This window comes from Bactrocera dorsalis, chromosome 4, assembly GCF_023373825.1.
Source record: "Bactrocera dorsalis isolate Fly_Bdor chromosome 4, ASM2337382v1, whole genome shotgun sequence".
NCBI classification, from domain to species: Eukaryota; Metazoa; Arthropoda; class Insecta; order Diptera; family Tephritidae; genus Bactrocera; species Bactrocera dorsalis.
The window spans coordinates 13825341-13927201 of record NC_064306.1 but is presented as its reverse complement, the minus strand read 5'-3'; the positions used below and the strand labels follow the sequence as shown (position 1 = coordinate 13927201).

Sequence of the window (101861 nt, the reverse complement as noted above, 5' to 3'; positions counted from 1 at the left end):
GAACCACGAATATCGAAAAGAACAATGAGCATAACCTTCATTTTTGAGCAGCTATTAACGATCCCTTTTTTGAAAAAATTCAGTTTTTCGTGACAAATCATGCAAAACAGCGTTTCGTACCCAAAATATCCACCAAAATCATTTAAATGGACTCATGAGAGATGTCGAGCTCTCTTACCATCTCTCTAATACTTACCCCATTGTCCCCATGCCCCATGTCCTTCTCTTTTTAAATATTTTTAACAGTTGAAGACGTCGAAAGTCGTCCAGAACGAGGCATGTCTTTGAGGGCTTTGTACCACTCGTAGGCTTGTGTTTTTGATGAAACTGAATCACCGTAAGCCTTTTCCAACATTTTCAACGATTCCGCACAAGAAATTTGCTTTAAAATACTAAATTTGAGACAATATTTTTATTTAATATTTTTATCCATTGGTTGATATTTCAAGTTCAATTCTTATCTAACTCATAGAAGACAATTAAGCTTCTTCTTGAACTTCTCTTGTTTAGAATCCTTCCTTTTACTGCCTGGAATTATATGCATTTGAAGATTTTCTGCATTTATTATTATTTTAATGAAAAGAAATATAGTACGAGGGCAAGACAAAATATCTCTTGTCATCAAACAAGCAGTCGTCGGACTCGCGACTTGGCTCCCACGTCACTGTTGACAGTCATAACTTTGAAGTCGCAGATAATTTCGTCTATTTGAGAACCAGTATTAACACCACCAGCAATGTCAGCCTGGAAATCCAACGCAGAATAACTCTTGCCAACAGGTTCTACTTTGGACTGAGTAGGCAATTGAGAAGTAAAGTCCACTTTCGATGAATAAAAACAAAACTCTATGCTATATGATGCAGAGGCATGGACGATGTAAACATCTGATGAGTCGACGTGTGCGAGGTTTCGAAAGAAAGGTTCTGCGAAACATTCATGGTCCTTTGCACGTTGGTCCTGCGAATATCGCATTCGATAGAACGATGAGCGGCTCCGATGGCTGAGTCGTGTTGTCCGAATGGACGAAAACAGTCCAACTCTAAAAGTATTCGACACAGTACCCGCCGGGGGAAGAAGGGGAAGAGGAAGACCTCCACTCCGTTGAAACACCAGGTGGAGAAGGACCTGACTTCGCTTGAAATCTTCTACGCCAGTAAAGAAGAGAAGTTCCAATAATGCATTCATTCCTTGATATTCCCAGGAAGAGTGAAATTCGTTAACTTTGTGGTTTCGGGCTGATGTGACTGAAACGACAGAAAGTAATATTAACAAGAATATGAGGATATCTTGAAGTGAGGATCTCTTTGAAAAAATGTTGTTTTTCCGACTACGAGTGTTGACCATATTTTACAGGCTCTGTCTGATGTCTGCAGAAATCGTTGAAAATTCATGACACTGAAATGGTTGCTAAATGAATCAACAAAACTGGAATTCGAAAAATCGACCCTCTTGCAATTAAAAATAGTTCCAAGCCTAAGGTCTTTCCCGCAACAGGAACCACTTCTCATACTTCAATTATCAAAATACAGCGACTTATCAGAAAGCTCATACCGATTTTCGTATCCGTTGCACTCAGCCGGAAAGACATACGTTTCCCAAATATAAAGCACGTAATGAACCGCTCTTTTAAAAAGTTCCTGTCGATAAATTGCAGGCTGCCTGATAGATAACACTAAAGTAAACTGAAATTTAATTAAAAAAAGATGTAAACTGTATTACAAGATGTGGGCAAAGGTTCTTGCAAGTAAGCGTACTCTGCCAGACATATTCGCTTGAGTGCCCGTGTTTATTTATAAGCTTGCTCACTTTCGATAAGACTTCCTCCAGTTGCAAGTGCGAAGCGGCAACACTGATAGTGCAGTCCCTTATGTTAATCGTTGCAATGCCTTGAAACTTTCCATTTTTCCACATGCAATTGCTTTCGCAGATTTCTTATTATCTTTGTATGCGCTTATGTTATTTGCATTTTACTTATGTCTATATACAATGTATAGTAAGTATTATCATCGTAAGCCTTTTTATGGATTCGTAAAGCATTTGTACTTTGCACCACGCCAAGATAACATTACCGGCATTTATTATTTATTAATTTGTACAGCTACGTTTGTAGACACTCAAGTACTTATGTGGTTATTGAAATACTCGTAATGTGAATACAAGTAAACATTACAAAGATTACTATTCCAGACCCTTATACAGCGTTATGACTTGATAACATTGCGAAGGTTATCCGATTATCTCAAAGTCTAATCGGCAAAAATAATTTGCTAACACTTCATTCATCGTGCAAAGCGCTATAATTCCCAAACGGTCAACGAAAATTTTACTTATGAATAACTTTCAAATATAACTATATAGTTAGACAAAACTGATAATAATTTTTTGTGCTAGAAGTATGGAGTAAAATCAGGCGATATGTATCAAGAAATGCCGGTGACTATTACTTACTCAGCTGATCGGGACTTAGGACCGAGTTCAGTGACTTCGACTAGACATTAATCAGAACCCGCTGGCCTGGTTCAGTCATATGCTAAGCAATAGACAAGCCATATACGAAGTTGGGAAAGTATAAAAATAGCTCACAAGATCACTTGAGGCATCCTGCAAGGAGGCATCTTATCCCCTTTGCTCACCTTGTTACCTTGGTCAATTAATGTATACTTCTACTCCACAGAGAGAGCTTTAAGGTCATCGGCTACATGGGCTATCTCGCTGTCCTTTGTTCAAGGATGAATCATAATCCCTATCTCCGCTCATAATAAGGGGTTTGATATCTCCGACAACTATACGAAGGTAAAAGGGGAAAAATTTCACAATTCAATCCCCGCTCTTTAAGGGGTGGAAATATTGCATTTCGAAAGTCCTTCGAATCTGGTACTCCTGCAGAAGAGCCAAAGCCCCAAAGTGAGGTTTCAAACCCCACATCATCTTTTGGCTTTACGCAAATGTAATCCGCTTCATATTAACACACGATATGGTATGGTGGATGGAAAAAGTGCTGCATTAAACACCTCGAAAAAATGCAACACACCTGCTTTCTTTGATTCACAGGCTCAATAAAAACTGCATCAACGAAGGCTTTGGAGGTTATTCTCGATTTCGGCTACATATTCGATTGAAATACGATGCAATGTGTATGGCCATCCGGCTCAAGCTTTTAGGCCATTGGAACTGAACTCGTCATTACTAGGGAAATGTTATTATACTCGACCTGAACTTAATGAACTCAGGATAATTTGGCTTGCGGCAGACAAAAAAAGATCGATGAGGAATTAAACACAAAGTTTTTATTCTGTAGTACAGAAGAATGGACCAGAGTTTTGGAATCGACAAATCCAACAGCGAAATCAAAGAGATCAAAGCGTGAAATAGACACAAGAGCGGGCTTCTTGTTTAGTAATTCATAGGTGGACTACAATTTAGTATTTCAGGCCGAAATTGTTGGCATATCAAAAGGTGCAAAGTGGCGTTCTATACTAACCAATAAGTACATAAATCTTTTAGTGGTCTGAAAAGTATGTAATATCAAAAAGGAGGTTCGTTAAACCATCGAGAAATCTCACCCGCCGGTCGTTTGAAAGTTAAATGTGTACTGAGTACTCCTGGAGTTTGTTCCTCTTTTCCTTAAAGTTTGGTACTTTTTTTATTTTGAAAAAGCTCTTAATCAGAAAACCTTCCAAAGAAGATTATATTCTGGAACTCAGCAATTCTGAGTCGGTTTCTGAGCACTACTACCGTTGGTTCCTCTGGAATTTTCAAAAAATAAATAAATCTTCTACTATAAATAGGATGTAATTTTTACGATTCCAATTTCCTCCACAAAATCAACTTAAATTCTCAACATACATATATTGGAATCAGCTTGCTTTCGATTTTTTTTGTGTTAGTTCGAGTTGTTGGAGTCGATAATATTTAATAGTTTTACTCACAAAATAATGAAAGTGAGCTACGCCCCTATAAAAAATACGTAATTAGCGGAATGGGCCCCATACATTTTAATGTTAAATTACAACAACAGTGTTTTATCTGAATAAATAATATATATGGGAGCTGATAGTAAATGTACAAGTCCATATATGGTACATACAAACATACATATGTACATTGTGGCAAAAAATCACCCGGAATTACTCCCCCGGGTAAATAATATTTCAAAAAAATGTGTTTTTGGTAATTTTTGGTAGGACTGACCAAAGATGAGTGGGATCTAGTGATGAGCGATATTTCACTACCGGTGATTTTTTTACTGTGATTGAAAAATCGCAAATCGCAAACCAAATTTGAAAGCTTTTTGTGATGAAAACAAGAATTGTAACTAATTAATTATCAGAAAAAATGTTGGAATAAAAAAATTACGGGTTTTTAATATTTTCCCAAAGATTAGGAAACTCGCGTTAATTATTTGGTCTTGAAAATATTAAAAGCTGGTATTCTAAACAAACAAATTATCAACCACACTAATGGTAATTCCTTCTAAGAAATGTGTGAAACCATCATACCAACATACAAAATACGCTCTAAGTGTCAAGTAGCCGAACCGTTCCAACATTTGCGAAAATGTAGTGAAAAGAAAGGCGGGAAAACTTGACTCGAGTTACAGGAGCCAAAAGAGAATTTGCCGCCAATAACGACAAAATGTTTCCGTCGTTCCCACGACAGTCGGGTCTACGTAAGTGGAACAGACCCAGACTTTTATTCGGCCAAACAGTGTCAAATTGGCAGAATCTGCCGCTACAACAACAACAACGACTTTTGAACGTCGACTTAGTTGCGATCGCAATAGCAATATAAAATCACAGTGATTTAAAAATAGCAATCACTGAAATCACAGATATCGAAAAATCACAATATCGCTCATCTCTAGTGGAATCTGTCGTCCAGTTTGTTTACAGCAGCTGCTTAAGTCGATACTCCTCAAGAGCGCGTTGCGATTTTTACAATGGATAAAAATATTGAACAAGGTATTTGTCTCAAATTTTGTTTTTCTAACCAAATTTCGTACGAATGTTGGAAAATGCTTACGGTGATTCAGTTTTATCAAAAACACAAGTATACGGGTAGTACAAAGCTTTCCAAGGCGGTAAAGCCCGTTGAAGACATGTGTCGTTCTGAACGAACTTCTACCACTTCAACTGGTGCAAATATTAACCCTTTCGATCCGTACGGGACCTATGTGTCCCTGTGTATTTTCAAAGATACATAGCGTAAAAAGTAAGTGGTTAAAATGGTTTAAATTAGACCCATTTCGTAGCTTATACTATTCTTAACGCTATTTGTTTGCATTTGTGGTATTTGTAGTAGTAAACACGTGTTAATTTGCCAAAATAGAGCGAATGGTTGGACGCGTATTTCATAATTCGCAGTGAATTTTGTGATCATTGTATGCTTACTGTTTCTAAATCGGCTGAAACCTTAATAAATAGATGTGTTAGTGTTCTTAACATATTGTGAAGTTGGTGAATACCAATATTTTATAAGTATACTTGTTGGGCTAAAAACGTCCCAGTCAGGATTCGACGCACACATTTATTGGCAACCTTTTATTTCAATTAATAATTTTATAACTTTTGTACGGACTAACTATATCAATACCAATAGATCGCAAAACCATTGCTAATATCTTGGAGTCTTTTTTTCGGGCGTTAGTAGTGATGAATATAAGCCTACGTGAGGAGTCTACTACTAAAAGCAGTGATGGTGAGCATATTGCTCATCAAGACGAGGATGTAGGAGATAACTTACAAGAGGTAAACTCTGTATGTAGTTTTCAGAGTACCTGAACTATTTGGTCTGCACCCAATGGGAATTTTGTTCCCAGAAAAACTATGAGCAGCCTTCGAATTCCAGATATAGGACAACGTTTTAAAAGGACTGATAATCTTTACGATATATTTTATAGGAAGTAATCGTTGTAAGTAATTGTATTCATCTGAAATGTCGAGTTTTGAAAAAGCTAAAAAAACGGTCAAAAAGCTAATATAGACTGCCCCGAAATGACAGATAATGGGAGTTGATCGAGCTGACCAAATCGCAGGCCAATACGAATTGGACCGGAAGTCTACCAAATGGTGGAAAAAAGTTTTTTAAAGACCACTTAGGGTGTCTGTTGGAAATTCCTGAGTAATCAGTACTCAACTGGGACGAAAACCAAACCCACTCATTGATTTTATGATAGTTTTGGCTGAAAACATAATTGAAGAGGGAAAGAAGAAGGATATATAATGGTCGCAGTGGTGCATCTGGTAGAAAAAGAAAAGTGTATATTAAATTTTATGGGGATTACTTTGAAAGCGACAAAAAAAATAAATATGGATGAATAATTAAATATATTGCGTTTTATTTAGAATTTTCGGGAATTTTTTTGTCACAATGTATAAGATACATACATACATATTAATATATTTATTGTAATGCAATTTCTCTAATTCAGGTGCACACATATCAAAGAATTTTCTTGGTAAGCATATATATACATATGTATGTACATTTCAAGCCGAGTTGCATTTCAAGTGTACTTATCGATGACAGGCACTTCACTCATACAACGTATACATATGTAAGAGTATGTGTGTGTGCGATCGTGTGTTTTGTGCTTGAGCTAAGAATCGTACGAAAGTGTTTCAAAGTTCATTGAAGTTTGTATTTATAAACACGATTAAATGACTGACAGCGATCAATTACTGCGCCCAGCGATAAGTGCCGATTGTGTGAACACTTTAAACGCTTAGCATTTGAAATAAAAATAGTTATTACTTAAGCTTGTACAGTTTTAAGTTGCCATTACACTATACATACTTACAATTTGTTGTAATGTTTATTGTAATTAGTAATATTTAGCAATTTGTACTAGTTAGGCATTGCATTCAAAGTTTGCAGCGGCTACTAAAACAGGGTGTGATAATTTGTTCTTTTATAAGTTGGTACCAGAAAGCATTTGAAATACAACATTTATCGGACTATCCGTCAACAAGGGCGACGAGTACTTACTTTTAAAGCACCTTTCGTTCCTGGGACATTTGGGTGTATATAACTAAAGCGGACTGGTATTTACATCCGTATAACTATCACTATTAACTGAAGTTTTTAAGTTGATACCGCATTTTCGATTGGTCTAATTTATTCGAAGACTTATCGGCTTTTGTAACGTTCCTGGTCTTTCCAAAGGAGTGAGGTCTTCTTCTTCGTCGGCTTCTCTAGGCGGGTACTGCGTCGAACACTCTCAGAGCCGTAGTCTTTTCATTCATTCAGACGCCATGACCTAGCCAGGTCAACAGCTGTCTCTTAATTTGCTGAACTATGTCAATTTCGTAGTATATCTCGTACAGTTCATCGTTCCAAAGAACCATAAATCTTCCGCAGAACCTTTCTCTTGAAAACTCGCAACGCCATGTAGCCGGATGTGGATGTTGAGAATCTTGTAGAATTTGGTCTGTGTTCATTGAGAGCGGACTTTACTCTCAATTGCCTACTCAGTCCGAAGTAGCACCTGTTGGCAAGAGTTATTCTGCATTGAGTCTCGAGGCTGACGCTGTTGTTAATGTTAATACTGGTTCCAAGATAGACGAAATTATCTACGACTTCGAAGTTATGAGTGTCAATAGTGACGTGCGAGCCAAGTCGCGTTTGCAACGACCGTTTGTTTGATGACAAGAGATATTTCGTCTTGTCTTTGTTCACAACCAGACCTATGCTTCGCTTCCTTATCCAGTCAATGATATTAATTTAATCGTCAGTTTTCGTTCAGTTTGTGAGATTGGTAGCTTCATAGATTTATTAGGGTGTATATTGTAGCCAAAATTATGATTTATTACAATGCAATGGTTCAAAACTCTGCTAGCGATTATCCATGAGAGAAAAAACGTTAATTTTGATAGAACCGAAGCTAAATGCCCTTCACAAATACAAAAAGACTCTTACAATAACATCATTCCGATCGTTAAGTTTGTATGACAGATATAGCCTATATTGATCTGATCCAAATAATTTCTTCGGAAATTGAATTATTGCTTTGAGTAATGATCCGTGCCAAATTTCATGAAGATGTCTCGTCAAATTAAAAAGTTTTCAATACAAGTACACAATTCCGATAGTTCAGTTTGTATGGCAACTACATGCTAAAGTGGTCCGAATCGCCGTTGCTTCCGAATGAGCTTATTGGGGAGAAAAGGTCGTGTGCAAAACTCCAGAGCGATACCTCAAAACCTGAGGAGCTAGTTCGCGTATATACAGACAGGCGGACATGGCTAAATCGACTCAGCTCATCATGCTCCCCTTATATGTATATGTATATGTACTACGTATATATTTTATAGGGTCTCCGACGTTTTGTACTAGGTGTTACAAACTGTGTGGCAAACTTAATATACCCTATGCAGGCTACAAACAGTCCTGCCATTTCTGGATCTCATTGTTCTTAAAAAATATTTGAAATTGTAAAGAACCTAGCTGGAGTGAAAGCAAACAAGTACCTAGGCAATTACAGCTGAATAGATAAGCCCTAAATGAAATATTGATTAAATCGCGCTGCCTACACTCCGCTACGTGACTATCTACATCGCGCTCTAGCTAGCTCTACAAACGCGCGCATTAGCCGGCATTTCTTCCGGTGCGATGCTCTTCGATGCTCAAATACCCATATATATACCAATAATATGGTATACACTGAAGAAGAGAATCCACTATTTGCCTTTTATCGGCGCTTATGAAGGTCAAAGTATCGGTGTTTTGTGAAAGAAGAGCGAATATTCTAAACAGCGTTTGTTGTTGTATTTAGTTTTGAAATTATTCTCGGTGATTGGTCGCCAGGAATTAAAATTATCTGAAATGTGCATATTTGCGGAATGTCAGCGAATCTAAATTTCACAAAAATTATATGTACATATATATATTTATATTATATATATTATAATTATGCACACGTAATGCAAAATTGAACTTTATAAACTTGGCGTACAATTAAACTGATAGCCAAATTGATTTATTGAGCGCTGGGAATTTGAAAGACCGAGAAAAATATGAGTACATATGTATGTACATATATGAGTTTGTATTTATGTATATGTATATATTGCAAACGTAAGTACTCATATATACATAAAAATATAAAATATGCACACCTCATTGATAACTTTGTTAAGTACTTGGCTATCGTTAGGAGCTTTCTACGTAGAAAACCCAGATCCACTCAACACATATCGATTTATTTTTGTCATGACCGGGAGCGAATTATAAATATAAAATAATAATTATATATATAAATTATACATATAAATATGTACATACATATGTATGTTAGTAGTATATATAGTATAGATACCAAATTGTGTTTACGCGTCCCTAATATTATGTACTATAGTTATTATTTATAGTTTCATCACGCGATAAAGTTGTGCTTGAAGCTGATATTTTAATAGTAAACATTTGAGCTGCATACCTACATATATATAAATGTATATATATACGGTGCTTTTTTGAAATACAGAACACGTATGTGCATATAAGAGTGACAGCTGTGAAACAGTTGAAATAATCTTGAAAATACTCTGCAAACGCCCTTGAATCCAGAAAAAATGTGTGTCAGGTGTGGTTAAAAGTTGTATAGAACCCCACTTTTTTAAGATTGAAGTTGGTGCCAAAGTTTGTTAGGACTGACTCTTGGTAACTAAATAAGATCACATGATGATATCATGAGATAGGTTTGTAATAAGTACATTTTGACCTAGCGCATGTCATTAAACTACTTTTTGTCAAGTTAATGGTTCTTGTTGTTCAACTAAGCCTCCATTTCAACAGCAAGTTTTTCTTCAAGGTTTATTCTTTATTTATTTGTATGTTTGGTTCGAACTTCACCTATCCGTAATGTTTCAATGGAATGTTTGCGAAGATAGTAACATTCCACAGAAATGTGTGGAAACAAATAAAATTTATAGGGGGAATCACCGAATAAGTAAGAAAAATATGCAAAACTCTTTATCTGTCTTTCACACTAAAAAAGATAATATCAATTCAAAGATAATTAAAATCGTTTGAAGTTTGTGAAAAATGTTGGAAAATCGCAACTTAGAGATCTCCAATATTAAAACTGTTAAAAAATCCTTAAACCTTTATAAAGAGGTGGTCAAATATGTAAGAGCTAAAAATAGTAAGACTTTGACCAAATTTTAAAATTCTTGATTTATTCTTCAAAATCTATGTTGGCCCCAATAAACTTGTGAAAACGTTTTTTTCCAACCCTCGAAACAGTTGTTAAAGTCAATTTCAATACGCGTAGCGATTCACTTTTAATGAGCTAAACCAGGCAAATACGTTGGTTGCGACACGATATTGGTAGAAAATTTGGCGAAAAACTCACGAAGAATTGATGCAGTATGGCGACGGTGCAATATCGTGATGCAAAAACTAAGAGTTGTCGGCCCATAATTCCAGACTCTTTTTATACACTTGCGACCAGTTGCTACAGATTTGTTCACCTAACCGTTGTACGTATCACCTAAAACTAAACGAGATACATACATACACGTATATGTATGTGGGTTTATATATATTTATAAATGATCAGGGTGACAAGAAAAGTTGAAATCCGGGTGACTGTTTGTCTGTCCGTGCAAGCTGTAACTTGAGTAAAAATTGTGATATCTCGATGAAACTTAGTATGCGGGTTCCTTGGTAATCTCGATTTCATAAATGGGCCTAATCGGGCCACTGCCACGCCCACAAATCGCCATTAACCGAAAACCTATAAAGTGCAATAATTAAACAAGGGACGTAGACATCGCTTACGTGATTATAGCTGAGTTAACAACAGCCAGTCGTTTCTTCTTTTCGCTACGTGGCGTCAATTGAAGATTCCAAGCGAAGCCAGGTCCTTCCCCACCTGGCCTTTCCAACGGAATGGAGGTCTTTCTCTTCCTCTGCTTCCCCGGCGGGGGACGAGAATAATGAGTGACTTACAGAGTTTGGTTTTGTTCGTCGAGAGAGGACTTTACTTCTCAATTGCCTACTCTATCTAAAGTAGCACCTGTCCAAATCATTTAGAAAACATAAAAATTTCTTTTACACCCATTCACGCGTCTTCAATACCGCCGTGTCTCAAATCAATGAAATCATTGTCCGAATATCAATCGGGTCACATTATTCTCTGTAGCTGGAAATCAGTGAGTTTTTTATGCTCGTGGAACGGAAAGGAGTGTTTGTTCGAAAGAAATGTATAAACAAGGAACACAAAGGCTTTCTTCGATTCACTAGCGTTACTCTCCAGCGAATCGAACAAGCTGTACCAGCTGCTCAAAACAAACTGACAGTACTTGCGGTGCAACCCAGCGAATGGTTGAAAACACTCCAGCTCTGAGAGTATTCGACGCAGTAAGCGCCGGGGGAGCCGTCAGGAAGAGGAGTCCACCAGTCCATTGGAAAGGTCGGGTGTAGAAGAACCTGGCTACACATGAAATCAATTGGCGCCAAACAGCGAAAAGGAAGAATGACTGGCGCGCTGTTGTAAACTCGGCCAGAACCGCGTAATTATCTCAAAGTTGTTATAACTTCTATAAATAACTTAAAGGAGTGTGAAACAAATAAGAGAGAAGTTCGAAGAAATTGTTGTCAATTTAATATCATTTATAGTTGATCAGATTGCCTAGAGGGCCAATCACTTGACTATCGAACAATCTCATGAAATAGTCGTTAAAAACGATACACAATGAAATTTCCAACAGGATTAACGTCTTGCATGGCGTAAACTTCAGCTCGTATAAATAACAAAGCTCCGGCTGACGTTAAAAAGGATCTCTAGGTCTATATACGGCGTGAAAGCTAGCTAGTGTAGGGTAACTAACGTAACCTAACCGAACATAATATCATTTCAATATGGTTTGTGCACATTTATGTTTTATTTATTACAAAACTATGTCTATAATTTAGAAACGGCCTAAAAACTAACACTTACTTAAAATTTACTTATATTCAAAATGTGTTTTTTTTATCAATTATTATCAGGTGGGTTTTGAACTTTGATGACTAGTCAAAAATAGCGAAATCTAATTCGGTTAAGCATATTTTGCGAGTACTGGGCCATACTATAAATTAAATGAAGCTAAATCATGATTACTTTGCTTATTTTAAACGATGAATAAGAGCTGATGACCTTCCCTATAGATGATGCATTCTTATTAGACTTAATTGGCACGATTATGTAAGTTTCTGAAACGTGATCGCAAAAATTCCCTAGGTACTATAATATTAAGTCAAATGCTGATAAGGAATACTCAATTAAATTAAGAATTTATAATAAACATAATAATATTAACAAATACATAGAACCGTTATTTAGTTTTGGAATTGTGTGAAAACAAGCTAACATATGTATGTACATAGGTGGCGTTATTTTTTAATGAATAGTTCAAATGCTAACTGGCACACGCCATCAAAAAACATCAAGATAGAGGATGTTTTAAATGTTCCATTGTCTAGGAGCAAAGTACTAGTTGTTAAAATTTACCGCCATGAGGGCAACTCATGTCTGAAAACATATGTATTTCGAATACTGAAATTGTACTAAATGTACCATAAAACTGTTTTTTGTCATAAATCAAATATAAACACTACTTTATTAGTTTGCTCGCAATTTTAGTCGAATAATTTTCGTTGCTAAGCTGATAAAGTCTGTTGCACAGTGTAACGAAACGTAAGTTGTACGAGGGCTGCTATATAAATATATATTTTTTTTTTTCGTTGGATTTGGCTCGTCTTGGAAGACCCACACGGTCGATTGCTGTTTTGTTTCAGATCCATGATTCGTCACCTGTGACGATCTTATAAACGTCTTTTGAAGCACCGCGATCGTATTTTTTCAGCATTTCTTTACACCAATCCACACGAGCCTTTTTTTGTGCGGGATCCAACGAGAACAAACCTTTTTTACGGCCAGGTGTTCATGCAATATCGAATGTATGCTGGTGGGAGAAATGCATAGGCATGCCTCTATCTGAAGGTATGTTACATGACGGTCTTGCATTATCAGTTCACGTACGGCATCGATGTTTTCTGGCACAACGGCTGTTTTTGGACGACCTTCACGGAATTCGTCTTTGAGCGAGCGTCGGCCACGATTGAATTCGTTGTACCAGTTTTTCACAGTGCTATAGGATGGTGCTTCATAGCCATACAAATATTTTAGTTCATCGATGCACTCTTGTCGTGATAATCCACGTCGAAAGTTGTGAAAAATGATCGCACGAAAATGTTCACGAGTGAATTCCATTTTTTGGCCGAGATGAATTTTTTTATTCCCTGTGAATAAAACAACTCACGATTAAATGACAAAACGTTCTGGGTGATACTATGCTAAAAAATGTCAAACTTTTCAATGGAAATGTCAGATTGCACCTGGCAGCAGCCTATGTACATATGTACATACGAGTATATTCCATTATGTTTTTTGTGAAAGCTTATTTAATGCACACTAGAGTTTTCAATATGAAAGAAGTGAAAACTCTGACACCAGCCAAAAATGAACTCATTGAGGCATGAAAACCGTTAATCAGATTGTATTTAAACCAATGTAATAATAAATTTTTTCTGTTCCATATGTTCTTCAGCATAGAGTTTAACTTCTATTATTCGACTGCGTACTTTTTTGTCACAATGTTTAACGAAAGAATTAAAGCTTGTTTAAAATGTATTTTATATTTCATGAGATATTTTTATCTTAGATGATCTAATGACTTTCTGACATGCCTAAGACAGCAAAAGACTCTATGATCGTATGGTCTACATAATTTGCCCTGAGACAGATGCCGTGCTTGAAATAGATATAAAAAAAATTCTAGAATATGCTAACTTAGCGGTAAATTTACTGGCCCGGAGTGCAGCATCCTTCAGACTCCAGACGAGTTGAGTTCTAGCAGCGAGTTACTTTATGATAAGACTAAATTTAACTTGGCACTGCTGAACCGTAGGTAACTGCATAGATGAGCTGGATATTTATGCACTGCTCTCTTAGTGCGCTGTTCTACTTTATAACTACGCTTCACGGAGCATTACCAGCGCCGATGTGATGTCGGATTTTTTCAGATTTTTGAACATCCAACCCCAACATTTTCCCCTGAATGCGCGAATTTTTGGAACGGCATATGTGCTACCAACGGCTCTTACGCTGTGGCAAAATCCTTTAGATCCATGGCCACCTTTGGTGAGATCTAGTAAGCTCTTTGCTCTCAGTAAGACTGTGGTCGTTCTAGTAGATAAGTGCCTTACCACTGTAAGATTGAGAAGCTTACAAGATGTCAGCTGCAGAAGCTGTACAAGTGTGGAAGATGGTCCCGCATTAGTGAGATAGTGGGAATAGAAATTAATTTGTATTGATCTGAAGCTACTTTGCCGACTAATAAGATCAGAAACAATATATTTTGTTATTGTTATATTCTAAAGTACAATAATCTAAGTGAGATCCCCATTTTGAGAATTTGCTATTGAACTTAACCGAAGCTATAATGCCCCTCCAAGGTGCAGTTCTTATAACAACTACATATATTTATAGCTAATTCTGAAGACTTAAAGAGTCAACTGTTCACATCAAACGGACACCCGTACCCCGCTGACATCGAAGTAGTAACGAGGTCGTTCTCCATTGTGATCTTGTGTTCTAGCACTGGAGCTATTAACTTTGCAGGCGCTTAGCAGGCGTTGATCGATGACTAGCTCCGGTGCGATTGCGTGATCCTTCTGACCTAAAGTAGAACGTAGGAAATCTACCGAACGGTTCGCCCTTAGTAAAGATCATCTTACCGCAATCGCAGGAGTTCTTACTGGACATTGTCCAATAGGCTACCATATTATAAGGCTAAAAATCCAGTTGAACTGAATTTGTCAAAGTTGTTTTGAAGAAGGTGAGTTGCAAACATTCAGGGTCATCTCCACCACTGTCCAGCCTTTGCAAGACTGAGGTTGAAACATCTCGGCAGTCTTACCTTGACGAAAAACGCTGCGTGGTCTCTTTTAAATTTGTCGTTCGCCTAAGTGAGTACATGACACTGTGCGTCACTGGCTTGTTCTAATCGTTTCAAATTGTGAATTTCGTCACTGCTCTTGCTCCAAAGTTCAAATATTTTTCGACAAAAAGCAAAAACAAAAATATAGTGGAATTTGCTACACATTTGTAAACAAATATAAGGTGATGCCAATTAGCTGATAATTGCAAATGCGCTTATAAAATTAATCACCAAAGTTTATTTTTAGCAACAATTTCAAAGCCATATTTTTTAGATATGGTGTTTAGTATTACATTTTATAAATTGTGTATAATATATACATACGTATGTACATATGTGAATGTAAGCATATACATATGTACATATGTATATATGTACGCAGCGAATTTGTGCCAAAGTTGATTTGTGCAACTTTCTCATCTTTGTTTTATACTCGCTTCTATAAAATATGTGCCGACCTCTGCATTTAGTTTGCATCTCACCGCATGCCGGAATTAAAATGAAAATTCCAGTTTTTAACCGATGAGCGCATTCTTTAAGAGCAAACAAATAAATAAGCACATACAAATTAACTCAGTTAAGCTCTTGCTCTTCATAAAATATCCCTCAACTACGCGCCACACGCTTTGTACTACGAACTCAGAGTCCAATACTCCAAATTTGTCATATGAGGTGACATAGAACTGTAGTTTCCTACCCATGCACACTTACAGACACGTCGGAAAACTAAGCGAGGGAGTAGCCGTTGACTCAACCAACTTATTCGCCCCAAAAGCCCGCAATACGAGAAACTAACTCAGCAAATGGGGAGAGCGCCAAAATGTGAGCGATAAGCCAACAGCGAATTTGGGTACGATCGTGTTAGCAACAAGCGCAAATGCAGCTCTCCATAGCAAAAAGCTATGGAGCGCTCACTCAATTCGGCCTGCATATGCGCGTGTGCTCGCCTGGGCTGCGGCTTTTGCTCATATAATACCCAAGTGCGGAGCTACGAACCAGTCAGAAGCGTGTCACATTCGTACGTGAGAGTTTAGTAGCGAATCTAACGAGCTGATTTTATAAAAATTCAAGTACATTTTTTCCAAGTAAAAGACTGTGAAATTGTGCAATTTCAAAAGCAAGTGCATAAAACCTAAAAAATAAAAAAAATTGAAGAACTTCCTGGTGCAAGTGCATAATATTTTAAAGTGTTCGAAGCACAAAATTTATATAAGTAATAAAATAACAAAAAATTAAAATGGCTGCAAGTGCGAACGAAAGCAAATCTACAGTGGCTCCGGCCAATGGCACAGTTGCCATCGAACAGGCCAAAGATGTGCAGAATCTTTTGCCACATTTAGAATCGCTGGAGCGTATTATCAAGTTACCAGTTGTGGGCGCGGCCTGGGACAAGAGTCAGGATGTCTACCAAAATGTCAAAGGTATGTAGCGCTGTTTAGTATACCAAACGGTATATTGGCTGGAAGTACGTGCAGTTATTTTTTCTTTCGAAATTTGGTTTTGCGTAACGGTAATGCAAGCACAGCGCCTACCAGTTATGAGAAAATGTGGGAGGATTTTGAACTTTTCTCGACAATTTCGCTACAACAATTTTTTTTTTCGAACTTAATTCTGGATATGGTAGTGTTGCATATAGGTTAAATCACTTTTACCTTCTGACTCCATCAAATTTTTACTGCGGTTTTCGCACAATTTCACTCACATCCATATATAATATGATAAATACATATGTACATACATACATAAGTATGCAAGCAGCTAACCCATGTGAGCGCTGCCGACAGCCGGCACCCGCTTGCTTGCTTGCTTTCGTGACCACAACGTCGTCGCGTTACCTTCATAGGCCATTCGCTTTGACGAGAACTACAAATAACAAGAAAATGCGAGAGTAGTGCGCTCAAGCCGTCTACGTGCAAGTCTCAAAAATATAGAATAATACTATATGTACATGTATTCTATATGTATACTTATGTATAAGTATGTACCAAAAACTTAAGTGATTACAAATACAGAGGCATTTATGTGCTCACATACATACATATAAGTGTATTTACCATGCCGTAAATTGAATTGAGTAAATAGCAGGGCGCTGAGGTTCAGATATTTAGTGCAAAATTACAAATGCGTTATGGTGTGTTTATGCGCGCGATCATATGACGCTTGTACTAACAAACATTTTATTTTATTACATTTAGAAGTTATTATTTTTATCGTAAATATTTTTATAGAGATATGTTTTCTTTTGATGTTGTTTATAGAAAGCGGCAAGATTTGGTGTCATTTTTCGTTTTATTAGAAATATTGTATTTAGCATGAATTATGCGCTGGAAAAATTCAAATAAAAAAAGAAATGAATTTTTATTAACTAATACTAAGCCCATACATACATTTCTATGTATGTATGTATGTAAGTATATAAACTATTTCAATATATGGAGTTACTTGAATTTCATAACTGAGTTTCAGTTAGGCATTACATTGACTTATTTTTTAACTTCTTATTCAAATTCATTTGTATAAATCTTCATAATAATAGTACTTTATTTAGAAATGCTTCAAGCTTATAACCGATTTTTAGTTGTTTTTTATTTAACTATTTTTGTTATTTCATTTTTTTTGTTTCAATCTTCCCATTCAAATTATAAAGTGCTTTTTGTAAATATTCATTTACAAGTATGACTCTAAAGATTACTTTTTGCCATGCTTTTTAAAGAAACATAATTTATAGAAAAAATTTAGTTCAAAAAAGTCGTTAAATAATTTTTAAAATATTTCATTCATTTTTAAAATAATAATATATCTTCAAATTTTTTATTAAAAATAAATTTTGAATTTTTAAGTACAAAAAATTACATAAATTCCATAAAGTTCTTAAAAATCCTAACTATTAAAGGAAGGTGAACTTTGGTATACTAAAATATTTTCGTCTATAATATTTTTACGAAAGTACATTTCATTTAGTTAATTTTTAAATAAATTCGTTACATTAAAACTAATTATGTATACGCTGAACAGGACCAGTCTGTCTGCCTGTATACGAGTATACGCATTTTTGAGAATTTTTTCAAAATTTATTGGCCAACTTCAAAAAAGTTATGAATTTTGCTATTTTTTGCTAAAAAATGGCTTTTTTATATTCAAATAGCCATAACTTTTGTAGAAATTGACTTTTGGGGACCATTTTTTTTTATTTTTGTTTTTGAATGAACTTTTCGAAAAAATACTCGAAAAAAATTTAACACGATCAATTATATAAAATAATCGGTTTTTTAAGTAAAATCATAATTTTTTTTTTTTGATGTTCGCCAGTTTTTTTTTTATTTTTTGTTTCCTCAAAAAAACTTCAATTAAAATGACAACTATCCCTGCTAATCCCGGAGTGGGCCGATTTTTTTAAATATTTTTTTTTTATTTATTTAAAATTTTTTTGTATATAAATTTTTTAAATTATATTATTTCTATAAATTTCAATTAATTCATATAGTTACTGTTTTTTCTTTGAATAAAAATATTTTAACTTTCGATTTATTTATTTTAATTTTAACTAAATATATTTTTATTGTTTTGGAGTAAATTATTTTCTTATTGCCCTTTAATTAATTATTTTTAATTTTTGTGTATTTTTTATACTCCACATTTGGTTTTTTTTTTATATAAATTATCTTGTATTCATTTTATTATTGTTCCGGCCACTTATTCCGTTTTATGATTTGTTCTCTACCTTAATGCTGGGTATTATTTCAATTCTTCGAATATTTTAATATATGTATGTTTGTACATACATATACATACTTACATATGTACAATCTACGCATGATTTTCCTCTCTTCTGCCCCAACTTATTTCTTCTGGAGCCTTCCAACACGTCTTGACCGCTTTAATTGCTTGATAAAAGCCACTAACAAAACAACAACAAACAGTAATCGCTGCTAAATTGAACTCAATTGAAGTCAATTGCACTTTAAGCGATCAAATTCACCCGGCTCCAAGTAAACAACAACTGTGTACACATAGTACACCATATATGTATACAATTTTATATGTATGTGTGTAAGAAAAAAAAAGGTAGACAATCGGTATGCTGATGAAAATTATTGAAATTTAATTAAAATTCGCGCAGAAGTTTATATACAAACATGTGTATATGTATTTAGCTTTACATATATTTATGAGAGAAGATGTTCACTTTGGTACGTGCATACATTTGAACATAATAAAATATTTTATTTCAACTGTGATTTTTTTTTAAATAAATGTACATTTTGTTTTAAATTTTTATTAATATTTTTATAAAATTTTTTTTCCATTTAATTTTTTTTAAATAAATATATTTTTCGTTTTAAATTTTGTATTAATATTTTTATACAAATGTCTTCCATTTAATTTTTTTTAATAAATATATATTTTGTTTTAAATTTTTTATTAATATTTTTTATAAAAATTTTTTAATTTAATTTTTTTTTAAATGAATTATTTGTTGCTAGTTTTACCATATGTATAAGTATATAAGGGAAAAGATTTTTATTTTAGCACATGTACTATGTATAGCTAAAAAAAAATTTTATATATATATGTATGTATTAAAAAAATGTATTATTTAATATTTATTAAAAAAAAATATCTTTTTTTAATATTTAATTGGTTCATCTAAATAAAAATAATTTGATTTGAATATGCCATTGCATACAAAAAAATGTCTAATAAAAAAATATAAAATTATTAAAAACAATATAAAAAGTTAAAAAAAAAATCTAAAAAATGTGTAGATATTTAAGCATGTATTGTATTATTCACTTTTTATATAAAAAATTTGAATAAATTTCAAAAAATTAGTCACGTTTTCCATACGCTCATTAAGTAAGGCAAGTGCTCACTTCCTTTGTGGGCTTACCATATTGTTCATTACGCTGCTTAATAATATGTATATACATATAAATTTATTATAAACATTTAGGCGTGTATCTAATGGCATCAAAGTTGTACCGAGCAAAGTCCGAAGGTCAAAATGCACTTACAAATAAATACAAGCGAACAATTTGTAAATTTTTTTCTACAAATTTATTTTTGTATTCTCTGTGCACTCAAGTATGTACGTACTTACACATGTATGCACATAAGTTTTTATTTAAAATGCGAATATTTACCTTTTGCTTGCGCCAATAAACGCATGTTTTCAAATACCGCCATGTATATACACACATACATATATGTATGTATATATTTGAATATACAATGTGTATGTGCATACAGTCAAATGTGCATGTTTTCAAATTCATTTCTCTTTTGGCTGTAGCTATACACGTAAGTCATACATATAAACATATTTCATTATGCTAATTTTGCCACATGCGAACTGAACTTTGGACTGTTTTTGCGCGACTGGTTTGCCATTAAATATATTCCGAACAAAAACATAACTCTGCCGGAATATTTGTATAGACACGTTAAGGTGGGTCGTAAATTGTTTTATTCAAAGCAATTTAAATATTTCAAAAATATATGTATATGCATACATTTGTACATTCATATATTTGCGACGGATAACCTTGACAGTTGTTGTAGTAAACCTTTCACTTAATTACTTTGATTCAAAACTCTTTTAAGAGCTGATTTTTAAGTATTTATAGCTTTTTATGAGCTGTTTATATATATATATATATGTATATTTCAGTAAATTTTGCTTAGCATCAACTTGACGGAAGTTAAAAAATAATTGAAATCTGAAACCAGACATTTATCAATTGCAAAATTTTTCTTATTTGTGTACAAATCACTCTGACAGCCAGTATTTTTTTGGTTAGCTTATGTTAGGCAAGTTCAATGGCCATCGAAAACATTTTTCTTATTTGAGTTTATTCATTCTCAGCGCCCATATTTATTTAATTAGCTTAGTTTAGGTTAGGTTAGTGGTCCGTTGTTGAACGTGAGATTATATTTGGATAATTGAGATGAGTATTGTTAAAACTCTCATACAGCCCATCGTCTTCAGTCCAGTAAAAAATTTGCTAAGGTTGGTTCAACTAAATGACTAAAAGAGAGAGAGCTCACAAATGCTACTGCAAAAAGAAACTTAAAATCACATTGTGAAAATAAAATATTATGTTTAATTTTTATAATTAACAATGTCAATAACAATAAAAAGTACCGTTAAATAAGATTTTATTTAAAAACGAATGACACAGGCGTATAAATATTATAAAAGTCTTCACAATTGCTTGCCAGTACGGATGGGTTTATTTAATCGCCGTGAAATTATTGAAATAAAATCACTCGTAGTTGATTTTCGTCTTGAAAGTTTTCGTAAGAATACAATTTTAATTTTAACAAGAAAAAATATTTTTTTAAATAAAAAATAATATATTTTATATAGAGTTGAACTTCCACAGATCGAACTGCTTTAACTTGAAGTTCTCCATAACTCGAACTCTTGAATGTGCGATAGATGACAAATTTCATACAAACTTTCTTCCAAAACTCGAGATCTCTCTGAATCTGTAGCTATATTTATAAAAAGTACGTGTAACAAAACGAGTGTAAGATTCAATAAAATTATGATTATTCAATCCTAAAAAATGTATATAATATCTTTCATACAAATAATAGAATGTGAAAAATTATACTTACTTATTTTAAAAAAATTTAGAAAAATTTCCTAATTTTCAAATTTCCCTGAGTTTTACTTAAAAAATTAATTTTTACACCATTACAGTTTTGAAAAAAAAATATTTTTTGCTATATTTTTCTAAATTTTCTACAAATCATTATTATAATAACCTCCAAATAGTTAGTCAATCGTAACAATTTTATCTACTGTTTTTTCTTGTCAAAAACCGACCCATCCTAACGCATTTATATTTCACGTAGACATAATCGCCAAAAACTTACTAATATGCACACAATATTCTATATATAAACACATTATTATGGCAGTCCATACCACTTTTTCTTTAGTTTTTTTTTCATATGCCAAATTGCTATATTTTTTAACGCCATTTTTCTCAGTGTTGGTGTGTATTATATTCGCAAACATTGCTTTTTGTGTAGTGTTGTTTTCATTATTTTTTTCTGTTATTTAATTTTTTGCGGCTTTTACGCAGTAAGAAAAAGCACACTTTGTTATTTTTAACTATTAACTGACGTCAACTGATTGGATTATGGAATGAAACTAAAAACTGTCTATCATTTTTCATGTGATTCATGCGATCTGGAAAAAATACATTTTTTGCTTAAAAGACGCAATAGAAATGAGCTTAGTTTAGTTGATTGATAGCGGTATGTTGAAGTGCGGTTTAGGCCCCGCTTCGTGAGTAGTTGATTTGAATGAATAATTGTTTTTATTTGCATGGTATTTATTGACTTGTTAATGTCAATAAATGTCACAAATGTATGTGCGTGATACATTTCAAAATAAAGGCCAGTTCGTTTGAGGTGTTTTGAGGTTATGCATAAGTATACTCGAATTAGTTATTATAGAAGTTACTAAAGTAAAAGTATTCTGAAATCGAAGTGATAAACTTTTGTGCGAAATATATGTAGTCTCTCCATAATAATATTATATTACTAGAGGACCCGCTTACGTTTTACTGTGGCTGATACATAGATAGTACTACTAATGCCATCTATATGATTTCTATTAGTTAGATTATAAGTATTAGTTAAGGAATAATCGCATTTTTGATGAAGCAACAAAAATGAATCAAAAAGCATTTCGTGCGTTAAGAAAGAATTGGTTTTTGGGGTAAAAATACTATTGAATTTGGGCTATGCATCAGTGAAATCAATCGAGTCCAATCGATTGTCAGCCTGGTGGACTGCATATTAAGAAACGGTTCTCAAGCGTGGAAAGACAAAAAAAGGTTATGGCATCAGTCTTTTGGGATGCCCGTAGTATGTTATTCATCGAATGATAAATGAGCCAGTTTTAATTCATTGCATTGTGTATTTGATTGCAGTTTTATTCTACCATTCCCAATATTTAGCAATTTTATTATTTTTCAGGAAGGATCAGTTTGAAATTATACGCATATACATATGTATTCACCGTTCCCGTTTAAACATTGCATTGCTCTGTGCAATGCTTCGAAGATTTCTGTATATCTTAAATTTATCAACACTTCAATGCCAGACCTTTTGCAATTTTAAATTGACTGTCAAGATACCCTCTCCAATAGTTAGCAGGTATGAAAACAATGTTATAGCTACCCATAGATGTATTGAATGACCCAATTTATTAATTAAGAACGAACAACTCTATCCACAATATAAAAACTTGATCCACAGATGTCGCCTTTTACTTTGGCATCGTTTTCTTTAATGCACGTTTACGCCAATTTAAGGTTTGAATATTGGATACTGCGATGGTAGCGCCATCTATCGGTCAAACATTTCAAAATTAATAATTGATTAAAAATGAACAAATAATAACTTAAAAAACATTTTCCAGTGGACCAAATTGTAAGTCTAAACCATTCTCGAATCTCCTTGAACATACACACAAAATTTCATCAAAATCGGTCCACCCATTTAGGAGCAGTTCAAATGCAAACACACGGTCAGAAGATTTATATATATAAAGATTAATATTGCTCTACAACAAAGTTATTAAAATCTAAATTTAATAAAATAGCATAAATTCATGTTATGTGAATAAGTATAATCTACAACTTTGTAAAGTTTATCGAAATCGAACAAAATCAAGTTCTTGTACGGAAAAATTTGAGCAAACGAATTTATATATTTTATTTTTATGTAATAATAATTAATTTTTTTTAAACTACGAAAAAATATTTTAATATTCTAAATAGATAACTTTTTGAATAATTTCTTGTTTTAAAATTATTTGGTTGTAATTTTAATTATTTATACTAACTTTATTTTTTTAAGTTATAAACAAAAAATAATTATTCTTAATAAAAATTATACATATTGTTTATATTAATTATTATTTACTTTAACCTATATTTTTGAAAATTAATTTTTATAACTTTTCGCAATTAAAATTACAAATTAAAATCTTGTCGAAAAGAACACTCATTCCAAAGTAGTTCATATGTATGGCTTCCATCTAAAAACGCAATAGTTATATTATTTGATTAGAACTTTCTAGACTCATTACGCTTATAAATTGCTCATTTCATAGGAATAGTGTCGTAAAAATTATTGTACAATACAAAATGCACTTTACACTCCATAAATTTAATCTAGAAAGTTTGCTTTGCGGTAGCGATGAGTTAACAAGAGCATATTTGTACATACTTATGTACAACTTTATATGTATATTATGTATGTATATTTTTTTGTGTGACTGTATAAAAAACTCCATTCAACCGGCCGCTATTGATTTAGCTGAGTAGAACTGATAAAAAAATTGCAACAAATAGTAACTGAAATAAAACAAAAACAATTCAATTATACGTTAACAGTTCTGGGTAGTGTGGGCTGTTTCTGCTCTGAATTATAGACATACATACATACATATGTATACGTACGGTATATGTACGGTTATAAATATTTTTCTGCTGGTTATATAGATAAGCAGTGAAATAATAATTGCAAAATGAGAAAATATAGAGCAACAGTGATACATATGAATTTACATACATATGTACATATATATACTATGCATATGTAGGTACATATAATATTCGTACATATACATATGTATGCTAGTAATAATACTATGAGCAAAAAACAGTAAGACTTTGTACATAATTTTAAAATTCTTTATTCTAAAAAATCTAGGTAAACCCCCTTGGCCCCAATACACTTGGGCAAACGTTTCTTCGAATCGTCGAAACAGTTGTTATAGCCAACTTTCGGAATAGCCTTCAAAGCGCATAGCGAATCACGTTTTATGGCTTAAATTGCCTCAAAACCCTTTCCCTGGAGCGGTTGTTTGAGTTTGCTAAATAGCCAGAAATCACGCGGAGCTAAATCAGGCGAATACGGTGATTGCGGCACGATATTGGTTGAAAATTTGGCGAAAAACTCACGAAGAATCAATGCAATTTGCGACAGTGCATTATCGTGGTGCAAAAACCAAGAGTTGTCGGCTCATAATTCCGACCACTTTTTACGAATAGCTTCACGCAAACGACGCATAACAAGCAAATAGTATTCTTTGTTGACAGTTTGGCCGGTCGAAAGGAATTCGAAGAACACTACATATCAATAATCGAAGAAAACTGTCAACATAGCCTTGATTTTCGACCTGGTTGATCTTTCATAATAATTTTCACTGATTCTTTTGATATTCTAACGTTGCCAGTAAGATCTCCGACCGTTAACCGTCGATTCTCAAACACCACTTCCTTTTTTAGATGTCACGAGACCTCACTTATCTTGAATACAACTATACTATATATGTACCTCAACTGAACATAACTTCTTTATACAGCTACATACATAAAATTAACCTTATTGCATAATTTTTGACTAAAAAAGTCATTCTGAGGGAGGGGTCGGGTATATATAATGTAGAAATAGACAATTTTTGTTTCTTTGAGGACTACATAAATATGTTTCAATTTTTTTAAATTTTATTTTTTTATTCACAAAAAATTTGTTATATTTTAATTTTTCGCTTACAAAATGACAGTTATTTCATAACAGTTGTCTATGGTGAGTTTTGCTTAACTCTCACGCAAGAAAATTTGAAGAGTAAGCCTTTTGTTTTGCTTTTGCGATCTGAAAGTAACGTGAGAATATCCTTTGTCAAGACACTCTAATTGAGCGATAAAAATAAAAATAAGATGTAAGGGTTGGTTTGTAAGAAAAAATATACATTGAAAAATTTGTATTAAACTGGATTCTTTCCCATTTCCCACTAATTGTTACGGTCTCTGCTTCCATATAGTAAATAAATTTTTTAAAGAAAATCACTTCTTCCGATAATTTTGTTCAAAAATGTCTATAAAAGAAATGACGTCCAAATATGACTGATAAAATCTTCATGGCAGCGATCAGTCTTCATAGACGCGCACTTGAACTTTGGTTCGGGAAATCCAAAGTTTTCAGTTTGAGTGTTATTTGTATGAAATTGTGGCGCCATAAATGATTTGAGCGATTTATTAAGTATTTATTAGCAATAAAGGTGATAATTTATTAAACGCTGCAGAGAAAAATATAACACGTGATAAGTTATATGTATGTACTATATATGTATATGCCCAACAAATCCGCTCGTAATCACCACCAGCTTAAATAACCATAAAATCGTGTATATTAATTTTAAACCGCCAGCACAAACAAACATACAATAGAAAAGTTGGAAATTTTATATATTATATATAAATTATAAATACATACATTCACATTAAACTAACACTTTCTCATTCTCCTTTGTAGGCCGCAATCGCGTCTTCAACTGGGCGCTCAACGCCGCTGAGGATTGCGTCTCGCGCGCTGTCGTCACCGCCGCACCGATTGTCTCGAAACTGGATCGTCCCATACAGTATGTCGATCAGACGCTCGTCAAGGGTATTGACAAGCTGGAAGTGTCCGCACCCATTATTAAGGACACACCACAGGAAATTTACAATCAAGCTAAAAACAAAGTGGTCGAAGTCGTGCAGCCACATATTGAACGCGTAACGAAATTCAAAACAGCTGGCCAACAGAAAGCGGCTTCTTTGAAGGATTTGGCGTGGGCCAAGGCTAATGAGGTGTTGGCTACGCAGTATGGCAGTCTGGCGGTTTCGGGCGTTGATACCACAACCGCTTTGGCGGAGCGTCTGCTTGAATACTATTTCCCCAAAAGCGAAGGCGATGTCGAGGAGGAGAATGGTGAGTGTAGACAATTTGCATTGTTGTTGTAAATAAGGAAAGCGCTTGTCTTTAATACTAGTAATCATTTTTGACATCACATGCTAACGCAAAGCTTATGCTTACATTTTTTTGAACATTATACATAGCAGTATTATGAAAAGATTTGAAGAAAAAGTATGAAATAATGTATTGTTGATTGAGTAGTTGCCATCGAACAGCTTAGTACATCTTTGGTTAAGGCTACATTAGGTAATTTAGCTATTTAATATCAGTTTGTATTTTTTTCAGTTCCCTTAATGTCTTTGTTTACATTAATTTGACATTTCTTCGCTTGAAGTGAAGTGTGAATTGGTGGTTACCGTATGCCATTTTATATTTATAACCCGAACGGATATACCCTTAGTTTTCGAGTTATAGATCTGAAATTTTGCTCAAGTCCTTTTCATATCATAAAAACTGAGCGACCAAAATCATGATAAAGATCTTTATACCCTGAACAGGGTATATTAGGTATGTCACGAAGTTTGTAACACCCAGAAGGAAGCGTCGGAGACCCTATAAAGTATATGTACATATACATACATATACTCGTATAAATCATCAGTATGTTGAGCTGAGTCGATTTAGCCATGAACGTCTGTCTGTCTGTATATATACGAACTAGTCCCTCAGTTTTTAAGATATCATTTTGAAATTTTGCAAACATCATTTTCTCTTCAAGAAGCTGCTCATTTGTCGGAACTGCCGATATCGGACCACTATAACATATAGCTGCCATACAAACTGAACGATCGGAATCAAGTTCTTGTATGAAAAACTTTCACATTTGACAAGATATATTCACGAAATTTGGTATAGATTATTTTCTAAGGCAACAATGTAATCTCCGAAGAAATTGTTCAGATCGGTTAACTATAGCATATAGCTGCCATACAAACCGAACGATCGGAATCAAGTTCTTGTATGGAAAACTTTCACATTTGACAAGATATATTCACGAAATTTGGTATAGATTATTTTCTAAGGCAACAATGTAATCTCCGAAGAAATTGTTCAGATCGGTTAACTATAGCATATAGCTGCCATACAAACCGAACGATCGGAATCAAGTTCTTGTATGAAAAACTTTCACATTTGACAAGATATATTCACGAAATTTGGTATAGATTATTTTCTAAGGCAACAATGCAATCTCCGAAGAAATTGTTCAGATCGGATTACTATAGCATATAGCTTCCATACAAACTGAACACATAGTTACTAACAGAAATGCACCTGTGAAGGGTATTTAGCTTCGGTGCAACCGAAGTTAACGTTTTTGCTTGTTTTTTTTTTATTTTTACTGTCAAAAATATGTTTCACAAAATAGTTTGCTTCATACATTTTAAATATTCCTATATTATATATTTTAAATTACAATTAATATAGATTTATATATCTGAAATTAAAAAAAATAAATTTTCTATAAAGTTAAACATGTTAGAAAGCTTTGACTAACTTAATTTTTTTTGTTAATTTTACATTTTTAAATTATACATATAGTACGTATATATATATATGTATATATATATTTTTTTTAAACAAAATTCTAAAGTGTTTAAATTTATGTTTTTTCAATAATTTTTCTTTTTTAACAATTTTTCTATTTAAACAAAATAGTATTAACTTTTTTATTATTATATTATAATTTCATATTTTTTCACTAATATTTTCTCCTTCAACATTATGCTCATCAACCTCGTTTATTGCACATCCTTTCGATTTCCAATTGATATTATTATTTGTACGCCTTTTTTCTTGCACCTTTAACGCTCCGCACTTAATTAAATGCCTTCTCTCTTTCCTTTTTAGTTTATAAAAATCAATTAACTATCAAAAGCCGTTAAACCATCCTATAACTAATAAAAAAAATTCAATATTACAATCATCAACGCATCGCTAAAATCAATCAATGCTAATAATTAAGCGCATTTAATAGAATTGTATGTGGTGACAGCGGGTACTGACTGCCTTTACTGTACGACAATAAATTTATATTGTTAAATAATTTCTTTTCTCAGATAATAAACAAATTGCTGTCGCGCAAAATGGCAAACACATTGAAAATGACAGTAAGTTGAATTATTTCTCCCATATTTTTGGCATGCAAATTTTAATAACAATTTCGAGAACTAAAAACAGTACATACATATCCATACAAATAACAATATATGCGTACATATGCAAGTACATATGTATATGGTCGTCTGTGTAACGTCACATGCATGCCATTTACTAACTGTGTTTCATTTAAAAATAAAAACAAATTATGTTTGCATAATATAAACACCGTTACAAAATCACAACACATGTCAGCTGACTTCAAATCGAAACAGCTGATTGCTCTTTATAACTGCAAGGTTTCCCGTCTAGAGGCAAGTATCAAAAACGGCTTATTTTGCTCGTGAATTCATAACAGCTGATTGCTCTCTATAACTAGCAGACCTCTACTGAATGAGAGAGGGTCAGTAAGGGATAGATTTTCTACTTAATTCAGAACAGCTAATTACTCTATTCAAAACAGCTAATTTGTCCCAATACCTTGAATGCCTCCAGCGATGAGTAGAGCGCTTCGTAACGATTTACTTTCCCTGTAATTTCATACACCTAATCTCACTATAAATACACCCTGCAAGTTTCATGAGGTGGTTCTAACAAAAGTGAATTTTTACAAAATTTCTTCGATATTAAGTATATAAAATTTAGGAACTAGAAGTCACGCAAATTCTGAAGTTTCAAAATTCTCACAATACGGTTTTTGAGGAAATTGATAGTAAATTTACAAGACATCTTATTAAAAACCATAGAAAAAACCTATTTTCGTCCTATATCTTGTACACTTTTTACACAATTTGCAAAATAAATTTTGTAAAAAAATTTATTGAAGTATTTTTCTGAATATTAAAAAACAACGAAGTTTGTTTTTTCGCCCCCAAGACGTTGCGCCCGAGACGACTTTTAAAAATAACATAATTTACTTAAAATGTGTGTTTTCATCTGGTTTTTATTCCTTTCTTTTTCCATTATTATTCTTTCTCAAAAGTGGGAACCCTCTTTCCTTACCACTCATTCATACATAATTTTAATTTTATTTGGTTTATTTTCTGTATGAAAAACTCTCACACCCTTACTCTCTCTCTCTTTTACTTATAGTCGATCAACAAGATGTTGAACTCGATCTAAGATTCTTAGTAGCTGCCTCCACTGTTTTCCTATCAATGTCGTTCCGCATAATTAGCGAACTTTTAGACTATGTTAGTCGAAATCCTGAAGTAATAAATTTAATCAATAGGGAAATTAACAATTTTATGGTAAGATAACTTATAATCGACTTATCTAAGTAATTGCTTAATACTGCTATAACAAATATTATTAACATTATTGAAAATATTATTTATTAAAATATCAAAGAATTTTATAAACTTCAAAAGTCGTCGCATTAATTCATTTATTAAGCTAAATATTGCAGTTTATGATTACATATTCATTTAAGTTATGTGTAAAGCCCGACGTAGTGCTAGGACAGTTCAGTTGCCGTTAGGAGTGGACCCTTGATATTAATAGGCCTGCCCACTATACTTATACTACCGAGGGCACGGTAAAATTTTAAAATCAATAAGTTATCATTATCATCGATTTCTTCCATAATTCGTCACATTGAAAAAAAAAGCAAATTTTTGGTAGCTCAAGTCAAGTGCTCGACGGATCGCGTGGTTTATCGGTAATAACAACTAATTCAACAGCGAAAGTTTTATTTAATATTGCTCTCAACACGCTACTCAAAAACTAAAGCGCTGTTTCATCAATCATTTTGGTCAGTTGTTGATGTCATAGTTCCTTTCATTTATATATCCTGAATATTTTTCAACTTATTCTAATTATTATTCTTTTTTTCTTCTCATTACAGTACCAGTTTCCGCCACCGAGGACCCCGTACTCCACACAGTACAGACTGTTGGCCGACTCTCCCACAAGATCTCGCGTCGTGTCTATCAGAACGTGTCCAGACAAATCAAGCGAATGCAAAAAGGAAATATAAATGACTATCTGAGCTCACTCATCGCCGCATTGAAATTGCATCAATACATCAATTTCATCAACTCATCCATGGGCACGAATGTCGAGCAGTCCATTGCCGACGTTAGTGCCAACAGCAATAACACAAACGTTGCCACGGCGAACAACAGCAACAAGACTACACCAACAACATCAACGGCTGTAGCGGCGGCACCGGCGGCGCCAACCACGCCCACAACTGCGTCGTCCGCTTCGCCAAACGCCTCATCGGCGACAAAGCGTAGCAACCAAAACAAGTCGCCGAATTCAACGCCGCCAAGGGCGAACTGAGCCATAAAAGCAACAAAAACAAAAATAATACATATAAATATTATTAAATAATTTACAAAATAATAATACTTGAATTGAGTAGAATTTAAAGCAAATGAATGCGCGTAAATATTTTATGAAAATTTATATTTTAAAAATATTTTTTATGCAAAAGTCAGCAGCAAGCGTTGAAGAAGTTTTCCTTTAAAAATTATATAAATATTTTTTAATGTGTAAAAGTGTTAATTTAAAACGGAATTAGGCGCCGTATATGGGCGGGCCTCTATGGCTCGGCGTATACTTTTCAAGCGAAAAAAAATAGAAAAAACACATACATATGTAATTGCAAAAGCACTACAGCGCCTAATCTTCTACACACATACATACATATATATATATTTGTATATTTGTCTATTTTAGACATTAAGCTCTTAATTTAAACAATTAGTTATTGTATATGATAATTATATACAAATATTTGTAGTTTAGCTGCGCTAAAGATACATAAATATAATACATATTTACTTTGCTTAAGTACATACATACTTACACGCATAAACTTTCACACATTTTCTTTTGAAATATGTTTCTTCCAACTACATATTTTTATGAGAGAATATTCATCAACGTATTTTAACTATAATACATATGTATAACTTCATATATATATACGAGTATAATTACATAATGATTATATGAATATGCATTACAATAATTATGCTGAAATAATAAAGAAGTGAAGTACATAAGAAAACAAATGATTGAATGCATGTTTTTATTTGTGTTGTTGGGAAATTAGAAAAGTCCATAATAACGAAAAAAAAATATTTATAAAGTAAATTACTAACAAAAAAGAACGTTAACTATGGTTGCATCGCAGCTAGAATACCCTTCACGAACGAAATAGTTTCCATGCAAGAACTTGATTTTGACAGTTCAGTTATATGCTATAGTGATATGATCTGAAGAATACGTTCAGTTATTATAGCGTGGGCTCTGATAATATTATTATAACCCAACAATTACCCACCTTCCGCGCACGTGCGGAATCAGGCGAGTCATGAAAGAAAAGGAAGTTTTTGAACGTCAAGATCTAAAACTGCTCATCTACAGAAATAAAATTTCCAACAGCTAAGATTTAAAGTACGTTATAAACAATTTTTACGATTTTATTTATTGAGAGAAAGCAATGTGGTCTTTTTTATTTCGAAAAGGAATCAAATAAAACAAATATGCAGAAATGAGAATTAGAATCATGATATACACGTACTCGTATGCGACAGATGATAAGATTTGTTAAGTTCAAAATTGGTCTACCAGATTTTAACAGTAGGGGTCTAAACTGTCTCAAAAAGCGAACTTTCACTTTTCTTAGGCCCAAATGACCTTTCAAAGTGGGTCTAATAGATCCTTCGAATATTCCAACGATGCCAGTAAGATCTGTGACTGTTAATCGTCGATTCTCAAGTACCGATTTCTTTATTTTATTGACGTGTTGATCATCAGTTGATGTTAAGGGGGTATTCTACTCTAAAAATCAAATCTTGGGCAGTTTTTTTAATTTTATTAAAAAAAAAAAACAAAAATATTTTTACTATCCATTTTTCATGTGTTTTAATTGATATCTTAAGAATAACGAAAAAAATTTACAAAAAAAATATTATAAATTAAAATAATTAGAGGGGGGAGAGACAGTGTAAAAAAAAATCGCATCCTGGTGACATTGATCCTGACTCTCCTGGTGGTCTGAAAAAAAAATCAAAAGAAATTCTTAATCAGTAAAGATGCTGTTATAGTCCCTACCTAGGGAACACGAAAAAAAAAATTTTTGAAAAATGGCGACTGCCTGAAAATAAATATCATTTTTTACGTTTTTTTTTGAAATTCCTGAATTTTTATAGGATTATATAAAGAAGGTTCACACAAAATTTCAAGTAATCGGTTGATGTCGATTCTTAAGTACCAATTTCTTTATTTTATTTTATTGACGTGTTGATCATCAGTTGATGTTAATGGCCGTCCTGGAGGTGGTTCAACATCAACGCGTTGGCGACCCTTTTTCAACAATTTGTACCAATCAAAAAGACTTGCTCGCGACAAATAGAAATAATTATCACCGAAGACCTTTTCTAACATTTTGAACGTTTCGGAACCAGAAATTTGATTCCGCACACAAAATTTAAAGAAACTTTTTTGTTGAATAATTTCACTCAACGCAAAAATTCGACTAAACACTAATGATTATTTTGATGTGACAATTAGCACAGATGTCACTGACTGTCATACTCGTACCAACCTACAAAATTATTAGTATAAGGATGGGTTTTCGCGCGAAATTTAAATGAAAAAGTCTTACTGTGAAAATGTCTTGGCTCTGCTAAAAGATAGCAGTTCAGTGGACATATGTATCTTCGAAACCTCACTGGTACTGGTTGTTGACCCACGCTTGCTGAGCTCGCGGGTTCGAATGCACGAAGACGGGGAAACCATACGCTTTCCCAACCTGATGGAATTTGGGTGTAGGTGCCATTTCCAATGATTTCGCAAAGGCCAGACATCCAGAAAAGTTTAATATGGAAGTAGCTTGATGCTACTGCTGGTGAGGTCGTGCACTCCTTGACTAGCTACGAGCTCATTGTCGGCAAGTTCAAGGCGTATACAGCAGCTCTACCACCGGTGTAATCGCACACCTCAGTCTGAAATAAGAGTTGATTAAGAGCTGCCGACAGAAGACACCTCATCCAATCATCTCCTTCTGCTGCCTACTTACAAGAATTTGAGCCATTTTATTGGTCGATATAAAAGGTGTAATAATTTCAAAAAATTAAATACTTTCGAGAAACCTTAATACTATTTAACACTGCATTACTATGATAAGAATGTGTGACATAAGTACTATATGCGAAGACATCTCACCATATACTACATACTTATACCATATTTTATGAATGAAATTGCGAGACGTTGTAGAATCGTTATACACAGTAGATATATTTAAAGCAAAATGTAATCATAGAAACAGCTAAATTACTAAACTCTAACACAGCTGGTATTGATGAGATACCTTATGTAACCATCAACGGTACCATCTTTAGAACACCATTTGTTTTCGCTCGAGCAGCGATAATGTCTTTTGACAGATGTTCACATACTAATTGATTGTGTTTGTGAATCATTGAGTGTGATACAACTTCCGTTATTATCTAGAGATATTACTAATGCACATGGCCGGCCCGAGACAATTTACCGCCTTAGGCAAATGCCAATTTTTTGCCATATTTTGCCTTAAAAACAAAAATTCATAATTTTTTAAAGTTTTAAAGTCGTTATATTAAAAAATAAAAACACTGCAGGTTTAGCAAATACCATCATTACCGTTTTCAACTCCGCTCTTTTGAAATGAAGTTGAGGCAATTCAACTCCAAATCAATCCAATCTTTTTTGGTATTAAGATCTTCAAATCTTTATGAAGAAGATCTTCAATTATTTTCAACAACTTTTAAACGACAAATAAATAGAATTCTATTAAGTTATTGCACACGAAAAGATGGAAAATTATTAAAATGGACATGTTATTCGTCATGCGCAAAATTTTGGAAAATACCTATGAAAAGATGATCGACACACATCAGCTCTACTTCGATTTTCGAAGCCTTTGACTGCACGAAAAGTAGTTAAATTTAGCCGCAATGTGCCAACTGACTTTGAGCAACACCAAAGCTCCGTCAGGATTGGGAAGAACCTCTACGAGCCGTTCGAAACCAAACGACATTTCAGACAAGGTGGCTCCCTATCGTGCGTCTTCTTCAATCTACTGCTGAAGAAAATAATTCGAGCTGCAGATTTGAATAGGGAAGTTACAAAATTCTTAAAATGAGCCTATATGGACGAGCCGGCCCTGCTATTGCATATAGGTATGTATGTATGCATGGTTCTGTGATTATATGCATAGTATTGTAGATGGCAAAGAAACAGCGCGTAGTCGATAGTTAGGGAAATGAATGACAGTTTTCATTCAAAAATCAGTTTTCGCACTGTTGATCGAAGACAGACTATGACTTATGACTAGACAAGACTTTATATTAATAGTAGAGTAATAGTGATTAAGAAATGTCTGGATTTTATACTCAGTAGTATTATTACTACATACTATTTATATAATTGTATATATGCATGTATGTACATATTTATATATAGTAAATAAAAGCTGCGTAGAAATATAGGATATGTTATAGTAATATGAAGGCGTTCATTATCAAAGGTGATGTTAGTTCTGAAAATTCTGTAAGACATTATACCATATGTACATATGTATGTATATCTTTTTATTATTTTGCCCATGTGTGTATATTTATATGTATATACTTTACTACAAATGTGCATAAGTGCCTATTATTGAAGCTCATATTTTATTATACTTACATACATATATATTTTATTGCTCATAGTCGCACATCAAAGGAAATTTCTATTCACAGCAATTACAATAATTTAATTAGTCATTTCCAATTATTGCGACCCTTGATCCCTCCGAGTGTGAAGTTATGAAATACAAGTATATTGGTATATTTTAGACAAATCGCGGTTAAAAAATATTTCAATTCATAATGCATATGTTTGTAAGTATAGAGTTCTCAAATAATATTTATTGCGAAATTCGCACATGAAATTCAATACTGAAGACCACAATTAGATTTCGTCATTATTGTGGTTTTGAAATTCGAATAAACTAACAACTACTAAACAGCAAGTTATTGAACTATCATACGGTTACAGCCAACAACACAATTAGAAGCGAGTTTGAGACTGCAACGTATAGTACAGTGTTACATATTTTTTAAGTGTGACAATTAAGAGTACTAGCTGAAATCACGCATTAAAATATAATTGAATTAACTCTTGAAATATTTTTTTTAGTTTGTAATCGCGAAAATCTGAGTTAAAAATAACTTTTAAAATTTTCGCCGCAAATACCGGAATAAAAATAAAGAAAATTTTTATTTTTATTTATTAACGGATTGAAGGAAATAAAATGCAATTCCAATCTTATGGTTAACAGTTATAAAAAAAAGGAAATTATTTTAGAATTTTAATTTCTTCGTGTTTGCGTATTTTCTTCTATAATTTTGGTTACCTTTTGAGAATGAAGGCTTATTTTTTATCGCTTCTTTTGTCTTATTTGTAAATATTTACTATTTTACCCATTTTTGTTTAAGTTTTCATTAAAAAAATATTTTTTTATTTGTTACTAAAATCTTTAAATTTAGTTTAAGTCATCCGGAAGTTCGAAAATCTTTATTTGAAGTATATGGGGGCTAATGGAAGTATTGGTCCGATTCAACTCGTTTTTGACATACAGACGTACCAATATAACAGAAGGATTATCCCTTAACTTCTGTTATATGTATCACACACTGACTGACATTTTCGATCAAAAGTCCACTATAGGTACCGGGGTCTAAATATTCGGTATTTAGTATTCAAGTCCCTAAATTTTATTGGATTTGAAGAAATTGAGAAATTTTGTCGAAATCGGTTGGTCAAGTCTCGAGATATGGGTTTTTAGCAAAAAGTGGGCGGTGCCACGCCCATCGTTCAATCCGGCTCCCTTAAACTCTCTCATACCATCTCGGAGGTAAAATTTAATGTCTCTGTCATTTTTAGTTATTGATTTATCGCGCTTTTAGTACTTTATAACTGTACCGTTATAAGGGATGTGAGTGGAGTTATCCTCCGATTTCATAAATTTTTGCACTGTTGATAGAAGTTCTTATAAGATATGTACTTAACAAATTTGGTGGTTGTTGCTTAAACGGGGCCAAATCAACTTTTTCAAAAAAATTTTGCCCACAGGTGTCTTTAGTCAAATAAAATCGAAGTAGGTACTAAACGCAACAACATCATCTATCTTAAGACCCAGAATTCATTATTGGATAATATTCGACCGAATAGACCACGTCCAGCATGCAGTGAAGAAAAAATTATGCTGTAGCTGAGAGTGTACACGAAGATCGTGGGGCGTCGATTCGGCGCAGTTCGCAGTAACTCGGTTTGACGTATGGAACGGATTTTGAAAAGTTCGAAGAGCATCCAACGTTTTCCAGCCAAATTTTATTTAGCGATGAGGCTCATTTCTGGGGTATATAAACAAGCCAACTTTCCGAATTTGGGTCAAAGAGCAACCTGAAGATATTCAAGAACTGCGATTTCACAAAAAACAACGGTATGATGTGGTTTGTAGGTCGGTCGAATCATCGGTCCATATAAGAAATATGGAAAAAGTTATGGCGGTGAACACGTAACCGCTATCGTGTCATGATAACCGACTATTTGAAGCCTGAAATTGAAGCTCGCGATCTCGGCGGTATTTGGTTTCAAAAGCCGACGTTACTTCCCACACATCGCATTAATCAAAGGATTTATTGAGAGAACACTTCGGTGTGTAGATAATTTCGTGTTTTGGGCCCCCGATTGTTATTTTTGCGTTAGAATTTTTCCCGTAGTAATGTGTAAAGACTAATATCTATGCGTACATTCCTGCTTCGATTCAAGCCATGGAGCAACACATCACGCATGTCATTCGCCAGTTACCAGTAGAAATTTTCGAACGAGTCATTGAAAATAAGAGGCAACAGATGGATGATCTGAGACGTAGCCGCGGCCAACATTTGAAAGAGATAATCTTTAAAAACTAAATGCCAAAGAATGTTCTTTCGAACATGATAATGAAATTACCCATTGAATTTGAAGTTTATATGGTTTTCTTAAAAGTAGGGAATTTCGAAATGGAGCACCCTATATAAAAGTTCAGACAGATTAACAATCCTCTCAGAAACAAAACAAGAAAACGAGCCACTGCAGACTGGGTTGCCATGTATACAATTTGATACTTGGTCGACATAAAATTGTCGGTTTTGCAGAACTAGATTTTGATTGTTCTTTTTTTATGGGAGCTATATGATATTAGTGTCCGATCTGGAATATTACCCCAGATATTATAGAGTTGCCTTTGATAATAAATGATGAAAAAACTTGCGAAGATCTCTTGTCAAATAACAAAGTTTTCAAACATCAGTTTGATAGATCAGTCTGTATCGAATACAGTACTCGTATTGTATTCGTGTTCCGACAACTGAACAGTTTCTTGTGTAGGATAGGGCGTGTTGTTCAGAGTGTAACAAATGCTATCATATCAGTGCCACTGATATGTGTTATAATGGCAACTCTGCCCTTCACATGATGCACATACTTTTCGGTTTTTCTAAATTCCTTTCTCAGCACACAAACAGGCCGGTTATCGCATCTAAACTGCTCGCATGGAAACACCAAAACGAAAATAACCAATATGCTGGAGCCACATGCTTGGCATACTAATTAGGGCATGCCGAACGGCACGACTGATACATAGGCATGTGTGCGTCTGTACGTATACATGATATTACATATTATGCGCATATAAGCAGCATAATTGCGGCGAATAAGGACACCGACGTTGAAAATCGCTCAAAGTGCCCGGGGGCGCTGCAGCATGCAAGCATTCAAGGTCAACACGCATAAATATTTATCACTAAAGGAAAGAAATGAAAAATAATAAATAAAAAATATTTATTTTTAAATAGCAAATAAATGAAATTAATGCAAAAATCACCTTGATATACATATGTATGTATGTATATGAGTACTTATACATATATACCTCCATATTCAGTATTCAAATCTATATGCAAACTGCGATTAAATAATATTTTTAAGAAAAAATTTAATTATTATATGAGTGAATATAAATTAAGCGTCAAATAAATTATGAAATATGCGATAACCTTGGCCACCCCGTAAACTTATCAAGCTGCAGCTAACCAATTTTTGGTGAATTTAAAGTGCAGGCGCACGGATAACTGGTGGCTTTTAATAAAATGGCGTGTTTTTTGGAGAGACTGTATATAGTGACATTATCAAAAGTCTGGTTGAAGTAGATTAAATCCGTTGCAATAGAAATCTATTTTTACAATCCATGAAAAACGAAAACGATTCGCAGGCTCATACTAATAAGCAAAGAAATTCAGGTTGCGTCAAACTTTTTATGTTACTTTTTGGAGCGCGCTTGACAGAAATATATGTACATATATCAATTGCTGACGTCATAAACGAAAGAGAAAACCATTGTATGCAATTACTACGAGTATTTGACAGTTGGCTTCGTTGCTGAAGGTGAGTGTCGCTTTCTTGTTCCATAATGCTTGGGCTTCTTCAAGACAGAAGAATGAATATATCATTGAACAATCGCTCAAAGTAATGGAAATATTCTTGCCGTTGAGGCAAGTGTTGCTTCCAAGGCGTGATCAAGAAAAACCTCAACTCTCTCAAACCTCAACCTGGCGGATTTTGAGAAAGGATTTGGGCTTGCATCCGTATAAATTTTTTATCACTCAAGAACTAAAGCCATTAGATCATCCAAAATGTCGTTAATTTGCTGATTTTGTCTTGGAACAACTTGTAAACGTTAACGATTTTTTAAAGAAAATCATCTTTTCCCTTGAGGCTCACTTTCATCTGAGTGGAGTGGTAAATAAACAAAACTGTCGATTTCGGTGCGAAGAAAATCCACAAATTATTCGTGAACAACCATTATATTCACTTATATTGACAGTTTGTTGTGATTTTTGGTCTAGTGGAATCATAGGTCTGTACTTCTTTCGAAATGAAGCTGGTGACACTGTTACTATCAGTGGAGAGCGATGATAACCAACTTTTCATGGCCGCGATTGGAACACATTGATCTTGATAACATCTGCTTCTAACAAGACGAGGCTGCGAGCCACACAACACATGCAACAACGGATTTATTTCTCGAAAATTTGGAGATTCGAGTATTTAAAGAAATTGTGACTTTGAATGGCCTACAAGAAGTTGTGATTTATCACCATTAGAGTACTACATATGGGGTTATTTGAAGTCATTTTCTTAACAATTAAATTTTTGAAAAATCGGCAAGGAAATCGGTTGACTGCAACGAAAGGTGTAACTAAATTTCATCACGGGCTCTGAATATAAAATAATTTATTTTCTGTATCAGACTCGAACTATACAAAAATTTCTTTTTACTTGGAGAATTTTTACTTTAGAATTTTGTTATCATGTTGCCAGTTGTTTTTTTTTTTCTTGTCGGTCAAGGGGGTAGATTAATCTTTGTCGCTCAAAGAGTTGAAAAGTTAATGATTCTTAAATCCTTTATTCTTAATTCATTAAAATGCAACATCAGACTGAAGAGATTTAAGAAAATTAACAACAAAAAATTTTATTTTTGGGAGTTGCCACCTCCTTCATAATAAAGAAAAAATTTACAGTCTGATGCACTTGCCCCATATTAATTTATATTTGATTGAAGAGATTTAAGAGAGTTTACAAGTAAAAACTTATGGGGAGTTGCCACCTGATTCAAAGTCTGGATTCATTAAAATTTAGTTATATATATATATGGATTTGGATTTTAAAATTTTGAAAAAATTAAAAAAATAGTTTTTAGAGGGTTGCCAGCTGTTTGAGTTTTTGAATTACAAAATAATATAATAAATTACACTACAGTATGGATTTGGAACAGCAAATATTTGGGAAATATTAGAAATTTTTTTGTGAAGCAATGCCACTTGATACAAATTTACAATTAATAAATTTCAATTTAATTTTAAGTCACAACATTATTATTCCAGGGTAGATTGAAAGATTTGAAAACAAAAACAAACACAACTTTGGAAAAGAAAGATAAAATAATAAAAATTACAGTAAAACTAATTTACTCGCGATCTTAGGTGAAGAAGAGGATGGGAAGAGGGATGGTTGAATTTTAAAGTGGTACAAACAAAATCTCAATTGATTTTTGACCCGCTTTGTCGTGGTTTTTTCGGTTTTGGCTCACATTTGTCACGATATTCGTTCGATTGATCGCCTGTTTCCTTACGACCCGACGAAATAGTTTTCCCCCGAAGCTTAAATTAAAAAGTTTCTTACTCACAGTAGTATTCATATATATTTTTATATATTTTTTCATTTAACTGTGCTTATTATAGGTAAATTTAAAACTATAGTATATCACGATATAGTATATTTGGTAGTCGAAAAAGTCTTTTCGTATTTCTACTCAAACTTTAACTTTTATTGTATATTTATAAAAATAATATTATGTTCCAATATCTACCGTTTTCGTTTGTAAACTTTCGCTATACATAAAATCAATTTTTAAAAAATCTAATTTTGTTTTGAGTAAATTATTTGGCCTAAAATAATCATCCTTAATTTAAACAAGTTATGTATTTCTTTGCCAAAAAATATATTTCTCTTTCACCCATATAATATAATATACTAAAGCCACAACAATACTTCGGTACTTTATATCAGTGTCGTCTTTGATACTACTACTTTGATATACGACAATATTTTTGCCAACAACAAATAGTTAAACCTCAGAAGAGCGCAAGATGTGCGCTACTTCGCTGGATGTGCATACCTAAATCTTATTTATGCTTATCGCTAGCCCCGACCTCGTTACAGTTCATACACCCAATTTCTCTTTCGCACTGATTTTGCACTTATCTATGGCATATGTATGTACGTATGTACTTATGTATATTAAGATGTATGCAAAAAAACTTTATCTGAGTCAATGTCAAATTTAATTTAATTTTCATAGATTTCTGGTTTTGAAAAAAAATACAGTATATGTTTTCTTTTCACACAAAAATATACTCATTAAAAGCTTATAAGCTTTGTTTTGATCTTTTGTTTTACCATTTTATTTTTTTATTTACTTTTTCAGAATTTTTGAATACAAATCAACATTCTTTGTACTATTAAAAATCGAAATAAATAGCTGATAAAAAAATTACAGTATTTTGGTACTTAGTTGAATAAAAATAACTGTTAGTAAGGTACCAATAAGGTAAATAAATGAATTTCGCATACAAATGAAAAGGCCATTCAAACCAAGCAGAAAAAGTCTGCATTCACTTCAAGAATAAGAGAAGAAAAGGCTTAAGGTTAAGTATAGGGTGGGCCAACTAACGTTTTAAATTTGAGTTATCTATATTTAGACATTGGAAACGTCAAATACCATTCGGAAAGTGACAGATATTCATATAAAGACTAAAATTTACGAAATGGGTCGCCATTCACTATTCTACAGTTCGCAGATTGGGCAGAAGATCGTTTGACCGAGGATGGTCAATTTAGCCGAAAAATCATCTTTTCGGACGAGGCTCATTTCCACCGCGATGGTTACGCAGAATTGGGGCACAGAAAACCCGCATGTAATCGTGGAGAAGCCAATGCACCCAGCACGAATCACTGAATGCTGCGGATTTTGGCCTGGTGGAATTATTGGCCCGTTTTTCTTCGAAAATGAAGAAGGGAGCGTAACCATCAATGGTGAGCGATATCGCGAACCGAACCGAATTTTTCTTCAATCAAATTGAAGAGGAAGACTTGGACAACATTTGGTTCCAGCAGGACGGCGCTACGTGCCATATAGCAAACGCTACACTCAATCCATTACGCCCTATCTTCGGAAATCGCTTAATCAGCAAAAGAGGTGATGTGAATTGGCCTCTTAGAAGCTGCGATTTAACTCCGTTGGACTATTTTCTGCGGGGAGCTATTAAAAGTAAATGTTACGCCAACCATCCAGAAACAATTCAAGCTCTAAAGTACGAGATTCAAGCTGCTGTAGCTGCTATAAGGCCTGAAACCATCGAGAAAGTACATTCAAATTCTAAGTCTTTTGGAATTCCGATTGCTGTGATTCGTTTATTACACTTCTCAAGAGTGATTATGTTGCGCTCCTTTCCTTCAGTTAGTTTCTTTGGCTGTCCAGAACGTGACTTGGACTCATAACATTTGGTTTGCTCATACTAACTTTCTGGATTGAGGAGTCCTGCTTCCCAACAGTTTTTTAATGTCTCGATAACTTTTGCAATAAATGAACAACAATTTTTCTTCCTAATATCTAATTCTTTTCGCTTCTGATCCATATAAAAAAAATTAATAAAACGTTTAAATTGCATTTTTTTGGTAAATGCTAAATACAGTGGGTGAAAGTAAACTTGCAACATGCACATCAATTTCTATACTCTGAACAAGGTATATTAAGTTTGTCACGAAGTTTGTAAGACCCAGAAGGAAGCGTCGGAGACCCTTTAAAGTACATACAATATATAAATGTTCAGTATGTTGAGCTGAGTCGATTGTCCGTCTGTCCGTCTCTCCGTCTGTCTGTCTGTATATATACGAACTAGTCCCTCAGTTTTTAAGATATCGTTTTGAAATTTTGCAAACGCCATTTTCTCTTCAAGCAGCGGCTCATTTGTCGGAACTGCTGATATCAGACCACTCTAGCATATAGTTGCCATACAAACCAAACGATCGGAATCACGGGCTTGTATGGAAAACTTTCGCATTTGACGTGGTATCTTCACGAAATTTGACATGGGTTACTGCTTAAGATCATAACATAATCTCCGAAAAATTTGTTCAGATCGGATTACTATAGCATATAGCTTCCATACAAACTGCACACATAGTTACTAAAAGAAATGCACCTGTGAAGGGTATTTAGCTTCGGTGCAGCCGAAGTTAATGTTTTTTCTTGTCTTATTTTCAAATGCAATTATATGCGCATATATTATATTTATGTTTTAAAGATGTATACATATCTATAGTAAAATCTCGTGCCTTTGACTTCTGTCAGAAGTAAACACTGCCATAAATTATGAGTGTTTTGTTTTTGAGGTTGAAAATACATCTAGGTGCACAGTTTATGTAGTTAAAAATAAATTTATGCATGGCAGCATCCAGAGAAATTTATAATAATTTTTTTTACTTTCGCAGAGAGCAGTCTTCTATAATAGTATTGTTAACCTAACGGTTGTTTTTGACACCAAAAACTTTGAAATAGATATAGAGTTATAGATACATACATACATATGTGTATGCATTGTGAGTACCCGGAAATGGTAAATTCAACTCAAAATATTTATTAATTATTATTCATCAATATTTATTTTGTCGCCTTCAAAGTAACCCCCACCAGATGTAATACACTTATGCCAACGATTTTTCCAGACCTCGAAACACTTTTCATAAGCATTTTTTGCGATGACCTTCAGCTCCTTCAGCGAATATTGTTACATTTCTTCGCTCGACTGAAAACGGGTGCCATTCCGATGATTGTTGACTTGTGTGCATGTCAAATTCATAAGCACATGAACCATAGGCAGCTGTATTCCTCTCCATGAATGTGGGAGATAGGAGTTCGCACGATTAAGCATGTCCAAAAAGATCTGTTTGCGGTACTCTTTTTGAAAAATTCGAGTTTAGCGGGACGAGTCCATCAAGAACGCGTTTCATACTCAAAATATCCACCCAAAATCATTCGAACGGACTCTTGCCATCTCTCTAACACTCGTCTGACGATTGTCAAGCATCACATCTTTCACTTTTTTAATATTTTTATTACTTGATGTTGAAGGTCCTCCAGAACGAGGCATGTTTTCAACGATCTCTCGACCGCTTTCGAAGATTTTGTGCCACATGTAGGCTTGCGTTTTTGATAAAATCGAATCACCGTAAGCTTTTTTTTTTGAAATATCATTTACCCGGAGAATTTAATTACAATTTCCAAGGTCTTCTTTGCTAGAACGAAAGAAGAGGTGAGTTCAAACAAGGGTGACTGTTTGCCCTTACGAGCGAGCAGACACCTATCGGCGGCAGCTTAAAAAAGTAATAAATCACTAAAAAACTACGTCAGAAGCATCAAAATATGGCATATAAAACGAGTATCAGTGACGTAAATAGTGACTCCAAGATATTCGATCTCACGTCACAACAATATCCAAAATTTTTGAGGCCTCAGTTGCCGAATAAGTGGACCTATGACTGATATTTTACCGAAAATATCGGTCAAACTTTAAGATCTTGTATTAAAATTGGGAAATTATCTATTTTTTTGATGATAATGTGCCCTTGTCCGAAAAATTAAAAATCGGGTAAATTTTTCCCGTAGTCCCCATATACCTAATATAGGTATTTTCGGTATTTTCGGACTTCAGGTAACTTCCTACCATACTCATCGGTCAATATGTAAGATATCTTAGCAGAATTAAGTAGACGTATAATACTTGATTAGCTATAGCTTAATGAAGAAAATATGTGAAATCGATTAGCGAATTACCACAGCTTCCATATATTACTTATCCTATCAGATCTTCCTCTGGTCGAGGATTTTCTGAAAGACGCATTATGTGAAATTTTATATACAATCATTGCACAAACAAGTTAAATTAACAATTAAATTGAAATTATAAAAATTAACTAACAAATTTTGTGCCACCCTAATGTGCATATGTTCTTGCCAGCCATGCCTACCCCCACTTCCAACACTCGCTCGCAGCTAATTTTTGTTATCGACAATACAAGCTGTCCGTCGAGGCAACGAACCGTTGTTTGGCGTCGTCTTCGTAAGCAAATGTTCGGCGAGTATCAAAGTGCGAAAAAGTGGTGTGATTATTGCTATTTATGTTGTTGCTATTGTAATCAATACTTTTGTTGTGGCAATTTGAGTTGTTGTAGTCATATTCTGCATATATGTAGGTGGCTATATACATTTACTCCACGCACACAAACATTTGCATACCTGCATATGCGTGTATGTACGCCATATTTTCTTTCTCCACCTTTTGTTGATTGTTTAGGTGTGTGTGTGTATGTAATTGCTCTCTTTTTATACAAAACATTAACGAAACCTTAGCTTAATTTTGTATAAATACATATTATTATAACTTTTTTAGCGTTTAATAAATAATTTTTTGCTAACATGAGCCGATTTGATGCACAGCAATGCATGGCTTGAGCGATTTCCGGTTTTTGTACATGCTGCATTGATTTTAGTTAAGACACAAACCAATTGAAAGCTGCCACCCGCTTCACACCAACTCTCTTACTGTTTTCGAATTTTTGTAGTAGATGCTGAGAAAATTATTTACAATTTGATTGGGGATATATGAGGTATTTTAGCTTGTAGCTGCCATACGTACTGAACCATCAAAATCTATTTTTCGTTTTGACGATATATCCTCACAAAATCTGTCACGAATTATTGGCCATGCCAACGATACAAACTCCAAATTCAGCCAAAAATAGTACAGATCGGAAACCTTCTATAGTAGACAAAATTTATTCAGGAAATTTGGCATGAAATATTGTGCAAGATAACGTTACAATCTTCGAAGAAATTATTCAGATCGCACATCAATAGCATATATGTAACTGTCATACAAACTAACGAACCAAAATCAAGTTCCTGTACGGAAACTTTTTTTGTGAAGACTATTTCTTGCTTCGCTGCAATTGAATATAATGTCTTTTCTTGTTTATTGTAAATTTGCTGTATTGGGCGCGAACCTGGCATCCAAATATTTCATGTATCGAGGTCATCCAGCTTTATACGACGATTTTTAACTTTTTATTCACTACTTTTCGATTAAAAACCAACTTCAATATACTCATGTTTAGTCGTGAAACATGTGATGGCGCATTGTCTTATTGGAAATAAAGATTGCCGGGTCGATTTCATCAAATTAAAGGAAAAAAAGGCTGTCAACATCGTATTATAACGCTTGCTATAGATGAAAGCGGCATGTCCTGCCTGAAGTCGAAAGAGGTAAAGCCCGATGATGCTGTCATGCCACAATCCCCACCAAACGGTCAATATTAGGGGATGAAGTTGCGTTAACTGAACCACACAAGGATTTGAGAGCGACAATTTTGTTTGTTGACGAAGCCATTAAGCCAGAAATGAGCCATATCTAAAAAGAACGCGCGAAGAGCTCTCACAGTAGCCAACAGAGAACGTAAATTTGCCTAATAATCTTGGACGATTTTCAAGCGTTAATCCAAAGTGAAATGTGACATGATGAAAAATCAAATCCGTAAACAACCATAACTGACCCGAGCTGTGAAAATTCCGACATACCAACTGGTAGGCGCTGTACCGAATGTTATTTTTCTATTATTATCACGTACTTACCTTTTTCCATGTTGGATCAATGCTACAAAGATTATCTGCAATATTACTGCATATTCCGGCTCATTTAGATGGATAAATAGTAATGAGGTGGTCAATGACCAATCCAATGTCAAAGCTATACGCTTTGATTTGAATGGTTCGAAAAGATCTTGTGAACTTGTATACACGTTAAAGTGAAAGACCCACAGACATATATGTACTTTACTTCCCTGATTCTTACTATATTATATCGGTGATACCACACCATACCATTTTGGTCGGCTTTCACTGTTACCACTTGATATAAAACCTGTCTTGTCTGATATTAAAATCCAATTTATTAGCACTATTCCGCTAATGAAGGTTAATTAGAAAGTGTAGTCCACAGCACAGGTTATGATCACATTACAAACTGTAGGAGAAGGAACTTTCAATGTCCGTTAACTGTTTTAGCCGCAGAAAACATCCCTCCTTAAGTATTTTTGAGGAGAACTGCCAAGTTGACAGTGCTTGTCCAGATAAAAGTTCGAGTCCGGTCCGGTTAAGTAGACCCAACTGTCGTGGAAGGCCAACCCGTAAATCTGTTCGATTGTCCGGGTATGCTATTGGTCTGTTGTTTTCCAAACTATGTGGTGACAGGAACGGTAACGTTGGTTAGTCCGGAGGTTAATGTTCCACGCACAGACAAGTTTTGTTGCTTTGCTACTACATGGACTACCGTTACATAGTTCTGGACGAGTAGTCATCTTTCAGAGTTTCTGCACTTGACGCGAATTTCAACTGGCTCTGAAGCCTCACCAACGATATCTCTTTCAGCGTCTCATACAATACGTTCCCCAAACGCTTCAAGTGTTGCTTTGTCAATGCAGGGAAAGTGAATAAGAAATGCGCCTGCAGTCTTCTCGATCTGTTAGACCCATTCTGCAAGCGCGACCACTGAGTATTCCAAACATGTTCCTACTGTCCCTTGTATTGAGTGTCAGTCACAACTTTGTATATTTTTGATCTATCGCCTTGTACCTAACACTGAACAACTTCATCTTCCTTGAGTTCTTTGGGTAGTTTTATATATGTAGTACATAGATACTACACTCAGATGTTGGCTATGAAGAGAGTCAGTTACTTATGGAGGCATATCGCTATTTCTTTTATTTTAAATTTTGTGTCGCACGGTATTTGAAGCCAAGTCCAATGCAAGCTTTAAAGTGTGAATTTCAGTGCAGCATAGCTGTCGGATCACACTATAGCTCAAGAATCTATGCACAAAGTACACATACAATATAAACAGTCGATGATAAAAACAAAGTCGATGTAAAAAATGTATACATATGTTTAAAGTACACAATTTGTTTGTGAATTACTTAAGAAAAAAGCTATACGTATTGACCTAGGCTATTCGCTTCATCAGCAGTGTTGACTTTAACGCCTCTTCTTCGAATTTACAACAGTAATTAGTCGCTTTTTTCCACCTTCGATATTGAATGAGCATCGTTTTGCGACGTTTTGTTTGCACTTCCAGAGTCGCATAGGCACACAGGTACCTTCCCGTACACCTGTTGGTCTCTTTGGCTGTGGACGGGTGCGCGCGCTTGCACACAATTTAGTGCTCAGATCGCCATCATCGTCAGCAGCACATTGCCAACACCAGCGCTGACGAATTGGACAATCCCACAGCACCTCCAGCGTTGAGCTGTAGTATTCCACTGTGAACGTGCGAGTGAACTTGAGCGCATGCGCAATTACATTGAAACCTTATGTGTGTGTGTGTGCCTGCATGTGCGTCCTCATGCATTGCCTTTTCGACTTAAGCACTAAACGTAGTTTTTTGCTCTTGCTTTTACTTTAGCTGCGGTTGGGGTTGCGGCTTTATCGCTTTGATCTTAACGCTTTCAGAGTTAATTGCACGACTGCCGCATTTAATGTTTCGCGCGTTCACCACGAGTATAATACGAGTGTTGCCATTGGCATTGTGCTTGTCAATGTCGTTTTTGATTCGCACATTTTCCGCTCAATGCACAAACTCATGTATAGTATATAAGAGGGTATCATAGATATCTGTTTTTCGCACTGTTTAGTTTTATGCCAACAATGAGTTTTGAGTTCGAAACACAAAGCAAATACTTCTTCACAAGTTCAAGATCCCTAATAGAAGAATTTTCACCAAAAATCAATAAGTTGCGCTAAAGTGATTCGATTTGTGGATCTAAGTTTCCTGGTGACAATAGTAACTGATCGCGTGTGAAAGACTTCGGGCATAAAATATTCGGTTCTTTCAGATGTTCGAGCTATAAACTTCTTGTTAGATTATCCTTTTCTCGATTGCAGTTTGAGTTTTACTTGCTACGCTCTATGAACCGAGACGAATGGTAACCGACTTCTGTTGCCACCAGCTAATAATATTATGAACAGCTTCAAACTTGGCTAGACAAGTTCTAACCAGCTTAGTTTAACCAATCTTTATCTCATAACCTACATCGTTCAATGTATCGAGTTGATTTTTCGGCATTATACCAAATGTTATCTAAAGTAGTCCAAATTTTCAATGATTTGACCTGACCAAAGGACACTTGAGAACACTTTGGAACACTTTTTGGGTATGAAGCGGCGACTCAACAATGTTTTGCAGTTTATAATCACTTCAGATACAAGTTTGTTAATTAATATACCCATTCAAGCAAAATTGAGCTTTATCTCTGAACAAAATTTCCTTCTAAAACCGGAAACGGTGATCCATTCATCGCACATTTGACGCCCGTGATGATCGTTCGGCTTCAATTCTTATGCACGTTGGCTTTTGTAAGCCCGAAACCTAGATCCTTATGCAAAATCTACTACGAAGTTGATGAGCACTTTGGGGCGTCTCTGAGCATACTCACTTCTACTGGAGTAAACATGTTACGAAACTGATATTCGACGCAGTGAGCGGTTCATTGCGCGAACTGAATTTTTAATTATTAGGCGTGGTCTCCCCTCTAATAAGTTTAATGTTTCTATCTCCAAAACCACTAAAGGTACAACAACCAAATTTGCTTGACAAATATTATAAGAATTTCACTGTCGGTGAGTGTGAAAATGGATGAAAGCAGAATTTAACCCCGCTTACTCACCATATAACGGTACTGTTAAAAACTTCTTAAAGCGTAATAAATCAATTACTTACCTGTAATACACTAGAGAGAGAGAGAGAGTGAATATTACCCGCGTTATAGTATAACAGAGCTTTAATAGAGCCAGGGTTAAAATTATAAGAGGGGGTGGCACCACCCACTTTTAGTTGGAACCATATATCTGGTGACCCGCCCTACTGATTTCATATTCCTCTGACATTTTTAAGTTACAGTGTGAAAACGGGCGAAATCGGACTTCAGCCACGCCTACTTCTCATATAACACAATTTTAAATTCCATCTGATTCTTTCCTTTCGAGTGTACAAATCAGGAAACAATGTAACGAGATAAAACTTTGCACGATTAAAGCTTTTAGAGTATGCCACATTATGACCAAAAATTGTCCAAATCCTACAAAATCTGTTCAAGTCCTTTGGTACCGAATATTTGGAACGCAGTACCTATAGTTGCCGTTTACAAGAAATATCGGTCAATGTGTGAGATATGTAATTAAAATTCAGAGATAATCTGTGTATGTCTCTGTACCAGAAATGAGTTGCAACGGGTCAATACATCCCATAGCCCTCAAATACCTAATATAAAGATTGTACTTCCGGGTTACTTTATACCCCATATATCGGCAAACATGTGAGTTTTCTTTATAAAATAGAGAGACGGTGTTTTTAAGGAGAATTAAAACGTATATAATTTAATGTTAAGATCAAGAGCTTATCCTTATTAGAAAGATAAGGATTTGCCATTATATTTTAAAAATGATTTCCGGCAAAAGATTGCCGCGACTGGCTCGAATAGACTTCAGCCGAGTGGGCTAAGTTTTGACCATTTTTTGCAGTAATTGGAGCCGTATGTCAACAATAAAGATCCGAATATTCACCACCTACGCCAGCTCCGTCGACAAGGGACTTCACATAATTCCACAAAAAATAATCCAGCGGTACTAAATCGCAGGATCTTGAAAGTCACGACACAGAACCACTGTGTGAGATAAATTTCCTTCAATAAATTGATTATGTCTTGTAGCGCCGTCTTGTTGGAACCAAAGGTCATCCACATCAACATTATCTATATAGTTCAGGCATGATAAAGTCAATAATCTTGGCTCTATAGTGTTTCCCATTGATTGTAACATTATGGCCGCTTTAATTTTTGAAGACATATAGACCAATGATTCCCTCTTTATTGCTTTAATTATTGCTTTAATGAAATCCCACATGTTTAAAGGATCGTATCAGACCGACCCTCCGAAAAATCATTGATTTTCGCGACTTTTTCTTTTTTAATATTACAATTTACTAATCGGTTAAGTTTTTTACGATTGTGGCCGCAATTTTGATCTAAACCAAAAATTTGAAAAAGATTATTTGTAGGAAAGTCTCGACCGCTCTATGATTTTTTTTTTTAAATTTGACTAAATGGCGGCGATTTGAACAAAAAGCCCTTTTTTCGACAGTTCCTTAGCGCGATATAAATGACTTTAAAAATTTGTCTTCCAAATTGGTACTATATATCTTCAAAATCCTTCCTGAGACGATCCCTTAAAAAACATACGTTATATGTAAAAACATACTTTACATGTAAAAAGGCCCACTAGCATTACAACAACTTGTTTTGTAAATAGATTTTATCCAATTAAAAAAAATATGTATTACCATTGAGGTTGAACACGAGTGTAATCCTTAGAGTTTCCAATCCTAAAGTTAATTGATAGACTTGAAAAATATTTCTCGAAAGGTTTTGACCAAATACATATTCTCTTCTTCATTGGAATCCATTCAATTAATTTTTTGATTCCCAAAAACAGCAGTCGTCGTTAAACATGCCCTCTAAGGACTTATGAAGATTGTAATTTTTTATAGAACCCATTCCCTCAGTTAAATATCAGAACACAAACTACTGACAGTCTGAAAAGAACATTTTTCTTAAGGTCTTGATCAGCTCTATACTTTTTTATACAATCGATGCCTTAGTGAGGCCTATAACACTAAATTAAAGAGTTAATGTCTATAGCTAGTCCCCTTCACATCACACTTGGACTACTGAACATAGTTGTTTATGAAATTAGAAACACTTTGCAGTGAGATAGTTTGTACCGATAAAGTGTTTTAAGCTATATAATATGCTATGGATTTTTATTACCTAACCGTTATTTCACCTACAACGCTGATATGAATGAAATGTGTTTTAACCTTGTTCTCTCCTTAACAATCACTTTTTAGCATATTAATAGCCCTTGACAAACATTTTATTTATTTCAAAAACGGGGTTTTTCGTTTTAAAAAATATATTTTATTCAATAATTTAAATATATAATATATAAATAAGTATATATTTTTGATATACTAATAACAATTTTAGGCAAGTATTTAGTACAATATATATAGAGCTTCTTAGCTTAAACGAAATTTCTATTAAATATATAACTACATTACATATATTTACAGTTTAAAGCTACTAACACATTTTCTTTTAAAAATTTTAAGTTTTAAGCTCTCACTTAATGCTTTGAGTAATGACCATGCAGTAAAAAAAAGAGTCCGAATCAATGAATCCATTATATTTTGGATTAGTCCAAAATTGATGTAATTGATAGTGCGGAATGATCTAATCTTTCAGGAAAATTGTCATACAAAGTGGAAATCTATATTTTAACGATACAAACTGTACCCAAAGGACTTACTACTGCACTATTTCTCATCTAGTAAGCTTTACTGAGAGGCTTATATATTTATTTTCGTCCATACAAATAGTGAAAGTATGTTTGCATACTTTTTTTATTTACAATTACAACTATAGCATTTACAAAAATTTAAGGCTAATACCATGTTCAGACCGTATATTTAAAGGGATTAGATTACATCTAATTACATTCACTAATCAGCCCGCTCTCACTGCCGTTAGAAAGATCAAAAAAACAGCTGTTATTGTCATTCAAGAATTCACATCGCTTAATATTTATCAAAAGAAGCTATTGTCATATTGTATTTTGTAATAAAAGCCGGCTTCTTTTAAATATTTTCCACATAATGGAAATAATGGACGTATTTTTTCATTTTGAAAGTCGATTTTCAGGTGAAATTAGATTCATTGCTTTAAAAAAAATTTGTTTGTTTACATTTTTTTCTCTTTGTAGTGTCTAAATCAGCTGTGATAATGTAACAAATTTCCAATGCTGACAAGTAGATGGCGCAAAATCAGAGTCACACAGAGAGATTTAGCGTGGATCAGTTTCAAATCATTTCAATGAAGTGATTTCGAACTGTCATTTTTGTATGGCAAAATCTTGATAAATTTATGAGATTAGTGGGATAATCCAATCAACAGCCGAAATGGTGTGATTAAGTGTCGGTCTGAACATGATATAAGTATTCACATTACAGTTAAACAAAATAAAAACAAATAATATTCGAGCCTTTGAAGTTAAAAAGATAACTTGTATAAACTATATTAACGGTAATTTCCTTAAAGATATAATCCCAAAGTATATACACCCTCCCTCGGACTGTGTTGTTGCTCAGCAGCAACACTGTTTCCAGGTATACCCAGCATTAAGCGCTACACGTGCGCTTGATTCGGATTATAGACCGGTACATTGTGGAAGTTGATACCGCTATACAAAGCGTTGCTGACCGACTTGCCATTCGTGTGTATGTGCTTCTTCGGCAGCGATGAGATCGACTTAGTTGTTGTCGAAGAAGTAGGCGTGGCCACCAGCCGACTGCGGTACGACTCGCAGGTCTTCCGCGACCATACCCACATGCCGGTTAATGTGCCACCCGCTAGCTGAAAGAATATGCGTATAAGCGTCGGCCAAGCGGTACGTTGCTCCGGCGGTGCGCAGTCTTCGTGCGTGGAGCAAGCGGGCACCGTGTCGATGTAGCGCTCGAAAAATGAAGTCAATACGCCCGCTATTGTCGGCATGAAGAAGAGCAACGAAAATATAAGAAAGCGTTTGCGAATTTGCGAAAAGCGTTGGTGTCCGAAAATAGGTTTAATTTGTTGTTGCAGCATATGTAGCGACCTGGAGGCACGTACAGTGAAAAATAAACCGAGCAAAAGCAGCACCAAAGCGGGTATCTCCACAAAACCGAAAGCCGTACACATGCCTGTCAGCTCGTTGGGGCGCACCTGTTCCATTAGGAGCGCGGCAATTGGTGGCGCCAGTGGTGGCACCCAAGCCAGCACATGAAATAGACCGGATTTTTTCTCGAGCGCCTCACTCGACCACTTCTGATGCGAAGAGAGGAAGAAGCATAACGCAAAAATTAACCACCAAGTGGCGGCGCACAAACTCAGATAGCTTGTGGTGATGTATGAGGCCAAGCAGGGCGGCGTTACGGAGCAGGCGGCGCTAATTTTACCCAACGGATCTTCGATCATAGCCAGCGTACGCGTGGAGTTGTGAAACACGATGCGTTCCAGGTAACAAACACTGAAGAGGTTGTAGCAGAGGCAGAGAAAGAGCACTGGACGCTCGGGATACCCAAATCGCGTAGGCTCAGCCCAGAAAGTGACCAGCGAGAAGAGTGTTAAAACAAAGCACACCGCCGAGAGACCGAGTATTAGACCCTCGGCGATTTTCTTCTGTTGCGTTGAGTGAAATGCATCGCGGTTGCATTGCGGCACGCACAGTTCTGCGTTTAGGGGATCAGCGGTGAAGTTGTGTGGGCAGATGGCGCTGGGCGCGATGGTCTTACTCAGATGTGGCGGCATTTTCCAAGCGGACCACGGCCAATAGAACTGCGTTGGTTGTTGAAATTGTGGCTGTGGTGAGGGTGGATGTGCCTGTATGTTCGTCTGCTGCTTTTCGGACTCTTGTGGAATCTGCATGCAAAGCTCATGTTTCTCCGGCTGCGGCAGTGTGTCACAATTGAGAAAGTCGGGCCACAATTGCATGAGCTCAGCGTGCGTTTCGCACTCACTTTTTACCGTCTCACAGAGCTGCTTGCAAGCGGTGACCGGCCGCGGTACATCGGGTGTACAAAGTGGAAAAAGCGAGGAACAAAGCAGAAAGCGTGCGCGATTCGAGCAGGACGATTCGATTAGCGGCAGCAGTTTCGTCATCTGGATTAAAGAGAAAAAACACAAAATATATTATTAGTCGGTTGAAAGAATGTATTATTGTTTTTCTTTTTGTTTTTGTTGAAAAGTGGCTAAGCTTAAAATGACGTTTGCAAAAAAGTATGGAACTAAGACCGTTCAAATTTTTTCGATTTTGGCTTCAGCTTTTAGTGGAAACTGAATACAAATAAAACTGAAAACTTGCTGTGAGCGGAGAAACGGTTCGTCGCTCAGACAAGCACTCGCATCAAATTAGCGCAGCAGACAACAATGCAATGTCAAGAAATTCTAGCGAAAGCAAAGATCAAAAAATATTTTTAGTTTGACTTTAAATGTTTTGCCGTCTGTGTGATTGACGTGGTCATGTGAAGGATGTTGACATTTGACGAAATGTGCGAAAAATACACCGGGAATGAGACTCACCAAGTGAACATTTTGGTAGAAATTAAAGCAAATATTTAAGAGCCTACTGAAACTTTTTTATTTATTTTATATGTTAATAAAAAAAAATATGTTATAATTTTCACACAACCGGCCACATGCTGAGCTGAAGCAAAATTGCCCAAATAACTCAATTATCTTGGTTTATGTGGAGATAAATATATTAATTTATGATGCAGTTAGGTTAAGTAGAGCTAGTGATGTACTCCACACCAAAGTCGAAAGGTACAAAAAATCTTTGAAAACCATATTCTCATGCCGCTATATCCAGTACTATAATATATGAAGTCAAAAAAATTATTTGAACGATTGTTTTATGTGCATTTAGGTTGCATCATTAAAGCAGAACAGACTTGTGCCCAAAAGGTGGGGGGACTGGTATAATACAGGAAGCCTTGGATAGTTTAGGTTAGATGGCCGATCCCTTAACATGGCATGGGCTCTCACTTAGGTACAATCCTATGTCTAACCAGATGAAAAGCTACTGTACTTGAACATCAGCTATCGGTAAAGTGCCCTGAATCAATCACAAATCTGCTTAGGTGCTTTTTTATATTTCCGCTACTGGCAAAGCTGTACATTTGAGGACGAAGAGCAGAGGTGATTCTGTGATTATATCTCATCTTCTTTCAAGCAGTTAATGCAACCGAGAATCGGTGAAATGTTTAATCTAACCATTAAAAGGTAGACTTTGCCTGGTCTAATACAACAAGAAGCCAACGGAACTCCTACCCATTCCTATTCCGCAGTTATTGAGACTCCATTTCTTGACCTTGCAAGCTCATCAGCCTTGCATTTTCCTGGAATACCAGTCTAATCGCGTTCTATCACGATGTTCCAGGTAATTCGATGCTCCAGATAATGAGTCTAGGCATTCTTGCCGTACTATCGGCGTGTATTCTCACAACTCTGATACGGCGCAATAGATCTACTGCTATCTTCATGGCAGCCACTACAGTGGTCAGGAAGCCTAAAATTGGAGCTCATGAACAGTTACCGACAGCTCCAACAACTTCCACTCAATATTTGATCTATCTGTAAAATAACGCACCGCCTCTTTCCTCCAGCAAGCCCACTCTTCCCATGCCGCTCTCGAAGGTATGTGAGCAGAGAGAAGATAGTCTGTCTCGGCTGTTTGGTAAACCAAATATTTTGGAAGGAATTGAAGCGAGGATTTCAGAGTGTCCAAGCTCACAGTCACCCTAGAAGCTATATTATTTGAGTCTGACAGCAGCTTTCAAGGGTATACATATTCTGGTTATGTCTACTGGCATCGAGCAGCATACTCGTAGTTGGTGTGGATCGTAGTGCGAATGGAAATTGGCTGGAGTATCTCTCGAATTTCCAGCATATTTGGAACAAAGACGTGTTTAGAATTCAAAAGGCACCCTGATCATACAAAAATATTGTGTTTGGCCCACTGTATCACTACCTTATACGGGATGGTTACTTTATTTGTTCGATTTCTATTAATGAAATAATATTATCCAAGGTAGCGTTTGGTCTGTAGTAAATATCTAACGCTTGAGCGCACATTCAGTTCGCAAAAATATCACACATCAAAGCGCAGTAATTGCTAACAAAAACAATCTAAAGCAAAATTTACACTAATTATAATTAATGCCGTAGAAAAAATTGAACAAAAAATACCTGCACATGCACAGCACACCACCGGATGTCCACGAAAGCAAAGCGCTTTGATCTGTGCCGCGCATGAAAAATAAATGTGTTGCTGCAATTAGCGCGCAAAACGCTGACGACGGCGGCTAAAACAAATGGGCCAACAGCCAACCACACGCTACAAGCGCTCAAACGCTTTTGTGCTAATAAAATCACTTTTTATTTAATGCGTGAGAATAAAATTATGAAAAAGTGGCAATAAAAACGACGGCGCGCACAATGGAATTAACACTTTTTGTTGTTGTTATGCTTTTGTTGTTTTTTGCTTTTTGTTGCTTTCATTTTAGAGACATTAGAGTGGTAGCATTTCGAAAGGAAGTGACAAAGAGCAAGGGAGCAGTAACAATTTGATTAAGCGCCACACACGAGCATCTTCAAAGGACTGAAAGCGCACACATACACACAAGCATATCTGTATGTACATAAGTATACATGTATATGCATATAGTAGCGTTCAAGCAAAGTGTGTGGCGCGGAAAATTCAAAGTGGAGAAAATTTACTCAGAGTGTACATATGTATGTATGCATGCATATGGGTAATGAGTAGTCTTGGCTAAGCACTTACACGCCATTGCTGCGCTGCCGAGATCAAAGCGCGCCGCGCTCAACAAATAAACACACACACGCACACTTGTGGCTTTCAGCTGCTGGGAAAACTGCATGCCGTGCGCTAAGAATAAGACATCAAAGATTATCGACAGCTGTATGTGCATGTGTGCTTAGCTCATACTTAGTGTAAATAAAGTTGTAATCATAACGCCGCCCGGGTCGGCGTGTACAAAGCGGCTAAAGTGCTTGCGTTTTTTAATTGTTTTCATTAGAATTGGAATTTGATTGTCGATAAAAGTTGCTAATACACTTCGATGGTGGCGTGCTGTGCATGCTTGGAGCGTAATTATGAGATTTTGAGATATACATTTTTTTATTAAAAAGAAGATTTTAATGTTTTTGTTTAAATTAAATAATGAGGTTCTGAGATAATTTATTTATATTTATTTGTATCAACAACTTTCAAAAATACTTTCTTAAAAGCGTGTTCTAATATTATTAAAAATATTCTAAAATGAACTAATATCAATAAAAAAACTAAATCAAACCAAAAATATTTTCTGAAAAGTATATTCTATAATTATAATAAAAATACTCTCAAATTTACTAGTAGCCATAACATAGTTTTTTTCGATATTCGTGGTTTGGTACATGATGAATTTGTTCCGGAGGCACAGACGGCCAATAAGCAGTTCTATTTGGCCGTATGGAGGCGTTTGCGTGAGAGCAACCGTCGAAAACGGCCGGAATTGTGAGAGAACAATTCATGGATCTTACACGCTGATAATGCACCGTCTCACGAAACACAATTATGACGGAATTTAAAGTAAAAAGTGCAACGAGTACCATGGATCAAGTACCGTATTCATCAGATGATATTTTCTTGTTCCGCAAACTGAAATTGCTGCTCAGTGGTACACGTTTTCAGCCAAAATTCACTAAAGAAGCTGAATGCCATTCCAGAAAATGCTTTTTGGCATAATTATGTATATTACATCTGGTGGGGATTACTTTGAAGGCGACAAAATAAATATTGATAAATTTATTTATTATTTTGCGTTTTTTTTTACTTCCGGGTACTTTTTTGCCACAATGTACATATACATTTTTACAAAAATATTTAAAACAAAAAACCACGAAAAAAATATTTGTGTTATTTTATTAATACTTTTTGAAACTGATAAAAAATTTTAAAATTTGTATATTAAAAAAAGTAGTAATTTAATAAAACAAATTTAAAAAAAAATTAAAAATTTTAATAAGATCTTATATTTTATATAAAACTTTAAATGTGTTTACATATAAAAATAAATTTAAAATTTTTTTTTTTAATTTTAATTAAGTAAAATATTTTAAAAATATATTTTTATTTAAATTATACTTTTTTTATAATTATATAAATTTAAAATTTTTTTAAAAAATTTTAATTAAGTAAAATATTAAATTAATATAAAAATTTTATATTTTTAAATATTGCATATTTTTATAAAAACAAATTTAAAATTTTTTAATAAAATTTAAAAATTTTTCAATAAAATTTTAATAAAGTAAAAAAATATATTTTTAAAATAAATAAAAAAATATATTTTTAAAGTAAAAAAATATATATATTTAAAGTAAAAAAATATATTTTTAAAATAAATAAAAAAATATATTTTAAAAATATTTTTATTTTTATTTATATTTTATTTTATTATTTATTTATATATTTTTATTTTATATTTTAAAATATATTTTTTAAAATATTTTTCTTAATTATAATTTTATTGAAAAATTTTTAAATTTTATTAAAAAATTTTAAATTTATTTTTATAAAAATATACAATATTTAAAAATATATTAAATTTTTATATTAATTTATTTTTTTTTAGTTTAAAATTATTAAATTAATTTAAATATTTATTAACAATTATAAAATCTAATTTTTATAAAAAAAATATGATTTAAATTTTAAATTGTTAAAATTTTAAATTTAATAAAATTTAATTTGAAAATACATTGAAATTTAATTTTACAATTTAAAATTAAGATTATTTTTTTTATAAAAATTATTTACACAAAAAATTTTTACAAAAATTTAATTAAGTAAAATATAATTTGAAATTTTCTTTACAAACTTTAATTTTTATTTCATATAACTTTTTTTGAAACAGATATTATTATATTATCCAAATTAATAAAAACACAAAATGTCAAAAAATCAACTGTAAATATATCAAATTATTTCTAAATTTTTGACTATTTTTGAATACCAACAAAAAGCGTTAATAACTAACCAATACGGTTACGATCACAGTGGCGCAAACATTAAAGCATCTAACCTCGCTAATTCATTGATTCAGCTGATGATTCTTCATTGAACGGATATCTACATATCCCCACATTCGTATTCATAAGGTGTCAACGAAGAGATCTACCTGTATCATTAACTTAATTATATATCTTCGCACGCATTATGAAAATTTAAGCATTGATTGTAGCCGAAGACGGTAGACAACTCCATCGATGCGCATGCGCGCACATGTGTAGTGTATGAGTATATGTATGTATGTGTGGTTGTTTTGTGCGCGCACTGACTGCTGCTGCTCGTGCTGAGCTGATGATTTGCTACATTACGGCGCTGCAGCGCAAGCATTGACTGGCCCAAAGGCAAATACGACACACACATACAAATTTACACGTTTTCGACTCCACATGCAGCACTGTCTACCAACCAAAAAAAAAAATGGAAGAAAAGAAGTTGGGTCTTTGTGCGTGCAGGAGATTTCGTTGAGCTTGGAAAACGTAACGAATGCAATCTGCAACGCTTCAAGCACAAAATTCATAGCCTTTCAGACGGCTTGATAGCCGGTGAGGCAGTCATGAGCTGCGCACATACATACATATGTACATATGCATATGTTTATGTGTATACGGCATGCTGAAGGGATTTGCTATGGTATAATGAAATGTGTTGTTTTTGCTCTTTTTTCCACTTTATTTGCCTCCAAAAAAAAACTGTTAGCTTGCTTTTTTCGTTTTATAAATGCCACGGTGTATTAAAATAAAGAAAAAACTGGTCTTTAGTAAACGAAATTTCGTTGCCTCTTGCCGTATAGTTGTCTGCCGCGGCTGGATTCGTTACAGTTGAACTATCGTCTGAGCAAAGCAACGCTTTATTTCAGCTTTGAGTCGGTGCTGCAGTAAAATTATTATTAATTTTGAATTTTTCGTGGTCTTTGTTGTTGTTGTGCTGTGCGGGCAACTCGTGTAAAATGCTGTACTGTTATTTCTAATTTCATGTTTATCAAAATATATGCAGATATATCTCTGTAGATCTGTACATAAGTAAGACTTTAGTCACACAGCAGCATTGTGGGCTGCCAGCGCTGCTGAGAAATCAGTGTTTTATATAAAATAGGTGAAGAATTTTTGGTTGTTAAAAGATATTTAACATACTTAAGCTAAATTAGCCGAGAAATTAAATAATTAATTAGCGTTCATGAGAAAAAAATCAAACCAAAAATTAATGAAAAAATAAAAAATTTAATTCCTGTTTTTGTTATTGTTATAAAAAAGTATATACAATATATGTAATATATGTATATGCAAGCTGAGTTTGTCGCTTGAGTCTTCTGTTTCGGTATATATATACTCGTACAATATAAATAACGACGCTAATGCTACTATTACTAATAGTATTAAGTTAGATTAAGTAAATATTCAAGCACTGTACTATTTTGCAATTGATTTTATATGAGTTTGTACAGTAAATATTCAAGCATTGCTTGGGAAATTATTTTATTAAAAATTTTGTATATTTTAGCCAAGGAAATTATTTTTAATGCTTACTTGTTTGGAGCTTTTTTGAAGTTTTTTTAATTATTTCATTTACATATTTTTTTATTTTTTTTATTTTTAATTTTACATATTATTTTTTTAATATTTTTTTATTTATTTTTTTATTATTTATTTTTTTTTAATTTAATTTTCTGATAATTTTTTTTTAATATTTTTTTTTTTTTTATAATAATTTTTTTACGTATTTTTCACTCTAAATTTAATTTAAAATTTCGATTTTTAATGACCAATAAACTAAAATTTTCAAATTCGCAATGCTTTATATAAAGGTTTTACCATAAAAATGAATAAAACAAAAAAATTTTTGAATAAAAATAAAAATACAAAAATTTGAAGCTAATAATATTATATTTAAATTTTTTTTATTTTTATATTTTTTTTTTTTCTAATTAAATTACTTTATTATTATTTTTTGGTTTTTAGAGATTTTTATATATTGTTTCTAATATTTATTATATGCGTATGTGTATATTAAAAAAAATTTAACTTTTTTTCTATTTTATATTTTTTATTTTACTTTTTCATTTCTTTTTTATTTTTTTTTTTTTTTTAAGATTTTTACAATATATTTTAGTGAATAATACATACATAAATATTGAAAAAAAAATTTTAATTTTTCTATTTTATTATATGCTAACAAAAATTTAATTTAATTTTTTTTTATTTTTATATATTTTTTTCTAATTAAATTACTTTATTATTATGTTTTGGTTTTTAGAGATTTTTTATAAATTTTTTCTAATATTTTATTTTGTGTTTAGATATGCATATGTGTATATTAAAAAATAATTTAACTTTTTTCTATTTTATTATATGTTTTTTTTTTTGGAAAAATGATTTCAAATATATTTTGAAAGTTATTTATTGTATTTTTTAATTAATTTACTGCTTGGTAATATTGTTTTTATATTTTATTTTATAATTATATTTTATTTATATAGATTTTTATCTTAAAATGTGGTTTTATATTGTATGTTATGTTTTATTATCTATTATTTTTATTGTTTTTAATTTCTTATTCAAATATATGTAAGTATATATGCAGGGTTGCCAAATTTTGAATTGAAAAAAATTTCATAAAAAGTAGATACATACACTTTAATCCCAATATCTTGGACTCAAATTAAATTTTTACATTTGAATTTTTAATTCTGATTTGGGATTAAAAATTTATTTTACAATTTTTTTGAGATTAAAAAATTTTTACATTTTAATTTTTAATTCTGATTTGGGATTAAAATTTTATTTTCCAATTTTTGGAACTAAAAAATTGTAATTTTTATTTTTTTTGTGATGCAATTATTAAAATTTTATTCCCAAAATGAGAAATAAAATTAAAATATAATTTTTTTAATCCCGAAAATATAAAAATTTAATTTTAAAAATTATTAAAAATTTGATTCCAAAAAATTAAAAATTTAATTTTAAAAATTAAATTAATAATTTTTAAAAATTTAATTTATTAGTAAAAAATAAAAAAAAATTTAATTTATTAGTAAAAAATCAAAATAAATTAAAATAAAATTAATTAATATGCATATATGGTTTTCCAATTTTTATTTTATGATTAACGTACTTCTCTCAGACTTTGTTGTTGTTTCCAATTAGTTTAGTTTTGATGTTCTTAAATTTAAATTTTTTTTTCAGATTTTAATAATTTTAATATTATTATTAAATTTTTTAGATTTAAAATATTTAAAAAAAAATTCTTTGATATTTTTTAAGACTTTATTTTGCACTATTTATTATATTTTGTATTAATTTTATATTGCTTTATGAATAATAAGTAAAAACAAAAAATATGTGTATTAAATATATGTATATGATAAATTGCTCAAGTACTTTAAAAATAAAAATTTCAAAAATAATAAAAAAATATGTTTAAAAAATATATAATAAATATATTTTGTGTTTAAAATTTTTTTTTATTCACTTATAAATATATGTATTAATTTATTTACTTTATATTATTATTCCTTTTAAAATTTATTATTTAATTTTCAAAATTTGATATTTTTCGTGTTTCTATTCATGAATTTTGTGCTTTTTATAGTTTGCACAATGAGTGTCTAAATTTTTAAAATATTTTTTATGAAGTAGTTATTTTATTTAAAAAATTTCAAATTATTCCAGTTTTATAAGTGTTTTATATTAATGTCAAACGTTCACTCCGAAAACAATGCTATTTAAGCATAAATACACTAAATAAATTGCATGACACACAACATACAGTCACATGAGTGATCTTTAGCGCTATGTAACATTCATCAACGTGTGAGTCGATTTCAAAGGATTTGCGCTAATGCATCGCACCACAGTAAGCCAAGCAGTTGCCTGACAGGGCAGCGGTGTTTTGAACTCTTACATGCTTCATCTTTCATTTTTATTTTATTTTATTTTATTTTTTTCCATTCAGACTTTCCTTCAATGTTTTTCTCATATACGCGCAACAGTGCATGCCCTTTTATTCCGCCGCCGCCCATTTTCACAACCACTCGCCATATTGGTAATGTGAGACCATAATGTTGGCGTTTGAGCGCTATTGCGTTGCATCTTCATTGGCGGCGATCAACCGCAGTGCGGCATCTGCCATTCGCAGCTGTCACTTCAAAAGTCACACACACACACACTGAATCATATGTGTGAGCTACGCTATGGACATTGCTGCTGCTTGACTGCCATTAGTGTGTGAGGCGGTGCAATTTTCCGCTTGTCAAGGCGGCAAGTGTAAATAAAGCGCTGGGTAGCAAAGAGAATAGACGCGCGTAGCAAAGCATACGGTAAATGCATTAGTGAATTACTGCGCTCGGACCGCTGTCTTCCCGCTGTGTAATGAAATCAAACACATTGCCGCAGCGAAAATTCGTAAAAAATCAACCTTGCACGATTTTCACATTTGCCGCACGACTGTCGCAGCGGCATTTTATGACTCTAACAAATGACCGTTTTAGTAACATATACCATTGATACTCACATACAACACACTACATGCGATTGCCCAGCGAGCGTTAGTAGTCGAACGTTAACGAAAAGCTTAATTTTAAATAGGGTAAATGTTAAATTGTTGCCAAAAATGGAAAATAAGACAGCACTAACCGTTACAAAGCTGATATTTACCTATTAACTACCAGTTATTTAGTTAGCTCTGTTAAAAATATTAAAAAAATTATAAGGAAACTAGAGGACCCGCTTACGTTTTACTGTGGCTGGTACATAAATAGTACTACTAATACCATCTATATAATTTCTATTAGTTAGATTATAAGTATTAGTTAAGGAATAAACGGATTTTTGAAGAAGCAACAAAAATGAATCAAAAAGCATTTCGTGCGTTAGGAAAGAATTGGTTTTTGGGGTAAAAATACTATTGAATTTGGGCTGTGCATCAGTGAAATCAATCGAGTCCAATCGATTGTCAGCCTGGTGGACTGCATATTAAGAAACGGTTCTCAAGCGTGGAAAGACAAAAAAATCGGCTGGCAAGGTTATGGCATCAGTCTTTTGGGATGCCCGTGGTATATTATTCATCGAATGATAAATGAGCCAGTTTTAATTCATTGCATTGTGTATTTGATTGCAGTTCTATTCTACCATTCCCAATATTTAGCAATTTTATTATTTTTCAGGAAGGATCAGTTTGAAATTGTACGCATATACATATGTATTCATCGTTCCCGTTTAAATATTGCATTGCTCTGTGCAATGCTTCGAAAAGATTTCTGTATATCTCAAATTTTTTATCAACACTTCAGTTATGCCGCTATTTTTTTATGCCAGACCTTTTGCAATTTTAAATTGCCTGTCAAGATACCCCCTCCAATAGTTAGCAGGTATGAAAAAAATGTTATAGCTACCCATAGATGTATTGAATCACCCAATTTATTACTTAAGAACGAACAACTCTGTCCACAATATAAAAACTTGATCCACAGATGTCGCCTTTTACTTTGGCATCGTTTTCTTTAATGCACGTTTACGCCAATTTAAGGTTTGAATATTGGATACTGCGATGGTAGCGCCATCTATCGGTCAAACATTCCAAAATTAATAATTGATTAAAAATGAAAAAATAATTTAAAAAACATTTTCCAGTGGACCAAATTGTAAATCTAAACCATTCTCGAATCTCCTTGAACATACACACAAAATTTCATCAAAATCGGTCCATCCGTTTAGGAGCAGTTCAAATGCAAACACACGGTCAGAAGATTTATATATATAAAGAAGAAACAGATTGTTACTAAAAACGTCTGCTATAAACAAATATATGTTTTTTAATAATAATTAAACATTTTAAGACCATTATCAAGTTGAACTCAAGCGCTTACAGCATGCTATAAAGTTGAAAAACTCACACTTGAGAACACATTACAATTGACATGCAACTTTTCATATTTACCAAAACTCAAAACTAACTGTTCACTGGGTGTTCATGGTATTTATTGCCCAATAAGTACACATGTAACTCGCTTTTAGCTAGCAGCCGCACATCAAGCGCTTAGCTAGTATCCATTTCGACGTTTGCCTGTGTCAGTTGGTTTGTACAAACGACAATCAACGCGTAATGACAATTTTCAGTCATTTTATTTGATTATAGCAAACGGAAAAAGCGCAAAAACGGCGACGTGGACAATCGGACAAACCCTAATTCAAGCTGCCAGTCAGCGCGCAATTTAAGCAGTTGCTCCATGGCGGCGCACATCAAAGCGCACAGCTAGTGAATTGCGCACTTCAACGTGCAAATTCATTGATTCTGCCGGAGCTTACGTTGAAGTGAACGCTCAAGTGTACACGCTGTCCACTGTGACAGCGCGTCTGTTAGATACGCGGCACTTTTGTATTTTCTAACTCATGCTGACAGCAAAAACTGAACTAACAGCTCTTCCGGGCAGCGCGAATAGCCGCTAATGCCGCGCGCGCCAGCGGTGAGTTGTTATTCACGTAGATGCTTTGCTAAAATACAAACACATATGTGTATACATATGTTTAGATATGTATATGTAAGCAGCTTTACAGCGTTGATTTCTAATGCGATTCAGCGTCAAGTGGCGATCTGTGATTTGCAATATTCAATTTGCAATTATCATTTGGCAATCTTTGCGCAATTAAAATTGTTATTGGCTGCCACCTGCGTTGGCAATTGAATTTGCGTTGTTTTTGTGGCGGCGCAACGCGTTTTGACAAGCGCTCGGCACAAAAAAACAGTCGGCGAAATGCGCCAATTTCTTTTAGCAGCGCCGCCTAATGAGCGCCTAATTTAGCGCGGCATTTGATTAGAACTGGTTTCAGACATAGCGCTTTCATTACTGAATGGTTTGAATATTGAATGAAATTATAGCTGAAATAAAAAGTGGCTGCTGATGCTTTTGTTGATCATGAAAACGCTGGCAAATGCCAATCAAGCGATCAGCCGCAACTTGCTTTAGTCCACAAGCACAATTTACGAGCAATTAAATATACACAGCGACAAAGCAGTAGTCAATAAAACGCGCATTAATATTTGAATTTAAAACGAAAATCGAATATCAAAGTGGCAGCGCTTTGCGTAGGTTGGCGGTTATGGGCACAAGAGCAACAACAAAACGAACCAAAGTAATATTTTTTCATTCTTTTAATAACAATTTATCGGGCCTGTGCCTTTGCGCTGCTCAAATTAGTCGTTTATCAATTTTGCTTTGTGCTGTTTTCTTTTACTGTTAACTTTATTTTGGAAGCGAATCTTTGTGATTTGCATAATTAATACGATTTCCAAAGTATGATAAATCTGTGCATTTTATTATATATACATTTTGGTACAAATTATTTAAACCTGCAAAATGTGAAAGAGCGCATAGAAGAAGAGTAAGAGCAGAAGAGGAGATCAGATGAGCATTAGAGAAAATAGGAGAGATATTAAACAAGAATAGACATTATAATACCCCTTACAAATACAAAGGATATAATATGGGATCTTGATTTTGATCGGTAAGTTTCTATAGCAGCTAAATGCCAGAGAAATCCGATCTGCAAAATTCTTCGAAGAACAAATATTGAACTTGAACAATAATCCATGCGAAATTTTGTGAATTGATTCCGGTAGTTCAATTTGCATGACAGCTATATTTTACGAGGTATGACAATTAAGTAATGAGACTGATTCCATAAAAACCGTATATTTGAAAATTATTCTACAACTCTGCCATCCCCTTCAAAGTAGTCTGCTTGGGCAGCTATACAGCGATTCCAGCGCGTTTTCCATGCTTCGTAACATTTCTGGAACGCTTCGACTGGGATGTCCGCGAGTACCCTCGTCACGGCCGCCTGGATGTCCGTAATCGACTCAAAATGGGTTCCTTTGACCACCGATTTTGTTTTAGGAAACAAAAAAAGGTCACAGGGTGACATGTCGGGCGAATAAGGTGGCTGTTGCAACACGGCGATCCCTTTAGAGGCCAAATACTGGGACACGCTGAGGGCGGTGTGGCACGGCGCGTTGTCGTGATGAAGGATCCAGTTACGAGCGATGTCTGGGCGCACCCTGTTGACTCGTTTTCGCAATCTTTCGAGTACTTGGCTATAGAAGACTTGATTCCAATTTTCCCCGTGGAACGACTTTGTGGACGATTCACGGCTATCAAAAAGGAAATAATCATCGTTTTCCCCGGTGGAATGCGAATTCTTTGTGAGCTTTGGAGCTTTGAGCACGATTAAGAGGATCACCATACACTCTTACAATTTTAGCGTACGTTTCCAAAGCTGTTTCGCCCAATCTGGCGCAAAATTTTATCGCGACGCGTTGCTCTTGATTTGGTTTTTCATTTTCGTGACGAGCAGTACGAACACACGTCTACTCAATTTGACGCAGCAGGCGAACTAAACAAGCTAGAGCGATGGTACTTATATCAATAGAGAGCGGAGAGATGCCGGAAAAAGAAGAAGGAAATTTCAAGGTCACAAGTTTGCCACAAGCGCGGAAATAAAGTCAGTCTCATTACTTAATTGTCAAATCTCGTATAATAGTCCGATATCGGCAGTTCTGACATATGAGTAGCTCCTTCAGATAGATATCTCAAAAACTGGGATACAAGATCGCGTATATTAAAAAAGAATGTGAGTAAATGGGGTCAACTGATGATCGTTTATATATGTTTTTTGTAAGGCTGCATCGTTTTTTCTGGATATTACAACCTTCTTGGCAAATTTTAAAGTTAATTTTCAGGGTATGAAAAGTTTGATCGATAATTTGTTATTTGTGTTGCTTGCTATACATTTTTAATAATGCTCTAAGAACTTTAGCTTTAGTATTGTCTGTTGAAATCATATCAACAAAGGTACTGGAGTGCATAAAACAGCTTGACAAAGTTGCCACTGAAAACAAAATCCTACTAGCATAGATATCTGAGTATAGAGGTGAGAGAAGCTGTGGCAACCAAACCGATAAAACCGTTTCGGTTCCTTTCTGTGCGCCCCCACACTTAATGAAAGGAGCTACGCAAAGAGGAAAGGGAAAGATAGAAAACACCACTGGAAACAAGTGCCTAGGCTTCGAAAGGCGTGGATGCTTCAAGGAGTGTACGATACAAAACGGTTTAAGAAACTAATCGCTCTTCCCAGAGAGAAATTAGCGCAGCTTGTAGGATTTTATACAGGTCATTGTAGAATGCGGTGTCATCTGTTCCAATTAGGGTACTGTTCTACGGATCAGTGTCACCTTTGTAACCTAAGAGCATATCCCCGCAATCGTAAGAAGATGGCGTCATGCAATCGGGCAATTCAATGCGATGATAGAACACCTTGCAACCATTAACAAAGGAGTAAAGGTCTTTGATATGTTTGGGTTAAGCAAGATGCTGTAACAAAAGGAGAGGGCACACTGTAGGCCGCTGTTCGCAGCGCATTCTTCAAATTTCAATCTATCTTCATTAATAATAAATTATTTGTTGTTAATCTTGTCGTTTTTACAGCAACTAAATGTTGTTTGAGGCGGCACAATAGTAGGTTGCAAAAAAAATGCTTCGTTTTGACAGAATTTGAGACAAAAAAGTTTAAGAGATGATAAAAAAGTATATAGTTTTAACGATTTTGTACCGAGAAAATGAAAAAAGTACCGAAGAAAGTACAAATTTTCCATAACTAGAGTTTAACGAGCCGAAAAGACATTTTTTTTCCTCCAATATCATGGATTTAAATTTATGGAAACACTCTTGGTTTTGGTATAAGATCTCCATGATGTTGGAGAAAAATCCACAATTTTTTTTTATAATAAAAATAATCATTTATTTAATTTAAAACTGATACACATACTCTATTATATAATAATGATGACATCATGTCCATGTGCTTCGCTTTTCCATACTAGAAGACGCTACGAAAACGCAGAAAAAATTGGTGGATCGTGTTGAGTGTGTGAGTCTGTCTGTGAGTCTATTGAAATGATTTGAAATGATCGCCTATGCTAAGCTGATAATTTGCGATATTAATCTTTATTTGTCATTAGGTGCTTCTACGAATGCTTATGTGTGTGTGTGAATCCGCTTATCAATTAGAGAAATGAATCAGCGCCAGAATAATTTCAAAAGCTGTTATAATTCATTCGAATTAATTATGCAAATTAGGGCTTATGTGCCTTTAAGTGTAGCTCAATGTGTGCGTTTGCGCATGAGCAAGCAAGCGGGAAAATAAAAAGGGAGAACAAAATAAAAAATATCCCAACTTATAGGTATTTTTATTTGTTTTTTTTTTTTATTATTGGAGGGCTACAACAATTTTTTTTGTTGAAATGGAAATATGTTTGGTAGGTGTGGGGCTCGCTACAAGGAGAGCATTGCTCAGTTTGTGCATTATAATTATTGGATTATATAAGTATTATTATTGCACAGCATAGCCGTTAAATGGTAGCTTAACAGCTTAAAAATTATTTTATGTTAAGAAGTATGTACAGTACAGGAAGACGTGCGTAAATTGTAGCATTAGGGGTGCTCTGTTTTATATTGCTTTTTTTTTAGAAAATTTGCGTTACTAAAGTTTATATTTTTTATGCCAGCAGAAAGTGCAGATTTCAATGAAGTTTTTTTTTGAAAAAATTGATATATTGACATGAGAATTATCAATTAAAGTGGGGTGTTTTTCGAAATTAAGTTCAAATATGGTGAAAAAATAAAGCTTAAAATAAGATAGAATGTGTTTGGAAAATAAAAAGTTAGTTTGGAACAAATAAAGAAAAATTTGTTGTAAAATATAAAAATAAAAAAAACAACAAATAAAAAAATAAAAACCAAAAAATTGATTGCTTCAATTTATCTTATACATTTTGAGGCTGTATGAACAAAGTGTCAATACAAAAGTTGTAGAACATATTCATACCCACAATTTTGATATTAAACCTTTTTTCTATATAACTCTTAGTTTTATCGCAAATCCAGTGAAAACGTTTTGAACCCTGAAAAACTTAAAAATCCCCTACCCTTCGTCTTGCCCACCGCAGATGACCCGTAATATATGTATTTTCCTTTTGATTTTTGTTATTTATCTTTCGTTTCCAATGGCTTTCAACCTAACGTAGTTTTCTTTCACTTTTTTCTGTTCACAGGCTTCTACACTGGTATAAAGTCTAATTGGAAGATGAAAAATTTATTTTATTTTCCAGAAAATTAAAAATATAGTAGTACTCTCCAAAATATTTACAGCTGTATTTAAAACAAGAAAAATGAAATAAAACCTCCCTTCTATAAGATAAATTTTGGCAATTAATGCACACCCTAACGCACCTCATCGCAAAGAAAGTGGAAGAAAAGCCAGCATAAAAGCACACAGCCGCACCAAACCTGTACAATGTCATAATACCAAACAAAAAACAACAAAAACCGCGCTTGTAAGCACGTTATAATACCAACAACAACACAGTTTGAGTAGAGTGCCAGCGAATCCCCCCAACCACGCGCTTAAGCCGTTCTAACTAGTCGTGTGTGGTGGTGCTTGCCGCCACAGCAACAAGTTGCATGCAACATTTCCAACGTCAATTGTATTTATGCATTAAATGCGGTTTACCAGCGCTGCCACCACCGCGGCGACTGTCAAAGTCGTTGCCATTCAACCAGCCATGTCAGCGGCAGGCGCAGCGCGCAGCTGCTGACTGAAATTCACTTCAACTTTTCTTAAGCGGAAAAATAAAAATAATAAAAAACGAGAGCGTGCAAGCGCAGTTCAATGTTTTTGTGCTTGCTTTTATCATTCATTCTCCAGAGACGTGGAGCGGCTTTGCCTTTATGCTTGGCCATGCGGTGCCGTGCATTCATTTACCGATCATTTGCTGATTTACTTTACTTTGCTGCATCGATTTTCCCTTGCAGATCGCAGATTATCTTATTGTCGATTATTTATAGTTTATTGCTGGTCAAAAGCGTGAGCGTACGCAATAAAGGGTGCGGCGAGAGGACCTTTAGAGGTTTGAGTCCATTTAAGTAACCTACATATTATTGATGTCACTTCTTTCGGAAGAAGACCCCAAAAATATATTATGTACTTATGTAAATTCTCCAAAATTAATTATTGAGAAATAAAAGGTCTCCAAAATGGTGTAGTACAAGAAAATAAATAAATTATGAAGAAATAAAAAGTCTTTAAAATTATGTTATGGCAAAATAAAAATTTCCAAAATATACTAAACACAAATTTAAAAAAGTCTCCAAAATATGTTAGTGCAAAAAAATTAAAGGGAAAAAGTCTCCAAAGTGCAGTGCAACAAATATTGGGGAGAAATAAAAAAGGAAATAAACTAGGAAGATATAAGAAGTCTCCAAAATGCTGTAGTGCAAAAAAACTTAGGGGGAAATAAAAACTCTCCAGAATAATGAACGGCGAAAAAAACTAAGCGATAATTTAAAAAGTCTCCAAAATAATGTAGCGCAAAAGTATGAAAAAAGTTGTCTCCATAATATACCAAAAACAAATTAAAAAAAGTCTCCAGAATATGTTAGTACAAAAAAAAATTAAAGGGAAAAAAGTCTCCAAAGTGCAGTGCAAAAAATATTAGGGAGAATTAAAAAGTCTTCAAAAAGAAAATAAATTAGGGAGATATAAGAAGTCTCCAAAATGCTGTAGTACAAAAAAACTTAGGGGGAAATAAAAACTCTCCAGAATAATGAACGGCGAAAGAAACTAAGGGAAAATTTAAAAAGTCTCCAAAATAATGTAGCGCAAAAGTATGAAAAAAGGTATAGCAAAAAACCCAACTTTGGAAAAATTTTAATATCTCCCAAATCTACAAATAACTCTGATACATGTAACAATCAGCTCTCTTTGGATCTTTAAATATCTCATTTCATTTCAATCGCAAGTATATACCCTTCTCTTTAGAACTAACAATGTTCTCGTCTTTTAGTGAAACGGCATCTTTTATGAACTTTACTGTTATCTTATATTTATGTATATTTAAATTTTTAGGTTAAGAGAAACTATTCCGGTCTCAAATGTTTACTTTATAGTTCAAATGATCCTATTTAGCACTAATGTATCACCCTGTTTACCGCCTATCATACAAATGTATACGAATCAAATAGCATTTCATTGATTTGCGGCTTTGGCTCGCGCATTACGACTTTTCTCATTTCCACTTCGCGGCTTCCACTTCAACTTCAACTTTGACTATGCAACTTTTCAACATTGCAACATTTTGGCTTTGAATGACAGCCAACAGGCTTTAGCGGAGATTTCAGCCGCAGCAGCGCCAACCTTTGTATGAATGCTGCTGGCTGGCTCTGCGTTTATGGACTTGTCGCTAACTCGATTATTTGCTGCGGCTTCTGCAATACTGCATATTTTTCATTACAACACTGTATACATACAGACGAATGTTTGTGCGCATGTGCAACAGCGTGTTGGTTGTAAGTACAACGTGTTGTCGCTTGTATGCCGTGTGCTGACGGGTCCGACTATTGGCACGCTGACAGTAAATGTCAATTAAATGTGGATATATGCGAGCGAAGAATTCTACTGGGACATCAGTTGTCAGCGAAATTGCATGTTGAACTGTGAGCAGCAGTAAAAGAGCGCATTTGTACAAAGTGGATGAGCTAAGGATTGTAGTTGTTGTACGAAATGTACAATATATATGTATGTATACTTGTATATGCACACAGAAGTTGTGTCCGCCAAAAATAAATGCTTTAACCTTCCTGAGACCGCATGAATTTGTGTAATTTCTTAAAATTGTACATTCTTCACCGCCATTATGCGCCGCAATTAGCCCATAAATGTGTCTAATTTTACACATGCGCAATGCACAATTTTCATTTCGTATGCTTTTATATAATTTTTTCTTAATAAATACAACAACAAAAACACCTGCATGCGCATCACACACAGTGGCGTGCATGTTGCTGCTGCTGCAGCAAGTTGCTTTGTGGCGTTTTGAAAATTATGAAAAAAACGCTTTATCATTAAAAAGGCGTACTTGGAAATTCACGCGAAGGCGCGCAGGTTCAATTAACTTAATTGCCATGTAATTATGGTTGTACATTTGCGCAGGCCGCTGTGATTGTCTGTGTGGCTGATGGCTGGTGGCTGGCGCATCAGCTGCCTGCGGTTGTTGGCTGTTGCTAGTGCTTGGGTATAGTTGTTGTTTTTTTCGCGCGGGCTGTACAAAATGTAGGGTAAGTAGAAGAGTGAAAAATATCCAAAGGTAATACGGAGGTTAAAGCAAGAAACAAAAGACTTAAGTAATGAACTTGCTAGGAAGTTGAAGCTAATTACTACCAGACAATCAATTCGGAGGCAAGAAATATTTTTTGCCAGATAATAATACTGGAAGTAATTTTTAAATCCTGACAAAACAATTTTTTTTTCAAATAATAATCTTGAATATAATTTTTAAAACTTGATTTTTTTTATTTATAAATTTTTTTCTACGAAATTAGTAAATGGATAACAGTCATACAAACCAGCTCAAAAGCGTATTAGGAAAATTAATTTTGAAACAAACTAACCATTTTAGCATTCAGCGCATTTTCAGCTTATTAAAATGAGAGCTGAATAAAGAAAAAAACATTTTTTATTAAAATATTTTTAGCCCTTATTCAAATGATAGCAAAATAAAGTGGACTTAAAAGCGAGAATTTCCCATTATAATTCCGAAGCATTTTAGTATTGAGCGCTTATTCAACTTAAACAAATGATAGTTGAACAAAGTGGACTAAGAAGCTTGAATTTCCCGCCAAAATTTGTAAGAATTTTAGCATTCTGCGCTTATTCAGTAAAGTAATATGATAGCTGAAAAAAGAGGTTTGAAAAACTGTAATTTTCTATGAGGATTTTCAAGCATTTTGGCATTCAGCGCTTATTCAGCTTTAGAATATGATAGCTAAATAAAGTATACTGAAAAACTAGAAATTCCTAACAGGATTTTCAAGCATTCAGCGCTTATTCAGCTTAATAAATTATTAGTTGAACAAACTGCGCTGAAAAGCTAATATTTCCTATAAGAATTCTCAAGCATTTTAATATTTGACATTTATTTAGTTTAAGAAAATGATGGCTGAATATAGTGAACTGAGAAACTGGAATTCCCTACTACGATTTTCAAGTATTCAGCGCTTATTCAGCTTAAGAAAATATTAGCTGAATAAAGTACGTCGAAAAGCTAATATTTCCTATAGAGATTCTGAAGCATTTTAATATTCAGCTTAAGAAAATGATGGCTGAATATAGTGGACTGAAAAGCTGGAATTTCCTACCACGATTTTCAAGTATTCAGCGCATATTCAGCTTAAGAAATTATTGGTTGAACAAAGTGCGCTGAAAAGCTGGTATTTTCTACCAGTATTTTCAGGCAATTTAGCATTCAGCGTTTACTCATCTTTAGAAAATGGTAGCTGAATAACGAAACGCCTAGTAATTTCACTTTCACGATGCGCTTACTTAAGCCCTTTTTGGCAATTATGCGCCTTAATTCGTCAGCGTCATCCTTGTGCTGCGCTGTTGCAAGCATTTCGGTTGCCGCTACCTTGTGTGGCATGACGCGCATTCCTTATGTAATGAGGAGTTGCTTTTGTTTATCGAATTTCCGCTTCACTTTGTACGTGCAGCCGAACGTGCGATTTGTATTTTTTTGCCTTCTTTCGCTTTTGGCGGCAGTCGCGGTTGACATGCTGAGTTATTGTTGACTGAACGCCATAGCTTTTGCTGCGCGGCAGATAAACTCTACATTTCTGTAACTGTGGCAGGCCCGTGTATTATTGCTGACTGCGGCAGTTTCGCACTTGGCGGCAAACAACAGGCAACCGCCAACGGATGGCAGTGCAATCAACCAAACATTCAGCGTTGGCGTTCACAATAGTCGTAAGTTCAGCTCAATCGCATCCCGCTTTTTATTGGAGTTCAAAGAATGACTTGAGTCTTTGGATATGCTTTCTACCTGCCAAGTCGCCCTTTGCTTCAGCGCAGCACGAGTTTTGCGCTTACCTCGCGTTTGGCAGTGCCCCAGCATGACTCCTTGTTTTTTGTTTTGCTCCGCGCATTTTTACATTTTTGCTTGAAGTTTAGCTATTCGCTTGGAAGCATTCGTCAATTTGAGCTACGCTGAAATTCCAACTGAAATGACGATCGGCAATCATTCTGAAGTACTGCCACAAACCTGCTGTTGACGGCTATGCACAGTGGTGCGCTGGTCGGTCTAAGGGCATTGCAATTAATTTGGACCATTTAAGTGGTTCGAAAACCTTTTTAAACGTATCTATCATTTTTATAGAAGTTCAGTGCCACAACTTCAAAACGACGCAAAAATTACGAAGTGGCCTTGCAGAAAACTTTCTTTTATTACCGGCTACCAAATAATTCGGTAGTTGGCACAGAGTTCGAAACAATTAGACATACATTACATACTCGCTGTATTTTTTCATTTTCAGTATATGTAATTCACACATTATTGTTATTATTTTTGTTTTTGAACTTGCTTCCACAGATTCTCGAGACTTTACATCAAGTTGTATAGTCAAACTGAATAACTTCTCTTCAAGCGTGGCAATATAACTGAAATATACCCGAATTTATATTCGAATAATCACTTTGCACCCGACAGCATTCCTTAAATTGATTTACGGTATATTTTCAGCCGATATGTATAACAAAAGTAAAAGCATCTTCAATTGAACTAATGCAAATAAAAAATAGTTCTCTGTTTTACTTATTTGCTTGAAAAACATTAATACTTCTAAGCTTCTAAGTATTTTTTTTTAGCTTTTATATTCGAAGTAGACCCCACCGTTCTTGGCATTTTTTCGTTAACATTATTTGCGCAATCGCCGACGTCATCGTCAAGCTTATTGTCAGTGGCAAGCCATCATCGACTTCATTGTTGTGTTTTTGCCTGCTGATTGCTACAGCAAAATGTTGGCAGTTACGGCAGCTGTGCCTGCAACAAAACCAACATTAACTGGGGATTTGGCTGAGTAGAAGAATTCCATTCATTTTGTGTTGTTTGTTTAGCCATTTCTTTTTTATGGCTTACACATTTCGCGATTTCGCGTTTAGTACTAACTAATTTTTTATTATTTTTTGCCATGCGATTTGCGAATAAATATTATTATTATTTTGTGGAAGTTGCAAGAAATGCAAAGCCAATTACTTGGAATTCGGCAAACATTTTTGTTTTTGTTTCAAAAGGGTTTAAGTTTTTTCTTGTCTGTAGTGTATTGTTATTAATTTCTATGCGCTATAAGAAAAGCCAATTGAAATTCAGTTTTGGTTAGATAATATACTTTATAAAGGAGTTGCGAATTTCAGCGTCTTTCGGAGTAGACGAATGTAATAAGTTGCATTTTGAGCTTTCTTGCGACTACTATGCATTGTAGAGCACAACTTCATGCACTCTACTTCAGCCCACTAAACCCACTTCCGAGCCATCTCACTCTAATCTACGCAGCCAAATCAACTCTGCGCAAGTTGTCTAGCAAACAAATGCTGAGTGCGTGGCATAAGAAAAATTCCTCCAGCATGTAGCTCATTGCGGAACGTGATGTGAATGTAACACGCAAGACAACATGGCACACGAAGCTAAACATATGCAGAGTTAAGTACGGAATAGCTGGTCATGTAGCCAACAGCTGTCAAAGACACGCATTTAGTAAAACAAATATAGCACAAGTAAAAAAAATCTCTGCACTATGTGAACCAAATGTTGCTAACAAATCTCGTTCGTGTGTAACTTGTAACTGGGTTAACATGCTACCAAATGAGCGTGTGCGAAAATTTCGAACTATATACATATATGTAAATATCTTCAAATATACTGTATAAGTATATATGTATGTACATATGTATGTACTTATGAGTATACTGATTACTTTCAACGTTGCCTTAAATTGAAATAAGTTATATTAAATATAACTTCCCTGCAAAAAGTGAGTCCAGTCTTAGACTGTATAAAAGACAGTTTTTCGTTGACTTACTACCGGACCAAGTCTAGACCAATCTCATGTAAAATCATAGGACCAATTTACACGGAGCATGTCCTAGGCTTGGTCTACCATTCTACCATTTATGCCGTCGACAGTCTACAATTACTACAGAACCACTACATATTTACAAAAAATATCAGTTTATTATAATTAATATTTAAACGTAATTGTAATTGCATTTTTCATAATACATTTATACACTAAAGCCGTATTCCTACAATTTTATATACTGTAATAATTATACGAAGTAATTAACATATAATTTTTATACTCTCGCAACAAAGTTGCTAAAGAGAGTATTATAGTTTTGTTCACATAACGGTTGTTTGTAAGTCCTAAAACTAAAAGAGTCAGATATAGGGTTATATATACCAAAGTGATCAGGGTGACGAGTAGAGTTGAAATCCGGATGTCTGTCTGTCCGTCCGTCCGTCTGTCCGTCCGTCCGTCCGTCCGTGCAAGCTGTAACTTGAGTAAAAATTGAGATATCATGATGAAACTTGGTACACGTATTTCTTAGCTCCATAAGAAGGTCAAGTTCGAAGATGGGCAAAATCGGCCCACTGCCACGCCCACAAAATGGCGGAAACCGAAAACCTATAAAGTGTCATAACTAAGCCATAAATAAAGATATTAAAGTGAAATTTGGCACAAAGTATCGCATTAGGGAGGGGCATATTTTGACGGAATTTTTTTGGAAAAGTGGGCGTGGCCCCGCCCCCTACTAAGTTTTTTGTACATATCTCGGAAACTACTGTAGCTATGTCAACCAAACTCTACAGAATCGTTTCCTTCCGGCATTTCCATATACAGTTCAAAAATGGAAGAAATCGGATAATAACCACGCCCACCTCCCATACAAAGGTTATGTTGAAAATCACTAAAAGTGCGTTAACCGACTAACCAAAAACGTCAGAAACACAAAATTTTACGGAAGAAATGGCAGAAGGAAGTTCCACCCAGGCTTTTTGTAAAAATTAAAAATGGGCGTGGCGTCGCCCACTTATGGACCAAAAACCATAACTCAGGAACTACTCGACCGATTTCAATGAAATTCGGTATATAATATTTTTTTAACACCGTGATGACATATACTAAATATGGGCGAAATCGGTTCTCCACCACGCCTTCTTCCCATATAACGCTATTTTGAATTCCATCTGATGCCTTCTCTTTATAATATATACATTAGGAACCAATGATGATAGCGGAATAAAACTTTACACAAATACGATATTTGAGCTGAGGTATCCCTTGTGGAAAAATTGTCGTGATCGGACTATAGCTTTTCAAGGTCCCTGATATCGAACACGAAGAACACAGTGCCTAACCTAACCTAATTTTTTCACCAAAAATATCGGCAAATCTCTCAGAATTTAATTCTAATTAATTTTACAGCAAAATAAAAAAATATGTAAATGACGGATAATGAAATCTCGATTATCACTTTATCATGCGAGAGTATAAAATGTTCGGTGACACCCGAACTTAGCCCTTCCTTACTTGTTATAAAAAGTATTTAATATTTGGAATACTGTAATTGTAATCGTATTTTTCATGATCAAAATTACTATGATAGTAAGGCAAAAACTTTTCTTGGATTTAAACTAAGGCATAATTTGCAAAGTAAAATTGCTTTCCAAAATAGTAATGATTACCAGCAACAGTAATCGCACCTTTCATAATCACAATACTAAAACTTTACTGAGTTACAATTTGAGTAATCATCGAAGTAATTAGTGTGTAATGGTAATCTGATTGATTAATCAATTTGAGTAATCACCGAAGTAATTAGTGTGTAATGATAATCTATTAAATAGACTACTACTATAATCGGAGTTAGAGTTTCTAGTTATCAAATGCACTGTAATTAATTGTGTAGTTGTAAGCTGTAATCATTCCAAATGCGTATCGATTGCATTTCAAAATGGTAATGATTACGTTTAACAGTTATCGTACTTTTCATGATTAGCAATTGCATTAATCACAGTGCTAAAACTTTACTAAATAAAATGTGCATTATCGTATTCCGAAGTAATTGGTATGTAATTGTAATCTAAAAAGTATACTGAAAACGGATTTAATTCTTTTTTTAATAGTAATGATTCCGTCTAACAGTAATCATTATTTTCAATTTTTTTCAATTACTTGAGAGCTGGATACCAACCTTAACTAACAACTGTAATTATCACCAATATTAAACATTACAGAATTACAATTTTAGTTATAGCACTTCGAAGTAATTAGTATGTAATTGTAATCTAAACACTGAACTACAATTGGAAATAATTTTAAACATTAACTGTAATAATAATGCTAAATAACTTTCGTGATATTATATAAATACAATAATGGTAATCTAAGTAATTAAAATGTAATTGTAGGCGTTTATCGTTCCAAATATGTATCAATTACGACTGCTTCACAACCAAACATCTTTTAAATACTAATTAAGTAAATCACAATCAAACAAACTTTGCTGCGTTGCAGTTATAATCGTAGAATCGGGTAATTTAGAAGTAATTATGTACTAAAGAGACGGTTCTGTTATTTAAGTGTATAAAGTATTAGGATTAATACTTTTCGAGATATTCGACTTTTTAAGTAATGCTGTATGGAATTTTCATAGATTTTTTAATACATACTATATATACTATAACTATAAAAATTCTATAAAGCCTTATTTAAGAAGCCGAATATCTCGAGAAGTATTAATGATAGCGATTTTGACCTCGAACCTTTTTAAATAAAATTTTCTACAAATTTGTCATGTACATTTTTTCTATAGCTCCTGTCATTTACGAGATATATAAAAAAAAATGAGAAATTCTTGGAAAAATTGGGTTTAGAGCCCCGTACTACCTCGCCGGTGTGAGTTACGACTTTGTTGCACTGGGTACTTTTGTCGATTCTGAGAAATATGGGTCTAAAGTCAAAGCGATGCCATAAAATACCACTGACCTGTAGGAATTTAAATCGCTAGGAGATTGTACAGTTGCTTTGAACTAAAGCCCAAAGCAAATTTGTGAAAATATTTTGTCAAACAGAAAAAGATTGTTTTTTTTTTAAGAATCAGATATCAATCGGTTAATTTGTATGATAGCTTTATTTTATAGTGGCCCTATATCGGCGATTCCGACAAAGAAGCAGACTTTGATGAGAAAAGGCCGTGTGAAAAGCTTAAGATAAATACATATGTATGTATGTATCTCAAAAACACCGACGTTTTCTTCTGGATGCAACAAACTGCGTGGCAAACTTAACATAACCCGTTAAGGATCTAATTAATATACTTTGAATATGATCTAATTATAAAAAAAAATATTTTTTTTCGTAAATTTTTTATATTGCCACAGTGTTACAGTCGGAAATCAAGCAAAATTAAAAACAATGAAATCAACTATGCTTTCGTATGCTGCTCTGTGCCACTTGAGAATTAAATAAACATTGACACGCTGTCTATCGCTCATTTCATTACCATTACGAGTGCTGTCGGGCAGCACATTGCCTCCTTATCGCTTGCTGGCGCTAATGCCGATATCAGTGCGCTTTTGCCGCCAGCATGGCTCGCCGGATTAACAGAGGATAAAAGCGTTGGACGATAACATACTTCAATTTGGCGGGGCATATTTTTATAGAAAAATATATAGATTATGAAAAAATATATATAGATAAAAAAAAATATATAGATTATAAAAAATACTGTTATTTTCAATTTAAAGTATGCTTATTTATTTAACATTTTAGTAAAACAAATTTTTTAAATTTATATTTATTTTTTTTATTAAAAACTTTTTGATTGTAATTTTTTTTTATTGTAATTTTTTTTTATTGTAAATTTTTATGAATTCCTATATACCACACATGTAGTATAAACCAGCCTTGGTTGCATTTCCGGCACATTTCTCTGTGTGGTCCCGCTTCTAATCATTCAGTCGCAGTCACTTCGTGTTTTATAGCGATTTATGTATGTAAACATGCACATTTCCGGCATCAACGTTTCGTTAGCGTTTTGTAGAAATAATGATAATAAATATTTGAAAGGCGTTTCCAATAATTTTAACAACTTAATAGCACTTTTGTCGCCACAAGCAATACATAAATACTCGTATGTACGACATTTTCGGGTGAGCCGCTTTTACACTTCGTTTATATTCCCTTTATGATTGCGACTCTGATTTATCTATGCCGCAATGTACGAGTATTTGGCTCATAAAAAATATTACAACCATAAAACTATAATGTCTTTGATAAAATTGATTAACATATTTTTAATTTGGAATGACAATGGTTATAAATTCCATAAACAAGTTGGCGATAATTGGTATCCATATAACTGTTAAAAATTCTGTTAATAATATTATAAGGTTTAAAGCTTAGCTCTACAACTAATTTTAAAACAATTTTGAGGGGCTAGAGAATTTTATGTAAGCGAAAGCTGATATTTTTCAGTCAAAACAATTTTCACCATCATTTAAACACACAATATTTTTAACCCGCTGTCAAAAAACTCACTAAATTTAATGTTGGAAGCAAAGTTAAGCGTTAAAGAATTCACTAAGATGAATATAGTTTTATCTTAGGGCAACTATATACTTTTAGTAACCAGAGGGCAACCGACAATAATGTGTTGGCGTTCGGAACTTCGCCAACTCAAGAACCTTCAAGTAACTCCCATCCTCATGATTCAGAAGCTAATAAATAATTGATTTCCAAATAAGTGTGTAAGCATAGTCAGACAGACTTATAACTAACATCTTAAGCATACATGATCTATCCACACCGTTGGCTCTAAAAGGTATATCTATCGACGACAATTTGTTTTAAGAAACAAACAAAAACTATGATACTAAGATGATGATAATGATATGCATATAATGATAATGATTGGATCAAGAAATTGCAAGTGAACCCTAGATATAATAGCCAAACGAGCTCAAAATTCGCTTGCTTGGGTTCTAGTACTTAAATGTATAAGTATAAGGAAATTATAAGTTATAAGAAACTTAAAAGTGGATACGAAGTTTCTGACGTTGAGCCTTAAAAGTTAATCTGAAGCTACAAGACTATTACAATTACTGCAGATCTAAGGTTGCATTTCGAGTTGGAAGAAAATGGAAATGATATGTGATATGGGATCAATCATCAAGCTAGAAAGCTTTCAGGTGCATAGCCTTAGAGAATGTGAGAAGACGACCTATGTTGGTACTTTTTTGGACCTGAAACATTTTGAATATTATGGAAACCTCTCTTTACTAACTTAGACTTAGGCAGGTTATCCATAACGAACGCTTTTGCAAACTACAAATGATATATCTACGGCTTCACAAAAATACTTTTTTATACCCTGCACAGGATATATTGAGTTTACTATGAAGTTTGTAACGTCCTATATACCTATAAATGATCAGCGCGTTGAGCTGAGTCGATTTATCCGTATCCGTGTCTCTGTCCTGCATTTCATATCTGTGTTTTTGAGATATCGATCTGAAATTTTTTCAGGTATTCAGTCATCAATCGAAATCCGCCGATATCGCGTCAATATAGCATATAGTGCAAAACTAACTGAACGATCATACACAAGTCCTTACTTGGAAAACTTTTTTTTTTTTTTGAAAAGCTACGTTCACCAAATTTGACATATATTATTGTCCAATACGGCGCTACATCTTTTGAATAAATTGTTCAAGTCGGACCTCCTTTGGATATAGCTGTCTTACAAACTGAACGATCAAACTATAGTTCGTGTATGGAAATTTTTTTATATAAGAAATTATCTATCTATAGTATGTATATAGTGTGGGCCATATAAAATTTTAAATTTCGAAGATAGGGCGTAAAAGATTGAGTGTAGCGTTTGCTGTATGGCACGTAGCGCCGTCCTGCTGGAACCAAATGTTGTCCAAGTCTTCCTCTTCAATTTGCTTGAAGAAAAATTCGGTTAACATTGCGCGATATCGCTCACCATTGATGGTTACGGTTCCTTCTTCATTTTCGAAGAAAAATGGGCCGATGATTCCACCAGACCAAAATCCGCACCATACAGTGATTCGTGCTGGGTGCATTGGCTTCTCGACGATTACATGCGGGTCTGTGCCCCAAATGCGACAATTCTGCTTGTTAACGTAACCATCGAGGTGGAAATGAGCCTCGTCCGAAAAGATGATTTTTCGGTAAAATTGACCATCCTCGGTCAAACGATCTTCTGCCCAATCTGCGAACTGTAGAATAGTGAATAGCGACCCATTTCGTAAATTTTAGACTTTTTACTGAATATCTGTCACTTTACGAATGGTTTCAATGTCGAAATATAGATATGTAGAAAATTCAAATTTAAAACGTTAGATGGCCCACCCTTTACATATCTATCATTCAAACTGCTCGATCAAAATTACGGTAAATATCTCTTTAACCCTTTTATGCTATAAAAAATACATTTGTTAAAAGTATTGCAGTTTCGGTATAATAACTAATTTGAACTTAGAAGATTTCAACCACGAAGAACATACGAGTATACTAACAACCAGTTCTCGTGAGCCAGTGGCGCTGTGTTCGAGTTTTTTTGATCTCCTATACAGTCTCTAATAAAATCAAGCCACCTACGAGGTATGACAATTAAGTAACGAGACTGATTCCATAAAAACCCCTTCAAAGTAGTCCCCTTGGGCAGCTATACAGCGATTCCAGCGCGTTTTCCATGCTTCGTAACATTTCTGGAACACTTCGATGTCCGCGAGTACCCTCGTCACGGCCGCCTGGATGTCCGTAATCGACTCAAAATGGGTTCCTTTGACCATCGATTTTGTTTTAGGAAACAAAAAAAGAGAAAGGGAATTTCAAACCTCGTATATCCATACTTATTGGTTGCTATGTCTAATGAAAGATATACAAATGAAATAAATTTTAATAATATCACCAAGATCAGAATTGTTGTTAATTCTAGCTAGAGACATACATACATACATGTATACAATCACTCATGCATATGTATGTACATATGTAACTCACTGTCTTTAAAAGCGCCGCATTGCAGCCAAACAAATGAAAACAAAAAATTATCTATGCAATAAAAAATCAGACTATCCGTCATATTTAAACAATCATAATGCCATAAGACTGACAAATGTGCTTGCCAAATGTGGCCACTATGCCTACAACGTTTCTACGGCATCTATGTATATAAGTATGTATATATTTAGTTAACGTTTGGGCGTTTAGTTTAGCTTTTTATCAACATTTTACGTTTCTATTTTGTAATGCCGGCGACATGACAAAGTTTGACGAGCGCTCTGTTGTTGTTGCTGTTGTTAGCGCACGCTTTGTGCTTGCGCTGCGGACCGTTGGCGTATCTTTTTTGCTTTGGCTTTTTTGTTAATTGAAGTTGTGTTGTTGTTATTTGCTAGCTAGTACTCGCTGTTTTCTTTTTTTTATCATTCTAGCAGCTCATTTTCATTGTAGTTATGTGTTTTTTTTGTATGGTAGTGTTGTTGTTATGCTATATACATACATATGTATGTGTGTATGTTGAGCAGGCGGCGAAATTGTTTGACAATTTTCATGTGAAATGACAATATGTAGACAAATAAAGCTGGCACAGCTCGACCGCCCGCACCACCCGCGCCACACGGTGTGCTTTGGCGCACAACAAGGTGAAGAATAACAACATTAAAAGCGGCACAAATGCGAGTAATCGTTTTATGACCGCAAATATTATCAAGTACGTACACATTTTAGTATCTATGTGACTAAGTACACATATGTACATATGTATGTATGTATATGTATGCTTACTCATATAGCGTTTAAATAGTTATTTATCTCTGATTATTCATGGTAATATAACCGCAAGAGGTGTGGTTGCGCTTCAGCTTGGCTGGAACTACAGCAACAGCGACAGACTTGATCAGTCAAACGCCATTGATATCGCAAAAATATTTCATCCAAAAGTTTTGTTTTTGAATACTTTGGCGCTATTGTTGCTATGGAACAGAGTATTAAATAAAGTTCCGAACGAGTCCATCCGCCATTGTGCGCAACAAGTGGAGCTGCCCCCATCCAATTTATGGGAAATTTCCCAGAAAGATTTTGGGGGACTATTCGCTAACTCGATTCGAAAAAATCGATTTTCGGATTTTCCAGCCAATTTTCGAATAAAATATTCGTTAGCTTTTGAGTTGTAGAAAGCAAAAACGAAAATTGTACGTATTTATTCGCATAATTATAAAGTAGATCGGAATTTCGAATAGAATACATTTACGAATCGAGATACAGAATAGGGCCCTTTGTTTGCGGGCTTACAAAATCAAACTCCAACAACAATTGCCTCCGAAAGACGGTCAAGTACGTCGCAGAAGAAAATTTTGTTCAGTGATGAAGCTCACTATTAATAAATAAAATTGTCACATTTGGAGTGATGATAATCCACAAGCCATTGTTGAGACACGGTTAGACCCGCAAAACCCATCACTACTTGGTAATTTGGTATGGTCGGTTTATGGGTAGAGGGAATCACTGATTCATATTTCTTAAAAAATGAAGGCGGCCATTTTGTTACAGTCAATGCGCAACGCCATAGAGGCATGATTATTTCCTTTTTTTGTGCTTGAATTGGAGGATGTTGATGTGGACGAGCTCTGGTTCTAACTAGACGTCGACAACGAAACAAACAAATTATTGAAGAAAACTTTTCTCGAGTTGTGGGTCGAGCGATTTAAGACCGGTGGACTATTTTTTAGGGAGTTATGCGAAGTCGAGCCCATAATCTCTTGATGACTTACAACTTGAAAGCGAATATTACAGGCATATGTACAGCCCACTTTACTGCAAAAAAAGTATAAAGTTCGGTCCCTTTATTCGAACCAGTCGTGGCGATCACATTTTTAAAATATAATGAAAATTGCATAATGATCTATACAAATACCCATCTACCTCATTTGAGCGAACATAATAGTAGTCATTGTAAGTTCACCTTGGAATTCGAGCTGTAAGTCTGTAAATAGGTATACCCTACCATTTGTAGTTTTGAGACAACTTTAGGATGTCAATATACAAGTATGTATTTACAGACTTACAGCTGTGTATCTCGAATTCCGAGATTCTTACCTAATTTAAGCTTAAATGACTGGAACATAAGGAGTTAATTAGTCATGGAAAGCGCTGAGAAGGGCGGTTTAAAATCTGCTTAGCCAAGATAGCCTGATAGCGCATCTTTGGTGTTTTGATAAGCCTACTTCCTGTATTATTATAAAAATTTACTTTACCAACTACCCTTTGAAATACAAATACAAATGTAGTATGTACATACATACATACTTATGTGTGGCAGTTGGAAACCTTGTCAATTGAGCATGAAAACCAAGAGGATTTGCCAAACAACTTAAATTCCTATGATGCGGTCTACTCACGAATAAATATGTATGCAATAATGTAGGTATGTATGTATGTATGTATTTTACTACTACTACTTATTCTTTTATACGACCGGCAAAAGAACTCTGCCGGCAAAGTGCGTATGTATGTATGTGAGTATGTATGCTCAAACCAGAAAACATAAAACATGTTTTTTTTCTGCTGCAACGCATCAATAGTGTGCTCCACAACAAAAACTTCTAACGCAACGCACAATATCATTTATAATACAGGAAAGTAACAACAACACAAATAACAAAGAGATCTAAATGCATGATATGGCTTATATAATAGCAGGAAAATGCATCTAAATGAAGGCATGATGAGCTACGCATGATCGTTCTTTTCTCTACATTTCCAATTTATCTTTTATTTCATTTTTGGTTTTTATGCGCTTGCTTTCATTTGTGAACTGCTAACGTTCGTTACACCATTTATACCAAACACTTCGATGCTGGCGCTGCTTTGGTGTGCTATGCACAGGCATATGGCGATATGACTTCTATATATATGTGTGTATGTATGTATATATGAGCCTACAATGGTAATTGTAATGAAACCATTGAGGTTTCTGTTCATCAACAGCTTTGTAAATTATTATGAAATACGCGGCATAATGCAGCGCTCCTACACACACAAACAGACCACTACTTACAGCGCCATAATAAGCTAAATGTTGTTGTAATTAATGTTTTTGTGGAAAATGCCATCTGCTTTGATCTCCGTTGATATTATGTTTTTATAATTTTTATTTTCCTCCGGCATACCTATTCAAAGAGCCATTGAATGCCTGTTCGCCTTTGAGTCGTTATCGTTTATCTTCGCTTCAAAGTCGGAAATAAAAGTTGAGTGTATGTAGGCAGTGTTGAGTGTGGATTAATGCAGCTGATCGGTTATTACTTGTTGTAACTAATTTTAATAATAAACTATGGGAATATGTTTTGCTTTGTGTACGCTTTCAATTAGCTCGCTTTGATCTTGTAGGCTTTGTGTTTTTTTAATTTCCGCTCAATAAAACTGTACAATTTAACTCGAAAATTCTCTTTGAACTCGCTGAAACATATTTTTATGAACATATTTTGTCGACTATTAACAGAAAAAAAATTTCATAAACAATTTAAATTAATATGAGCAAGTTGGTAGTAAGTTGTATGGCAGCTGTGTACATATGTATGTATGCTGTATTAGTCCGATCTGATTCAACACATTTGGAGATTGTAGAGAAACCTCGTAAAATAGTTTGTGGCAAATTATTTATAAGAAGATAACTCATTAAATAAAAAAATTTCTATATAAGAACTTGGTTTAGATCATTCAGCTTGTATAGCAGCTATATGGTAGTCTCTTTTGAAAACTTTGTTCAGATATAATACTATATATATTTCTGGACTAGGCAACACTAAGTGTTGCCAGGTGCAATCTGACATTTCCATTGGAAAGTTTGACATTTTTTAGCATAACATCAATCTCTTTGTCATTTAATCGTGAATTGTTTTATTTACAGGGAATTAAAAAATTCATCTCGGCCAAAAAATGGAATTAACTCGTGAACATTTTCGTGCGATCATTTTTCACAACTTTCGACGTGGATTATCACGACAAGAGTTCATCGATGAACTAAAATCTTTGTATGGCTTTGAAGCACCATCCTATAGCACTGCGAAAAACTGGTACAATGAATTCAATCGTGGCCGACGCTCGCTCAAAGACGAATTCCGTGAAGGTCGTCCATAAACAGCCGTTGTGCCAGAAAACATCGATGCCGTACGTGAACTGATAATGCAAGACCGTCATGTAACATACCTTCAGATAGAGAGGCATGCCTATGCATTTCTCCCGCCAGCAAACATTCGATATTGCATGAACACCTGGCCGTAAAAAAGGTTTGTTCTCGTTGGATCCCGCACAATTTGACAAACGCTCAAAAAAAGGCTCGTGTGGATTGGTGTAAAGAAATACTGAAAAAATACGATCGCGGTGCTTCAAAAGACGTTTATAAGATCGTCACAGGTGACGAATCATGGATCTATGCGTATAAGCGCGAAACAAAACAGCAATCGACCGTGGGGGTCTTCCAAGACAAGCCAAATCCAACGAAAAAAAAATAAAAATTGTCGTTGATAAATATTCCTATTTGCATTATTAGGCCAGAAATATATATAGCAGCCCTCGTAAGCGTGAACTTGGATAGCGATTTATGGTGAGTTTGAAGAAGATATCGTGTCAAATAAAAAAGTTGCCCATACAAAGACTGCATTTTGATCAGTCAGTTTGCCTAACAGCTATACACTATACTGAAGTGATATGAACGGCTTCAACAAATGGGCAGCTTCTTGGGAGAGAAGAACGTGTGCCAAAATTTCAAATCTATATATTAACAGAAAGCATACTGAACTAGTAATAAAACCGTTTCATTACTCATACTCTCACTACAAGAGACTAATTGTTGCTTATTAATGCTCTTCTGTTGTTGTTTTTGCCTATTATAAGCCCATTAAATTTCAGAGAATTCGAAAATGAAAACCAATTTGAGAAATAAAATCGAAATTCTAAAAACAAAATAAAGAAAGCAATAATTCTGTGGAAGTACAAAGTCAAAAAGAGAGTAAAAAAACTGTTAAAACCTTAATGCGCCATGAAGGGTTGCACCTTCGCGCTGCAGTTGAATCATTATGCAGCGAAAAATGCTAATTTACGGAAATTTAAACACTTCAACAACAACAACAACAAGAACAACTAAAAGCCACAACAAAACAGCAGGCAGAACAATTATACGAAATGAGTGGAAGTGAAAAAGCAAAAAGAAATCATGTTCACAGCAGACGTCCAGCAAATATGAAAAAGAGGCGGACACCAAAGACGTAACCAACCAAAGGTGCACTGCATGAGTCGCAAGAGAAGAGAAACAACAATAACAGCAAATAGGTTAATTTAAAGAAGTGGAGCGTTCGCTGTTGGCCGCGCTGCAGATGCGCTGCGCGGAACAAGGAAATTCTTTTATGCATTGGAACAATTTTCGATTACAACGGCCAACAGGCGTACACACGCACACACACATGCAGACAGTCAAGTCAAACTGCATTTCGTTTGAAGTGCATTGCGCAGCAGACCAAGCACCGGCAGACGCCTGCGCAGACAGACGAAACGTCATGCGGACAATTTGAAAGGCCAGCGCACGAAAAGGAGAAGCCGACAAGCAAAAAAAGGCATGAAAGAAATTGAACAAAAAAAACAATGAATGCAGGGGAACACATGCAATTGCATGATACTCTAACGGCAGCAGACCAGTGGCCGTGTCCGCCGCAACGGAAGGTGCTAATGGACTTTTAGGACCGGCAGCAACTGCGACGCCTTAGCTGGGCTGCAGCATTATGAGCGGAACGGCAACCTTTCTTACTTTCTTAATTTTTGTGTTTCTTTTTTATTTTATAAATTTTTTTTATTGAGTTTTACACAAAGAATGCGCCGAAGAAGAGGCGTTTATTAGTTGGAAAAGAAGACTATCCCTTCTTCATGCTTTTGGTTTGTGCATTATACGCTATTATGTAAGCATGCTTGTATGTACACGCTGCTAACAGCTTCCACGATCGGTAAAAGTGGAAGATAAAAGCAATTTATTGCAGCGAGCGGAGGAAAAATTGAAATTTTCATGGTGCATTAGAGGTCAGTCAATTCATCAGCAAACCCACATATACTTATACATGTGTATGTATGTATGAATGAGTAGAAATTCGGATGATAAGACAAGAAGATAGAGTATAGAACGAATGCTTGAATATTATGACACATACATACATATTTATACGCTAGATAATACTTATGAATATATGTATAGTACATATGTATGTGAATCCATTTAACATTGTAAAGAAGCTTAAAAAGCTTAAAAAATATAAAGAAACAATAATAATATGGTTCTAAACTTAAAAACAATCAGTTATTCCGAAAATTCGAAAAGTAGTTTTTTTGAAATTAAGTTCGAATTTCTTAAAACAAAATTCCTAACATAATTATACTATTATATTTCCTTGCAAAATTATGTAGAAAATTCTACTGGTTGTAAAACATTGATTTCGAACTTATGTTCGAATCGAAACAAATAACGTAAATAAAAATGAATATAAGGAAACAGCTGCTTCAAACTTAGTTTTGAAAGAATATGAAAGAAACATTTTTTCAATAATAGTTATAATATATTCTACTTAAAACAATGTTGCAAACTTATGTAGACCTTTTTTCTGTAAACTGTAATTTCGAAATTTCGAACTAAAGTGAAAATATATTTCGTTTAAAAAGAACAAATTTAGAACCAATAGAAAATTTAATTAATTTACAGAGGGCTGTTTCGAGCAAATTTACAATTGATTGAAAAATTCCATTTTCGAATTTTCGAACTTAGGAACAAATCGTATTTTTTTTTTGTTAAAGAAGAACAAATTTAAAGAAAAAGAAAACTCAATTATTTAACAGAGAGCTTTTTCGAACATACATATGTATGTATATAAAAATGAACTTTGACAAATGGCTATATCTAAGTAAAAGCAACTCTACGAACCTATTTTCCATTTTTTTCGATAGTTCTTCTTATAAACACCATATAATATTATATTTAAAAACGAATAAGAAATTCTAATGTTAGAAAAATAAATATTTCGAAATCAATTTCAGATTGGACAGTTTTTTTGTAGATCGAGATAGTATATGTACATATAAGTATATATGTATATCTTAATTTCGTTGAAAACAAAAAAAAATGTTAACTGCTTAAAAACCAAAATTTTCGAATTTACCTTCGAAAGCAACATTTTAATTATAATGCATTTCCATAAAAATAAACACAACATAATATTATATTTTATAATCAACAAATAACAGCTTAAAAAACAAAAATTTCGAAATTAAGTTCGAAATTTTTTTTTGTCTTTTTTATTCGTGATAAAATATTATACCATATGTACATATTTTCATTTAGTTAAAAACAAACAAAAAACGTTTAATGTTTAAAAAATTAATTGTTTAAGTTAACTTCGAAACCAAAAGATGCATTAGTTATAATGTAAACTTTTTACAATAAATTTTTTATAATAAACTCAGCATGATAATATATTTTATAAGCAACAAAATATTCTGCAGTTGAAAAAAAAATATTTCGAAATTAAGTTCGAAACTGTCAATTTTTTGTATTTTTTTACTCGTGATAAAAAGTGGGACATATTTTCATTTAGTTAAAAACAAATAAAAAAGTTTACTGTTTGTAGAATTTAACTTTCCAACTTAGCTACGAATAAGTAAAAACGCTTACTATTCGAAAACAAATAAAAAAGTTTACCGTTTTAAAAATATAACTTTCGAACTTGACTTCGAAAAAGTAAAAACGCTTACTATTCGAAAACAAATAAAAAAGTTTACTGTTTGAGAAATATAACTTTCGAACTTGACTTCGAAAAAGCTAAAGTTTCTACTACGAAACTAACTGTATTTTACTGAATAATAATATTATGATATTCTGTATGGTATTTGACATTTTGTCGTGGTTATGAATCGCTTTACCTCATCATCTAAGCACATTGGTCGCGTAATTGTTATTGTAATTACCGCAATTACTGTTATGTATTCATTGTTACTCAAAAACACATTCATTATAGTGTGTGTATACATATTTATTTGAACATCACAGCATTCTTAACTAAGTGTTGTCTGCTAAGTTGCGTGCTTCTTTGCAACCATGTGCCAAAAGGTAAATATATACCTGTGTAGTATGTATGTAGTGTTACATAAGTGTTGTTTACACACAAAATAATTGACGCACCTTCTTCAAAATCACACTTTTCGCTTGCATATGGCATCTCAGCGCGGTCGAAAACATATATAGCGGCTGTGTGTGTGCCAGCAATAGAATTTACAACAACAATAAAGCAATATCGGCGTTATTTTCATCTTCAGCCAACAATCACCTGTGGGAGCGCAATTTGTTCGCATTGGAAGCGGCCAAAGGTAAAAAAAATGTGGCTGGCAGAAAGGCAAATAAACGAATAGTATTTCAGACGAACAATTGGGCAGACAATATTGGAAATACATACGTACACACATACATCACATTCATATGTAAGCAAGTATTTATAGCTGTAGTTTGAGGCGGCTGCTCACAAAGCAATTGCTTAGATACATACATACATACAAACAGCCAAACAAATCAAAGTGCAGCATGTCTGCCTTAGACGCTAAGAAGAGTATATATACATACACACATAACACATGTACGATTATTTTTGTAGTTTTTAAGAACTTCTCTTGACTGATTAATCCTGATTGAGCAGTGAAGAAATGTGTGCATACTCATATACATACATACATGCATACGCACACACATGTGCACATTAGGAAGGTAAACAGTGTAAACACTTAATCCGACAGCAGCGACAAAAAGATGGCGCTTTAAATTGAAAGGTAAATAATTAAAAGTAAGCAAAGCGCTACAAAACAGACATATGTATGTACATACATATACATACATATATAATATTTGCTTATATATGCATGTATGTATGTACAAAGATTTTCTTTTTAAACGCTGTTCAAACAGACAAGAAATCTATTAAGCTTTTTCGAAACTCAAAGCAAGTAAGTCGTAACTTTTATGAACATACATACATAACTATGTATATACATAGGTATGTATATATTTTTTTTTAGAAACACACATATTTATATCGTCTTATGTATGTACATACATAAGTATGTAAGCACGTATTTACCTGCAAGTCTATATAAATTGCATATTTCCTATTGACAACTGGCCACACCAAAAACTAACTAAAAACTATCGATGCAATAAAGTTGCTTAACAAGCATACATTAAAAAAAATATAAGCCCACATATGTACATGCATGTACATACATATTTACTCACACACATATTGTATTTAAATGCCTTGGCCAATCTCTATAGGCGAGACCACTTAATGAAATTGTCTTTTAATTTGACAGCAACAACTTTAGCAAATAACCTATAAGAAATACAGCAAAATGCTGATAATATGACAACAACAAAACACAATTACATGAGCACGCATGTTTTGTTACACACAAACATACAATTGTTATTTACTACACTCCTTTCGCCTGTTCCACTAAATAGTACAAACACTTGCACACCTATAATCAAACATACATACAAACAATGATATTTGTAGACTGATAAGAGAAATATGCTAAATTGTATACCCAAAGCAACAAATTTTGATTTAAAACAAAAAAACCTTAACTTCGGCATTTGAGGTTCAATACCCTCCACAAATACAAAAGGTTTTATACAAGAATTCGATTTTGATCGACTGGTTTGTATGGCAGCTATATGCTATAGTGGTCTGATCTGAAGAATTTTTACGAAAGTTGTAGCCTTGCCTCGGACAATAATTTATGCAAATTTTCATGAAGATATCTTGTAAATACCAAAAGTTTTTCATACACGGGCTTAATTTTGTTCGATTAATTTCTTTACCAGAAAGCTGTGAATCAAGTCTACTATTGCCAAGTACTCGAAAGATTGCGAAAACGAGTCAACAGGGTGCGCCCAGACATCGCTCGTAACTGGATCCTTCATCACGACAACGCGCCGTGCCACACCGCCCTCAGCGTGTCCCAGTATTTGGCCTCTAAAGGAATCGCCGTGTTGCAACAGCCGCCTTATTCGCCCGACATGTCACCCTGTGACTTTTTTTGTTTCCTAAAACAAAATCGGTGGTCAAAGGAACCCATTTTGAGTCGATTACGGACATCCAGGCGGCCGTGACGAGGGTACTCGCGGACATCCCAGTCGAAGCGTTCCAGAAATGTTACGAAGCATGGAAAACGCGCTGGAATCGCTGTATAGCTGCCCAAGGGGACTACTTTGAAGGGGATGGCAGAGTTGTAGAATAATTTTCAAATATACGGTTTTTATGGAATCAGTCTCATTACTTAATTGTCATACCTCGTATGTGTATTATATACTATAGTGTTCCAATATCAGCGGACAATTGTTTATAATGATTATTTATTATGATTTAATTTAGTTTATTTATTATCAATTGTTTTTTTTTTTGTTTTTTAAGTTTTTTTTTGAAGTAAAATGTGTTGGGTATAAAATCTCATTTATGTGTTTGCCGGTTTGTCATTTTCATAGCCGGCCGTCAAGCACAGTAACTTACACTTGATTCGTAACCATTCGTAAATACTCGTTTTATTTTTTTCTGTCTTTAAGACTTCGTTTTATTTAACTTTTTTTGAGTTGGTAGATAAGTTTATCACTCTTATCTTTTACATTCTTTACTCCCACCTTCCTTTACGCCCCGTCCAACTGTTGTTTCATTCACTAAGAATGTTGTCAGCACAATTATGTGTAAATAAAAAATAAAAAAAATTAAGATTCTAGATTTTTGAAATTAAAAAAAATGGTGTATATGATGATATACAAATTGTACATTGGCAATGAAAATGCAAAATAGCGTAACATAACTTTTCATAAGTTCCCAGACGAAGGAAAAACGATATAATAGAAACCACTCATATGGAAACAAAATTTGAGTTTTGGTTATAAAATGATTATACAATGCCCGCCAGGGGCGCTAGATTCAAAAGGTTCTGCTTACTTTGGAAAGCATCTTGTATATTGGTTATATCTGAAAACGGGAGTTTAGATTTTATAATATATATATGTAGGTAATATGATATTTACTACATTATCTCGAAATAAGTTCGCTTTTGTTCGGTCAAGTTTAAAAACTCATTGAAAAGAAACGAAGGGCAACCATTGGAGAGAGTTAGACCTTAGACTACTCTCTTAATCGTCTGTAAATTCCTCAGTTCACTATATTGACTCAAATTTACTTGTGAAAGTTTATCACAACCTCAAATAGCAAATTATTATATAAAGTATTCCAACTCTAGAAGCAATCAATAGGAAATATTAGACCCGGATACAACAGTTTCTAACGTTTCCGCGACCTTCTAGTCTAAGAATGACGGATTCGAATTTATTTATATCCGGCCAATAGTTTTAAGCAGAACCAAACATAATTTTTCAACAAGTCATATAAACCGAAATTATATCGAGTCCAAACTATTACTAGTAATTTTTTGTAACGACTAAAGTCGGTCTAAAATCAGATATAATATATAGGTTCCAATTTGAGGCAATCTATAAAATTATATAAACTTTAATCCGCAAGTATGTAGATCCGAGCAAATATTGTATATACCACACAATAAAAAGTTAGGAATTCACTGCTTTGCATTCGCAAACAATTTCCAACAACAACTCATGTTGATATTAAAGAAATTTTCACAAAACACGTACAAACGAAACTTCTGAGAATTTTCTTTACGAGCGATAAAGTCAGTATCACACACTTAGTGAGCCACTATACACACACATACAAACTAACAAACATACGTACATATGTCTACAGTGCGGACGGCCACAGGCGGCCGATCGTTCGAGCCGTTGTCATTCACTACTTGAGCTGTCATTCAACGGCTGTGCGTGCTTATCTAAAGTGTCTGATCTTTATATGCGAGTGCTGGCGTGTGAGCAAGTGGTTTTTCCATTTGTATTTGCCGCGAAACGCAAAGGAACGCATCTCAACACAGCACTCCACCGAACTCATCAAAGCCATGCGGCGCTTTCGGTGGCACGACACAGCAACTAACAGTTAGGCAGCTGTGCCGCGCCAAGTAACTCGCGCTGCAATTATTTGGAAACGTGTATAGCTATAGGTAGGAGGCTTTGATGGTGAGTGGATTAGGTGTTGCAGTATAAATCAATTAAATGTGAATGTAAATTATTAAGGCTTTTAGAACGCTTTGAATAAAACATGAAGGAAAATGTTGTTCTAGCAAATTGACGTAAAGTAATTTAATAGAAAAAAGTAAAAATATGTACTCGTACTACGCTCGCTCTCTTAAAGACACTGTCAAGCTGATCTTCAGCGCACTAAAATTAATAGAAATATATACGACATAAAAATACCCTTCTATCTTGCTTAAACTTTCAGCCATATTAAATCCGATTGAGAGAAGTGATTCATAGATTACCCGAAAATAAGAGCGAACGTTCTGAAAACTATTTTCATATTATATATACATGTAAGTTTTATGTAGATATAAAAATAGTTAAACTAGTTTTCATGCCTCATTTTCAGTGAAACTTAAGCTGATTGTTTTTCTCACTTTAAGAACTTAAATATAATTTTATTTTTTGTATTGGATTAAAAAGATCTCGACATTTTGTGGATCTAGTTAGTTTACTACAGAAGGTCTTTTATAAATGAGTGACATGTCGAAAGTCCGTCCTACCTTATAAAATATATACATAGGCATGTAAATGGGCAACGAGAGCAGCTGTCTGTCTCAAAAAATAAATGCCAAAGAATGTTCTTTCGAATGATAATAAATATTCCCCATTAAATTTGAAGTTCCTGTATTTTTTCTTTAAAAAAAGTAGGCAACCTCGAAATGGATCACTCTTTAGGTGAAATAGTCTTTCAGTTTTTGGAAAAACGAACTGAAAACGAAACGGTGCAAACATACTTTTCTCAACCAGAAGCTACTGATTTGTACGAACTATCGATATTGGATAGCTATAGCATATAGCTGACAAAAACACTGACCGATCGAACTTAAGTCTTTGTGTAAAAAACTCTTTTATTTGGTAAAATATTTTCACGAAATTTGACATACATAGGTTATTATCTGAAGCAACGCTATAGAATCGGAACACAAAAGCATATATGTATGTAGCTATCATATAAACGGACCACCTTTCCAGAGCTTCATTGCAACCGAAATTAACGTCTTTTCATCTACTTCATTAACTACAGCAAATTTATCCAGTTATGATAACCTCTAAAGTATTATAAGCGCTCGTTATTTTATCTATAGTTTATTTATGCCAGTTGTCTGTTCGCTTCGCCACTCTCCAAACTTTGACGAATCGCAAAGAGTAACTGTAAACCAAATTGATTAGCCACACAATAACTCTATACATATTTTTGGCTGAGCAATTCATAGTTTCTCTGTTTAAGCATGACAGAATATCAAATCCGGCACTAATGTGTCATAACTCAGTGAGCTCACAGCTAATTTAGCAGTTTTTGAAAGACGTTATTGTACACATGATTGCCTATCGGTCACTTTCGTGCACTTTTCGGTTATTTCTTTGTATTATTTGTCATTTTTGTATTTCTTGTTTTCTTTTTTTTTGTTTTTTGTACCCACCCGCAGTTCGGCTTCCAACTGGTTGGTGTGTCCGGCCAAATTCGGCATAGCTGTCATGTTGTAGCCCAGACCCTGACATGCCGGCACCGTGATGCGTTGACATTGTAATCCATTGTTGCCATTGGCAATGCCCCCACTGCTGCTACCACCGCTGATGACACCGTTGGACATGTGTTGATTCGTTGCCGAGCCGGTGTTCGCAGCGTGAGCGCTTGCAACTAATTGCAGGATAATGCAGTAGATTACAAAGCACATGCGCGCGTAGGGACGACACATTTTATGGGAGCACATTGTATTTAATTCAACAATTTGTTGTTGTCACTTATTTTATGGGAAAAAATATTTTTTATTTGTTGTTGTCACTTATTTTATTATAAAAAAATATTTTTTTTAATTTTGTATTTGTAGTTTTTGTAAATACTAAGTAAACTAATACAACTTTGTCACTGGCATATTACGCAAACGCGCCCGAATTCGAAGCGTACAGCGTTGTGCAGCTTATCAGGCACACTTTTTTATTTTTTTTATATTCCTTTTTGGATTTCCATGTAAACAATCTGCGTTTTTATTTAGCATTATTATAGCATGCCACAAACACTTATTATTTATCTACTGCCCCGCTTATTGTATGCTTATTGTTTTTTGCGGCTGTTCTCTGCCGTTTAAGCTACTTCTTTGTGTTGTTTCCTTCTTTACACATTCACTGCCGCAGCAAATAAATACCGGCTACACACGATTTTATGGAGCACTGACTATATTGCCACTTTTCATGTTGCGCTTGCTGTTGTTGTTGCTGTCGGGTCACATGAAAATAACATCAAAGCGCATGGAATTCCCTCAAGCGCATCAAAAACACAACACAAAAGGCAGAAACCGAAAAGAATGCGAGTAATACAAAAACGCACAAAGCAGCCAACCGCCAATGTAACTGAGTCAAGCGGCGTTGCCTCAGGTAGGCAACGAGTTTTCGTGCGTTCGCACACCAACACAGACACGCGCACACGTACTCAATCGGCGCGTAGCCTAATTATGAGTTTTCGTTGTTATTTTTGTGTTTTCTACAAAAGTGTGTAAGAAATCTCGCACACGCACTTCAGCGTCAACAACAAACACACACGACGCGTTTACGTTACACTTTGTTGTTGCTACACTAACTTTTCAATAATTTAAGGTACGGAGTGCGCTCATTACGACACATACGTTTCACTCGACATCCGCTTGAAGAATTCTTCAAATTTCCACTAGGCAGCTGTTGATATACCTCGGCCGCAAAGTGTACGCGCTTCAAACTGGTTCGCGCGCTTTCAAACATGTTGCATGCAACTACCAATCAGTCTGCCAAGTTGTAAGCGTTGTTGTTGATTTTGCACGCCAAGCGGCAAATTTGCTTTCATCTTCCCTGCTCGTAGTTTATCTTTTTCGTTGTGCCGGTTTTGTTTATTTTCCCGGCTAAAATGTTTATGCCGTTCGCAGCCGTGTTCTCTGGTTCGATTTGTGTGGCTTCGAACATAATTTTCATTTTTGTTGTGTTGTTTGCGTTCGTTGCAACCACTAATGGGGGTACTTGTGGTGTTTACTTGTGGCTAAGTGCTCTCAGCGCAGGTGTAAGAGGATTATGGCTGTTGTATTCAAATTTTTTAGATTTCAGAAATAAATTATTCCACTACATTTAATATTAATATTCGAGAAAAAATTATCTGAGCCCTTTCTAACTTGCTGCTCACAGCTTTGGACAACGAGCTGTTCTAAGAGAAATAGAAATAAATCTGCTAAACCGATTTGTAATATCTTGCTAGTTTTATACAGAAGTATCGGATCCAACCAAAGTAGTTCTTCGCACCACAAAAAGAGTATATTGTGTATGAAACGTAATAGAGAAAAACGTAGTAGCGCTTCAAAGGGTTTTTAAGTTTGAGCCTTTATATAATAAGGGCTCAATTGTAATATCGACCTCTTCTAGTATTCCTAATCCACTTTCTAATATTTATTACCATGGCAGAGAGTACACTGAAATACTTCATAACCGGATACTCACCGTTGCATCGGTTTTGTCCGGAGCTGTCCATATATGGGTTGTGGCACAAATGAGTGTTAGAAATGTATTCTCAGAGTCAGAATCTACTCTACCTAGAACTGCATATATCTCTATTGAACTAATAAATGATGTCAATTATTTCATTAGTTTCCTTTGAGCCACCGCGAACCAGACGGCACCATCTATTTTCTATTTACTGTGACCTTTTTACGTATTATTCTTAAAAAAACTGTCTCAAAACACCAAAAATAACAAAAATTAAAAAAACAGGAACTTTAAATTGTACACAATTTTCTTGACCAATTTTATGAAATCTTGTGCGTTTATCACCGATAATTTGAACGAAATATTACCAAAACAGTGTCCATGACCGGTTATAGAAATTGGTTTTGTTGAAAATATTAATAACAACGTTGTGTTCATGAAATTTGTCCAGTTATGGGAGATGTCCGGCTCATGTCTGTCCGCAATGGATAATTTCACTGTACTAGACCCGTAATCAAACAAATTGAAAAGAAGTGTTACCAACTCCAAATTTTCTTACAAACTTTACTATCTGAATCAATCTCGTTGACTCGTTGCCAAGACCAATTGTGCCGGAGTCTTCAGACTCTTCAAAAATAGTTTAAAGCATAAGATGGTAGAGTAGATATCAAATGAGCACTAGGAACGAATGCTTCCTAACATTAGGCGAGTGGAAAATTAAGCTCGGCACAATGAAACATCCAGTGAAGAAGAGAGAGTGCGAAACCGATGTACAATTCCTCTCGGGTCCAGAGTTCGCAGGGAAGCCCGACACTCTGCGGTAATTTTTGATTCAAAAATTCACTACAATTTTCTATGAGCCCCAATTTTCGCAATACGGTTCTG

The 101861-nt window shown here is 34.2% G+C and overlaps 2 protein-coding genes across 5 annotated transcripts; one reads left to right on the top strand and one right to left on the bottom strand.

Annotated features, from left to right (window-relative positions):
* Positions 1-15969: 15969 nt before the first annotated feature.
* LOC105234078 (lipid storage droplets surface-binding protein 2) lies at positions 15970-31876 on the top strand. 4 transcript variants are annotated; one of them, XM_049456774.1, is made up of 5 exons: positions 15970-16405; positions 26331-26768; positions 28811-28861; positions 29943-30100; positions 30697-30991. In XM_049456774.1, exons 1-5 carry the CDS (start codon positions 16222-16224, stop codon positions 30826-30828), a joined length of 963 nt encoding a protein of 320 aa, XP_049312731.1. In that variant the 5' UTR covers positions 15970-16221; the 3' UTR covers positions 30829-30991. The 4 variants fall into 4 exon arrangements, with proteins under 4 accessions (XP_049312731.1, XP_049312732.1, XP_049312730.1 ...); XM_049456775.1 differs by lacking the exon at positions 28811-28861; XM_049456773.1 differs by lacking the exon at positions 29943-30100 and having other exon boundaries at positions 15971-16405; positions 30697-31876.
* Positions 31877-53683: 21807 nt separating this feature from the next.
* LOC105234077 (frizzled-3) lies at positions 53684-100193 on the bottom strand. Its single transcript, XM_011216306.4, has 2 exons — positions 98957-100193; positions 53684-55355 (listed from the first exon to the last, which is right to left on the bottom strand). The coding sequence occupies exons 1-2, from the start codon at positions 99245-99247 to the stop codon at positions 53847-53849; spliced, it is 1800 nt and encodes a 599-aa protein (XP_011214608.2). The 5' UTR covers positions 99248-100193; the 3' UTR covers positions 53684-53846.
* Between the last annotated feature and the right edge of the window lie 1668 nt (positions 100194-101861).

Coding starts and splice junctions, on each gene's coding strand:
- LOC105234078 (XM_049456773.1), top strand. CDS start 16,222: ATGGCTGCAAGTGCGAACGAAAGCAAATCTACAGTGGCTCCGGCCAAT. Junction 16,406..26,330: donor TGTCTACCAAAATGTCAAAG/GTATGTAGCGCT, acceptor TCTCCTTTGTAG/GCCGCAATCGCGTCTTCAAC. Junction 28,862..30,696: donor CAAACACATTGAAAATGACA/GTAAGTTGAATT, acceptor TTCTCATTACAG/TACCAGTTTCCGCCACCGAG.
- LOC105234077 (XM_011216306.4), bottom strand. CDS start 99,247: ATGTGCTCCCATAAAATGTGTCGTCCCTACGCGCGCATGTGCTTTGTA. Junction 55,356..98,956: donor AGTTGGAAGCCGAACTGCGG/GTGGGTACAAAA, acceptor TCTTTAATCCAG/ATGACGAAACTGCTGCCGCT.